At 39.5% G+C, this 144179-nt stretch overlaps 1 protein-coding gene and 1 long non-coding RNA gene across 4 annotated transcripts; both read left to right on the top strand.

Moving 5' to 3' along the window:
* Positions 1-76608: 76608 nt before the first annotated feature.
* LOC133611469 (uncharacterized) lies at positions 76609-135656 on the top strand. 3 transcript variants are annotated; one of them, XR_009815996.2, is made up of 4 exons: positions 76609-76727; positions 89040-89162; positions 130073-130202; positions 133406-135656. It is a non-coding gene; the product is annotated as an uncharacterized lncRNA (long non-coding RNA). The 3 variants fall into 3 exon arrangements; XR_009815997.2 differs by lacking the exons at positions 76609-76727; positions 89040-89162 and adding an exon at positions 98572-98887; XR_009815998.2 differs by lacking the exons at positions 76609-76727; positions 89040-89162 and adding an exon at positions 98971-99092.
* Positions 135657-137908: 2252 nt separating this feature from the next.
* On the top strand, positions 137909-139462 carry dio3a (iodothyronine deiodinase 3a). Its single transcript, XM_072913602.1, has one exon. It carries the CDS (start codon positions 138290-138292, stop codon positions 139064-139066), a length of 777 nt encoding a protein of 258 aa, XP_072769703.1. The 5' UTR covers positions 137909-138289; the 3' UTR covers positions 139067-139462.
* Positions 139463-144179: the final 4717 nt, after the last annotated feature.

The raw sequence follows: 144179 nt of genomic DNA, 5'->3' as shown, positions 1-144179 counted from the left end.
TAGCGTAATTGCTGGAAACCTGGGCAATGTGCTCCAATATTATAAATCACAGTTCAAGTTTCTATGTCAGACATGTCGATGTCTGATGCGTGACTGTGTTTGTTTATACAGTTGAAGGTTGCAAGCAAACATCCCTCTTGTGTGGTGTCATGGTTGATTGAATTCATACATGCATGCATACTTCCCTTAGCATGGAATCGTTGCAGTTACACACTGTAAGTCGCTTGCGGTTTGTATGGTAAAGTTAAATTTAGGTGAGGTTTGCCTGAATTCCTCATAAAAACATTTTTGTCGATGCTTAATGAATGGGATGCTGCAAATACCTGTAACTTGACCATGTTATTTAAATCCTTAGGCTTAATAGGACCTATTTCCTACTTCTTTCGCATACTTGTTGATTATTACAAACCCCAAAACCAGTGAAGTTGGCACGTTGTGTTAATTGTAAATAAAAACAAAATACAATGATTTGCAAATCCTTTTTAACCTATATTCAATTGAATGGACTGCAAAGACAAGATACTTAACGTTCGAATTGGAACATTTTGTTATGTTTTGCAAATATTAGCTCATTTGGAATTTGATGCCTGCAACATGTTTCAAAAATGCTGGCACAAGTGGTCACCACTTTGCGAACAAATGCGTGAGCAAATTGTCGAACAGTTTAAGAACATTTCTCAACAAGCTATTGCAAGGAATCTAGGCATTTCACTATCTACGGTCTGTAATATCATCAAAAGGTTCAGAGAATCTGGAGAAATCACTGCACATAAGTGATGATATTATGGAACTTCGATCCCTCAGGTGGTATTGTATCAAAAAGCGACATCAGTGTGTAAAGGATATCACCCCATGGGCCCAGGAACACTTTAGAAAACCACTGTCAGTAACTACAGTTTGTCGCTACATCTGTAAGTGCAAGTTAAAACTCTACTATGCGAAGCGAAAGCCATTTATCAACAACACCCAGAAACGCTGCCGGCTTCGCTGGGCCAGAGCTCATCTAAGATGGACTGATGCAAAGTGGAAAAGTGTTCTGTGGTCTGACGAGTTCACATTTCAAATTGTGTTTGGAAACTGTGGACGTCATGTTATCCGGACCACAGAGGGAAAGAACCATCCGGATTGTTATAGGCGCAAAGTTCAAAAGCCAGCATCTGTGATGGTATAGGGGTGTATTAGTGCCCAAGACATGAGTAACTTACACATCTGTGAAGGCACCATTAATGCTGAAAGGTTTTGGAGCAACATCCAAGCAACGTTATCATGGACGCCCCTGCTTATTTCAGCAAGACAATGCCAAGCCACGTGTTACATCAACGTGGCTTCATAGTAAAAGAGTGCGGGTACTAGACTGGCCTGCCTGTAGTCCAGACCTGTCTCCCATTGAAAATGTGTGGCGCGTTATGAAGCCTAAAATACCACAAAGGAGACCTCGGACTGTTGAACAACTTAAGCTGTACATCAAGCAAGAATGGGAAATAATTATACCTTAAAAACTTCAAAAATTGGTCTCCTCAGTTCCCAAACGTTTACTGAGTGTTGTTAAAAGGAAAGGCCATGTAACACAGTGGTAAAAATGCCCCTGTGCCAAATTTTTTGCAATGTGTTGCTAAGTTAATGATTATTTGCAAAAAAAAAAGTTTCTCAGTTCGAACATTAAATATTTTGTCTTTGCAGTCTATGCAATTGAATATAGGTTGAAAAGGATTTGAAAATCATTGTATTCTGTTTTTATTTACAAATTACACAGCGTGCCAACTTCACTGGTTTTGGGTTTTGTACATTCATGACCTTGTTTTTATGTTACGCTACATTGTTTGTGGATGGAGTCCGACCCACATAAGAGCATAGCTAGCATTTTTCCCTCAACTTCTTTTTTTCTGTTATGTAGCAATTTTTACTCGGTGTTGTTAAAACTCAGTTAAAAATAGTTTGAACTCAAATTAATTCCTTAATAGAAGACATTAGAAGATGTTGTTCAACATGCACATACACACACACACACACACACACACACACACACACACACACACACACACACACACACACACACACGCTCATACTGCATGTGCACAGAACTAACTAAAAAATATCACATGTACATAAGTATTCACAGCCTTTGCTCAATATTTTGTTGATGCACCTTTGGCAGCAATTACAACCTCAAGTCTTTTTGAATACGATGCCACAAAAACCAGGTCTGTATGGTATAGTGGTCAGACAGAAGCCATTTCTTAGTTAAAGTTTGCCAAAATGCACCTGAAAGACTCTCAGACCACGAGAAACAAAATTCTCTGGTCTGATGAGACAAAGATTGAACTCCTTGGCGTGAATGCCAGGCGTCATGTTTGGAGGAAACCAGGCATCGCTCATCACCAGGCCAATCAGGGCAGCACCATGCTGTGGAGATGTTTTTCAGGCGGTAGAAACTGTGAGACTAGTCATGATAGAGGGAAAGATGAATGCAGCAATGTACAGAGACATCCTGGATGAAGACCAACTCTTCCCATTCAAACTGATGTAGCTTGAGAGGTGCTGCAAAGAGGAATGGTAAAAACTGCCCAATGATAGTTGTGCCAAGCTTGTGGCATCGTATTCCAAACGACTTGAGGCTGTAATTGCTTCCAAAGGTGCATCAGCAAAGTATTGAGCATTGGCTATACATGTATAGGCTGTGTTACATGGCATTTTTAGTTTTCATAAATTTGAAAAAAAAACAACAAAACTTTTCACAGTCATTATGAGGTATTGTCTATAGAAAATTTTAGGCCCAAAATTAATTAATTCCATTTGGGAATAAGACTGTAACATAACAAAATGTAGAAAAATGAAGCGCTGTGAATACTTTCCACATGCAATGTAAATGTTTACATTGGAATGGAAAAAAAAAAATCTTAAGTCCTTGATTAGAAATCTAAATGCAGTTGTCCCTCGCCACATCGGGCTTCGAATATTGTGGCTTCACCACACTGCAGGTTTTATATTAAGCATATTTTACAATTTGATGGTCCTAAAATAAACATGTTCAAGCATAAACATTTCCAAATGACCTACAAATATCAATACTACAGTAATATTGGCCACGAGAGGTGACCAAAATCAATCAGAGTGTGCTGTTTATAGTCTCTTGGCCCATTGTGAATCCCTCTTTTTGTTTGTATACTATTCCTTTGTACTGAAAGTATGTGGATTTTGCTACGAAATTGAGTAACATGTGTATGTCCTCAGGTGTGTGGTTTCTTCTCGCTTTTAGAGTCCTGTCTTTTGTGATGGGTTTATTGACCATGTGCAGGGTGACATCTACAGGGGTTTTGGTGAACAATGAAATGACGTTTCATCTGGTTCCAATTTCATTGTGTTGAGATCCTGTGCGAGTTGTTTAGAATTTTTGCAGTGGTATTCTGTGAGGCCAAGGAGGGTTTTATTATTTCAATGAGCGATTTTGATAAATTATATGTAAAGGAACTTATACTGTCTACTATTGGATGTAGTGGAGTATCTTTTTTGCAAATTTTGGGAGTGCCGTAAATTCTTGGGGTGGTACTATGTAAGCGTCAATATATATCTTGATGTTGCAGAAAAAAGACCATATATTTTTTTAACCGATTTCCGAACTCTAAATGGGTGAATTTTGGCGAATTAAACGCCTTTCTATTATTCGCTCTCGGAGTGATGACGTCACAACGTGACGTCACATCGGGAAGCAATCCGCCATTTTCTCAAACAGATTACAAACACTGAGTCAAATCAGCTGTTATTTTCCGTTTTTTCGACTGTCTTCCGTACCTTGGAGGCATCATGCCTCGTCGGTGTGTTGTCGGAGGGTGTAACAACACGAACAGGGACGGATTCAAGTTGCACCAGTGGCCCAAAGATGCGAAAGTGGCAAGAAATTGGACGTTTGTTCCGCACACTTTACCGACGAAAGCTATGCTACGACAGAGATGGCAAGAATGTGTGGATATCCTGCGACACTCAAAGCAGATGCATTTCCAACTGGACTGGACAGATCAGCTTTCAGGAAAAGAGAGCGGATGAGGGTATGTCTACAGAATATATTAATTGATGAAAACTGGGCTGTCTGCACTCTCAAAGTGCATGTTGTTGCCAAGTGTATTTCATATGCTGTAAACCTAGTTCATGGTTGTTAGTTTCCTTTAATGCCAAACAAACACATACCAATCGTTGGTTAGAAGACGATCGCCAAATTCGTCCTCGCTTTCTCCCGTGTCGCTGGCTGTCGTGTCGTTTTCGTCGTTTTCGCTTGCATACGGTTCAAACCGATATGGCTCAATAGCTTCAGTTTCTTCTTCAATTTCGTTTTCGCGACCTGCCTCCACACTACAACCATCCGTTTCAATACATGCGTAATCCGTTGAATCGCTTTAGCCGCTGAAATCCGAGTCTGAATCCGAGCTAATGTCGCTATAGCTTGCTGTTCTATGCGCCATGTTTGTTTGTGTTGGCATCACTGTGTGACGTCACAGGAAAATGGATGGGTGTATATAACGATGTTTAAAATCAGGCACTTTGAAGCTTTTTTTAGGGATATTGCGTGATGGGTAAAATTTTGAAAAAAACTTCGAAAAATAAAATAAGCCACTGGGAACTGATTTTTAATGGTTTTAACCCTTCTGAAATTGTGATAATGTTCCCCTTTAAAAAAATCATATTTATCTTTTGTTATTTTCTTGCTTTCGACTAATGGTTTGAGGAAAGTCTTGAGCAATGTTTTTCTTTTCTTCTTTGGGATGTTTTCTTATTATCTCATATGTGTTGTTATCTTTTAGCATTGTTTCTATTTGTTTTTCATAAGCATCCTTGTCCATTATTACTGTAGTTCTTCCTTTGTCTGCTGGTATGATGTTAATGGTTTCGTCTTTTTTTGAGTGTAATGATAGCTTGTCTTTCCTTTTCTGTGATGGTGCTTTGTGGGAGTTTTGCTGCTTTTAATATCCCTGCTATATTGGTTATTTTCTGACATGCCAGTACTGTAGCTAAAATGAAATCTTCTGTTGGCACCTTATTTGACGTGATGGCGAAGTTTAGACCGCCTCCAAGTACATGAATAAGAGGACATAATAGTTAAAGTTAGTTAAAGTACCAATGATTGTCACACACACACTAGGTGTGGCGAAATTATTCTCTGCATTTGACCCATCACTCTTGATCACCCCCTGGGAGGTGAAGGGAGCAGTGAGCAGCAGCAGTGGCCGCGCCCGGGAATCATTTTTGGTGATTTAACCCCCAATTCCAACCCTTGATGCTGAGTGCCAAGCAGGGAGGTAATGGGTCCCATCTTTATAGTCTTTGGTATGACTCGGCCGGGGTTTGAACTCACAACCTACCGATCTCAGGGCGGACACTCTAACCACTAAGCCACTGAGTAGGTGAACCTTTTTGAGCAACTTCAAATAAATGAATAAAGAAAAAATTAATAAAAAAAATAAACAAAAAAGCTCTCTGATAAAGTATGATAATGCATTAGAGCCCATTTGTTGACATTCAAATATGCCATTACAAAATAATAGACAACATACATTAGTAGTGTACTGTGCACATATGGGATTTTGCATTAACAATGCTAAGAACTTTGATGATTACAACAACGCAGTCAGTGAGTAAGTTTGTTTTCAAGATAACAAGCCACTGTTGGAGTGCAAAAACTATAACATGTCAACATGTTCTGAGCTCAGACTTGCCCATGACTTTAGTTGCCCAAATAGACGTTTACCTTGTTTCTGCTTACTAGCTCTGTAAATATTAGGGATGTAACAATATAAACATTACATACCATGGCTATTGTGAACAAAATGTACACAATATTGTTGAATATGCCCAAAAAGTACTTATACACACACTAAGTTTATTTTAAAAAACAGCATATATAATATACTTTCCTTGGCAAAAAAAACAAAAAACCAATAAATATTGCTCTTACTTCTTAAGAGTGGTATTATTGTTATTTGAGTGTTAAAATATTTTCATCTTCTTCCGTTTTAATTTGAAAAAATCGTTTTGTAGGGGTGTGCATCTATATCTTAAATGCCGATTCAATATGAATCTCGATATAATTAATGCAATCCATAAACTTAAAGAAGAGAAGGTGTCAACAAAACACTTTTGGAAAAGCCACCAGGTATTTACTGTTGTTTGCTCAGGTAGCACAAATAAATACAGAGAAATAAAGAAAGCAAGCTGTGCATCAATTATAGGTGTTATAACACCACAGTAACACAAGTGAAAGATACAATTAAGTGCCAACGTTTAAAATAAACAGCAGCTTCAGTGTAGAAGCTCAAATATTTTATTTATTTGCTATTTCGAATGCATAAAAAAAACATTCACCCGTCGTCATGTTTTTCATAATGTTTGTGAACGACAGGCAACATTCCAATAAAAGTGCAGTTCTCCTTTAAGTGGCGTTCACTTGACGCTGGATAACTTTTATTAGCGTGCGTGACTTTGAGAGACTTTCGAGGATGAATTATTGTGTTGCAAACTTTTGTGTGGTGTTGCTTCTTATTTGTAGTTATTCCGAGCTGATTTGTTATGTGTATGCAGCATAGGAACGACGATCAGCTGGATAAAAAAAATACCGGTAGCAGAATCTTTATGGTCCAGGTGGACCGACTCAATTTGAAACCGATACCAGTAGTTGATGGGATTACCTCGCAGAATTATGGCTAAATTGGGGCTGGAAGTCTTTCAAATCAGTGTCTTTGTCTTGCCAGTTGGTAGCTCTGCTAGCATTAGCATCCCTAGCTCTCTCATCTCTGGCTTGAGTGTCTCGATGCTATGACAACAGGTGGGTGATCGGATTAGTCATGCTGCCTCTATTTTATTGCTGCTGTATCAATCAATCAATCAATCAATCAATCAATCAACGTTTATTTATATAACCCTTAATCACAAGTGTCTCAAAGGGCTGCAAAAGCCACAACGACATCCTCGGCTCAGATCCCACATCAGGGCAGGAAAAAACTCAACCCAATGGGATACAATGAGAAACCTTGGAGGAGACAGCAGATGTCCAATGGACGTCGAGTGGATCTAGTTAATACTGTGAGAGTCCAGTTCATAGTGGGGCCAGCAGGGGATCATCTTGATTAGAGACAAGTCAGCAGAGCAGAGACGTCCCCAACTGATGGACAGACGAGTGGTCCACCCTGGGTCCCGACATTGAACAGCTAGCGCGTCATCTGTGGTCACCTAATAACCTCTCCACGCAGGAGAGGGTGGCAGAGCAGAAAAGAGATGGCAGATCAACTGGTCTTGAAGGGGGGTCTATTTAAAAGTTAGCGTATGCAAATTAGTTTTAAAATGGGACTTAAATGCTTCTACTGAGGTAGCATCTCTAACTGTTACCGGGAGGGCATTCCATAGTACTGGAGCCCGAATAGAAAACGCTCTATAGCCCGCAGACTTTTTTTGGGCTCTAGGAATCACTAATAAGTCAGAGTTCTTAGAGCACAGATTTCTTGCCGGGACATATGGTACAATACAATCAGCAAGATAGGATGGAGCTAGACCGTTTAGTATTGTATTCATAAGTAATAAAACCTTAATCTTAGGTGCACAGGAAGCCAGTGCAGTACAAACGTTACAAATGGCCATACTTTTTTCCAACTGACCATTCTTTTTTCTTTAAAAATCCAAACGTTAATGACACCTTAGATTTAAAATTCATGGGTGCATTGTTTTATAAACTTTCAGTACTGTCTGACATGTTGCTCTGTCGTCAGTTGCAAACGAGAACGGTACTCTCGTATTACGTCATAACAGAAATCTCGCAAGATTTGAGCAGCCATATTTCGGACATCAACTGATCCATACCATATATACATTGATCCAGAGCCTCGCCAAACGAAGTATTCGTATCTCTAAAGTTAAAATCGGTAATCGATTTGTAAGGAAACATTTTTACACCCCTATTGTATAATGTTTTTTTAATGATATAGGTAAAACAAGGGTAGCACGTCGGGATTTTGTAACGTCACGCGGGCTCACTCCCTGATGTCTCTGTGTATAAATCGACTTTAAACATAACATTTGACTTTAAGGATTAGTTGTTGTCAATTTTTCCATATTATAGCTCGGTTGGTAGAGTGGTTGTGCCAGCAACTTGAGGGTTCCAGGTTCGATCCCTGCTTTCGCCATCCTAGTCACTGCCGTCGTGTCCTTGGGCAAGACACTTTACCCACCTGCTCCCAGTGCCACTCACACTGGTTTGAATGTAACTTAGATATTGGGTTTCACTATGTAAAGCGCTTTGAGTCACTAGAGAAAAGCGTTCTATAAATTTAATTCACTTCACTTCACTTTACATACATGAAAGGCATACCGAATACCGTATTTTCCGCACTATAAGCCGCCCCGGGTTATTAGCCGCACCTTCAATGAATGGCATATTTCAAAACTTTGTTCACCTATAAGCCGCCCCGGGTTATAAGCCGCACCTACGCTGCGCTAAAGGGAATGTCAAAAAAACAGTCAGATAGGTCAGTCAAACTTTAATAATATATTACAAACCAGCGTTTTAACAACTCTGTTCACCCCCAAAATGTTATGTGCAAATGTGCAATCACAAAAATAGTAACACTCAAAATAGTGCAGAGCAATAGCAACAATAACAACTCAACGTTGCTCGAACGTTAATGTCACACAACAACCAAAATAAACATTTAAAGCTCACTTTCTGAAGTTATTCCTGATCCATAAATCCCTCGAATTCTTCTTCGGTGTCTGAATTAAAAAGTTGGGCGAATACGGCATCCAAAATGGCCGGCTCCGTCTCGTCGAAGTCATCAGAGTAAGTGTCGCTGTTGTCCAGCAGTTCCATGTATCCTGCCTTCCGGAAAGCTCGGACCACAGTTGAGACCGATATATCCGCCCAGGCATTTACAATCCACTGGCAGATGTTGGCGTATGTCGTCCGGCGCTGTCTCCCTGTCTTAGTGGCGCAGGTCATCTTGTTGCTTCCTCCACCTACGCACCATTGATTCATTTATGTTCAATTCTCTTGCTGCTGCTCTATTTCCGTGTTCTACTGCGTGACTTATTGCTTTGAGTTTGAATTCTGCGTTGTACGCGTGTCTCTTAATATGAGCCATTTTGTGGTCTTTACTGATGTAAACACACAAATGAAATGAAACGTAATATCCGCGCGCTTCTTCTACGGGGGCGGGTGGTTGCTTACAGTAGAAGAAGAAGCGCTTCCTCTTCTATGGGGGCGGGTGCTTACCTTGGCGGTTGCTTACCGTAGAAGAAGAAGCGCTTCCTCTTCTACGGGGAAAAAAGATGGCGGCTGTTTACCGTAGTTGCGAGACCTAAACTTTATTAAAATGAATATTAATATTAATCCATATATAAGGCGCACCGGGTTATAAGCCGCACTGTCAGCTTTTGAGAAAATTTGTGGTTTTTAGGTGCGGCTTATAGTGCGGAAAATACGGTAATCTAGATACCATTTCTTTCTCACCCTGTACTGGAGCAAATTCCCAAACTCGGGGAGAGAGCGGCCAGACAATCCATCATTCTATCCTAAGAGAACACAGCCTGTATGTTTAGTGTGCATAATTGAACAACTTAGTTGCTGATTAAAACAGAGACACCTTATTCTGCTCACTTAACAGACACAATCCACTTTGTACACATTTAGTAGATCAGCTTTGCGTGTGCTATCAGGTTTGCACGTGTTTTAGTACACACAAAGCATCAGTAGATGAGGCCCTAAGCATCATGCAACATTATTGCTATGTGCTGAACATGAACTACAAACACAAAAAATCAGTCACTTACTGTATAATGTCTGCTCTCACTGGGTTGACAACTAATTTGATGTTTGTATTTTCCCGTTGGGATGAGTAATTAATCATAAACCTCATGCAGGTTTAAAAAAAAAAGTGCCGCAAATGAGCGTCTTTTTGTGTCTTTCTCGCCATCTCGGGATATAAGTTGAAAGTCAAAGTTGACCAACTTCTTGGTTTATGGCAACAACCTACTGTCCAGGTGAGAGGCATGATTTACCATCTAGAATTAACTTTCACCAATTAATAGGTGATGCATCAGCTCACCGGTTCAAAATGTCCATATATCACCATAAGCTAGTTAGCTCTCTGTGATCTTGGCCCTGCTAAAAATAGCTAGTCTGCATTAGCGCTTATAACAATATTACTGTAAATGTGAGTGTGAATGGTTCTGTCTATCTTTGTTGGCCCTGTGATGAGGAGGCGACTTGTCCAGGGTGTACCCTGTCTTCCGCCCGAGTGCAGCTGGGATAGGCTATATATTCAGCAGCTGTTACGCATCCAGCGGAAATCCGGGGTAAGATACCAGCTTCATTTGACAGTACAAACTTTTCACCACGTCGGCTGTCCTTTTTTAGTTTAAAATGATTGCACAAATGTTGACAGCGTCTGTCGTTTTCTTTGGGTCCTTTGCTCTCTTTCCCTCTTATCATTGTTTTTCTTTGAGCCATGTCTCTCCATTGCCACTCGACTGTACCTGCCATACACATACACACACACACGCATGCACGCACACTCGCAAACAAACAAACACACACACACACACACACACACACACACACACACACACACACACACACACACACACACACACACACACACACACACACACACGCACGCACAGGCCACGGCACCCATAGGCAGCACCGCTCTCATGTGCACTCCCTTGCAAGTAGTTGTCCTGAAACAATGTCTGTGTATTTTTAATCATTGAACCGATGAAACAAATCATCCAAGCAAAATGCATCGCTTTTTTTGATTATTTTACCATTTTGGTTTATGATCATAAAAACAAAAACAAAATAAAAACCAAGACATGCTGGAAAAAGAACAAACAATTTGAACCTTTGGATTTTCCAGGATCTTCTGCAGTCTAATAATATAAACAATAGAACAAAAGTTAAGCCTGGATTGTTTATATTGAAGGATTCTAAAATTGCTATGATGAATTAATTAGCATTATGTCATGAAAAATAAATCACGTACAGTATCCATGACAATGATTGATTGAAACTTTCATAAGTAGATTGCACAGTGAAGTACATATTCCGTACAATTGACCACTAAATGGTAACACCCGAATAAGTTTTTCAACTTGTTTAAGTCGGGGTCCACTTAAATTGATTAATGATACAGATATATACTATATATATATATATATATATATATATATATATATATATATATATATATATATATATATATATATATATATATATATATATATATGTATATATATATATATATATATATATATATATATGTATATGTATATATATATATATATATATATATATATAAACACACACTCAAATTCTATCTTGGAAGCTCAGAAGTGATGCCGTTGATTCATCAGCTAACTCCTCTATTGTGTCATTTTGTATTGATTTAACTTCAAAAAGACAATAGACTTGTGAGACATTAATAGCAGGATTCTGATTAGTTTTAATCAGCCAATGACCATCAAGCATCCACATGAGTATACAATCCAAACCCCAGCTGTGTGATGTAATGCTGCTCAACAAAACAAAGCCATCAACATCTCTGCAGTGTGAAAATTATCAGTGTTTAGAATGATGATAATACTGAAGCAAACAGAATATTTTCAAACATTTTGGAAAGGACGTTTTTATTGGCGCTTTTTCTAATTAGACACATTTTCCCTCCTGAAGCTTCCAGGTAGTTTGCATGCTGCAGTGCACCATTTTTGATAAACCTGGAAAGACTTGAACTCCCCCGAATAGATAACTCATCAGCAGAACCTTGCAAAACGCCTAATATGTTATTTTTTCACAGTATGAGTTGGTTCTCTATTGGCAGGGATATCACATCGACATATGATATTTAGTTGTAGTCCAGGTGTGGATAAAAATGCGGGCCAAAGTCTACATTATATGAGACATTTTGTGTGCACTGACAGAAAGATGCATTGTCGTGCTGCAGAATTCAAATTAAGATCACAGCAGAACGTCTCAGTGCAATGGAGCCATCAGCAGAACAGCGGGGGTATCGGACCGACATTCACTCTAATTATAAATCAGCCTCTTGCTGCTCAGCCTGCGCTCTCTCTCTCTCTCTCTCTCTGTCTCTCTCTCTCGCTCTCTCTGTTTCTCTCGGTCTCGCCCACATCTACCCACAGCCAAATACTTCGGTTCATCCAAGGTAAACCTGCACTGGGCAAAAAAATCACCACCGTGGGGGATCTAAGGATTCTGAAAAGTTCCTTGGAATGAGTTGTCTACTGTTTATCGATTGCCACACTGTCTACCATATAATGTGATAAAAATGTGCCCTTTTGCTATGTGGATGTTGTATTTTGGAGATCTTAAGTCTGATGCACTCAATGACCCCAAAGCAAAACTTTCATGTGGCATCATAAAATGTGACACTCGTTTTGAGAGTAGTGCAAGAGGGAAAAATAGGGACATTTTGGGGGGATATAGCCTGTATTAAAATTATTCAACCAGGGTTTGGTTTGTTCTTTCAGGCATGTTCCATTAAAAGGTAAAGTTTAGTTCGATTTGTTTCAGTTTTGTTTACTAAATCCTGGTCAGGATTGCATCTCTGTAGTATCCATCATCCATCCATCCATCCATCCATCCATCCATCCATCCATCTTCTTCCAGCCGGGAGACATAGTCTTCCCAACATGTCCTGGGTCTTCTCCGTGGCCTCCTACCGGTTGGACGTGCCCTAAACACCTCCCTAGGGAGACGTTCGGGTGGCATCCTAACCAGATGCATGAACCACCTCATCTGGCTCCTCTCGATGTGGAGGAGCAGCGGCTTTACTTTGAGCTCCCCCCGGATGGCAGAGCTTCTCACCCTATCTCTAAGGGAGAGACCCGCCACCCGGCGGAGGAAACTCATTTCGGCCGCTTGTACCCGTGATCTTTTCCTTTCGGTCATAACCCAAAGCTCATGACCATAGGTGAGGATGGGAACGTAGATCGACCGGTAAATTGAGAGCTTTGCCTTTCGGCTCAGCTCCTTCTTCACCACAACGGATCGATACAGCGTCCGCATTATTGAAGACGCCGCACCGATCCGCCTGTCGATCTCACAATCCACTCTTCCCCCACTCGTGAACAAGACTCCTAGGTACTTGAACTCCTCCACTTGGGGCAGTGTCTCCTCCCCAACCCAGAGATGGCATTCCACCCTTTTCCGGGCGAGAATCATGGACTCGGACTTGGAGGTGCTGATTCTCATCCCAGTCGCTTCACACTCGGCTGCGAACCGATCCAGTGGAGAAGATCCTGGCCAGATGAAGCCATCAGGACCACATCATCGGCAAAAAGCAGAGACCTCTGTAGTAATCATTTTGAAATTGGGGTTTTATTGGTTTAGTACCCAATCGAAAAGTAAATAAATATAAATGATAAATGGGTTATACTTGTATAGCGCTTTTCTACCTTCAAGGTACTCAAAGCGCTTTGACAGTATTTCCACATTCACCCATTCACACACTGATGGCGGGAGCTGCCATGCAAGGCGCTAACCAGCAGCCATCAGGAGCAAGGGTGAAGTGTCTTGCCCAAGGACACAACGGACGTGACTAGGATGGTAGAAGGTGGGGATTGAACCCCAGTAACCAGCAACCCTCCTATTGCTGGCACGGCCACTCTACCAACTTCGCCACGCCGTCCCTAAAAGCTGTTAGGTTATTATACAAAAACAGTAATGGTCAAATATTTTCTATAGTTTGAGAACTCCGACCTAAGCACCAGCCCTTGTACAAACCAGGCCCTCTCTCATCGGTGAGTTCTGACCTCACAAACAAGACTCCCAGCAAAAATCCTAGAAGAGTACAACACCTGAACACTGGTTATTGTAGTACCCCCTAATAATGCATTCGTCAGTTTCATTTTGCCTGTCCAGGTCGCAGATATGCCTCCGTTCACATTCCAATGCTAGTTATGGAACTCCTGAACTAGAGTGTTCTAGGTCTCGAGATTGAACATGCTCTGGGGAGAGGCATCCTAAATAGATTCTGTAATAGATGTCAGTAAAGTCATTTCCGATGCTGAAACCTGTTGGATTGAAGGTGAAACGTATACATATATGGATAACTAAGAACAAGTCCAGTTTCCTTGCATTCAATTTATGTGGATTACCGTGACTGTAACACTGAGACGGTTTTCAAACACAAATTATTGTCTGTAGGGTTCAGGACAGACGTTATGTACGACCCCGGACTAAGTTGCTGGACTGTATGACTACCGTCCTTCTGTTCGTGCCCTGTTGATCTGTGCACGGATCTATGTATAATTAAGTTTCCACTTTTCTTCCAGTCTGTATCTACGAGTTAGAGATTTACCATTGATTAATTTCCCTGTCTCATCTACGGTTGCAGCGGTATTAGCGGAGCACCATGTCATGTTCTTGGCATGCATTGACCTTTGTGAGTGCTGAAAGCAGATCATAATACCTCAGCAATTTCATGGCAGATGCAGATTTCTGGCCATATCTGTCTAATTGTTTTGAGTAAATCTGTGTGCTTGATTACAACAAATGTCACTGTTGCTTATTTTCAAGTGTTTTTTGGAGATGTGTAGCTTTTCAAAATCAGGCAATGTCCACATGGACACGGATACTTAATAAATGCATACTTATTTCTGCGTTTAGGCCTCTTGTCCACACGCAAACGCATACTGGTGTCCTTAAAAACGCAGACTTTTGCAAACGCTGACGAAGGTGGAGCGTTCCAAAACTCTCAGCTCAGCGTATGTGTGCACACTGCTCAAATGGAGACTGATGACGTCACGGTCGTGTGCTGTCATTTCCAAAGCTCAACAACACCGCCTTGCTGGCTCTTAATACACTATAAGAGCACTTACTGAATGTTTGAATGTAAACATGCTGCTATTTTCACTCTACGTTGATGAGAGGACACATCAAAATGAGCTTTGCTGCAATGACAGTCAGCTCTTTTGGATATGATCGCTGTCGAACCTCCAGCTGATGGACCAACTTTGACAAGCAAGACTTTTTGCTCTGTGTCATAAGAAAGGTGCAACATTTTTGTTTTTAATTTATATTTAACAACAGATCATGAAGTTGACTTAAGTATCTTGGTTCCATTTTTGTAGATCAGAGCTGGGCAAATATTTTGTCTTGGGGGCCACGTTGAGAGAAAAAATGTGTCTGGGGGTATATAATTTATACATGTGTGTATAAATTATATACACACATTTAGCTGTAAAAATCTGCTGTACAGTATGTGTGTTTGGATCCTTTTTTTCAGGAACACTAATACCAAAAGTCACAATGTTCGGTAGAATTCTAAAAACAGACCACCTCAAAAAAACGTAATGGAATTTTACAGTTTTTTACTGAATGGGACACCCAAAATGTACATTAAACTAAAAAAAAAGTGGGATTTACAATATTAACTATGAACAATAAAACACTGAATATTAACAACATATGAACATCAGACCAGCTCCTCGATAGACATATTTGACAATCAAGCAAAACACAACAAAAATGTAACAAACAGCAAAATATGAATTCAAAGGGGAATAAACAACTACAATATGATATATTATCACTTTTATGCAGACATTTGTTGCAAAAATTTGCTTCCATGTCTGATGTTCCTCGTCTGAGCTGCTGTGAGGTAGATTACTGTAATAACCCGGAAAACACTCAAAAGTGCAGATTTCAACCATTGAAATACTGTCTATAGTTCAAAACTTACGGTCATTTAAAAACAGCGCTTCACATCATAATGGCGGCCAACGTTCCCTCTAAGGTGTGCGCCTGTGCAATTGCGCACTGCTCAAGCGTCCTATGCGCACAACAATTTTATGCCAGGCACAAAATCAAATAAAAAAATAAGCGCATACCAATTTTCGACACACGGACACGACAGAGAAAACAGTTTTCGTCATCATTGTTCAAATATTGTAACGTCTGTCGAGACGCTTTGAGGACATGAATTCCATCCATCACATTACTGAGCAAAACTCTTTATTGTCGGTCATAAACACACCACCAAAACATTGGTAAAAAAAAAATGATATCTAGCAAAAGTGGTCATTTTCTGCAGTACAAACCAGACCAAAAGCAACTTTGTTATATCAACAGCAGCCGCTCGCTCTTTCTCACTTGCGCCAACACATGCACATATGGCACTTAGCCAGTGATGCGTTTACAGCCACACAAAAAGTCGGACAACTCCAACACCACACATAAAGTGTAATTCCAGGTCGTTACACTATGATTTACCAATCAAATGTGTGCTCATTCTAGTGTCATTTATTAGGAATCTTAATTTATAAATATTAGTCATGAAATGCTGTTAGTATATTAAATACATACTAATAAAAATATATTTTTTACAAACAGGAAGTTGCAGGAATGTACACATGATCCCCTGCTTACATCTCATTGTGCAACATGTGAATGTTTTAATGGGAACTAAATGCAACGTCTGAAAGGGGTACAAGTTATTTCCAAAGCAGGACCTCCACCCAGACAAACAATACAAGTACACAGTTCATGAAAAACAATATTTTTTGTTATTGTTATTGTAAGTGGGCCTAAACACTTATATTAGAAAATCATCCCATGGAAATGACTGCTGTCATTTGATTATAATAATAAGAGAATGTTGTCTGTCTATCTGTGTTGGCCCTGCAATGATGTGGGGACTTGTCCAGGGTGTACCCCGCCTTCCGCCCGAATGCAGCTGAGATAGGCTCCAGCACCCCCCTAGACCCCGAAAGGGACAAGCGGTAGAAAATGGATGGATGGATGGAGATTGAACTTGTTATTTAGTCAGGTTTGGGACAGGTGTGCTGCTAGTGTAGCCACAGTGTGCACGTCTGATGTTGCTCACATGGGCTCCACTGAATGCTCAGGGAGTTTTTGCGTTTGCTCACACACATGAAAAATTAGAGGGAACATTGATGGTGGCGACAGTTTTGATGTTCAAGGTCTAAAAAAATGATGTAGAATGTCCAAGGGGCCAGTTTGAACATCTTAATGGGCCGCATGTGGCCCGCGGGCTGTATTTTGCCCAGATCTGGTGTAGATGGACGTGGGTGCAATGTTAGTGTGTACTGATGTTAAAGACAATGAATACTTTATTGCACATGTAATATATCACTATATTGATGGCTAAATGCATTATAATTCTACGAGAGTTTTGCAGCGGCACAGGCACATCCTTACGCTTGAGGTACTTGACTATTCAAGAGGTTTCCTTGGCTACTTGTTACTGCGTGCTGATTTTAGAAATAATTTACACTACAATGCACAATTAATATACAAACCCCGTTTCCATATGAGTTGGGAAATTGTGCTAGATGTAAATATAAACGGAATACAATGATTTGCAAATCCTTTTCAACCCATATTCAATTGAATGCACTACAAAGACAAGATATTTGATGTTCAAACTCATAAACTTTATTTATTTTTTTGCAAATAATAATTAACTTAGAATTTCATAGCTGCAACATGTACCAAAGTAGTTGGGAAAGGGCATGTTCACCACTGCGTTACATGGCCTTTCATTTTAACAACACTCAGTAAACGTTTGGGAACTGAGGAGACACATTTTTTAAGCTTCTCAGGTGGAATTATTTCCCATTCTTGCTTGATGTACAGCTTAAGTTGTTCAACAGTCCGGGGGTCTCCGTTGTGGTATTTTAGGCTTCATAATGCGCCACACATTTTCAATGGGGGACAGGTCTGGACTACAGGCAGGCCAGTCTAGTACCCGCACTCTTTTACTATGAAGCCACGTTGATGTAACACGTGGCTTGGTATTGTCTTGCTGAAATAAGCAGGGGCGTCCATGGTAACGTTGCTTGTATGGCAACATATGTTGCTCCAAAACCTGTATGTACCTTTCAGCATTAATGGCGCCTTCACAGATGTGTAAGTTACCCATGTCTTGGGCACTAATACACCCCCTTACCATTACAGATGCTGGCTTTTCAACTTTACGCCTATAACAATCCGGATGGTTCTTTTCCTCTTTGGTCCTGAGGACACGACGTCCACAGTTTCCAAAAACAATTTGAAATGTGGACTCGTCAGACCACAGAACACTTCTCCACTTTGTATCAGTCCATCTCAGATGAGCTCAGGCCCAGCGAAGCCGACGGCGTTTCTGGGTGTTGTTAAACAGTTTTCGCCTTGCATAGGAGAGTTTTAACTTGCACTTACAGATGTAGCGACCAATTGTAGTTACTGACAGTGGGTTTCTGAAGTGTTCCTGAGCCCATGTGGTGATATCCTTTACACACTGATGTCGCTTGGTGATGCAGTACAGCCTGAGGGATCGAAGGTCACGGGCTTAGCTGCTTACGTGCAGTGATTTCTACAGATTCTCTCAACCCTTTGATGATATTACGGACCGTAGATGGTGAAATCCCTAAATTCCTTGCAATAGCTGGTTGAGAAAGGGTTTTCTTAAACTGTTCAACAATTTGCTCACGCATTTGTTGACAAAGTGGTGACCCTCGCCCCATCCTTGTTTGTGAATGACTGAGCATTTCATGGAATCTACTTTTATACCCAATCATGGCACCCACCTGTTCCCAATTTGCCTGTTCACCTGTAGGATGTTCCAAATAAGTGTTTGATGAGCATTCCTCAACTTTATCAGTATTTATTGCCACCTTTCCCAACTTCTTAGTCACTTGATGCTGGCTTTTAATTCTAAAGTTAATGATTATTTGCAACAAAAAAAAAAGTTTATCAATTTGAACATCAAATATGTTGTCTTTGTAGCATATTCAACTGAATATGGGTTGAAAATGATTTGCAAATCATTGTATTCCGTTTATATTTACATCTAACACAATTTCCCAACTCATATGGAAACGGGGTTTGTATCACCATGTTGCTGATTAAACATGTTGAAACTCCAAGAGTGTTCATCATGTTCTCAGAGCTCTTTGTAAATGCAGGCTGGTTTTAAAGATAATGTACATGGAATTGTATATATAGTATATCAAAATAAGCATTATAATAACAGAGGTGTACGCAGGACGCCAAGTCAGCTGTGGCTACTTTTCCAGGCTTCTGGTTGGACGAAACGGGCATGACAGCAAGTGTATAGATGTCGATGTAGATCGTTTTAACACCAGATAAGCGTTTTTGAAACTATCCGTGTTCGTGTTTACGTGGCCTCACTGTTGGGCAAATTAGTTATAGTTACATTACAAGTAACGTGTATTGGACCCTAATATCACCACTGGTACACATAATGTTTCATCTCTACTAAAAGGTCTAGCTTTGCAGTAGCATGTGCCATTGAGAGATATTTCATGAGATTAGTGTGTTATAATGAACTTTGCTCTTGGACATAATGTACACTCCACATCTATGCCTTTTACAGCAGTGACGCTAAAGTAGTACTTGGACTTCCAGTCTAAAAATATGCCACTTTTCACTCGACAGTTCGCTGGGGATTCGGTATTGTTGCAGCTTATTCTCTTGTGTGGCTAAGGTTTGTAACAACTCCCACCAAGGGATGGGTACTGAAACTCAGTTCTATAAGAATACTATAAACGGTGGTACCGAGACTGGGGGGGGAAAAGGTAGCAATCAGTGCCAATTAAATGCAGACTCAGCAAACTACAAGCACTTGAAGGTTCTGTTGAGCAAGTAACTTCTTGTAAGTAATGTCAAGAGAAGAGCGCTATTTTTAAACTTGACTGCCAAACTTTAAAAGGACGTATGATAATGTAATCTACATGTAGAACACTTCTTTGTGGTCTAGATCAGTGATTCTTAGGGATGTCCGATAATGGCTTTTTGCCGATATCCGATATTCCGATATTGACCAAACCCTTAATTACCGATACGATATCAACCGATACCGATATCAACCGATATATACAGTCGTGAAATTAACACATTATTATGCCTAATTTGGACAACCAGGTATGGTGAAGATAAGGTCCTTTTAAAAAATAAATAAATAAATAAATACATTTAAAAAAAATTATTTAATAAAAAAGAAAGTAAAACAATATAAAAACAGTTACATAGAAACTAGTAATTAATGTAAATGAGTAAAATTGACTGTTAAAGGTTAGTACTATTAGTGGACCAGCAGCACGCACACTCATGTGTGCTTACGGACTGTATCCCTTGCAGACTGTATTGATATATATTGATATATAATGTAGGAACCAGAATATTAATAACAGAAAGAAACAACCCTTTTGTGTGAATGAGTTAATGGGGGAGGAAGGTTTTTTTTGGGTTGGTGTATTAATTGTAAGTGTATCTTGTGTTTTTAACGTGGATTTAATACAACAAAAAATAAAAATAAAAATAAATAAATAAATAAAACTGATACCGATATTATCGGACATCTCTAGTGATTCTCAAAAAAAATGTTTTCCACCAAGTACCACCTCAGAAAACATTTGGCATTTTCCCCTCTCGCTGAGAGTTTGACTTAATGTCCAAATAAGTACGTCCACCTTGCAGTGACTTCACAATGTGGCCAGCATCCAAAACTGCCAAGGCCAAAATGCATAAACCTTATGATTTGTTGCGTTGGCATTGTTAAACATGAATATCCAATTTTGTAACAAAATTTATTAGGGCTGTGAATCTTTGGGCACCACATGGTTCCATTCGATTCGATTCATGGGGGTAACGATTCAATTCAGAATCGATTCTCCATTCAAAACAATTTTCGATTCAAAATCAATACTTTTTAATAACATTTGGTGCCAGTTCTATGATTTACTACATTCCTCCATAAAATAGATGAACAGCTGTGATGCATTTCTATATTACTTAAAAGAAAACTGGTTTTGTTTAAAACCATTCTACTCAAACATGTGATAAAATCAAATACAAATAAGGCAACAAGAGAAGTATCCAATAATTCTCTTTTCTAAAGTAAATCTGTACAGCCGGTATGGGAAATATACATATATACGTACAGTATATATATATACATATATATATATATATATATATATATATATATATATATATATATATATATATAATTTTTTTAAGTCGATTTTTGATATTTTTTTAAAAATCGGTTTTTATTTTTATTTTTTACACTACTAACATTTAGAAGTCAGAAAAGACTAAATTCATCCAAATTCATGGTTTTAGCCAAGTTTCGCTGAGACCAATGATGTTCTCTAATGATCTCATTAACTAATAACGTTTTGGGAGACAATGATCTGATGTTTAAAAAGCCCATATAATAGGTAGTGGGCTGTTTTGAGGAATTTTTGTTAATGGTATCCGTAGTACTGATATTAACGTTATTTTGTGTAGTGCGCCTTAAATAATTTTGATCACATCTCGGAATTGTTATGATGGGGATCTTGAGATTATTTGCTTGGTGCTGCGATAGGTTGAACGCGTCATAATTTGCCACTTCAGTAGAATGCATGTTCACCTCTGTCACAGTCCCTACAGAAAAAACATTATGCGAGATATGTATTATTCTACGAGAAATGCTATGTGTGCAGGAATTTTCCAGCCTGGCGCTGGTTCGTTCTAGCTTAAGTGACTCCTCACCCGGGCTAACAGACACTGTAATTACTTGTGTCTGAACTTGCTATAGTTTAGTTAGTCAAGCTTGACTCAAATAGTCGTCTATATCTCTGGAAAGAGTGATGGTGCCTTCCCGGTTAGAGTGAAGGCTGTCCCTCCTCAGCAAGCCCACTTTGCCCCAGAAAGAGGAGCCAATTAACAATAAACGTTAGTAGTCCCTGTTCTCTACAAAAACTAGCCAGCCACTTGTTAAGCGAGACTAATCTGCTATACCTCTCATCATTGCCTCTTGCAGGCAGAGGGCCAAAGATAAGTACTCGATGCCGAGACATCTCTCTAGCGAGATTACAAGTCTGAGCTATGTTCCTCTTTGTAGTCTCTGACTGTCTTATCCTAGTGTCATTGGAGCCAACGTGTACAACTATGTTCGCGTAGCTAGTGTTGCGATTAACCTGTCATACGTGTTAACTAGGCCTGTTGCGAGTCAGCTCCCTAAGACTAACTTCAATGTCAGGTATTTTGGCCCTGGCAATACACTTAGTTATGGTTGGTTTACTAAACTGTATTTTCCGGATGATGGAGTCCCCTATGACTAAGATGTGGTGTCCGGTAAAGCTAAATGGCAAAATCTATTGACAGACTATTAACAGACTATTAACAGAAAATGTTAAAAAATGAAACTCCACTAGGTCGTCGTGCCTTAGTTTGAGTTTGTTGGTGTTTTCCTGTGTGTAGTGCTTTAGTTCTTGTCTTGCGCTGTTATTTTGGTGGCCCTTCCTCTTTTGTTAGTGTTTTCCTGTAGCAGTTTCATGTCTTCCTTTGAACGCTATTCCGCACACCTGGTTTTTGTTAGCAAGCAAGGCTATTTACATTGTTGCTTTCCTTCTTTGTGTGGACATTGTTGATGATCATGTCAAGAACGGATGTACTTTGTGGACGCTGTAAGTTTTTGCTGTCGTCCAGCATTCTGTTTCTGTTTACTTTGTAGCCAGTTCAGATTTACTTTCGTTTTACATAGCCATTGCCTTTCCCTTTCCCTTTTGTTAATTTTTGGTTTAAGCATTACATACCTTTTTACCTGCACACTGTCTCCCGATGTGGTCTGCATATTGGGATCACAACAAACCATCCTCGTCTCACCCGACACATTCCGACTTTTACAAAGCAATTAACTACCTGCTGCCACCTACTGACATGGAGTAGTACGTGGTTACCCTTCGAGTTTTACACAGCACAGACACTAAGCAACGGCACATTATTTGCAGATTATAATTATTGATTTGCAAAAAATATTTTTTGGACCAATTAGGTGAAGTTGCATAATTTCCCACGGCACACCAGACAATATCTCACGGCAGACTAGTGTGCCGCGGCACAGTGGTTGAAAATCACTGATATAGACCATATAGGCCTACTGATCATTTATTTGTTATTGTTACTGTCAATATTTGTTTTGCTCTGCCTACCTTTGTTTACATTCAAGGGCTCTTGCTTGCCGTTAACAATTAGTATATCTTCCTACAGTGTGTAGTCAGCCCCGCCTTGAGGGCATTTTGGGGGCCCCCGCAAACCTCAAACCCCCCTTAAAATACCTAGCTGAGCGAGCCATATCAAATAACAGTGGTTTGACATCAGTGAATAATAATAGGGCTCGAAAGGTCACGTGATTTCGCAATGCATTGTGGAGGATGGGTAGCCAGTTTTTGTGTACATGGATGTACTTAACCAGCGATATTGTGAGAGAGAGCAATAAACTGGATTAAAATGGATCGTACGAAATAATAAAATATCGGCACAAACTGGACCCTGTTCCAAGCGCTCCCCACCTTAAAAAAATAGTAAAATTGGTGAAATTGATCCATACGAGCACATCCAATAGACAAGATTGGAGCAAGCTGCCGAATGTGTCCTGTATTTCGGTCGTCAACGGAGTCACTTTATCTACAGGCCAAACATTTCCTAATGCCAAGTCGGTAAAGGCTCACGGACAAACCAACTTTGGGTGTGTGCAAGACCTCTGAAAGAGACGACTGTTGTCCTTTTAGAGGTCAGTCAACAGGACTTGTCATTGTGTGGTGTCTTCTGGAGAAATTTGTTTTAAACTAAATATAAGACATGCACCTGGGGATAGGTTGATTGGCAACACTAAATTGGCCTTAGTGTGTGAATGTGAGTGTGAATGTTGTCTGTCTATCTGTGTTGGCCCTGCGATGAGGTGGCGACTTGTCCAGGGTGTACCCCGCCTTCCGCCCGATTGTAGCTGAGATAGGCTCCAGCGCCCCCCGCGACCCCGAAGGGAATAAGCGGTAGAAAATGGATGGATGGATGGATATTTCAAGTATGAAATACACTGTGCATTAATGTGGGAATTTTTTTAAGTATTCTCAGTTATTGGTCTATGAATAGGGGTAATGCAACCAGGCTTTGATTTAAACTGCTGTAAACACCACCAAGTGCCATGTGATGGTGTTAAAAGTCATGTTTGATCGTCACACAGTTGTGATCCGGGCTATTCATTGCTTTGCTTCTAGGCTAGGAATGAGACAAACCTCACCAATTCGTTTTATTTTTTCGCCTGAAGCGATTATGACAACCATTGTGGCAGTTAATTATGTCACACATTCGCGACGTGTTTTGAAAAGAACACAACTTTAGAACAGTCATGTATATCAGTGTTTTTCAACCTTTTTTGAGCCAAGGCACATTTTTTGCGTTGAAAAAATCCGGAGGCACACTACCAGCAGAAATCATTAAAAAACAAAATTCAGTTGACAGTAAAAAGTTGTCGCAATTGTTGGATATGACTTTAAACCATAACCTAGCATGCATCACTATAGCTCTTGTCTCAAAGTAGGTATACTGTCACCACCTGTCACATCACGCTGTGACTTATTTGGAGTTTTTTTGCTGTTTTCCTGTGTGTAGTGTTTTAGTTCTTGTCTTGCGCTCCTATTTTGGTGGCTTTTTCTCTTTTTTTTGGTATTTTCCTGTAGCAGTTTCATGTCGTCCTTTGAACGATATTTCCCGCATCTACTTTGTTTTAGCAATCAAGAACATTTCAGTTGTTTTTATCCTTCTTTGTGGGGACATTGTTGATTGTCGTGTCATGTTCGGATGTACATTGTGGACGCCGTCTTTACTCCACAGTAAGTCTTTGCTGTCATCCAGCATTCTGTTTTTGTTTACTTTGTAGCCAGTTCAGTTTTAGTTTCATTCTGCATAGCCTTCCCTAAGCTTCAATGCCTTTTCTTAGGGGCACTCACCTTTTGTTTTATTTTTGGTTTAAGCATTAGATACCTTTTTACCTGCACACTGCCTCCCGCTGTTTCCGACATCTACAAAGCAATTAGCTACTGGTTGCCACCTACTGATATGGAAGAGTATTACACGGTTACTCTGCCGAGGTCTAGACAGCACCGACACTCAACAACGACACATCATTTGCGGATTATAATTACTGGTTTGCAAAAAATATTTTTAACCCAAATAGGTGAAATTAGATAATCTCCCACAGCACACCAGACTGTATTTTACGCCGCGGCACAGTGGTTGAAAAAGACTGATGTACACAACGTTGTAACATTCTGATTAGTAAATAAGTGGAAAAACAGTAACAGCGTTATTATTGCCGTTTTTTTTAAATGCTGTTACTCTCAAGAGCTACTCTATTCAGTTATGTAATTTTCCTGCAACTAAGCATTCTTAGGTGGTTGGGTATATATGTTCTGTAGTGACACATGTTATTATCCATTATTAACATATCATAATCCACTGTCCTGTATTAAAACCTGGTTGTGCTCAAATTTCCTCCAGATAAATTCTAACAAAACGGAAACTCTGATAATTGCTCCCGATAAAAAGATTCCCCTGATCAAGACCTCCCTTGGTGCTCTGGGTGCATCTGTTAAAAGCAACGTCAGAAACCTTGGGGTTGTGTTTGATCAGTCAATGTCTTTGGAGGGCCACTGCCGTCAACTGACCAAAAACTGTTTTCATCATCTCAGAAATATTTCAAAAGTGAGACATTTGTTGTCAAAATTGGATCTCGAAATTATCACTCACACGTTAATTTTGCCTCATACAGTCTATTGCAATTCTCTTTTCACTCTTTTCAACAAGTCAACGCTATAGAGACTTCAGACTGTTCAAAATGCGGCTGCCAGACTTTTGACCGATGCACCCAGAACAGCCCATATTACCCCCATTTTATCCAGTCTTCATTGGCTTCCAGTTAAATTCCGCATTGAGTTTAAGAATTTACACCTGACATTCCGTGTGTTGCATGGTGGGGCCCCTCAGTACATCACTGACTAGCTATGCCCCTACTCTTCAGGGCGCAGCCTCCGGTCTTCAGTCCAGGGTCTTCTAAAGATCCCAAAAACTTGTGGAGACCTGACTATAGCTCCCAGACTCTGGAACAAATTGCACCAGTCCCTCCGTGGTTTTGACTGTGTTGACACTTTTAAGAAACATTTGAAAACTTCTCGTTTTAGTAAAGCTTTTAGTTAATGAACCTTTTAACTCTCAATTTTAATCCACGTTGTATCCTTTTTATGATGATGCCCCTGTTGTTTTAAATTGAATTGTTGTTTTACTTCATCTATGTTTTGTACAGCACTTTGGGATTTTATCTGTGAAAATAAAAATAAAAAGTACTTACTTACTATCTAGTTAGGTTTGCATTTGATGTGCTTTACTTGTTATCAACGTCATCTAATGTCCAAACCCTAATTACAACCTTGGTCTTCAGCCTTCAAATTTTCCAAATAGTCTAATTCACCAAAACAAAATTCTCGAGGAAATTGTGGTTTGCTTTTAATCTGCATTTAGTCTTCTGGGTTATTCAAACCACACCCTGAGGTGAAATGAGTCCAGAGGAGTGTGGAGGCTCCGGCATTGTGGTGGTTACGCTTAGGAAGGATTTAAACACTACTACTTAACAGCTCTTAACCTCACTGACCCTTCTGGAACTAACACAAATCCTGTTGTGCCCGAGAATTACATTAAGCCCTTGATTTGAAACCCGGCCCCAGGAAGCACATGGACCTGAGTGGTTGCGTTTGATTTTTTTTTTTTTTTTTTTTTGCATCTGTCTGCTGCCCAACAAGTTAGCTATAAGCTTAGCGCCCAATGCTGCTGGTTTGGGCTTAATTGATGGAGATGGACTACATTTCAGATGTCATTAGGAAGCTTTTTAGGAGGATAAGAGGGCCCCTAACTAGACATTAAAACTTTATCTTCACAGAAAAGCTCCTCTATAAGAACTTTAGTACCGAGATGCTTCGATAATTGTTTTAAATGACATCACCTGTATGGTAAAAGGAAACGCGGATATTATTTGGCAGACTTTGCGGAAATTATTCCGACCTTTGCTACATAAATCTCCCAAATCTCATTTGAGTCATGCACTTTAAATGGAGAGTGCAGACCACGGTTAACAAATGAAAGAAAATTCCAACAGCTGTATAGTTATCTGGATCTGCACCAACATGTCACAGTCTCCTCTTCCTTGGCTCATGTCCCACTCACCCCGAATAGTTTCAAGGAAAATAATTCAGTCATTTTTCACACAAATAAACAGATGCCTATGTATAATTCAACCCATGTTTATGGAAAAACTGCCTACTCCAACTGTCTTTGTAATGTTGTAATACTTTTAGATAATGTGAAAATAATGATTGCAATTGACTAACTGTGGTGACCCATGACAGGGAAAAACTGCAAGTGTAAGGGAAAAAAAACCCACTATTTAAAAGATTAATTACATTTCCATAATTTTCTATTGGAAAATATGCTTATAAATGCATTGTGTTCAGACTTTGAGCTTCCACTGTATCTAAAAAACTATGTCTCTATATATACATATTTCTATGAATACATTTTAGATGATGTTGTAATATTTTGCAGAAATGAAAGCCCTATAGTATACCTTCAATAGAAATCAAATACTTCTCCATGCATTCACTAAAAGTCCTTTCTGTTTTAGAAATTGCCATATGTGTGTTGCATAATTACAATTACCTTAAAAAAAACAAAAAAAAACTGATATATTGACTAATTTTACTGTCCGTACGTCATACTGAAACATTTTCTTGAATGCACGTAGTTCAAATGCTCAAAATTTGGTAACAATATTGTATGAATTGCACATTTTGAACAATTCTGCATTAACATTCCTAATAAAAAGGAGTTGATGTACGCCAATATGTACGAAACACATCCAAAATGATAACTCAGAGTGCATTTATGTCTGCATTTATTATTGCTTTAACCAATTGCTGAGGCAGTTTCTCCAGGAATTTGCGATGTTGCGATTGCGCCAATTCATGCATAGTCAACTAATACCCGCAAATTATGCGCAGCCTTGCTACTTTGCAAGTTTCCCACACATTTTGGCTATCAGCGTCATTTTTGCCAATCCAATTTGTCTCTGAGCGGTGCTGAAATAACAGCAACATGTAACAATATACCAACTCTTACGTTCTCAAATGACATAATTGTTACCCTCCCCTGTAGCTATGGTGTTGATACTGTATGTATTAATAATTTTCCATCATCTCATTTACCAACAAAAATTACCGCTATAGATTCGTTACTAAATGCTCTGCTTTTCGAAGGGGAAAAGCTGCTGGGATATAAATTAATGTTGAGGATGGACAAACACATTTTTTAAACATTAAACATACGCAAAGAATGTCTTCAACTTGTGAAAAACAGAGCAGACAGCGTAGAATGAGGACACCTTTGGTGGTCTTTATTTCTATAATTATAGTTATTTCTTACTATTTTTGGTTAAAATTAATTAAAACTAGAGATGTCCGATAATGACTTTTTTGCCGATATCCGATATTCCGATATTGTCCTACTCTTAATTACCGATTCCGATATCATCCGGTACCGATATATACAGTCGTGGAATTAACACATTTTTATGCCTAATTTTGTTGTGATGCCCCGCTGGATGCATTAAACAATGTAACAAGGTTTCCCAAAATAAATCAACTCAAGTTATGGAAAAAATGCCAACATGGCGCTGCCATATTTATTATTGAAGTCACAAAGTGCATTCTTTTTTTTAACATGCCTCAAAACAGCAGCTTGGAATTTGGGACATGCTCTCCCTGAGAGAGCATGAGGAGGTTGGGGGGGGGGGGGGGGTATAGGGGTAGCGGGGGGTGTATATTGTAGCGTCCCGACAGAGTTAGTGCTGCAAGGGGTTCTGGGTATTTGTTCTGTTGTGTTTATGTTGTGTTACGGTGCGGATGTTCTCCCGATATGTGTTTCTCATTCTTGTTTGGTGTGGGTTCACAGTGTGGCGCATATTTGTAACAGTGTTAAAGTTGTTTATACGGCCACCCTCAGTGTGACCTGTATGGCTGTTGACCAAGTATGCCTTGCATTCACTTGTGTGTGTGAAAAGCCGTAGATATTATGTGATTGGGCCGGTACGCAAAGGCAGTGCCTTTAAGGTTTATTGGCACTCTGTACTTTTCCCTACGTCCGTGTACCACTCCGTACAGCGGCGTTTTAAAAAGTCATACATTTTACTTTTTGAAACGTATACCGATAATTTACGATATTAAATTTTAAAGCATTTATCGGCCGATAATATCGGACTGCCGATATTATTGGACATCTCTAATTAATGTATTAATTATTAAGTATGTGCAATCGAGTGTCTACTTGTAGGTCCTAGTGGTATAAAACAAATACAACATTAATACTGTATTTGTTTCCCAATTTTTGTGAGCGTGTGCTTTTTGAGTTTAAGGTTACAAGGAACACTTCAAACATTGATAATAAATTCATAAAATCACAAGTTAATTCAATGTTATTCTAATTTGTGAAAAAAAATAAGCCTCAAAATGTCGAAACTTTTGCCACAACTTTTGCCACAACTTTCTGAAAAAGTTGCCTCAAATTCATGTCATTAAGGCTGCAAGAATCACAAAAAGCGACTTGTCCAGGGTGTACCCCGCCTTCCACCTGAATGCAGCTGGGATAGGCTCCAGCGCCCCCTGCGATCCCGAAAGGGACAAGCGGTAGAAAATGGATGTAAATGTTAAAGTACCAATGATTGTCACACACACTAGGTGTGGTGAAAGTTGTCCTCTGCATTTGACCCATCCCCTTGTTCACCCCCTGGCAGGTGAGGGGAGCAGTGAGCAGCAGCGGTCATTTTTGGTGATTTAACCCCCAATTCCAACCCTTGATGCTGCGTGCCAAGCAGGGAGGTAATGGGTCCCATTTTTATATTCTTTGGTATGACTCGACCAGGGTTTGAACTCACAAACTACCGATCTCAGGGCGGACACTCTAACCACATGGCCACTGAGCAGGATGGATGGATGACGAAAAAAGACGAAAGCACGGCTTAAACCAGAGGTGTCCAAACATTTTCCAGGGAGGGCCACATAGAGAAAAATTGAAGGATGTGAGGGCCACTTTTATACATTTTGTATATGAAAAACACTCAAACCAAAACAATGTAGGTAAACTTATGCTAACATTTTGAAAAACACTTCTACATCTTAGCTTTGTGTTATAGATAACAAAGCAATAAAATCATTCATGATTATTTTAATAATGATTTAATTTGTATTTATGTTAACTGTGCTCTAAAGTAAGCTTGTATTCACTAGTATTGCTATTATACCGTCAACTGAAACGCTTTTAGTACACTCAAAAACATATCATGTCTCACAAGAAATGTGTACACTTTTTCATCATGACATGACACACGGAAATCATCAAAGACTTCATGTAGTAAGACACTCAGGTTTTTGGCCATTTTGGTTTTCAGGTCCCATTTTTGGGGGATTTGGTCTTGTTGAATTTTTCATAGCTTTTGTTCTAATTTGATTGATTGAGTTTTTTGTTCTAATTTGGGACTTGTTTAGTTTGTCTATAGAATGTGTCGCAGGCAGAGGTGGGTAGAGTAGCCAGAAATTGTACCCAAGTAAGAGTACTGTTACTTCAGAGATTTATTACTCAAGTAAAAGTAAGGAGTAGTCACCCAAATATTTACTTGAGTAAAAGTGAAAATTATGTTGTGAAAAAACTACTCAAGCACTGATGAGTAACCTGTTCGTTTAATGATGACGGCAACAAATAATGCACAAAAACATAAAAATAGCAATGAGCAAATTCAGAGCCAGAAATATCTCTTAAGCAACTAAAACAATGATATATATTAAATAATAGTACATTAACATAAAAAGAAATTAAAGCAAATTGAGCCACAATAACTTAACAGCACCATAGGCTCAGTAAGCAGAGATTACAAAGGAAAATAACAAGTTAACCTTTACGCAAACCATAAACTGATAGGTGTGGGCTGCACCTGGGAACACACTGTGCACTTCTGATTGGTGTTTGTATGCATGCGTGTGTGTGTGTGCGACTGTGCGTCTGTCTGTCTGTCTGTCTGTCTATGAGGCTGCAGTGTGTTAATAAATGTCCCCACACGATGTACATTTGACAGTGATTCATAGCAGGGAAGCTAACATCAGCCTACGGTGACAGCCAAAATATCTACTAACATTACTTACCGCGATGTGCTTCCTCAAATTTGACGTTGAGTTCATGTAAGCTGAAATGTCCACTTGTTTGGGGAGACGCATAAGACAACGCATTACATAACTGTTTTTTTTGGTTGTCTGAAGCGTGAACATCGATTTTATGTGAGGCCAGGGGTGTTTGCGTTCGTTGTTGTCTCTGCCATTGTTGTTGTTTGCCGCTGAAACTTTATTTGCAGTTAATCACGTGACCGCCTGGCTCTGTTTGATTGGTGAAACGGAGTCACACGTCACCAGTGACTGCATTTGATTGGTGAAACGTGGGCATGCGATAGATCCTACTTTGAAGGTCTGTCTGACAAACCAAAACAAACAAAGCGTGCATTAACAGATCGATAAAAAGCAGTAGCGAGTAGAGAGCTGAATGTAGATAAATGGAGCAGAGTAAAAGTAGCGTTTCTTCTCTATAAATCAGGGTTCTTAACCTGGGTTCGATCGAACCCTAGGGGTTCGGTGAGTCGGCCTCAGTGTCTTGACCTCCGTCGCGGAGGTCAAAACACACCCGACTCATCGTGTAAACAAAAACGTCTCCCTGTTGGCGTATTATGGATACCCCCAAACAATGTTCCCTATAATTTTCCATATGTGTGAGCAAACGCAAAAACTCCTTGAGCATTCGGTGGAGCACATGTGAGCGACGTCAGACGTGCACATGCACTGTGGTCACACCTGCAGCACACCTGTCCCAAACCTGACTCAATAACAAGTTCAATGTTTTATTATTGTAATCAAACGACAGCAGTCATTTCCATGAGATTATTTTCTAATATAAGTGTTTTGACCCACTTACAATGACTATAACATATAGTTTTTCATGAGCTGTGTACTAGTATTATATGTCTGGGTGGGGGGTTCTGCTTTGGAAATAATGTGTACCCCTTTCAGAAATCGCATTTAGTTCCCACTAAAACATTCACATGTTGCACAATGAGATGTAAACATGGGATCATGTGGACATTCCTGTAACTTTCCGTTTGTAAAATATACCTTTATTAGTATTTCTTTAATATAACAACATCATTTTATGATTATGGTTCGGGTTCAGTGAATGCGCATATGAAACTGGTGGGGTTCGGTACCTCCAACAAGGTTAAGAACCACTGCTATAAATATACTCAAGTATAAGTAAAAGTATGTTGCATTAAAACTACTCTTAGAAGTACAATTTATCCCAAAAGTTACTCAAGTAGATGTAACGGAGTAAATGTAGTGCGTTACTACCCATCTCTGGTCGTGAGCCAATAAAAATTGCGCTGTGGGCCGCAAATGGCCCCCGGGCCGCACTTTGGACACCACTGGCTTAAACAAACAAGCTTATTGACAAGAGTGCTGATCTCTTTTTGTACAATATGGATTCTTATCTTCCTCTTTCCTCACAATCTTTATCCAGAAGAGGAAGCTAATGTTGTAATCATCTAATAGAATACAAAAGTCTTCTGTAATTATCTTGATGATTCCGTTTGAGCTGGGAACGACAAAAACTGATATCCCTAATGGCAATCAGACTTGAAGGATACATGCCGAATCAGCTCCCTTTGTTGGCGTACCAGAGCAATTTGGGGGGAATGGTAGTACCGTAATTGCGAAACAAAATAATTTAGCAAACTCGAAGCATAATGAAGAAATCAAAAGCAGCCTTGTGCCCTAAAAAAGATGTCAAATCAGACCCACTTTAGCCAAAGTGAAGTGAGTCATTAAGCAGTCTAGTGTTCTTCCAGTAAAAGTCCTTCGACTACACACTAATTTCTAGGAAATGCTTCTTTTTTTATGAGTTGAGTCGCTGACTGCTGTAGATCACAAAAACAAAGCCCCCCTACTGCTTCCAACTCACTTTTTTTTTCTTTTCTTTTTTTTTACAAAACCTCTCTGTCTCTGGGCAGATTTTCACGCACAGTAAAAGTGATTAGTCATCAATTAACCTCTCATGTTAAATTTACTGTGAGCCATTGACGAAAACAACAACGCTGACACTAACCTTTGGGTGTCAAGAGCTACTCTGGTTGAATTAGCATCTTTAAACTCTCCTGTCAAGTAGGTCAGTCTATTCTTGGCTTACGTCAGCTGTTGCAAATGAATTAAAATACTTCTTTATTTCTTCTTCCCCTCAATTGATGTTTGATTTGGTGCGAGAGGCTACCGTGGCTTCTCGTTGACAAAACAGCTTTTCAGCTGCTCAGATCAAGAGCGGGCACTTGGGCTGATCTTCAAAAGAAAAAGGGAGGGAAAAAAAAGCTGTTTTAGGTTAGCAAACCCCCGATTTCCATCAGGAGGCCGATACAGTAGGTTATAGAAAGTTTATGGAAACCTCAGGGAATAGTTAATTGCAACACACACGGGGGGAACTCAGGGAGGCGACGTTTCGGATTGTCAGCTTGCAACAAACGTCAATGGAACTGACGATGATTTAAATGCATTTTTTTTTCCCGCAATCGCTTGTTTGAAATGACTGCAAAAAAAAAAAAAAGCAAGCTAACAATCTAGCTCACCCTCACCCATGCAGAACACGTAGGGCCTCTACATACGTCCAGTTTCTCATGACATGCCCCCTATTGTGTTCGGGGCCATCTCTTCCTTTTAGCCATTTAGGTGTCAACACAATTACCACGGAGATGCTGCCATGTCTCTGATGAACTCCTTCTCTTAGAACGATTCGTTGCCTCTGATGTGTTACTCCTTATGTGATCTTCCCTGATCCACCACAACCTTTAAAACGTTTATGGTTTCTACTGTAACCACTGTTGTAGTGCTTAAGATGGGTCTCATGACCGCTTTTGGGCGGTCGCAGAATAAAAATGTATTGTATTCTAACTTGGCTTTGACTAAGACATAGCGGATCCATGATTTATTCTCAAGACCACTCAAGTTTCTGTGGGGGACAGCAGTGCGTATTGTATCATTGGTCTTGAGAGCAAGCACTACCCCTTCATGCTTGTTGTGAGCTTGGATTTAGGAAAATACTTTGCTGTAGCAGTTTGGATTTAGATTAGATTAGATTTAGATTTATTGGTCCCAGTGGTGAAATTCATTTTCACTGACCGTACAAACATTACACATCACGGACAAAAAGACATCATACATGACAGTGACAGCACCAACACATTTACAGGCTTGTCAGATAGGTCTGCTGTGTAGGGCGGCTATAGCTGCAGGGATAAGGCTTTTCCCGAGGCGGGCCCTCCGGAATTTGATGGTTCTGTACCTTTGCCCTGATGGTAGTGGGATGATATATTGGTATAGTGGGTGAGTGATATCCTGGAATTGTGTTTGCCAGTCGAATGATGGACCTGTGGTTTAGATCTGAGATGTTGGGTGTGGGTGTATGATTTTAGCTGCTGTGTTTGTAATGCGTGTGAGTTTGGAAAAAAGCAGAAAGCAAAGTGAAGAAACATGTGGAACAGTACAGAAGGATGGGTTGAACATTGCTCTGGTACAGTAATAACAGGAGGTGAGGTTAAAAGTTAAAGTTAAAGTACCAATGATTGTCACACACACACCAGGTGTGGTGAAATTTGTCCTCTGCATTTGACCCATCCCCTTGTTCACCCCCTGGGAGGTGAGGGGAGCAGTGGGCAGCAGCGGTGCCGCACCCGGGAATCATTTTTGGTGATTTAACCCCCAATTCCAACCCTTTGCAACGTATAGTCCTTTAAGTTTACGGATAGCTGACAGTCTTTGTTGACTTCTTTTTTTAATGTCCGTGGTGTGCTGATCAAAGGTGAGTTTTTGTATTTTTTTTTCACTATTATGTTATTCTAGGGGCAGCACGGTGGAACAGGGGTTAGTGCATGTGCCTCACAATACGAAGGTCCTGAGTAGTCCTGAGTTCAATCCCGGGCTCGGGATCTTTCTGTGTGGAGTTTGCATGTTCTCCCCGTGACTGCGTGGGTTCCCTCCGGGTACTCTGGCTTCCTCCCACCTCCAAAGACATGCACCTGGGGATAGGTTGATTGGCAACACTAAATTGGCCCTAGTGTGTGAATGTGAGTGTGAATGTTGTCTGTCTATCTGTGTTGGCCCTGCGATGAGGTGGCGACTAAGCGGTAGAAAATGGATGGATGGATGGATGTTATTCTAGGTCTTGTTCTTCACTTGGTCTCAGATTGTCTTGGGTCTTTTATCATCCCTTACTCTGTCTCAACTGACTTTAGTCTTTGAGTGTGAGTTGGTCTCAATCAAGCTGCCATGTTCTTGTTCTTCACTCATTCTTAACCTTGATCCTGACTCACATTAGCTTGGTCCTGAGCTAGAACTGGTCTTGGTCTTGTTTCAAATTGTTTTGGTCTTGACTTGGTCTAAGAGCTCTTCAAAAGTCCCATTCTAAAACTGTTTTTATTCTGTCTCAATAATATTGTATTAGTCTAAACCTGCCTTGGTCCTGGTATTGACTTAGTCTAATCTATGTCAGTCTTGGTCGTCGCTCTTTTCAAAGTTTTGGTCTTAACTTAATGTAATCTTAACCATAACATTTCACACTGGTTAATTATTTTAAAACGTTATCGTTACTTAAAAATAGCAACATTTATTTCTGGTGAGTGAGTGACGTTGTGCAGTTTTTTATGAGCGAAATTCTCCCTTCTTCTTTCCTGTCTGCTGCCTTCCAAAGCAAGTGAGGCAGATCCTGAGGCAGTGAGTGTGCAAGTGTGTCCTCATCTGAACTTCGGCTAGAGATGAAACGTGAAATATGCAGCTGCCTCCTCTCCTGTATCTTTCTGCTCAGCATTAGCTTGCTCTGCTCCACTGCCCCCTCCCGTCTCCTCTTTGCTTGCTCACAGCATGTCAACAAGTTAGGACCAGTGACATCCATGAGTTGGACTCGAAATGTGTGAGCGGAATTTCATTTGGAATCTACCGCAGAGGCACTCGGGAGTGCAGATACAGCTGCCCCAAAACCATGTTGCACTGAAAGCTGGTCATTTCCTCACTAATGGAAGACGCATTGATGATAGAAATGTAAAAAGAGGGCTTTAGCTCCGTGGCAAACAGTGTGAGTGGAAGGAGCAGGAAACCCAAAAATACCGCATTGCGTCACAGCGATAAATCCCAGTGACTTTGCAAGGACGTGGCTACACCAGATTTTTACACTACTGAATTCAGTCCAAATCGAGGCTGATGGTGATGACACCGACGATGATCCTTTATAAGCCACAAGCAAAATCAAAGTAATTGCTTCAACACAGAATGTTAACGGTCCCGATGATCGTGATTTGTGGCTTTTATTTGCCTTGGGGTTCTTCAAGGAAAACTGCACTTTTTGGGGGAAATTTTTAACCTGACTCTTGCCAGATCCTTGTAGTTCGCTGAGCTCCACACATGGATCTGAGACTTCTCAATAGGAGATGTATTTCAGAAGGCAGGGCCTTGTAAAAAAAAAATCATTGTATGTGATTGGATAAACTACTTGTCCGTTATCTTGAATGACGTGCTACTTCAATCACTCACGTCGGAATCAACCCGTGACGCTGCGAAATCCAAAACAGAACAGCCGACATATTGGATAACAACAGAGCGAAAAGTTCTCTGTTCATCTTTTAAAGAATTAATATTCGATATATTCGACAAAACAGTTGCAATAGCAGCGAGGGCTGCATGCCGCCATTGTTGTTTGAATCAAACAAAAAGTCACTTCGGCGCTACGTCACATCTATGAAATCTCGCCCGGCGATCCTGATTGGTTCATTATTGTTTGCTATCTGGAAGGAGTTTGCATTTCCTTCGAGTCCAGATCCTTAGGTTAGGAAATTTTGCCCATAAGCCACAATTCTAAAAAGAAGACAAGACAAGACCTCACATCTTTCCATTTTCTGTGCATTCTAGATATCCACCTTGCGCTGTAAAGTATTCACTAACAATGCAGGTAAAAGGAATTCACCTATTGAGTAGAGATGTCCGATAATATCGGCCTGCCGATATAAATGCGTTAAAATGTAATATCGGAAATTATTGGTATCGTTTTTTTGTTTTTTTTTAATTAAATCAATATAAAAAACACAAGATACACTTACAATTAGTGCACCAACCCCAAAAAACTCCCTCCCCCATTTACACTCATTCACACAAAAGGGTTGTTTCTTTCTGTTATTAATATTCTGGTTCCTACATTATATATCAATATATATCAATACAGTCTGCAAGGGATACAGTCCGTAAGCACACATGATTGTGTGTGCTGCTGGTCCACTAATAGTACTAACCTTTAACAGTTAATTTTACTCATTTTCATTAATTACTAGTTCCTATGTAACTGTTTTATATTGTTTTACTTTCTTTTTTATTCAAGAAAATGTTTTTAATTTATTTTTCCAATTTTATTAATTTAAAAAAAAAGTATCTTATCTTCACCATACCTGGTTGTCCAACTTAGGCATAATAATGTGTTAATTCCACCACTGCATATATCGGTTGATATCGGTATCGGTTGATATCGGTATCGGTAATTAAAGAGTTGGACAATATCGGAATATCGGATATCGGCAAAAAGCCATTATTGGACATCCTTACTATTGAGCCTATAAAGCCCACTGAAAATATCCCCAAACCTCCAACAACCTTGTATGTACATGCTGTAACCAAGTAGTAACAAGCACAGTCTATGACGAGATGTATTACTTGAAATATTTTGATCATTTTAGGCATTATCGTAACTTTTTACCTGTGTACGCATAACAACTACCGCAGAGCGCGCATTCTGTTTGTTATCATAATTGTGGCAGATTTAGCAAGAGCCTTGGAGCGTTATCATGTAAATGGTAAACGGGTTATACTTGTATAGCGCTTTTCTACCTTCAAGGTACGGTACTCAAAGCGCTTTGACACTATTTCTACATTCACCCATTCACACACACATTCACACACTGATGGCGGGAGCTGCCATGCAAGGCGCCCACCACGACCCATCAGGAGCAAGGGTGAAGTGTCTTGCTCAAGGACAACAACGGGCGTGACTTAGTTGGTAGAAGCTGGGGATCAAACCAGTAACCCTCAGGTTGCTGGCACGGCCACTTTCCCAACCGCGCCACGCCATCCCATGCAATGTTCCTTCTAATTTTTCATGTGTGTGAGCAAACGCAAAAACTCCCTGAGCATTCAGTGGAGCCCATGTGAGCGACATCAGACGTGCACACCGTGGCTACACCAGCAGCACACCTGTCCCAAACCGGACTAAATAACAAGTTAAATCTCCATCCATCCATCCATTTTCTACCGCTTGTCCCTTTCGGGTCGCGGGGGGTACTGGAGCCTATCTCAGCTGCATTCGGGCAGAAGGCAGCGTACACCCTGGACAAGTCCCCACCTCATCGCAGGGCCAACACAGATAGACAGACAACATTCTCTTATTATTATAATCAAATGACAGCTGTCATTTCCATTTCTAATATAAGTGTTTAGGCCCACTTACAATGACAATAACATGAACTTTTTTTTTTGTACTTGTATTGTTTGTCTGGGTGGAGGTCCTGCTTTGGAAATAGTTTGTACCCCTTTCAGACATTGCATTTAGTTCCCATTAAAACATTCACATGTTGCACAATGAGATGTAAGCAGGAGATCATGTGTATATTCCTGCAACTTCCTGTTTGTAAAAAATATATTTTTATTAGTATTTATTTAATATACTAACAGCATTTCATGATTAATATTTATAAATTAAGATTCCTAATAAATGACACTAGAATAAGCACACATTTGATTGGTAAATCATAGTGTAACGACCAGGAATGACACTTTATGTGTGGTGTTGGAGTTGTCCGACTTTTTGTGTGGCTGTAAACGCATCATGGTTAAGTGCCATATGTGCATGTGTTGGCACAAGTGAGAAAGAGAGAGCGGCTGCTGTTGATACAACAACGTTGTTTTTGGTCTGGTTTGTACTACAGAAAATTACTAGTTTTGCTATATATGATTTTATTTACTAATGTTTTGGTGATGTGTTTATGGCCGACAATAAAGAGTTTTAAAGTTAAAAGTTAAAGTACCAATGATTGTCACACACACACTAGGTGTGGCGAAATTATTCTCTGCATTTGACCCATCACCCTTGATCACCCCCTGGGAGGTGAGGGGAGCAGTGGGCAGCAGCGGTGGCTGCGCCCGGGAATCATTTTGGTGATTTAACCCCCAATTCCAACCCTTGATGCTGAGTGCCAAGCAGGGAGGTAATGGGTCCCATTTTTTTTTTTTTTTTTTTTTTTTTATGTCCTGTCCAGCTTCTCAGGCAAATCATATAGTTGATGTAGATGCCCATGTCGGCTGTTCAGATTTACTTTACAAAAGAGAAGTGTAGGATACTTCTCTTGTTGCCTTATTTGTATTTGATGGGTCCCATTTTTATAGTCTTTGGTATGACTCGGCCGGGATTTGAACTCCCAACCTACCGATCTCAGGACGGACACTTTTGCTCAGTAAAGTGATGGATGGAATTCATGTCCTCAAAGCGTCTCGACAGACGTTACAATATTTGAACAATGATGACGAAAACTGTTTTCTCTGTCGTGTCTGTGTGTCGAAAATTGTTATGCTCTTATTTTTTTATTTGATTTTGTGCGTGGCATAGATTTGCCGTGCGCAGAGGACGCTTGAGCAGTGTGCAATTGCACAGGCGCGCACCTTAGAGGGAACATTGGTCCCATGTAGCACTCTTACGTTTCAGTAACAAAATAAAAACATAACAAAATAGTCACTTAATTGTCCACTGTCACTAGGACACTGACTGTTGCAGTGGCTGTTTCTTTCTGCACAAGACTTATGCTCTCTGTTAATCATATTCCTCAGGTGAAAGTGCTAAGAGCAAAACGAGCATTTTGCTCAGTCTTCCTAGCGATGTATCCACTGCTTCAGTCGATGCAGATTTTTAGCGTAAGTTGACTAACTTCTCGGCTTATTGCCACAACTTTCTACATGTCATGTCTGTATTATCATGTTTTGTTTTAAGTCATGTTTTGTTTAGTTTCTGTCTTTTCACTCCCTTGTCTGGTCACCATAGCAACCATTAGTTTTCACCTGTCACGTCACGCACCTGTTTCACGTTTTGACTCACACACACCTGTCACCAATCATGTCACTGTTATTTAAGCATACCTTGTTCATCACTCGTGCTGCCTGCATTGTCATTATGTCACTCTGGTTCAGGTCTCGTTTTGACAAAAGTAAGTTTCCATGTCCATGTCCTAGTTTTTGTTTAGGATTAGCTTCACTTGCGCTTTAGGCACGCTTGCCTCTTTTTTTTTGTTGTTGATTGTTGTTGTATTGTTTATGTTCGCGGTAGTGCATGATTTATGTTAAATAAATCCTAGCCTACCTTCACGCTGTTGTCCGTAGCCGTCTATCTTGCGTTGGAAGAACAACCCCGCAGCAAGCTGCGACCCCCATTTGACAGAATGCAGGCAGCATACGTTCTTCCGCAGACCGGCCACGAGGAGGTGATGGACACGCACTGGCAAAAATGGAAGCCAGCCAGAAAGGCTTTTTCTCGCCAGCATAACGCGTTGTTTCCCCAAAATCTTCATCCGGACAACACGATCCCACAACCAGCCCATTCTTCCTTCCCGCCACAGAAGACCCGTGCTGATGACGTCATCCCGCCCACTAGTGATGACGTCAGAAACCAAGATTTTTTTTTTGAGTCTATTTACACCCTCTGTCAGCCGCCCACTATGGACTTTGTTTCAAAGAAAAATCCTTTTGAGAAAATTGTCTCTAAATTTAGATTTTTTCAGACACAGTCTAAAGTGGGGGTAGGGAATAGACATTTTGGACAATTTAGTGGGGAGGAGTCTACCCCCCTACACCCACCCCTAAAGAAGATGCCAGACCGCAGGGAGCGCGTCTGGTATCCGCTCCTTGAGGGGGGGGCTAGGGCTGGGAACTGCACTGGTGGGGTGACTCAGCTTCACCATGTCAAGCCACAGCCTCCCTCACGGCCGCCACCACCAGTCTTTTACCATGCCAAGCCGCAACCCCCAGCTAGACCACCTCCACCTGCACCAAGGCTAGCACCTGTCGCCGCACCAAGGCCGGTACCAGCTCCACGACGCCAAGCTCCGGTACCAGCTCCACGACGCCAAGCTCCGGTACCAGCTCCACGACGCCAAGTTCCGGTACCAGCTCCACGACGCCAAGTTCCGGTACCAGCTCCACGACGCCAAGCTCCGGTACCAGCTCCACGACGCCAAGCTCCGGTACCAGCTCCACGACGTCAAGCTCCGGTACCAGCTCCACGACGCCAAGCTCCGGTACCAGCTCCACGACGCCAAGCTCCGGTACCAGCTCCACGACGCCAAGCTCCGGTACCAGCTCCACGACGCCAAGTTCCGGTACCAGCTCCACGACGTCAAGCTCCGGTACCAGCTCCACGACGCCAAGCTCCGGTACCAGCTCCACGACGCCAAGCTCCGGTACCAGCTCCACGACGCCAAGCTCCGGTACCAGCTCCACAAGTCCAAGTCCAAGACCCTCCACGCCAAGTCCAAGTCCAAGACCCTCCACGCCAAGTCCAAGACCCTCCACGCCAAGTCCAAGACCAAGACCCTCCACGTCAAGTGCCGCCAGTCGCAGCTCCACGACGCCAAGTGCCGCCAGTCGCAGCTCCACGACGCCAAGTGCCGCCAGTCGCAGCTCCACGACGCCAAGTGCCGCCAGTCGCAGCTCCACGACGCCAAGTGCCGCCAGTCGCAGCTCCACGACGCCAAGTGCCGCCAGTCGCAGCTCCACGACGCCAAGTGCCGCCAGTCGCAGCTCCACGACGCCAAGTGCCGCCAGTCGCAGCTTCACGACGCCAAGTGCCGCCATGCCAAGACCAAGACACGCCATGCCAAGACCAAGACACGCCATGCCAAGACCAAGACCAAGACCCGCCATGCCAAGACCAAGACCCGCCATGCCAAGACCAAAACTCGCCATGCCAAGACCAAGACTCGCCATGCCAAGACCAAGACTCGCCATGCCAAGACCAAGACTCGCCATGCCAAGACCAAGACCCACACCAAGACCAAGACCCGCCATGCCAAGACCCACACCAAGACCAAGACCCACGCCGAGCTTCGCCGCTGGACGCGTCACGCCGAGCTTCGCCGCCTGACTTGCCACGCCGAGCTGCCACGCCTGCCAAGTTGACGACGCGCCTGCCTCCTCGTCGGCTACGGATATGGCCGCTACCTGGTCGCCCGCCACGCCAAGTGCGCCCACCTCCCAGTCGGCCACGAATGTGGCCAATCCCTGGGCGCCCGCCTCGCCTGCTGCAGCGGCGTTCCACTCGCCGCCGCCACTTCACTTTGCCTCGGTGGATTCGGGGCCACTTGGGCTGGCGACCCACCGCCATGTCCCCCTCCCGCCCTCCCATGACTATTGATCTTTGTTTTTGTTTTTCTTGGACATCTGGTATCTGTCCTTAAGGGAGGGGTTCTGTCATGTCTGTATTATCATGTTTTGTTTTAAGTCATGTTTTGTTTAGTTTCTGTCTTTTCACTCCCTTGTCTGGTCACCATAGCAACCATTAGTTTTCACCTGTCACGTCACGCACCTGTTTCACGTTTTGACTCACACACACCTGTCACCAATCATGTCACTGTTATTTAAGCATACCTTGTTCATCACTCGTGCTGCCTGCATTGTCATTATGTCACTCTGGTTCAGGTCTCGTTTTGACAAAAGTAAGTTTCCATGTCCATGTCCTAGTTTTTGTTTAGGATTAGCTTCACTTGCGCTTTAGGCACGCTTGCCTCTTTTTTTTTGTTGTTGATTGTTGTTGTATTGTTTATGTTCGCGGTAGTGCATGATTTATGTTAAATAAATCCTAGCCTACCTTCACGCTGTTGTCCGTAGCCGTCTATCTTGCGTTGGAAGAACAACCCCGCAGCAAGCTGCGACCCCCATTTGACACTACACAAGCATGATTTATAACCTATCATTAACTTTTCTAAATATAGCATCTCCAGTAGCTAGCATACTTCTTGTTATTGGCTTACGGCACTGTGAGTGAGGTGCTGTTTACACTACGCCAAAGTTCCTCTATGTTAGCTCCTAGAATTACTATTACATGATTGCTTGGTTAATATGCAGGTCACGGCAGGTAAATGGTGTTTGGATGTTTTTTAGAAGGATTTATTGGCGGAATAGATTAATCACCTTTTTCGGCATTGTTAGTGAAAACTTGCGATCACGGGGTGGCTACAGAAAAGAGAAAGATGTGTGATTTTTGTCTCACGTAAGGATTGGCTGGAGATGATGGGCAAAAATCCCCCCAAAAGTGCAGTTTTCCTTTAAAAACATGACTAATTGTGGTGCAGATGTTCTTAATGAGTGACGTCTGAGGGCATCGATAACGAGCCTCTACCATCTGCCCAATTTGGCTCCATAAATGCGGTGCCTATTAACAAGTATCAAATGATATACATGGCAAGAAATTACGTCATCGCACGTGGAATCTCCACAAGCCATCCAATCAGAAAGAAGGGATGCTTGTTTTGGCTCGGGCGAATATCAGTTGGGACGGATTTCCCGACATGTGACGACGGGACAGATGCCAAGATGAATATCCCAAAGAGGATGCATTTGTATAGTTCAGGGGTCGGCAACCTTTACCACTCAAAGAGCCATTTTGACTCGTTACACAAAATAACGAAAACAATGGGAGCCACAAAACTCTTTTGAAATTTAAAATGAAATAACACTGCATAGAAAGTTTGTTTTGTTTGTGCTATGTATAAACCAGGGTTCGCATACTTGTTCAACAGCCATACAGGTCACACTGGGGGTGGCCGTATAAACAACTTTAACACTGTTACCAATATGCGCCACACTGTGAACCCACACCAAACAAGAATGACAAACAGATTTCGGGAGAACATCCGCACCGTAACACAACATAAACACAACAGAACAAATACCCAGAATCCTTTGCAGCCCTAACTCTTCTGGGACGCCTCTCCGTGCGTTGGTTGAGGTGGGCGGGGTTGGGGGGGCGGGGTTTGGTGGTAGCGGGGGTGTATAATGTAGCCCGTAAGAGTTAGGGATGCATTGGATTCTGGGTATTTGTTCTGTTGTGTTTATGTTGTGTTACGGTGCGGATGTTCTCCCAAAATGCGTTTGTCATTCTTGTTTGGTGTGGATTCACAGTGTGGCGCATATTAGTAAGAGTGTTAAAGTTGTTTATATCACAACCCTCAGTGTAACCTGTATGACTGTTGACCAAGTATGCCTTGCAGTCACTTACGTGTGTAAGAAGAGGCCGCATACTACATGTGACTGGGTCGGCACGCAGATAGCATGGTGTAAAAGCGGACGCAACGACATGTTGTAGAGGACGTTTAAGTCAGTGCCATCACGGCACGCCCTCAATATTGTTGTCCGGGTGAAAATCGGAGAATGTTTGCCCCGGGAGATTTCCGGGAGAGGCACTGAAATCCGGAAGTATGCAGCTGAGCCCTATCAGAGTGATCAAAGAGCCGCATGCGGCTCCGGAGCCACGGGTTGCCAACCCCTGTTATAGTTGATGATGCACCTTTGTTTTATGTATTTATTTTCTAAACAAATCTCCCTATTAGAACAAAATAACAATTAAACACAGGGAGTAAACAAACTCTTAGTAATTGCTGAGACATGGCGAAGAAGGCATAGAATTATAAAGTGTTGATTTATGCAAGTGTAAACGTGATGTTCCTAAAAGCAGGGGTCCCCAACCTTTTTTGCACTAGGGACCGGTTTAATGTAGACATTATTAATTCACGTGTGGCAGAATAATACAGCAAAAATATATGCATAAAAAAATACAACTCACCGTAACGCTAATTTAGTGGGAGCCCTGGCACTTTTCCCTTTGCAGAAAAAAAAAGAAGCTTGTGGGCTTATTTTTTTTTGCTATCGTACAGTATCTGATGCGTTATACCAGAGATGTCCAAACATTTTCCAGCGAGGGCCACATAGAGAAAAATTAAAGGATGCGACGGCCACTTTTATACATTTTGTATATGAAAAATACTCAAACCAAAACAATGTAGGTAAACATATGCTAACATTTGAAAAACACTTCTACATCTTAGCTTTGTGTTATAGATAACAAAGCAATACAATCATTCTTGATTATTTTTAATAATGATTTGATTTGTATTTATGTAAACTGTGCTCTAAAGTAAGCTTGTATTTAATAATATTGCTATTATACCGCCACCTGAAATGCTTTGGAGGGTTTTAGTACACTCAAAAACATATCATGTCTCACAAGAAATGTGTACACTTTTTCATCATGACATGACACACGGAAATCATCAAAGACCTCATATAGTAAGACGCTCAGGTTTTTGGCCATTTTGGTTTTCAGGTCCCATTTTGGGGGGATTTGGTCTTGTTGAATTTTTCATAGTTTTTGTTCTAATTTGATTGATTGAGTTTTTTGTTCTAATTTGGGACCTGTTTAGTTTGTCTATAGCACAGGTCACCAATGTGGTGGCCGCGGGCACCAGGTAGCCCGTAAGAACCAGATGAGTAGCCCGCTGGCCTGTTCTAAAAATAGCTTAAATAGCAGCACTTACCTCTATTTTTTTAATTGTATTTATTTTCTAGCAAGCTGGTCTCGCTTTGCTCGACATTTTTAATTCTAAGAGAGACAAAACTCAAATAGAATTTGAAAATCCAAGAAAATATTTTAAAGACTTGGTCTTCACTAACTGACAAAGAAACAGATAACAGATTTGGTGTCCAGTTCAAAGTGTGACATGATTTATTTAAAAATTTGAGAGTTGACTTTTGTATTTTACATGAGTTATTATTTGCACAAACATGGTGCAAAGTAATTCATGATTTGTTAAAAAATGTTAGTGGCTAGCTAGTTAAAATGGGATATTGTGATTTCACAAGAGTGTCTTGGAAGTGATCATTTGAAAATGTTCAATTTGAAAAATGTGCACTTAGAGAAAATATAAAAATAAAGTGTTGCATATTGATATTTATCTGTTTCCATATATATTTATTGTGAGAAATCATTAAGATGATCAGTGTTTCCACAAAGATAAATATCATTAATTATTAATAATAACATAGAGTTAAAGGTAAATTGAGCAAATTGGCTATTTCTGGCAATTTATTTAAGTGAGTATCAAACTGGTAGCCCCTGCGATGAGGTGGCGACTTGTCCAGGGTGTACCCCGCCTTCCGCCCGATTGTAGCTGAGATAGGCTCCAGCGCCACCCGCGACCCCAAAGGGAATAAGCGATAGAAAATGGATGGATGGAAACTGGTAGCCCTTCGCATTAATCAGTACCCAAGAAGTAGCTCTTGGTTTCAAAAAGGTTGGTGACCCCTGGTCTATAGAATGTGTCGCGGGCCAATAAAAATCGCGCTGCGGGCCGCAAATGGCCCCCGGGCCGCACTTTGGACACCCCTGCGTTATATGTCATAAGTCATTGTCAAGGACAGGTGCATATTGGTACTTTAACTTTAATTAACTTAATTATAGATCTATAATAAAACTAGATATTCTTGCTATTAGTTCCAATGGATTTCTTTTGCTATGGATTTACTGTATATTTATATTTTAAAAGTTATTTATTCATATCCTGTGCAATTTTTCATGCATAGATACACTTTGAATGCAGTTCTCACATGTAAACACATCTGTTAATGCTAACTACTTGTGCAATATGGCTATGTGCAATAATAACTGCACTTTAACTTACTAGGCCAAGGGAGATGTGTATTTTCTTTTTTCAGCACACTTATTATTGGCAACAATTTAGCACACTTGCAATTTAGGACTAGAGCGCGTCTCCATTTAACTACACTGGTCACTTTATTTTTGATCTGTCCTGAGGTGAGGTCATGCAGCAACCTACTTTTATATGGATCACCATTTTATTTTAGTTTATATCAGAGTCTGTGTATTTTATTGTACCATTTATGTCTGATGTTGGTGCTGTCTGTCTTAACTCTTTATAGAGCTTGTTGTATATACCATCAACCTGCCTGGGACTGCGGATAGAAATTAGCCATTGTCTACAATCTGGCACATTAACTTTTTAGATGTTTATTAATGTGCATTTCCCCCATGTAACAAAGATATAAAAATTCTAACAAATGGCGACTTCTTATCAGGAGTTTTAGTATACATCTATGAACAAGTATATTGGTGTGCCGAGTCAGTGGAACAGGCGAAAGTTTGGTTGGGAAAAATGCATCCGTTTATAAATTATTAAATGTTTCTGTGTGGCTAGGTAGCAAATGCGTTACGGACCACTGCCTTAAAGGCCTACTGAAACCCACTACTACCGACCACGCAGTCTGATAGTTTATATATCAATGATGAAATCTTAACATTGCAACACATGCCAATACGGCCGGGTTAGCTTACTAAAGTGCAATTTTAAATTTTGCGCGAATTATCCTGCTGAAAACGTCTCGGTATGATGACGCCTGCGCGTGACGTCACGGAATGTAGAGGACATTTTGGGACAGCATGGTGGCCAGCTATTAAGTCGTCTGTTTTTATCGCAAAATTCCACAGTATTCTGGACATCTGTGTTGGTGAATCTTTTGCAATTTGTTCAATGAACAGTGGAGACAGCAAAGAAGAAAGCTGTAAGTGGGAAGCGGTGTATTGCGGCAGGTGTTGTGCCGGATAACGCACCCCCGCCGTAGAATGCACCCCCTGACTGTTGTGCCGGATAACACAGCCGGTGTTTCATTGTTTACATTCCCGAAAGATGACAGTCAAGCTTTACCATTGGCCTGTGGAGAACTGGGACAACAGAGACTCTTACCAGGAGGACTTTGAGTTGGATACGCAGACGCGGTACCGTGAGTACGCATGCAGCTGCGGCTTCCAAACATTTCATCGCTTGCCCGTATGTGCGTGCTGCTATGTGCATGTCACGTTAACTTTGGGGACTTTGGGGAAATATATGTGCTGTATGAACTTTGAGGAGGTGAACGGTACTTTGGGCTGTGGGATTGAGTGTGTTGTGCAGGTGTTTGAGTTGTATTGGCGGGTTATATGGACGGGAGGGGGGAGGTGTTTGTTATGCGGGATTAATTTGTGGCATATTAAATGTAAGTCTGGTTGTGTTGTGGCTAATAGAGTCTTGTGTTTATTTACTGTTTTAGTCATTCCCAGCTGAATATCAGGTCCCACCCGCCTCTCACAGCATCTTCCCTATCTGAATCACTCCCACTGCCCTGTAGTCCTTCACTCTCACTTTCCTCATCCACGAATCTTTCATCCTCTCTCAAATTAATGGGGAAATCGTCGCTTTCTCGGTCCGAATCGCTCTCGCTGCTGGTGGCCATGATTGTAAACAATGTGCAGATATGAAGAGCTCCACAACCTGTGACGTCACGCTACTCGTCTGCTACTTCCGGTACAGGCAAGGCTTTTTTATCAGCGACCGAAAGTTGCGAACTTTATCGTCGATGTTCTCTACTAAATCATTTCAGCAAAAATATGGCAATATTGCAAAATGATCAAGTATGACACATAGAATGGACCTGCTATCCCCGTTTAAATAAGAAAATCGGATTTCAGTAGGCCTTTAATGTAACTTGTTCATTGTTCTAGACCAGGCGTGTCCAAACTTTTTGGCTTGGGTGCTGTATTGGGCTAAAAAACGTTGGTCGGGTGCCGAAAGCAGAATATATATATATAGTATAATATATATATATATATATATATATATATATATATATATATATATATATATATATATATATATACATATATATATATATATATATATATATATATATGTATGTATATTTATATATGTATATGTGTGTCTAGTAATGATACAGCAGCAGAACGGAATGAGAAGTGCTGATACAACCATTTTTATGAGTTGGGAAACCTGACATGACCTTCAGTGTTTATATTTTGGCCCAAATATGGCAACATTTTTATGGCTGCTTTAAAAGCAAACAACTTTTTGATGATGTTCCAAATAGGAGAAACAGAGTATTTGGGTTGCATCATGTTACACCAGGTGAGCTCTGGCTCTGATAGATTCCATCCATGCCAGACCACCCAAACCTCCTCAGGATGTTTGGAAGACCTTAATACATTGACACTGAATATTTTATAGATTTATACTGGAATTGTTTTTTCATGCACTCTAAGTATGGGCTTTTAAAAAGCCTAAAAAGCAGGTTCCGTGTCATTGTAGCATACATAACATACAAAAGACACACACAAAAAACAGGAAAAAAAATGCACTGAAATAAAGTCCAATCCTAAAAATAGTCCAAAGAATCGACAACTGCTATGTGCTATTGATTTTGTTGGCCAATTATTACATCAAACATAAATTATGACATACCAATACTACCTCTCATGGCTTTATTACAACACTGGCAGCAAGTTCACGTTAGTACAGGTAATGAGAATGCAGTGTTGCAATGTTCCATCAATACTGAGAAGAAATGGAAATAACCACAAAACTGCCGTTCTACTGTCAACACTTTGACTTGATCACCCCGGGGAAAAAAAAAAGAAAAAAGAAGAGTAATAGTTACAGTTCAAAACTTCTACTTTGCATCTTTCTGTATGGCTGACTACACCCCCCCCCCCCCCACTCCCACCCCGCTTGCAGACGGCTCTGACACATTGGCTGGTACGTAGGTAGGCGCTAACTCCATTAAACAACTCTCACCTCCTCCACATGCACAGAAATATGCAATAGCAAATTGAAAAGAGACTTCTTATGTAACCAGACAGTCAGGATGTGATGATTTGAAAACAAGAAAAAGTTGAGCTGAGGTTGACAACGAAGTAGTGTTTTCCCGATACCAATACTTTGGTACCGGTACTGGTGCCAAAATTATTTCGATACTTTTCGATACTTTTCTAAATAAAGGGGACCACAAAAAATTGCATTATTGGCTTTTTATTTAACAAAAAATCCTACGGTACATTAAACGTATGTTTCTTATTGCAAGTTTGTCCTTAAATAAAATAGTGAACATACAAGACAACTTAATAATAATAATAATAATAATAATACATTGTATTTATAAGCCGTACAAAATCACAACAATAAAATCAAATTGGATAAAAAAAACAACAACAACAAAGAGAAAAGAAAAGATGATTACAATGAATAAGCAGTCAGGAATAGGTGTGTTTTGAGTCTTGATTCGAAGAGGGATATTGAATCTAAGTTGCGAAGGTCTGGTGGTAAAGAGTTCCAAAGATGTGGGGCAGAGCGGCTGAAAGCTCGGGCACCCGTGGTGGACAGTTTAAATAAAGGGACAGTGAGATGGATGGATGAAGAGGATCTTAGGGAACGTGAGGGCGTGGCGACATGGATCAGGTCAGAGAGATATGATGGAGAGAGGCTATGGATGGCTTTGAAAGTGAGGAGAATTATTTTAAAGTGGATGCGATGTTTGATGGGTAGCCAGTGGAGTTGCTGCAGAACAGGGGTGATGTGCTGGATTGAAGGGGTTCTGGTGATTATCCGGGCTGCAGAGTTCTGGAGAAGCTGAAGTTTGTGAAGTGACTTGTGAGGGAGACCAAACAGGAGAGAGTTGCAGTAGTCCAGGCGAGAGGTGACCAGGCTATGGACTAGTATGGCAGCAGTATGAGGGGTAAGGGATGGGCGAAGACGATTAATGTTTCGTGGATGAAAGTAAGCAGACCGGGTAATGTTGTTTATGTGGGCTTTAAAGGAGAGTGTGCTGTCGAGGATGACACCCAGACTCTTGACTTGGGAGGAGGGTGAGACAGAGGAATTGCAGAGAGTAACGGACAAGCTGTTGGTTTTGGCGAGAATGGTTTTTGTACCGACAAGTAAGATTTCGGTTTTATTACAATTGAGTTGAAGGAAATTGGATGAGAACCACTGCTTGAGTTCACTGAGGCAGTCTGTAAGGGAGGAAGGAGGGAGAGAGGCAGTTGGTTTGGTGGAGATGTAGAGCTGGGTGTCATCCGCATAATAGTGAAAATATATTTTAAATTTACGAAAAATTATTGCCCATGGGAAGAATGTAAATGATAAAAAGCAGGGGACCAAGAACAGAGCCCTGGGGGACACCAGAGGAAACGGGAGACGGAGGGGATTTGAATGAAAGGAGTTGAACAAACTGAGTGCGGTCGGAGAGATATGATCTAAACCAGTGAAGGGGTGTGCTTGTCTTTTAGTAGTAAGTAAACAAACAAAGGCTCCTAATTTAGTCTGCTGACATATGCAGTAACATTTTCCATTCTATTATTTTGTCAAAATTATTAAGGACAAGTGGTATAAAATGAATTATTAATCTACTTGTTCATTTACTGTTAATATCTGCTTACTTTCTCTTTTAACATGTTCTATCTACACTTCTGTTAAAATGTAATAATCACTTATTCTTCTGTTGTTTGATACTTTACATTAGTTTTGGATGATACCACAAATTTGGGTATCAATCCGATACCAAGTAGTTACAGGATCATACATTGGTCATATTCAAAGTCCTCATGTGTCCAGGGACATATTTCCTGAGTTTATAAACATAATATTAATTTTTTTAAAAACGAAAGAAGATGTTGTGATGCCACAAAATATTGACGTAATCATAGTAGCATGTGCCTCACAATACGAAGGTCCTGAGTTCAATCCCGGGCTCTGGATCTTTCTGTGTGGAGTTTGCATGTTCTCCCTGTGACTGCGTGGGTTCCCTCCGGGTACTCCGGCTTCCTCCCACCTCCAAAAACATGCACATTATAAGAGCAAAGAGCTGATGCAACCAGCTGCCACTTAATCAGCACCATTGCTACATACAGCTACAAAGTAAAACAATGAATTAACTATAAATTGAGCAATAAATAAAACATATTGCGCGCATACGATTGCGCCATTTATAGACAAACAACAAAAAACACAATTTCAACACTCACATACTGTACACTGCGGTGGTCTCTGCAGTGTTTCACACATTAGCCTGCCGGGATGGGAGGCAGCACTGCCAAAGACCGGAACAGACCCAACAAAGCAAACAAAAGTGCCGATTGCGTCCTAGGTTACCCACTATGCCCTGGCCAATGTTCCGTCTGCGCGGATGAGTGAGAATCCGTCTAGGGAGACCGAAGTGTCCGATACATTCTCATTCAGCTCTGTAAACTCGTCCATCCTGATGCTCAACGATAGCTCCGGAACCCCGTCTCTTCCTCCACATCTCCTTTGCTTTCTCTCTGTGGATTCTGTTGTGGCAGACAGCCAGCAGCTGGTCTCCAATGCAAACATGGCCATGGCCATGGCCAAAAGGCTCCCCCTAGGCCAGGGGTCGGCAACCCGCGGCTCCGGAGCCGCATGCGACTCTTTGATCACTCTGATGCGGCTCAGCTGCATACTTGCACTCGTAAGTGACAGCAAGGCATACTTGCTCAACAGCCACACAGGTTACACTGACGGTGGCCATATAAAACAACTTTAACACTCTTACTAGTAATGCGCCTCACTTTGAACCAAAACCAAACAAGAATGACAAACACATTTCGCGAGAACAACATAAACACAACAGAACAAATACCCAGAATCCAGGATTCTGGGTATTTGTGCTGTTGTGTTTATGTTGTGTTACGGTGCAGATGTTCTCCCGAAATGTGTTTGTCATTCTTGTTTGGTGTGGGTTCACATTATGGCGCATTATTAGTAAGAGTGTTAAAGTTTTTTATACCGCCACCGTCAGTGTAACCTGTGTGGTTGTTGACCAAGTATGCTTTTCTGTCACTGACGTGAGCACGGAGAAGCCCCAAACAACGTGTGGCTGGGCCGGCACGCTGGTTGTAGTGGGCACCAAATGCTGTTCCATCACGGCACGTTCGAGAGAATAGTTGCCCTGATATGCAGTGTTACTTCATTTTAAATTTCAATAGATTTTTGTGGCTCCCATTGTTTTCTTTAATTTGTGAAACTGGTCAAAATGGCTCTTTGACTGGTAAAGGTTGCCGACCCCTGCCCTAGGCAGAGCCCACATTTTCTTTGTTTTATGGCTACGCTACTGAGCGTTGTTAGCTTTCTGTGCTCTCCCAAGCTGCACTAGGTTTTGTTTTATCATCTGTTATTGTGTTTGTTTTGTTTATTATCATATTATCTGAACTCCGTATTAGGTCCCTAACCTGAGTCTCGCCAGATCCTTGTAGTTCGCTGAGCTCCACACACGGATCTGGGCTCGAGGGAAATGCAAACTCCTTCAAGATAGCAAAAAATAATGAACCAATCAGGATCGCCGGGCGGGATTTCATAGATGTGACGTAGCGCCGAAGCGACTGTTTGATTCAATCAATCAATCATCAATCAATGTTTATTTATATAGCCCTAAATCACAAGTGTCTCAAAGGGCTGCACACGCCACAACGACAACCTCGGTTCAGATCCCACATCAGGGCAAGGAAAAACCCAACCCAGTGGGATGACAATGAGAAACCCAGATCGTCTACTGACATTGCTGCGTTGTTTCAGTAAAAGTTCTCTAACTTTTCGCTCTGTTGTTATCCAAAAAGTCGTCTGTTCTGTTTTGGATTTCCCAGCGTCGCTCTCATCAGCGTCACGGGTTGATTTCGATATTAGCACGTCATTCAAGATAACGGACAAGTGGTTTATCCAATCACATACACTGATTTTTTGACAAGGCCCCGCCTTCTGAAATACATCTCCTATTAAGAAGTCCCAGATCCTTGTGTGGAGCTCAGCGAACTACAAGGATCTGGCGAGAGTCAGGTAATTAGGTCCCTGCATCCTGGGGTCAACAACGCCATACCAGACTGCAACAGATACCCATCCCTTGTAAGCAGCATTAAAACAAATTGTGTGACCGGAAGCAGTGACCAAGTTTCTAAAGACTTTGTTGTTGGATATGAATATCTGGAATGCCAAACTCTCAAAACGGTTATGCAAATCCATGACTTCCCAATATCAGACCCAGGTGTCCTGAGCATAGTAACAGAAAAAGCCACTCTGATATGACAAATGCATAAATATCAATGGTACGTTTTCGCCTATGAATTTGATGCTAGCAATTTTTTGGACTTGGACTAAGGCTTTATCTTATTGTTAGAGAGATACCACAATCTGCTGGTCTGAAGAGTTGTTTCCTTAGAACATACACGCTAGTTGACCTTCAGCTGAAGTCTTAGCAGGATGTGTAAGTGCTACTTTTTGCTCTTAACACAGGCAGCGCTCAGCATTGCAACAGACTGCCTGAGAGGGCTCAACGGGTGGTGTGAAGTCGTCCTTGATACTCCAGAACATAGTGTGCATTCAACACTGCTAAACAATATCTTCAGGCAATATTTTTAAGGGCTTTGTCATGTTGTTGGCTCTATCAATTCTTCTTTAACAGTCCTTTGATGTGTTTCTTCTGCGTGCAAGAATCTAAACTTGTTTCCCAGCTACCACTGCTTTTCAAGGCTTTTACTTAACGGTTTTCCTTGTACGACCGTCTGTTTATTGCTCTAAAATCCCTCATCCAAAACAACTTCGCCGTGGTCTTATTAGCAGTCGACTTTCACTCAACTGTTGCCAAGCCTCCAATCATAATGTTCTCATTTGTTTTTCTTTAGATTGGATTCTTGCCTAATGATCATGATGGAAAAGACCTCTCCACCAGTGTTTTTCAACCTTTTTTGAGCCAAGGCGCATTTTTTTTATTGAAAAAATCCGAAGGCACACCATCAGCAGAAATCATTAAAAAATGAAACTCAGTACACAATAAAAAGTCGTCGCAATTGTTGGATATGAATTTAAACCATAAACAACCATGCATCACTATAGCTCTTGTCTCAAAGTAGGTCACGACCTGTCACATCACGCCGTGACTTATGTTTTCCTGTGTGTAGTGTTTTAGTTCTTGTCTTGCGCTTCTATTTTGGTGGCTTTTCCTGTTTTGTTGGTATTTTTTTGTTGCAGTTTCATGTCTTCCTTTGAGCGCTAGTCCCTGCACCTGCCTTGTTTTAGCAATCAAGAATATTTAAAGGGGAACATTATCAAAATTTCAGAAGGGTTAAAACCATTAAAAATCAGTTCCCAGTGGCTTATTTTATTTTTCGAAGTTTTTTTCAAAATGTTACCCATCACGCAATATCCCTAAAAAAAGCTTCAAAGTGCCTGATTTTAACCATCGTTATATACACCCGTCCATTTTCCTGTGACGTCACATAGTGATGCAAATACAAACAAACATGGCGGATAGAACAGCAAGGTAGCGACATTAGCTCGGATTCAGACTCGGATTTCAGCGGCTTAAGCGAAATTGAAGAAGAAACTGAAGCTATTGAGCCATATCGGTTTGAACCGTATGCAAGCGAAAACGACACGACAGCCAGCGACATGGGAGAAAGCGAGGACGAATTCGGCGATCGCCTTCTAACCAATGATTGGTATGTGTTTGTTTTTAAGTGTTGTAATGTTTTTAAGCTAAATTATTGGTAAACACAGTTTATGTATAATAATTTACGTAAAACCGCGAGTAATGAATAAAGTTTTCATCAATTAATATATTATGTAGACATACCCTCATCTGCTCTCTTTTCCTGAAAGCTGATCTGTCCAGTTTTGGAGTTGATGTCAGCAGGCCAGGGAAGCTAGGGTCGATATTCTTCTCTTGATCATCTTCGGTGGTATAAGGGACGGTGTGAGCCGAGACATCCAGGGGATTTAGCTCGCTCGTCTGCGGGAACAAACTGCCGCCATTGCTTGCCGTGCTACCGAGGCCCTTTGTCCCTGAATAGCTCACACACTCCGGCAGATTCAATGGGGGTCTGGCGGCAGATTTCTTTGACTTTATCGTTGGAAATGCATCTGCTTTGAGTGTCGCAGGATATCCACACATTCTTGCCATCTCTGTCGTAGCATAGCTTTCGTTGGTAAAGTGTGCGGAACAAACGACTGACCATTTTCGTCGGCTTTCCCCACACCCTCGTATTTTGAACAAATTTCGTCCAATTTCTTGCCACTTTCGCATCTTTGGGCCACTGGTGCAACTTAAATCCGTCCCTGTTCTTGTTGTTACACCCTCCGACAACACACCGACGAGGCATGATGTCTCCAAGGTACGGAAAACAGTCAAAAAAACGGAAAATAACAGCTGATTTGATTCGGTGTTTGTTATGTGTTTGAGAAAATGGCGGATTGCTTCCCGATGTGACGTCACAACTCCGAGAGCGAATAATAGAAAGGCGTTTAATTCGCCAAAATTCACCTATTTAGAGTTCGGAAATCGGTAAAAAAAATATATGGTCTTTTTTCTGCAACATCAAGGTATATATTGACGCTTACATAGGTCTGGTGATAATGTTCCCCTTTAAGTTGTTGCTATATTTTTTTGTGTGGACATTGTTGATTGTCAAGTCATGTACGGATGTACTTTGTGGACGCCGTCTGCTCACACGCCCCAAGTCTTTGCTGCCGTCCAGCATTCTGTTTTTGTTTACTTTGTAGCCAGTTCAGTTTTAGTTTCGTTCTGCATAGCCATCCCTAAGCTTCAATGCCTTTTCTTAGGGGCACTCACCTTTTGTTTATTTTTGGTTTAAGCATTAGATACATTTTTACCTGCACTTTGCCTCCTGCTGTCCTCTGGATATTGTGATCACGACAAACCGTCATCGTCTCACACGACGTGTTCCCGACATCTACTAAGCAATTACCTACCGGCTGCCACCTACTGATATTGAGGAGAATAACACGATTACTCTGCCGAGCTCTAAACAGCACAGACACTCAACAACAGCACATTCGTTGCAGATTATAATTACTGGTTTGCAAAAAATATTTGTAACCCAAATAGGTGAAAGTACATAATCTCCCACGGCACAAAACACTCGTGTACCGCGAGCACAGTGGTTGAAAAACACTACTCTATACATATGGAGTTTGTTAGGAAATTTTCTTTACTTTCTTATGTGGTTTATGGTGTCAGTCAACAAAAAAAACCACTCTGCACAATTAACTTCCAAAAAGCTTTTTTATAAATGATGAACTTTTAGTAAACTCACATCAGCGAGCAAACCTGATGGGATAATGACTGTGTGCCTTTGAAGTTCAAAGATGTATTTTGTTCAGATCGAGCTCTTTTGACATTTTCTTTAACGTCCAAAAATGGAAATAAGTTTGTCCATTCTAAGTTGAAAGCTATAATTTTGCTGTCCTTGTGGTGTTGTCACTGGCTCATCTGTCCTTTGCCCACTCCTCCACCACACCCGAGGGAGTGCGGGAGTAGCAAGAGGTGACACGTCCCCTTTCTATCTCCCGTGTATCACTTGTTCTTCTCTTTTGTCTGTCTCTGTATTTAATGTTGCCATGTTTAGCTCCTGTGATGTACGGAATTGATTGGCTGAGTGGTATCATGTGGGACGGCTTAACTCTCATACAACTGGTCAGTGAATTTCCTAATCTGATCAACCGGTGCCAAAAGCTATATAAAAGCTGTGCCGGTCAAAACCAAAAGTGCTCTGTCAAAACTTAAAATTCTTAAGAAGAGAAGGGATTCATATGGCCCCATTCCTGGGTGGATCTGGAGGAAGAGAGGGTGTTAAATATTTTGCAATGCAATCTGCAAAAAATGATGGCAACTGACGCTGTGGTCAAAGTTGAGATTGCCATAAAACACATTTTAGGATATTCAACACTCTATTGCCATCTGGCGGATAAAGTGGATAGAGCACCAATTCGTCACGTTTCACGTGTCAGGTTAACTGCGACGAATGGGGCCATATTAATCCCTTTTCTACTGTAGATACAGGTCTGTATAGGGTTTGATTGATTGATTGGAACTTTTATTAGTAGATTGCACAGTGAAGTACATATTCCGTACAATTGACCACTAAATGGTAACACCGGAATAAGTTTTTCAACTTGTTTAAGTCGGGGTCCACTTAAATTGATTCATGATACAGATATATACTATATGCCGTCTGTGTTAGGACTCGCACTGTGGTCTGCCAGTCAGTAATCACTGTCAGGTGATAATGTACGACCTGACGCTGATACAAAATAGGACTATTTAGCCATCGATCTCAACAAGGCATCCCACTTCGGTCATAGTCTACTGCCATCAGATGAACGGCATACGGCAATAAAAACAAAAACTCGCAAACTGAACAGCAGTTGTTTTTTTTACCACTTTGAACACGTTAAATTTCCGTCATCTTCCACACTGCAAAATGTTTCTGTTCCTGCATGTGAAAAATGACTCTGGAAATTACAAATCTATGCAATACTGGAACATGCAATACCTTTGATTGTAAGGGAGTGTGTTCATTTTAGGTATTGTTTTTAGGCATTGGCAATTAATTTTTTATTTTTTTTTCCGAATCTAACAGACCCTCGAAAATTGAAAAGTTTGGCGCTCGAACAATTCATCCTTAAATGGTAATGCAAAATAAGTTCAAAAGCTAAACGAAAATCAAGAACAAAATGTGACTTGACACATTAGCTAGACGTTCGGTAGAAACAAAACTTCTAGTAGTACACTTACTTTTTGCTGGACATGAGCAAAAACTATGCTGGCCCTAAAGCAGGGCTTTTTAACTGCCAGCCCAGGTGCCAAATTCGACCTGGGAATTACACTAGATTTTCCCGTGAGTTGAGTTCCAAAAACTTGGAGCAGCAGCAGATTCCTAAAAATACTAGTGGTGTCATATAGATCAGGAGTTCCTAACCCTTTTCACCTCGGGGCCCAACTTTTCCACTACAGGGGGGCCTGGCACCCACTTAAATATTAACACTGAATTAGTCATTTTACTTTTGCTTTTAGTCTATTCAATAATTATATCTAAACTACTTACAGTATACAACCTTGTCAAATGTCTTGAAACCATGTGTTAATCACAACGATTACTTAACACATAAACCATAGGCTTAGGTCTGAATGATTAGAAAAATAAGTATTCACCAAATATAAATAAATAATATATATATATATATAAATATATATATATATAAATATAAAAGGGAATCATAAATAACTGACAAAAAATACACTTACATACAATTATGTTGTACTAAAATACAAACCCCATTTCCATATGAGTTGGGAAATTGTGTTAGATGTAAATATAAATGGAATACAATGATTTGCAAATCCTTTTGACCTACTCAGTGGCCTAGTGGTTAGAGTGTCCGCCCTGAGATCGGTAGGTTGTGGGTTCCAACCCCGGCCGAGTCATACCAAAGACTATAAAAATGGGACCCATTACCTCCCTGCTTAGCACTCAGTATCAAGGGTTGGAATTGGGGGTTAAATCACCAAAAATGATTCCCGGGCGCGGCCACCGCTGCTGCCCACTGCTCCCCTCACCTCCCAGGGGGTGATCAAGGGTGATGGGTCAAATGCAGAGAATAATTTCGCCACACCTAGTGTGTGCGTGACAATCATTGGTACTTTAACTTTTAACTTTAACTTTAACTTTAACTTTTCAACCCATATTCAATTGAATGCACTACAAAGACAAGATATTTGATGTTCAAACTCATAAACTTTATTTGTTTTTTGCAAATAATAATTAACTTAGAATTTCATGGCTGCAACACGTGCCAAAGTAGTTGGGAAAGGGCATGTTCACCACTGTGTTACATGGCCTTTCCTTTTAACAACACTCAGTAAACGTTTGGGAACTGAGGAGACACAATTTTTAAGCTTCTCAGGTGGAATTCTTTCCCATTCTTGCTTGATGCACAGCTTAAGTTGTTCAACAGTCCGGGGGTCTCCGTTGTGGTATTTTAGGCTTCATAATGCGCCACACATTTTCAATGGGAGACAGGTCTGGACTACAGGCAGGCCAGTCTAGTACCCACACTCTTTTACTATGAAGCCACGTTGATGTAACACGTGGCTTGGCATTGTCTTGCTGAAATAAGCAGGGGCATCCATGGTAACATTGCTTGGATGGCAACATATGTTGCTCCAAAACCTGTATGTACCTTTCAGCATTAATGGCGCCTTCACAGATGTGTAAATTACCCATGTCTTGGGCACTAATACACCCCCATACCATCACAGATGCTGGCTTTTCAACTTTGCGCCTATAACAATCCGGATGGTTCTTTTCCTCTTTGGTCCAGAGGACACGACGTCCACAGTTTCCAAAAACAATTTGACATTTGGACTCGTCAGACCACAGAACACTTTTCCACTTTGTATCAGTCCATCTTAGATGAGCTCAGGCCCAGCGAAGCCGACGGCTTTTCTGGGTGTTGATGATAAACGGTTTTCGCCTTTCATAGGAGAGTTTTAACTTGCACTTACAGATGTAGAGACCAACTGTAGTTACTGACAGTGGGTTTCTGAAGTGTTCCTGAGCCCATGTGGTGATATCCTTTACACACTGATGTCGCTTGTTGATGCAGTACAGCCTGAGGGATCGAAGGTCACGGGCTTAGCTGCTTACCCTTTGATGATATTACGGACCGTAGATGGTGAAATCCCTAAATTCCTTGCAATAGCTGGTTGAGAAAGGTTTTTCTTAAACTGTTCAACAATTTGCTCACGCATTTGTTGACAAAGTGGTGACCCTCGCCCCATCCTTGTTTGTGAATGACTGAGCATTTCATGGAATCTACTTTTATACCCAATCATGGCACCCACATGTTCCCAATTTGCCTGTTCACCTGTGGGATGTTCCAAATAAGTGTTTGATGAGCATTCCTCAACTTTATCAGTATTTATTGCCACCTTTCCCAACTTCTTTGTCACGTGTTACTGGCATCAAATTCTAAATGTAATGATTATTTGCACAAAAAAAAATGTTTATCAGTTTGAACATCAAATATGTTGTCTTTGTAGCATATTCAACTGAATATGTGTTAAAAATGATTTGCAAATCATTGTATTCCGTTTATATTTACATCTAACACAATTTCCCAACTCATATGGAAACGGGGTTTGTAAATAATGACAATGTTTAACTAAACTGGCAATACAATTCAAGTGCAAATGGAAATACATCCTCACCACGTTCATTATTGTTGCTCTTAAAGGGGACCTATTATGTAAAATCATATTTTCTTACCTATTTGTACCCGTTTTGTGTATTTGGGATCAGCATAAGTTATTATAATTATAAATATAATTTTATAAAATAATCTTCCTTCATACTTCCTCCAAACGAGCAGTTTGTAATTTGCCCACTTGGTGATGTTTTTTCCAGCAGATACCTCCATATATGGTAGAAATGCACTCGAAGATCTTTGTGCCAGTCGCCATTGCAGTCTAACGCTGTAGTCAATAAGCTCCTTCTTTTTCTCCATCCTCTTGTGTGGGGCAGACTGGCTCGTACATGCATATGCAGCCTCCATTGTTGCTACTTCTAATACAAAATTAGCTTACAGTTCAAACGTATCTGTCACTAGACCCCCATATGGAAGCGCTAAAAAACTTCAACATGGCTGACGGAGAGAAGACACTGTCGAAGTGGAGGCACGTACAGAAGAAATCCCCAAAAATGGCGCATCCTGAAGAGACGGACGCATAGCGGCTTGAAGGCGGTCTGTAAACCATGAACTACGTAAAATGTATGTAGAACACACTGTGTTTTAAATGTAGTCATAATATAACCCGTTTTGTGACTTTAGCTCCGGACTTTCTCGGTTTGTTTGAGATTGTCATTACTGCCACAAGTGGTGGAAAAGTGTATTACCACCGAGTACAACTGCAGCCCATACGCACCATAGCTGGGAAAATATATATTTTTGTTGACCGTGTCGGACCCTATAAGAACATTGATATAGATTAACTTTGACTAGCTTTTTAGTTGTAGGTCCTCAAAAACGCAGATTCTCAGAAATATAAAAATCAGGAATTATGACGAGAGAAGTCTGGCCTCTTTGTCCTTAGCTCTCTGGAAATGTGGTCCCCAAAACAATTTAGTTCAATAGCCCTACCCTCAAGAGTCAAATACTGGACAGGACTGATAGACTGGGGACAAAATAGCGGCTTGAAGACGGTCTTTAAAACATGAACTACGTAAAATGTGTGTAGAACACACTGTTTTAAATGTAGTCATAATATAACCCGTTTTGTGACTTTAGCTCCGGACTTTCTCGGTTTGTTTGAGATTGTCATTACTGCCACAAGTGGTGGAAAAGTGTATTACAACTAAGTATAACTGCAGCCCATACGCACCATAGCTGGGAAAATATATATTTTTGTTGACCCTGTAGGACCCTGTAAGAAACATTGATGTAGATTATCTTTGACTAGCTTTTTAGTTGTAGGTCCTCAAAAAACACAGACTCTCAGGAATGTAAAAATCAAGAATATTAAAGAGAGAAATCTGGCCTCTTAGTCCTTAGCTCTCTGGAAATGTGGTCCCCAAAACAATTTAGTTCAATAGCCCTACCCTCAAGAGTCAAATACTTAAAGACTGTCTGTAAAACATGAACTACGTAACATTTATGGAGAACCCACTGTTTTAAATGTAGTCATAATATAAGCCTTTTTGTGACTTTAGCTCCAGCTTACTCGGTTTGTTTGAGATTGTCATTACTGCCACAAGTGGTGGAAAAGTGTATTACAACTGGGATTTTCAACGCAGAGATGCACCTGTCTTCAGATCCTACAGTAAGTTTTGTAATCTACACGGTCTTTCCCAGCTAATAACACTACCTACAAGGGTGTGTGATTCCACCCAATCAACCATAGATCTCATTCTCACTTCAGACCGGCCTAAAATAAAAAAAAATCCTGAATTATTCTTAGTTTGTTTTCAATCAAAAAAATATTAAGATATGTTTTTCCACTGAAAAGAAACACACAATTGGTGGTCAATACAATACAAACACGACCCCTATGCCCTCTCTCCTTCGCGCTGTCACTCCGTAAATTGTCTCTCTGTCACCATCTCATCCTGCCTTTCATGCCCGGAATGATCATCGCACGTTCCCACTGGGGGGGCTGGAGCCGATTCCTTGAGTAGCTACTGCCTTTCTTGTGGTAATACGTCCAGTCCATGCAGATGAAGGGCAGAACCAAACTGATGGCACAGACTGGTGCTACATTTTAATTCTTTTGAAATGTGAGTGTGATGCCACGATTCACCGGAGGGGAGATGGTGGTGGGGGGTTTGGGGGGGACTTGGGGGGAGGGATCTTGACACAGTCAGGGCATGAATAAAGACGAGAGAAAAGTTGGTCCCAAGGAGGCGAACTTAAGGAAAGCTGAAGAGGCGAAAACCTGGCACCAGCCTGGTACTGTGCAGTCTCCAATGAACGCATCACTCTTTTAGTTAAGGAACGTCCCAATTATGCCATGAATACCTCACCAGTCCACTTCATAATGATTTTGAGATTCTTTCGTCCTCTTACTGTTCAATGTGTGTGGCCAACGCAAATGTTTTATGATGCCATGTTTTTAGCAAGCATCTCCACCGACCGCCAGAAGCGTTCACCGCAGTGTTCAGAATAACTCTGTTTCTGTTGTCAGTCAGGTGTAATCTTTTTTATTAATATTTCTTATGCCTTTCAGTGAAACGTGGCATGTTACTTTCATGGTCAGACTTTGAGGAAGATGCTCTATAATGCCTTGTTCACACTATCACAATTGGCGTGGTGGTGAGCGCATTACACCGCATCTGATCTTGACATGAAGCGTGGCCGTTGTGTCAATGTAGAAACAGTTTGGACGGTTAAAAAATGTTTTCGTTGTGCTGATGGCCTCTAGTCGCATCAGAACGTGTCAGAGCGCAGACAAGTATGGTAACTAATTGTGTAGTTAGATAACATACACTATATTGCCAAAAGTATTTGGCCACCTGTCTTTACTCACATATGAACTTGAAGTGCCACCCCATGGAATTGTCCAAAATGTTTTGGTATCCTGGAGCATTCAAAGTTCCTTTCACTGGAACTAAGGGGCCAAGCCCAACTCCTGAACAACAACCCCACGCCATAATTCCTCCTCCACCAAATTTCACACTCGGCACAATGCAGTCCGAAATGTAGCGTTCTCCTGGCAACCTCCAAACCCAGTCTCATCCATCAGATTGCCAGATGGAAAAGAGTGATTAATCAGTCCAGAGAAGGCGTCTCCACTGCTCTGGAGTCCAGTGGCGACATGCTTTACACCACTGCATCCCACGCTTTGCATTGGACTTGGTGATGTATGGCTTAGATGCAGCTGCTCGGCCATGGAAACCCATTCCATGAAGCTCTCTGCGTACTGTACGTGGGCTAATTGGAAGGTCACATGACGTTTGGAGCTCTGTAGCAACTGACTGTGCAGAAAGTCTTTGCACTATCCGCTTCAGCATCCGCTGACCCCTCTCTGTCAGTTTACGTGGCCTACCACTTGGTGGCTGACTTGCTGTTGTTCCCAAACTCTTCACCTTTCTTATAATAAAGTTGACTTTGGAATATTTAGGAGCGAGGAAATTTCACGACTGGATTTGTTGCACGGGTGGCATCCTATGACAGTTCCACGCTGGAGAGCGGCCCATTCTTTCACAAATGTTTGTAGAAACAGTCTCCAATCCTAAGTGCTTGATTTTATACACCGGGCCAAGTGATTAGGACACCTGATTCTCATCATTTGGATTGGTGGCCAAATACCTTTGGCAATATAGTGTATTTGACAACCTGACACTATGACATCTCAATTGCATTTGCTTAATGGGGAACTGCACAATTTTTTTATTTTGCCTATCATTCACAATCATTATGAGGTACAAGAGCACACGTCTTTTTTTTTTTAAATTGGATTTTAAAGATGATAAAAAAACCAACTTGGAAGATGGGAGTCACAGTTGTAGCAGAAGGAAGCCGAGAGAGTGAGGTGAAAGCGACTCGAAGCTACAAAATGTGGAATTTGAAGCCATGGTATTTGGACATAAATGGACTGCTTACCCATATAAACCAGAAAAACAGACAACTGTTCGTCGGGTGAGTCACACTATATTGATCATGATAAACGCAGCACGTCGCTGTGTACAAACAAAACATGAAATGTGGGCTAATACTTTACAGATACTGTAATATGATTGTTCATCTTTTTCTGTCAGTACAGATTGGTGTTTTGTCGCATTGTGTTGTGCATTACAAACTCAAACGTGTTGCATGTTAGACTTAGACTTAGACTTCCTTTTATTGTCATTTTAATTAGAACTTTACAGTACAGATAAGAACAAAATGTCGTTACATTAGCTCGTTGTAGTGCAGGTTAAAAGAGCAATGAGGTGCAGATATAAATAAATAGATTACTGTACAGATAAATATATTGCACTTTTGCATATGCATCCATGTTTATGGATGTATGTTATATTGTCCTTATATTCCAGCGAGTTAATCCGTTTTGGGGGGAAATTGAGGGGATTATTATGATGCATTCAAGAGTCTTATGGCCTGAGGGAAGAAGCTGTTACAGAACCTGGAGGTTCTGCTTCGGAAGCTGCGGAACCTCTTTCTAGAGTCCAGCAGTGAAAACAGTCCTTGGTGGGCGTGGGAGGAGTCTCTGTAGATTTTCTGAGCCCTGGTCAGGCAGCGGCTTTTTGCGATTTCTGGATAGGAGGAAGAGGAGTCCTGATGATCTCTTCCGCCGTCCTCACCACTCTCTGCAGAGACTTCCAGTCTGAGCCATTGCAGGCTCCAGTCCAGACAGAGATGCAGTTGGTCAGCAGGCTCTTTATAATGCCTCTGTAGAATGTGGTGAGAATGGGGGGAGGGAGCTGTGCTCTTTTCATCTGACGCAAAAAGTGAATGCGCTTTTACGGCTAATACCGTAGCTTGCCGATGTTTCACTACGCTAGGAAAATAATTCTTCAGTGTTCGCTCTTACAATAACAATGTTGCTACAGTTTGTTTATTATACAGGTTATGGAACGTAAATTAAATATTGGTGACGGTTTTTGAATGCATTTTTAAGTGTAAACTTCTTCTCACTCCTTTTCAAATATGTAAAAAAAAAAATTGCTAATTTTGTTTATTTTTTTTTTCGTTTTTATTCTCCATTGTTTTCATTTTGTTATAATGGCTGTTAAAGTCAAAAAGTTAAAGTACCAATGATTGTCACACACACACTAAGTGTGGCGAAATTATTCTCTGCATTTGACCCATCACCCTTGATCACCCCCTGGGAGGTGAGGGGAGCAGTGGGCAGCAGCGGTGGCCATGCCCGGGAATCATTTTTCGTGATTTAACCCCCAATTCCAACCCTTGATGCTGAGTGCCAAGCAGGGCGGTAATGGGTCCCATTTTTATAGTCTTTGGTATGACTCGGCCGGGGTTTGAACTCACAACCTACCGATCTCAGGGCGGACACTCTAACCACTAGGCCACTTAAGGCCATAGCACTGTATTGGATCAGGCTTGCTCTTGTTTTTTATCAAATCAAATCAAACCAAATCAAAGTGATTTAGAGGTAGAATTGATTGCTCCAATTAGCTGCATGCTAGCTATCTAGAACGAGCCACTTTTTACATATCAGAATGCAAAAAAAACCCAAAACCATCTGTCTTCTTGTCTTTCATGATGATTGTGAACGATAGGCAAAATTCCATAAAAACTGCAGTTCCACTTTAAGGCTGGGATATACTCCTGCATCACGTAACTTGCGTTGATTGGTTTATAATTCTTCTGTTGGGGCAGACTTGTCAATTGAAATTCTCTTCCAAAACACTAAGGGGCAGTGTCTTCAGAAAGAGCAATCACAGCTGTCGTTGACTAGGTATTTACCTTCTTTTGAAGAATGATGACAACCACAACATTGTCATCTTTGTAGACTCAAAGTAATCATTCAGAAGCATTAGTTTACTTTTAATGGAAGTTTTACTCATAAACCAGAGGAAAATGACATTTGTGAAGATTGGCTGTGCAACCTTCTGAACAGGTCACGGCAGAGGACGGCCGACGTTGCAAAACTATTGGGCCGTTCGGGACATGGGAGAAGAGAGCTAGTAATTGTAAATGAACAAACTGTTAAATTACTGATGTAACAACCTGCTGGTGGTATTTTTTATGTTCATGTGTTATTGACGTTCAGAGCTCTCAGGTTCGCGAATATACCCGCCGTGCTGGAAAGATATTGACGGAGAATGGGGAAGTGTTGTGCACTAGAAAGAATGTGTAGGAATCGAACCTGTTGTTAGCATAGGATTGGCAATAAAATTTAAAAAGTGTCGTTTCTGTGACTAGTGTACAATATTTTTCGGACCATAGGGCGCTCTGGATTATCAGGCACACTGCCGATGAACAGGTCTATTCCATACTTGCCAACCCTCCCGATTTTCCCGGAAGACTCCCGAATTTCAGTGCCCCCCCCCCCGAAAATCTCCCGGGGCAACCATAATCCCGAATTTCTCCCGATTTCCACCCGGATAACAATATCGGGGGCACTGTCTTTAGCGTCCCTCTACAACCTGTCGTCACGTCCGCTTTTCCTTCATACAGCCAACGTGCCGGCCCAGTCAAACAAAATATGCGGCTTTAACACACACACACAAATGAATGCAATGCATATGTGATCAACAGCCATACAGGTCACACTGACGGTGGCCGTATGAACAACTTTAACACTGTTACAAATATGCGCCACACTGTGAACCCACATCAAACAAGAATGACAAACACATTTCGGGAGAACATCCGCAACGTAACACAACATAAACACAACAGAACAAATACCCAGAATCCCTTGCAGCACTAACTCTTCCAGGACACTACAGTATACACCCCCCTGCTACCACCAAACCCCGCGCCCCCAACCCCCCCAACCCCGCCCACCTCAACCCTGCCCCCCCATCTCCCGAATTCGGAGGTCTCAAGGTTGGCAAGTATGGTCTATTCAGGTCTTTTTTCATACAAAAGGGGCACCGGATTATAAGGCGCATTAAAGGAGTCATATTATGATTTTTTTTTCTAAAATTAAACCTCGGATTCAGGAGGAACAGTGTGGTTTTCGTCCTGGTCGTGGAACTGTGGACCAGCTCTATACTCTCGGCAGGGTCCTTGAGGATGCATGGGAGTTTGTCCAACCAGTCTACATGTACTTTGTGGACTTGGAGAAGGCGTTCGACCGTGTACCCCGGGAAATCCTGTGGGGAGTGCTCAGAGAGTATGGGGTAACGGACTGTCTTATTGTGGCGGTTCGCTCCCTGTATGATCAGTGTCAGAGCTTGGTCCGCATTGCTGGCAGTAAGTCGGACCCGTTTCCAGTGAGGGTTGGTCTCCGCCAGGGCTGCCCTTTGTCACCGATTCTGTTCATAAACTTTATGGACAAAATTTCTAGGCGCAGTCAGGGTGTTGAGGGTATCTGGTTTGGTGGCTGCAAGATTAGGTCTCTGCTTTTTGCAGATGATGTGGTCCTGATGGCTTCATCTGGCCAGGATCTTCAGTTCTCACTGGATCGGTTTGCAGCCGAGTGTGAAGCGACTGGGATGGGAATCAGCACCTCCAAGTCCGAGTCCATGGTTCTTGCCCGGAAAAGGGTGGAGTGCCATCTCCGGGTTGGGGAGGAGATCTTGACCCAAGTGGAGGAGTTCAAGTACCTCGGAGTCTTGTTCACGAGTGAGGGAAGAGTGGATCATGAGATCGACAGGCGGATCGGTGCGGCGTCTTCAGTAATGCGGACGCTGTATCGATCCGTTGTGGTGAAGAAGGAGCTGAGCCGGAAGGCAAAGCTCTCGATTTACCGGTCGATCTACGTTCCCATCATCACCTATGGTCATGAGCTTTGGGTCATGACCGAAAGGACAAGGGTACAAGCGGCCAAAATGAGTTTCCTCCGCCGGGTGGCGGGGCTCTCCCTTAGAGATAGGGTGAGAAGCTCTGTCATTCGGGGGGAGCTCAAAGTAAAGCCGCTGCTCCTCCACATCGAGAGGAGCCAGATGAGGTGGTTCGGGCATCTGGTCAGAATGCCACCCGAACGCCTCCCTAGGGAGGTGTTTAGGGCACGTCCGACCGGTAGGAGGCTACGGGGAAGACCCAGGACACGTTGGGAAGACTATATATCCCGGCTGGCCTGGGAATGCCTCGGGATCCCCCGGGAGGAGCTGGACGAAGTGGCTGGGGAGAGGGAAGTCTGGGCTCCCCTGCTTAGGCTGCTGCCCCCGCGACCCGACCTCGGATAAGCGGAAGAAGATGGATGGATGGATGGAAAATTAAAACACTATCTTGTGGTCTACATAACATGTAATGTTGCATGGATTATGTTTTATAGATCATTTTCAAGTAGCTTTGTGAGCGTCTCTTCAGGATGCGCCATTTTGTGGGCGGTCTTACCTACGTGGCTCACCTTCGACAGCGTCTTCTCCCCGTCATCTTTGTTGTAGCGGTGTAGCGTGCAAGGAAGGGAGTGGGTGAAGTGTCAAAAGATGGAGCTAACTGTTTAAATGACATTCAGACTTTACTTAAATCAATAACGGAGCATCATCTCCTTATCCTTGACTAAATAATGCAACAAAACCGTCCGACCGGAACCCTCTAATAACTAAAGTTCCGTGGGTGAATTATGTAAACCCACTACAGTTTTTAGCTCTTTGATAGCTAGTCTCCTGACAGATATAAGTAAGAACTTTACGCTACTTTATATTAGAAATGGCAACAGTGGAAGATGAATGCCACATAAGAAGGTAGAGAAAAAGAAGCTTATCGGCACGCACTACAATTGCGGACATGCGCACATTTTCAGGACTTATGCAGATCCCAAATACAGATCAGCAGGTACCAGAAGGTAAGAAAAGTTGGTTTTGCGTTATGTTGCGAAACAAAACGGCAGGTAATATGTCTGCTAATAGGTGCCATTTTGCGGTCCTTATACACACACCATAATAATTAGAGATGTCCGATAATATCGGACTGCCGATATTATCGGCCGATAAATGCTTTAAAATGTAATATCGGAAATTATCGGTATCGATTTCAAAATTATCGGCATCGGTTTCAAAAAGTAAAATGTATGACTTTTTAAAACGCCGCTGTGTACACGGACTTAGGGAGAAGTACAGAGCGCCAATAAACCTTAAAGGCACTGCCTTTGCGTGCCGGCCCAGTCACATAATATCTACGGCTTTTCACACACACAAGTGAATGCAATTCATACTTGGTCAACAGCCATACAGGTCACACTGAGGGTGGCCGTATAAACAACTTTAACACTGTTACAAATATGCGCCACACTGTGAACCCACACCAAACAAGAATGACAAACACATTTCGGGAGAACATCCGCACCGTAACACAACATAAACACAACAGAATGAATACCCAGAACCCCTTGCAGCACTAACTCTTCCGGAACGCTACAATATACACCCTCCCCAACCCAGCCCCCCCAACCCTGCCCACCTCAACCTCCTCATGCTCTCTCTGAGAGAGCATGTCCCAAATTCCAAGCTGCTGTTTTGAGGCATGTTAAAAAAAAAAATGCACTTTGTGACTTCAATAATAAATATGGCAGTGCCATGTTGGCATTTTTTTCCATGACTTGAGTTGATTTATTTTGGAAAACCTTGTTACATTGTTTAATGCATCCAGCGGGGCATCACAACAAAATTAGGCATAATAATGTGTTAATTCCACGACTGCATATATCGGTATCGGTTGATATCGGAATCGGTAATTAAGAGTTGGACAATATCGGTATATCGGCTATCGGCAAAAAAGCCATTATCGGACATCTCTAATAATAATACTCGTATGTTTAATGCGCCGACAATCCATCAAGCGGTGCGGCTTCATAAACTTAGACTTAGACAAACTTTAATGATCCACAAGGGAAATTGTTCAACACAGTAGCTCAGTTACAATGATGGAAAGTGTAAGGATGGAAAGGACAATGCAGGTATAAATAGACTAATAAAGCAATAACAAATCTAGCATATATACGAATATATACATAATATGTGTACAAAATATTATATATACAGATATATTATATTATGTCTATAACATATATACAATATATACCAATGACCATGTACAATATTACAGTATATGTGACAGCAGCAGCATAAAATAGAGAGTAGATCCAGCAGAAAATAGAAAAGAGACGTTAAAAACAAAGAGAAGTAGCTAACATGTCAGGTGTCAGGTAATAGGCAGATATCATCTTTTGCTGTACGGCGAGTGATTGTACAGCTTACCGAAATCGTACAAAAATTTTTTTGACAGGATTTTGAGCGCCGTGTGTCATGTTCTATATTCTGTATGTTGTTTACTGCCATCATGTTGCAGTCCACACGTATCTCTTATGTATGACTGCCATCTACTGGTCACACTTATCATTACACCACGTACCAAATAAAATTGCTTCGAGGTCAGTAAGCACAACCGGAATTATGCCGTACATTAGGCGCACTGTCGATTTTTGAGAAACTGATTTTTAAGTGCGCCTCGTAGTCCGAAAAATATGATAGTTATTTTAACAGCGCACCAAGATATTAAGTACACAATATCAGTTTGCATTCAAATGTTCAATCACTGTTGCTTTATTTCATACAATGTTTTGTGCATTCCAAGCACCACGTCTGTTCTCTTGTGCTCGGGGAGCCTTCTCTTCAAAATCTGACTAATCACTGCTCTGCGGTCCGTGTCCCCGCCGACGCGAAGCTACAATTTGTGGAGGTGCACTCAAGGCTTGCGGGAAGGTACGCAGGGGGAGGGGGCAAGACGGCGTCGCTGACACAAGTTACGTGACGCGAGAGTATAAACCAGGCTTTAGATGCGCTCTCAACTACCTCACCACTGCTCTTCTGGCCCTTCTTTCCAGCCGGTCAAGTAGCTGCTCCTCTTCTTGCTAAACGTGATGTCACTCCTTCCTTGGTTGAATGTCTTCAACAAAATGAGCATCAGCCTTTTTTACATACCAGCTCTCCAATCGGCACCCAAAATACTTTATTAATGGCGAAGGAGCATGTATGAGAATGGTGTATGGTGTATGAGAATCTGCGCTCCAAATCTCATTGCATTGCTATCACCTCCGGATCTTATCAGAACTTATCAGGTCGTCTTCTGAGGTGATATTTGACCACAAATACCACAGCTGGCTACGAGTAGGCAAATGTGGAGATCCCATGACAGTGTGAACGGGGGCCTAAAAGGGCAAACAACAGTCATCACTACAATCGTAGAACGGTGGACGTCGCATTGGAAAAGGCAGGAAGAAATTACTCAACATAGTGATCTAACGCTCAGTTTTATAAAGGGGTAATATTATGGAGTTTGTTTTTAAAATTTCAAACATCCTTGTGGTCTGCATACAGGGTTCGTACGGTGTTGCTTAAAAACCTTGAAAATGCTTGGATTTTAATGTTGTTTTTTCAAGGTTTGAAAAATGCTTGAATTTGGGGTGAAGTGCTTGTAAATGCTTGGAAATGTTCATTATATTTCTCAGCAGTCTCACTCAATAGGCTAATTATAAAATGGAAAAAAAATAAAATAAGTTTCCTTAAAAATGAAAGCGACACGCTTGATCTATTGGCTTTGCACGAGCCCTTACATTAGGTTGTTGTCATGCCAGAACCGTATATATACGGCTCTGTGTCGCCCCCAAGAGGACAGTGGTGCATCGGTCCATCATGCCGGGAGGTTGTCGTTTTAATGAACATGATGTATGCATGAATTATGATACAAACAAACAAGTAAACAATAATAATTAATAGAGATGTCCGATAATATCGGCCTGCCAATATTATCGGCCGATAAATGCGTTAAAATGTAATATCGGAAATTATCGGTATCGTTTTTTTTTTATTATCGGTATCGTTTTTATTTTTTATTTTATTAAATCAACATAAAAAACACACGATACACTTACAATTAGTGCACCAACCCAAAAAACCTCCCTCCCCCATTTACACTCATTCACACTCATTCACACAAAAGGGTTGTTTCTTTCTGTTATTAATATTTTGGTTCCTACATTTTATATCAATATATGATTGATGCATGCTGCTGGTCCACTAATAGTACCGGTACTAACCTTTAACAGTTAATTTTACTCATTTTCATTAATTACTAGTTTCTATGTAACTGTTTTTATATTGTTTTACTTTCTTTTTTATTCAAGAAAATGTTTTTAATTAATTAATTAATCTTATTTTATTTTATTTTTAAAAATACCTTATCTTTACCATACCTGGTTGTCCAAATTAGGCATAATAATGTGTTAATTCCACGACTGTACATATCGGTATCGGTTGATATCGGTATCGGTAATTAAAGAGTTGGACAATATCGGAATATCGGATATCGGCAAAAAGCCATTATCGGACATCCCTAATAATAATTCATGTTATTTCTTGTAAGGAATGATGTGTACATGAATGACGATGATACAAACAAACAAGTTAACAATAATAATTCATGTTATTTCTTGCAAGGAATGATGTGTACATGAATGATGATTTTACAAAGAAACAAGTAAACCACAATAATTAATGTTGTTTCTTGTAAGGAATGATGTGTACATGAATGATGATGATACAAACGAAACAAGTAAACAACGTTTGCAAACACCAACGACATTGAATAGTCTACAGAAACACTGCTTCATTTTCTATGCCAAATTCAGTTAATGATAACTTCTGGTTCAATGTTAGGCTTAGGTTTTAGCAGTTTTTCCGTATTTTTCCTACAGACAGCATTTGGTCACCTCAAACAACAAGGCTATGGATTGATTCACACTGGTTTTCGCCTTTTGAAGGGTACTGGAAAAAACGGAAAATTGATCTTGAAAGTGTCATGTCTGTTGATCATGTTTTTGTTTGGCCATGTGCTGTTTATTTTTTAGACTCTTTTTAGTTCCTGGTTGTGTACTCTTGTTTGTTTTGTCATAATAGCGACCATTAGTTTCACCTGTTTCACGTTTTGCACTCGCGCACCTGTTGTCAATCATGTCTGTATTATTTAAGCCCATAGTTGCCAGGAAGTCAGCCTGGCGACATTAACTCTGTTATCCCTGTTACTCCATTGATTAGATTCCTGCTCTGCCAAGTAAGTTTTTGTTATTAATGCCACAGTTAGTGACTTTAGTTTCATGTTCATAGTTTTTGCCTTTGTGCTAGTTTTTGTTTTCTTAGCCAAGTTTATCTCTGCCTGTGAGCGCGCCTTTTGTTCGTACCCCTTTTTGTAGTTTGTTAGTGTTAAAATAAATATGTATCTACATTCATGCCAGCTTTTCTTGCATCTCGGGAAAACAAACGACCCATAGTCCACGTACTGACAGAAAGTCCTTAAAAAGTGCTTGAATTTGGCCTTGGAAAAGGTGTACAAATCCTGTACATAACATGTAACGGTGGTTCTTTGGTCTACATTTTCAAGCCGCTTTCTGACCGACTCTTCGGGACGCGCCGTTTTGTGGGCGGTCCTATTTACGTGGCTCCACTTCGACAGTGTCTTCTCCCTGTCATCCATAGTGTAGTTTTTATATCATGAACCCGCATGGCTGCGATGGTTGTGACCCCAAGATGCAGGAAACAGGAGGTTGACGAGCAGGAAAGAGTTGTTATTATACTTAAACAAGGAGGAAGCAGTCGTGCATGTAATGGTTCCCAACATAATCAATCCTCGAATTTAGAAAATTGGTGCAGTCTGATTGTGCGTGGATAGGTACTCGGTAGTACCGACGGAATTTGGTCGGTACCTATACAAGTACCGAATTTAGTACCCATCCGAAAGCACCATTGTTCTCAAGCAGCGCAACTTGGTAACTATCACCTTCATGGTCTTCTTCCATAGCAAGGCACTTATTATCTTGGAGATTTGTTTGGGCTTGTTACCCTGTTGGACAACTGCCATGCGACCCTGTTTTTCATGGGAAGTTTCACAGTTTCACAGTACATGTTACAATCCATGTTTCCCTTAATGAATGGCAGCTGCTTACTGCTGCCAGCACTCCTGCATTCTGAGACCATGACATGCTTGACTGTGAGCATGACACGATCACCTTTTGACTCACTTATGTTGCCGATACCGATACACTAATAGCTGTGTGTTGAGTCATGTTCAGTGCATGCTAAATCTAAACTGCTCTACAAGCCGTACACTGACTACTTTTAAGTATATCTAAGCTTTAATGTCTTTAGTATTGTTCGCTGAAATTAGACATAGCATACATTTGATCACGTATGGCTTAAGAAGGATATTTTTTACAGTATGTCTAATTTTTATGAAAGCAGTCGTCAATGGCGCTGAAAATCAAATACAGTAATGTGGCAAATAAGGTTGTCAATTCAAGAACATTACCGGGAAATAACGCGTTTTTTTCAATAGATGTATTACCACACACTCGTTTTAGGGGTGCTTAACCATTTTGACCTCGGGGGCCCAACTTTTCGGGCCCCACTCAAATATTAACACTGAATTAGGAATCATCTTCTTGATTTTAATCGTATTCAACAATTATATCTAACCTACTTACAGTTTGCCACCTTGTCAAATGATATGAAGCCGTGTGTTAATCACACAGATTATTATCAAGGCTTACATCAGGCTGATTACAAATGAATACTAATGCAATATACCGGTACTGCTAAAGAAGGGACTAAATTAGATTTAAAATAAACAATACATACAATTTCACAGTGTTGAATAAATTCCAACTAAATTAATAATAAGTACAAATAATATTTATGTTTCTTTAAAAATGGTCAATAAAATAATGTCATGATCTGTGGTCTGGATCATGTTTTTTGTTATTTTCTGTTAGTTTAAGACTCCATAAGTTCCTGTTTTTGTGCATCCTTGTTTGTTTTAGTTTCCATGGCGACTGATTAGTTTCACCTGCCCATACTTGCCAACCCTCCCGAATTTTCCGGGAGACTCCCGAAGTTCAGCGCCTCTCCCGAAAACCTCCCGGGACAAATATTCTCCCGAAAATCTCCCGATTTTCAGCCGGAGCTGGAGACCACGCCCCCTCCAGCTCCATGCGGACCTGAGTGAGGACAGCCTTTTTTCATGACGGGAGGACAACAGGGTGACAAGAACTAAATCATCCAGACTAGAGACAAATTGTATTATTATGTTTATCTTACCTAAAAATAAATATATTTATTAATTAAAAAAACAAAAAACTAATTACATTTTTACTATATTTTGCTAAAAACATCAAAATTAATTGTATTTTTATTTGTATTTTTTCTGACTCCTTATTACATCCAGCCATAAAATTAAAATAAACATATTTGAAATAATTAATTTTAAATTATCATAATAATTCATTTAAAATGACCATATTTAATTATTAAAACAATTGCTTGTTTATCAACAACTTTAGCATTTTATTCATTACATTTTGAAGCTCTCAGAAGCCAAGTTATGTTATATTCCTTAAGATTTATTTATGCAAGTTTGAAGTATCAATTATCTAAACAGTTTTGTTTGCATATTTTCAGGATGTAGATATATATATATATATATATATATATATATATATATATATATATATATATATATATATATATATATATATATATATATATATGTATGAAATACTTGACTTGGTGAATTCTAGCTGTACTCCCCCCCTCTTAACCACGCCCCCAACCAGGCCCCCCAACCCCGACCACGCCCCCACCCTCCCGAAATCGGAGGTCTCAAGGTTGGCAAGTATGCACCTGCCTCATGTGTTCGGAACACCTGCTCTAATCAGAGACTATTATTTAAGCCTGTCTTTGCCAGTGAGTCATCCTGGCGTCATTGCTTGTGTCATTGCTGTGTCACGTTTGCTTCATGCCTTGCCAAGTAAGTTTGGTTTGTTCATGCCACAGTTAGCAAGTTTTTGCCCTGTCCATAGTTTATGCTAAGTGTTAGCTTTTGTTTCCTGCGCTAAGTTGTGCCTTTGCCTTTTTGTTTGTACCTATTTGAGAGTCAAGATTAAATCATGTTCCTACCTTCAAGTCCTGTCCGGAATAGTCCGTTTGCGTCCTGGGAGAACAAACCTCGCAGTAAACTGCGAAAAACAACAACCCGTTATGACAAATAAAGTGCTAATTAAAATAAATCTTCACCCCTTAAGACATCATTTTTACCCTTAAAGGGGAACTGCACCTTTTTTGGAATTTTGTCTATCATTCACAATAATTATGAAAGACATGACGACGAATGTATTTTTTTTTTTTTATGCATTCTAAATATTAAATAATCGTAAATAAAAGTTTACTTACAGCTGAGCCAATGGGAATTCCGCCCATAAAGTCCAATAAATAAAATAACCATTCCAAAAACCGCCAACAATACTCCATTTACATTTTGTGGTTTGAATATTAACCATGTATTAGTGATATTGTTATTATAAGTGCTAAAGCAGACAAACTATTCATAGCGGCGCCGTGATCACAAGCTTGCGTACAATTTTGACATGATCGCCTGGCGAGGTGTTTCCTCGCTTCTTTGCTCCCTGGAAGTTGCTCGTAGATCATAAATCATGCCTCTCACCTAAAGTTAGTTAAAGTTAAAGTACCAATGATTGTCACGCACACTAAGTGTGGTGAAATTTGTCCTCTGCATTTGACCCATCCCCTTTGATCACCCCCTGGGAGGTGAGGGGAGCAGTGGGCAGCAGCGGTGCCGCGCCCGGGAATCATTTTTGGTGATTTAACCTCCAATTCCAACCCTTGATGCTGAGTGCCAAGCAGGGAGGTAATGGGTCCCATTTTTTATAGTCTTTGGTATGACTCGGCCGGGGTTTGAACTCACAACCTACCGATCTCAGGGCGGTAGAAGAACGAGGAAGTATAGTAGAAGAACGAGGAAGTATTCCGACAAGCCATTTAGGCTGTCCAAATCTTCGTTCCACCCCACTTAGTAAGGATTATGAGTATTTCTTTATCTAAACGGGAATATATGAACATCCTAGCAGTCGGCATACTAATGACAGCAGACCTTATACAGTAAGTGATGTTTTATTATGTTTGTTGTCTCTCATTAAGTCTGCAGTGAGCAAACATTGTGATGCATTTTTGATCACAGTGATCAAAATACGTAAATATTAAATGTTGTTATAATTGTGCCCGTTACTACATAACATATATACTTACATTTTGTATATAAAACCTTTATAGGCAGAATTGAGCGGCTCCCGTGAGCTCCATTGTAAGCGGACTTTTGATCGCATTTATTTAATATTTAGAATGCATTAAAAAAAATTATTATAATTATTGTGAACGGTATGCAAAATGCCTTCCAAAAAAGTGCAGTTCCCCTTTAAGAAACTGCTCTATGACTTTAGTTACAGACTTCTTCTGTTTGTTAGAGATTGTCATTACTGCCACAAGTGGTTAAAAAGTGTATTACAACTAGGGTTGTACGGTATACCGGTACTGGTGTATTATCGTGGTACTAATGAATCAAAAACGGTTCTATACTCTGCTTGAAAAGTACCGGTTCCCGGGCATGACGTCGCGTCGTCACGTCATGACATTGCTGGTTTACGAGCAGACGGGCATGTTCGGCAGCGCACATCACAGAGTACTTACAAACAGACACAGTGTGTAGACAGAAAAGGGAGTACAGACGCATTTTGGCCTACAAACTAACGATAAAGGTGAAGCTATAGCACTGAAACGCCCTCAGGAAGAGGTGCTTTAAGACATGGCTAGCTAGCTAGCGGCGAACGACCATTCGCTGTCGGCAGTGTTTTAGCTACTTCTAAATCACTAATCCTCGCCTCCATGGCGACAAATAAAGTAAGTTTCTTACAGGTATCATCCCTGCAGGACGAGGAATAGCTAAACATGCTTCACTACACACCGTAGCAGGATACGATAGCAAACCGCTAACAGCAAGCTAGCACCCTGCATGTAAACAAATGCCATGGGTGGATCTACACCTGATATCCACTGTAATGATACCAAGTACAATAGCGTATCGAATCGATACTACTATAATAACATCGATATTTTTATTGTCACAAAATCTTTATTCCTTTAAAAAAAAATCATATTATGTTTATAAACTCAGGAAATATGTCCCTGGACACATGAGGACTTTGAATATGACCAATGTATGATCCTGTAACTACTTGGTATCGGATCGATACCTACATTTGGGGTTTCATCCAAAACTAATGTAAAGTATCCAAACAACAGAAGAATAAGTGATTATTTCATTTTAACAGAAGTGTAGATAGAACATGTTAAAAGACAAGGTAACTAGATATTAAAAGTAAATAAACAAGTGCATTTATAGTCAATTTTTACAGCTTGTCCCTCATAATTTTGACAAATTAGAATGAGAAATGACACGATATGTTACTGCGTACGTCAGCATACAAATTAGGAGCCTTTGTTTGCTTACTTAGAATAGAATATAATAGAATAGAAAGTACTTTATTGATCCCTGTGGGCAATTCAGCACCACAGTTCGCTCACAATAGACAATAAATACTATACAGCATTATTCACATGTGAATAATATAAATATATTATACATGTATTCTACATTTAAGTGCATATATACTTACTACTAAAAGACAAGTTGTCTAGTATGTTCACTATTTTATTTAAGGACAAATTTGTGCGGCTTGTGCAGCCCTTTGAGACACTTGTGATTTAGGGCTATATAAATAAACATTGATTGATTGATTGCACCGTAAGATTTTTTGTTAAAATAAAGCCAAATTATGCCATTTTTTGCGGTCCCCCTTATTTAGAAAAGTACCGAAAAGTATCGAAAAGTATCGAAATACATTTTGGTACCGGTACTAAAATATTGGTATCGGGACAACACTAATTACAACTAGGGATGTCCGATAATGGCTTTTTGCCGATATCCGATATTCCGATATTGTCCAACTCTTTAATTACCGATACCGATATCAACCGATATACACAGTCGTGGAATTAACACATTATTATGCCTAATTTGGTCAACCAGGTATGGTGAAGATAAGATCCTTTAAAAAAAAATATTAATAATAAAATAAGATAAATAAATTAAAAACATTTTCTTGAATAAAAAAGAAAGTAAAACAATATAAAAACAGTTACATAGAACAGTTACATGAAAATGAGTAAAATTATCTGCTAAAGGTTAGTACTATTAGTGGACCAGCAGCACGCACAATCATGTGTGCTTACGGACTGTATCCCTTGCAGACTGTATTGATATATATTGATATATAATGTAGGAACCAGAATATTAATAACAGAAGGCTTTTGTGTGAATGAGTGTAAATGGGAGAGGGACTTTTTTTGGGTTGGTGCACTAATTGTAAGTGTAGCTTGTGTTTTTATGTTGATTTAATTTAAAAAAAAACCCCAAAAAAACCCGATTCCGATAATTAAAAAAAACATACCGATAATTTCCGATATTACATTTTAAAGCATTTATCGGCCGATAATATCGGCAGGTCGATATTATCGGACATCTCTAATTACAACTACCGTATTTTTCGTAGTTTAAGTCGCACCGGAGTATAAGTCGCACCTGCCGAAAATGCATAATAAAGAAGGAAAAAAACATATATAAGTCGCACTGGAGCCCGGCCAAACAATGAAAAAAAACTGCGACTTATACTCCGAAAAATACGGTATACGGACCACAGCTGAAAAAAACTATATTACCTAACACTGTGCTACATAGTTTTTAAATGTTTCAAATATGTTCTTCCGAGGCCCTTGGCTTGCATTCTTTAAGCATGAGATAGATTATAAAAGACAAAAAACAGTGTGGCGACTTAATAGATATGTTCTTGCTTTTTAAAACTTATACGTCAAATACATGTCTGTTTTACTTGACTGGTAATCAAGTCATTTGTCTTCATAAACTTCCATTAAGAAGATAAATGAGTTTATTTAAAAATATATATATATCCACACACATTGGGGTTCTATACATTGCGGTAAAGATTGTCTGTAATTGCTGTTTTTGGCATATGGAATCTGCAAACCGTATCAAGTCTGATGATTGACGCTAGCCAGAAGTTCCAGCGTGAGCGGAATTTATCACAGGGATAATTAAGGACGTCAGAACCAGTCAGGAAGCCAGACATGAAGTTCACCAGCCGCCATAAGTATTCACATGCTAGCACACAACAGGCGTGGCCCACCGACTTAAAAAGGACAGACAAGCATTCAATACTGCATGACGCACTAGATGCTGGCATTGGCTAAGAGGCATCTGTCCAAAGTGTGGCCATTTGCAGCCCGCTGCTAGAGTTTTTTTTGGCCTGCAGTATATTGAAATAAAATCAAACAAAAAAAAAAAACTATAAAAATGGAGGAAAAAAGCGCAAAACGACTGAAATGTTGATATAATTACTAGGGATGTCCAGATCCAACATTGGAATCAGTTATCAGTCCGATATCCGCAAAAAACAAATATTAGATTATATCTTTTTGCATCTACAAAACCCAAAACCAGTGAAGTGGCACGTTGTGTAAATTGTAAATAAATTAATAAAAACAGAATACAATGATTTGCAAATCTTTTTCAACCTATATTCAATTGAATGGACTGCAAAGACAAGATACTTAACGTTCGAACCGGAAAACGTTGTTATATTTTGCAAATATTAGCTCATTTGGAATTTGATGCCTGCAACATGTTTCAAAAAGAAGACTGAGAAAGTTGAGGAATGCTCATCAAACACTTATTTGGAACATCCTGCTGGTCTGTATTTGGCCTCTGTAGTCTGTGCCGACAAATATGACGGGGAGAAGACGCTGCCGAGGGTAAGCCACGTAAATAAGACCGCCCACAAAACGGCGCATCCTAAAGCGACTGTCAGAAAGCGTCTTGAAGATGATCTGTAAAACCTAATATATGCAACATTTTGACCAAAGAACCAACATTACATGTTATGTAGACCACAAGGAAGTGTTTTCCATTTAGAAAAAAATAAAAATAATATGACACCTTTAATGCGCCTTTTGTATGAAAATAGACCTGACTAGACCTGCTCATCGGCAGTGCGCCTTGTAATCCGGGGTGCCCTATGGTCCGGAAAATACGGTAAACTAGTATTAAACATTATGAAATACAAAGTCTCCAAAGCAGAAGCGTATTACAAAGTATTCGATAACAAACGTGTCCGCATCATTCATGAGCTTAACTTAGCTTAACTAGGTGTCACTAAAAAAAAACTATTATCCCTCCACTTTAACTTAATAACAGCATAAATCCGTCCCGATCAGATGATAATATGCCTGTTAGTGTTTTTCATACCTACCATTAGTCTCTGTTTGCTAACATTCCACACTGCAAAATATTAAAAGTATGTTTTATTGTACACATACATGTATATATATATATATATATATATATATATATATATATATATATATATATATATATATATATATATATATATATGTGTGTGTATATGTATGTATGTATATGTGTGTAAATATATATACATATATATGTATATATATGTATGTATGTATATATGTGTGTATATATGTATATGTATATATATATGTATATATATATATATATATATGTATCTATATATGTGTGTAGATAGATAGATAGATAGATAGATAGATAGATAGTACTTTATTGATTCCTTCAGGAGAGTTCCCTCAGGAAAATTAAAATTCCAGCAGCAGTGTACAGAGTTGAGATCGAATTTAAAAAGTAAAAAGTAAATAATGGGGGTATAAATGGAAACAAAATAGAAAAATATTACAATAGAATAAAATATGTATATATATATACATATATATGTATATATATATATATATATATATATATATATATATATATATATATATATATATGTATGTGTGGGGGAAAAAATCACAAGACTATTTCATCTCTACAGGCCTGTTTCATGAGGGGGGGTTCCCTCAATCATCAGGAGATTTTAATGGGAGCATTTACATACCATGGATTATATAGGGCACAGAGTGGGTGGGTACAGGCTGGTGTAGGGGCGTGGTGATTGGCTCATGTGTTACCTAGGAGGTGTTTCCGTCTGTGGCGGCATGCTGTTACAATTTCGCTGCGCTTGTTGAGGGATGACAGGTCTGGACGGTAAATAATAAACAGTTTTTCTTTCAAGCATAGGTTGCATCTTTTATTGCCACTATTGTAAGGTGTGCTGGATGCAAGAATTTGCCATGTTATTGAATATTCAACATTATTGTCTTTGAGGTCCCAAATGTGTTTGCTGAGTTCTGTGGTATTCCGCAGGTTTTGGTTCCTGAAAGAAGCCTTGTGATTGTTCCATCTGGTTTTGAACTCTCCCTCAGTTAATCCTATATATGTGTCGGATGTGTTAATGTCCTTGCGTGTTACCTTAGATTGGTAGACAACTGATGTTTGTAAGCACCCCCCGTTGAGAGGGCAATCAGGTTTCTTTCGACAGTTGCAACCTTTGTTGGTTTTGGAGTCGCTCTGTCCGGGGGCCGACGGCTCATTTGCAATTGTTTTGTCGTGGTTTGAGATGATTTGTCGTATATTGTTCATACAGCTGTAGCTCAATTTAATGTTGTTCTTGTTGAATACTTTTCTTAGGGTGTTGTCTTTGGCAAAGTGTTTGTCAATCAGATTGAGGAATTTGTGTCCAATGTTAGTTGAGACGTTTTTGCTGTATGGGGGGTTGTACCAGATGATGTCGTTTCGTTTTCTGTTCTTTTTCGGTTGGTTTCCTGGCGTGGGTTCATAGGTGAGGGTGAAATTGTATCCGCTTTCATCAAGGGCTTTTTGGTACGGGGGGGGTTGCTTGGTCAAATTCAGCTTTGCTAGATGACAGCGTCGATAGCCTTTTATTAATTCCGGTAGGTATTCTTTTCGTGGTGGTGGGTGGGTGGTTGCTGTCATGGTGCACGTATTGGAGTGTTGTGTTGGGTTTCGTGAATGGTTGGTAGCTGTTATTTCTCAGGTTGAAAGTGACGTCAAGGAAGTTGACGGTTTGCTTGTTGGCTTCAATCGTGATCCGTAGGCCGTTCTCTTTGAAAATTTGGCATATGCGCTTCTTGGTATTCTCGCTGCTCCTTGGCGAGGCGCGACACACTGCCAGTCCGTCATCACGGTAACTACCAAGGTTCAGATTGAGGCTGGCGAGCTGGGAGAGGAGGAAACTCCCAACCAGTTCACACGTTTCTGCTCCGTCAAAACTTCCCATAGTGACGTCAAATGTTGCATTGTTCTTTTTTTGCCATGGTGTACTGTTGTGGATGAGAATGGAGTTTTTTGCGTGGATGATGATGTTTCTTTCGTTGCCTGTGATTGAGTCGTAGTCTGAGGCGAAGTCTAGTGCTTGAGTCAGTAGGTCTTGCGTGATGGAAGGGTAAAATTCTTCGATATCAAAGGAGATAAAGTTGTGCTGTTGTTTGTCTTGGATGTTGTTGAACCATTTGATTACTGCTGCTGTATTTATTCAACAAGTATTCAACAAGAACAACATTAAATTGAGCTACAGCTGTATGAACAATATACGACAAATCATCTCAAACCACAACAAAACAATTGCAAATGAGCCGTCGGCCCCCGGACAGAGCGACTCCAAAACCAACAAAAGTTGCAACTGTCGAAAGAAACCTGATTGCCCTCTCAACGGGGGGTGCTTACAAACATCAGTTGTCTACCAATCTAAGGTAACACGCAAGGACATTAACACATCCGACACATATGTAGGATTAACTGAGGGACAGTTCAAAACCAGATGGAACAATCACAAGGCTTCTTTCAGGAACCAAAACCTGCGGAATACCACAGAACTCAGCAAACACATTTGGGACCTCAAAGACAATAATGTTGAATATTCAATAACATGGCAAATTCTTGCATCCAGCACACCTTACAATAGTGGCAATAAAAGATGCAACCTATGCTTGAAAGAAAAACTGTTTATTATTTACCGTCCAGACCTGTCATCCCTCAACAAGCGCAGCGAAATTGTAACAGCATGCCGCCACAGACGGAAACACCTCCTAGGTAACACATGAGCCAATCACCACGCCCCTACACCAGCCTGTACCCACCCACTCTGTGCCCTATATAATCCATGGTATGTGAATGCTCCCATTAAAATCTCCTGATGATTGAGGGAACCCCCCCTCATGAAACAGGCCTGTAGAGATGAAATAGTCTTGTGATTTTTTTTCCCACACATACATATATTGCGCTCTACTACGGTATCGAGCACTATTTTTTGGATAACCTTATTAAGACATATATATATATATATATATATATATATATATATATATATATATACACATATATGTATAAATATATATATATATATATATACATATGCATATGTATGGATATGTGCATGTGTGTGGATATATATATATCTAATATACACACATATATATATATATCTATATATATATATATATATATATATATATATCTATATATATATATATATATATATATATATATATATATATATATATATTAGGGGTGTGGGAAAAAATCAATTCGAATCGCAATTCTCACGTTGTACGATTCAGAATCGATTCTTATTTTGAAAAAAATCGATTTATTTTTTATTTTTAGATTTATTTATTTAAAAAAATACTAATGACAGCAGACCTTATACAGTAAGTGATGTTTTATTATGTTTGTTGTCTCTCATAAAGTCTGCAGTGAGTAATAATCAGTGATGAAGCAAAAACAAAGCAAACATTGTGATGCATTTTTAATCACAGTGCTCAAAATACGTAAATATTAAATGATAAAAATCGATTTTTTTTATTTTTTTATTTATTTATTAAAAAAAATATTTTATTTTTATTTATTTTTTATTAATCAATCCAACAAAACAATACACAGCAATACCATCAGAATCAGAACTGCAATAAACAGAGCAATTGTGAGGAGACACAAACACGACACAGAACAAACCAAAAGGAGTGAAACAAAAATGAATATTATCAACAACAGTATCAATATTAGTTACAATTTCAACATAGCAGTGATTAAAAATCCCTCATTGACATTATCATTAGACATTTATAAAAAAAAGAACAATAGTGTTACAGTGGCTTACACTTGCATCGCATCTCATAAGCTTGACAACACACTGTGTCAAATATTTTCACAAAGATAAAATAAGTCATATTTTTGGTTCATTTAATAGTTAAAACAAATTTACATTATTGCAATCAGTTGATAAAACATTGTCCTTTACAATTATAAAAGCTTTTTACAAAAATCTACTACTCTGCTTGCATGTCAGCAGACTGGGGTAGATCCTGCTGAAATCCTATGTATTGAATGAATAGAGAATCGTTTTGAATCGGGGAAAAGTCGTTTTTGAATCGAGAATTGTGTTGAATTGAAAAGAAATCGATTTTGAATCAAATCGTAACCCCAAGAATCGATATTGAATCGAATCGTGGGACACCCAAAGATTCACAGCCCTAATATCTTCTTTCTTTATCTTTTTTACTATTTATATTACTATATTATTGTTTATGCACCTGAGGAGATTTGCTCCAATTTCGTTGTTCTTTGAACCTGTTCACTGTAATAATGACAATACAACTCTATTCTATTCTATTCTAATTTGCATTGGCTCAATATCAGGATCGGACAATGCTCAAGGATATTGTATATAACTAATAAAGTCACCTGTAACAAAAAGGTGACACACAATTCTTTTTTTATACACGCTCTTCATGTGAAAATTAACCAGACTACATGAGGTAATGGAAGACACCATATTTTCAACCTACGATCAAAATCCAAGCATCTGCGCTATCTCCCTCTCGGCCTTTCTCCTCGCCTGACTGGCTCAGACGTTTGGGTTTTTTGATTTACCCTAACCGTCTCGTCTAGCATCCCGAACACTGCCAGTTGACGTTTGGACCAGTGCTTTAGCAGTACCCCGCAGAGACAACTCAAGGCAGTAAAACACATCCTATTAAACACTGTTGAGTGCACAATGACCTCATGAGGACAGCTCCACTTTGAATCCTCCCTCTTGGGGGATTTGCTTTTTTGGTAAACAAGCAAACCTCGTTTTAATTAAACGTTTGCATTCTTCAAAAGAGCACACAGACCTGCTCTAAACTCCATGCACTCTGGGCACTTGTTTTGAATACTGAGGAATTCGGACAAATGCATCGACTTTACAAGGTTAATAATGTGTTTGTTTCAATTATAATGATATAGCAACAACACAATAATACTAACAGTTTTTTTCAGTATCGTTCTCCTCACCTGCTGATAAAATGAATACAATACCACATGATTTTAGGCAAGGAAACTCTATTTCTGTAGTCCATTTTGTAGTTATTATTGTATTAATATTTCCACCATAAAATATTTGTGACCATTAATGTTTTTTTTAACATTAAAGGTCACCTTGTACACTTTTAAAATATTTGGAAAAACATGACTCTAAACAAAACAAAAAAAAGGCTATATTATGTATTGTAAATACATTTTAATAACATACATGACTGGGCGCAATTAATTATTCAAAACTACTACAACAACAGTTTTTTCCCCTAAAGCCATAACCACGGTGAACTCTCACAGGCACTGATTTTATACTTTAGCACCTCTCTGTGTCCAATTTTTACTTTCCACCCACAGTCCGAATGCTTCTGTATATATGTATACAGTATAATATTTAATATTTAAACAATACATTCAGAACATTCATTCTCAGGACTGGACTGTGCACCTTACCTCCTTTTGCACTATTTCTTCTCTTTCCTTCCTATGTTTTGCATATTTATAGACTGTCACACTGATACTGGAGTTGCTTTTAATCCCATTGTACCTGTGTATAGTGACAATAAAAGGCATTCTATTCTATTCTAAAAACCTGACTTAATATTTTGATGCCACACAATGATGTATTTATAGTGCTTTAAGATGATTTGTTTTTAAAATCAGATGAATCGCATTAGGAATTTCAATTAATCATGATTAACCGCAGGTTAATACTTACTTGCGTAATTTAAACGAACTCAAACTATATTTTGATTATGTAGAGTCAAAATAAATTGCGTGATTATTCTGCTAACATACTTTATTGCAAAACATTACGAAGAGCATAGAAGAAAAGGTCATTTCATCAAACATTAGTATTCAAGGACAACTTCAAAACAAATGTGTATATCAGTGGTGGGGGTTAAACTATGGAATTCTCTTTACAATGAGATGAAAGATTGTACAAATATATTCCAATTGAAAAAAATATATAAACACAGAACAATAAGATCATATGGACAGCCGTAAGTGTTTACATTTTGCTTTATATTTATTATTTTACTTATTTTTTGTCTGGTTTTGTATTTGTTTTGTATTATCCCGTGAGGTGTTTATATATTTTTTTTGTTCGGTTTGTACTTCATGAAGTTTGTTTTCATTATATTTGGATGTATTTGTTTGGTTTGTATGCTTGTGAATCTGGGCTATCCATTAACTACTTATTATCTTGAAGGGGGTAGGAAATATAAGATTTTCTTCATCCTGTTTCTTCTCAAGCATAGGTGTGTAAATATGTGTTTTGTGGCTAAAGTTTAATTGTCTACTGATCAATTTCTTCTGTCAAAATGTCTGATTTTTTTCTAAGAGTCAAAATATTCGGGATTTTTTTGGTCAAAAAGTCGGTATTTTTTCTAGGTGTTAAAAAGTTGGGATTTTTCTGTCAAAAAGTCGGGGGGTTTTCTAAGTGTATTGATCAAAAATGCACATCAATGAAGGAGATAAATAAAAAAAAATTAAAATTAAAAATTAAAATAATTACGTGAGTTGTTATTTTTGACAGCCCTATTCTTTTGGTTCAACACAAAAATATGAATCTATTGCTCGTATTTGTGAGTGCCTAACTAACAAAATAGAATTGTGTGGATACAAATAAGTAATATTCATGATAATTAGTGCATGCAGTACACAGCACATCATACATAAAATGAAATAATAATGAGAATAAAGATGATAAACACAATTTAAGTGAATAAATATGCTTCCATGCTTGCTAAATCTACAAACAGTTAAATGCATAAAAACAAGTGAGATTGTTGATTAAAAAAGGTTTGAATTTGTACAATAGCTAAAATGTGGTGTTGTGTGGGCGTGCGTGTGCGAGCGTGTGTGCGCTCTCACTCACCCTGTTTTGCCACCATCTGTCCCCAGGACTGGCATCAATGAGTGTACAGACGGGCACTTGCTAATAAGCTCAAACAGACCGCAGTGGGGAGAGGCCACATGAGGACACCCTGCGACAGACGCACCATCACCATGACTTGAGGAGTTCAAGTAAGGCCAAAGACTACTTGAGACACATTAACTTGTGCGAGGAGGACTCTGCCTGCCAGTAACCCTGAGAGACAGGAGACAATGGGGCTCAGAAACGGAGGATTTGGGGATGAAAAGAGTGTGAATATGGGATGATAAAATGCTGACAGTAAAGATGTAGTTACGGTGCTGATGTTAGATACCTCAACTATCTCAGGTCAGAAATCCCATCAATACAAGTGCTGCTTTCAGAAAGTAATTACTAAAAATCGGTACAAGAAAATGGGCTAAAGAAAAACTACTAAAGTTAAAGTCTGGATTTTTTCTAAGTGTCAAAAAGTCTGGATTTTTTTCTAAATGAAAAAAAAACCTGGATTTTTTTTCTAGGTGTCAAAAAATCGTGATTTTTTTTCTAGGAGTCAAAAAGTCAGGATTTTTTCTAAGTGTCAAAAAGTCTGGATTTGTTGTAAGTGTCAAAAAGTCAGGATTTTTTCGAAGTGTCAAAATATCTGGATTTTTTTCGAAGTGTCAAAAAATCTGGATTTTTTTCTAAGTGTCAAAAAGTCTGGATTTTTATCAAAGTGTCAAAATGTTGGGATTTTTTCTAAATGTCAAAAAAATCTGGATTTTTTTCTAAGTGTCAAAAAGTCGGGATTCTTTTCAAAGTGTCAACATGTCGGGATTTTTTCTAAATGTCAAAATGTCGGGATTTTTTTGTAAGTGTCAAAAAGTCAGGATTTTTTTGGTAAAAAAAATCAGGATTTTTTTCAAAGTGTCAAAAAGTCTGGATTTTTTTCAAAGTGTCAAAAAGTCTGGATTTTTTCTAAGTGTCAAAAAGTCTGGATTTTTTTCTGAATGTCAAAAAGTCTGGATTTTTTTTGGTCAAAAAGTCAGGTTTTTTTCTACTAAGTGTCAAAAAGTTGGGATTTCTTTTGTCAAAATGTCCGATTTTTTCTAAGAGTCAAAAATTCGGGATTTTTTTCTAGGTGTTAAAAAGTTGGGATTTTTCTGTCAAAAAGTCAGGGGGTTTTCTAAGTGTCAAAAGTCAGGGGGTTTTCTAAGTGTCAAAAAGTTGTTGTTTTTTCTCAGTGCCTAAATGTCGGGATTTTTCTGTCAAAAAGTCGGGATTTTTTTCTAAGTGTCAAAAAGACGTTTTTTTTTTCTAAGTGTCAAAAAGTCGGTCGGGATTTTTCTGTCAAAAAGTCTGGATTTTTTATGTCAAAAAGTCTGGATTTTTTATGTCAAAAAGTCTGGATTTTTATGTCAAAAAGTCGGAATTTCTTTTGTCAAAAAGTCAGGATTTCTTTGGTCAAAAAGTCTGGATTTTTTTCTAAGTGTCAAAAAGTCGGAATTTCTTTTGTCAAACAGTCAGGATTTTTTCTAAGTGTCAAAAAGTCTGGATTTTTTTCAAAGTGTCAAAAAGTCTGGATTTTTTTCTAAATGTCAAAAAGTCTGGATTTTTTTTGTCAAAAAGTCAGGTTTTTTTCTACTAAGTGTCAAAAAGTTGGGATTTCTTTTGTCAAAATGTCGGATTTTTTTGGTCAAAAAATCGGGATTTTTTTCTAGGTGTTAAAAAGTAGGGATTTTTTCTAGGATTTAAAAAGTTGGGATTTTCTGTCAAAAAGTCGGGGGGTTTTCTAAGTGTCAAAAAGTTGGGATTTTTTCTAGGTGTTAAAAAATTGGGATTTTTTCTAGGATTTAAAAAGTTGGGATTTTCTGTCAAAAAGTCGGGGGGTTTTCTAAGTGTCAAAAAGTTGGGATTTTTTCTAGGTGTTAAAAAGTTGGGATTTCCTGTCAAAAAGTCGGGGGGTTTTCTAAGTGTCAAAAAGTTGGGATTTTTTCTGTCAAAAAGTCAGGATTTTTTCTAAGTGTCAAAAAGACGTTTTTTTTTTCTAATTGTCAAAAAGACGGGTTTTTTTCTAAGTGTCAAAAAGTCTGTTTTTTTTTCTAAGTGTCAAAAAGTCGGGATTTTTTATGTCAAAAAGTCGGAATTTCTTTTGTCCAAAAGTCAGGATTTCTTTTGTCAAAAGGTCTGGATTTTTTCTCTAAGTGTCAAAAAGTCTGGATTTTTTCTAAGTGTCAAAAAGTCTGGGTTTTTTCTAAGTGTCAAAAAGTCGGGATTTTTTTATGTCAAAAAGTCGGAATTTCTTTTGTCAAAAAGTCAGGATTTTTTCTAAGTGTCAAAAAGTCAGGATTTTTTCTAAGTGTCAAAAAGTCAGGATTTTTTCTAAGTGTCAAAAAGTCTGGATTTTTTCTAAGTGTCAAAAAATCGAGATTTTTTTTCAGTCAAAAACAATATGATTTGCCTGAGTAGCTGGACAGGACAAAAAATAAAAATAAAAAGTTTGTCTGCGTTAGCCCTTATAATAACAATATCACTATTACTCGGTTAATATTCATGTCACAAAATGTAAATGGAGTATTGTTGGTGCTCATTGGGTGGTTGTTTATTGGTTTTTATGGGCGGAATAGGACCTCCTATTGACTCTATTGTAAGTGGACTTTTATTTACAAGTTAGAATGCATTTAAAAAAAAGTCTTCTTGTCTCCCATAATGATTGTGAATGATTGGCAAAATTCCCCCCAAAAAGTGCAGTTCCCCTTTAAGTTGCGTTAAAAAATGTGACTTACAAGCATACCCACCGCTAGTTGGTGTAGCGAATACCACAGCGAACCCCTTAAGATCTACCCAAAACATCTGGTCTTAATCGCTAGCATTAGCTTATAGCTACAGATGGACATAATTTTACTTTTTTTGACCATTGAAACAAAGAAGCGTGAAAAGACGGAGCAAATTGTATTCATTAAATCAAAAAAAGAAATCATTACACATACGATTGAGCAGCAGTTGGAACCTGGTCTGCACCATACTGATGCAGAAAGAGAAAATAACACTAACAATTTTTTTTGCAAGTATCTAAATTGGCCCACATTTATCAATAAAATTTGGAAAAGCTGCTGATGGTGTGTTTGACTGAGAAGCAGCTAAAAGGAGATACCTTAAAAGTCCACTTTCCAAGGTAAATACTGGACATTATTATGACATTACTTCATAAAACTACTGTATTTGTTAGTAGTACAATCTATCGTATTGTTTTTTATACATTATTTATTATCTAAACGCTATTTTTTTTTTAAAGGCATGTTACTTGTTAAAAGTATGGTGTTTTGAGGGGCAAGCAATGATTAAGGTTTTTTTTTTGTTTGTTTTTTTTTGTCCTGTCCAGCTTCTCAGGCAAATCATATTGTTGATGTAGATGCCCATATTTGCTGTACGGATTTACTCTACAAAAGAGAAGTGTGGGATACATTTGACTTTATTAAACGGATTTACATTATTATTTGGTGCAGCCGGGCCGGAGCAGGAGGGGATAGAAAGAGAAATAAAGGCAGATACAGGGGGAAATTGCAGGGACAAGACGGGGATAAGACAAAGAGACAACAACAACAACAAACACAACAATAACAACAACAACAGAACAACATCAGCAAATAAGATATGTACAAATATGATGGTAAAAGTGATAGCAAAGAAGCAGTTAGTGAAATAAATATTGATAACACAGAAATGACAATGAACATTATTAATCTACAAATAGAAATAGCACTATTGATAATGAATAATAACAATAATTACCTCTCTTATCAACAATACAATTGTTTCAAATGCAACAGTACATATATGTAATGATAACTTGAAAAACAAAAGAAAGCAGATACATAGAGGGGAGGGAAGAGAAGTGAAATGTATTAACCTTGTAGATTGTTATAGTAACACGTTGATTACGTTGATTTCAACTCATTTCAATGGGCAACGTTGATTTGAGATACGAGTGTTTTGAGTTGCAAACTCTGTAATGGAAACAAATTAAACTCCTAAATTGAGTTATTAGGTTTGAAGTTATTATATTATTATATATAGACACCACACTTATGATAAACATGTTATTGATATAATGGTATACTTGTTTAGAAACAAAACAATTCAAGGTTTGTAAAGTTATATCAGAACATTCATGCACTGCAAAAACTGAAATCTAAGTAAGATTAAATATCTCAAATAAGGATGATACTTGCTTATTTTCTGTCTGATAAGATAATTATTCTCACTAAGCAGATTTTATGTCAGAGTGTTTTACTTGTTTTAAGGGTTTTGGTCCTAAATGATCTCAGTAAGATATTACAGCTTGTTGCTGAGATTTGATGACATATATTGAGTAAAACATGCTTGAAACTAGAATATCAACTGTTGCAAAGCTGTGTCATCAACATTCACAAGTATAAAACTACTTTTTTAAAGTAATCATTTCTTATTTCAAGCATGAAAAAAAAAATCATGACTTTCACACAATTGTGTCTCATAATTAAAACAGATGACAGCCAAATGGACTTTGCTGTTTTATTTTCAATGAAACAATAGAAAATACGTACTCATATAGAAGTACAGTTTGCACAGTACAGTAAACTGATATTAATATTTAAACATTTAAGATGTGACATTTTAAACAATTTTGAACAGAAATAGTTCATGCACATTCAGATAAATTCTTCAAAATTACAATAAAAAAAAAAAAATTGGCCGGGGGCCTGGACTGTATATATGCACACTAATTGACTGAAAGAGCACACACTTGGCGCGATGATGTCATGTTATCGATGGAAAAATGCATTTTTAGACAATATGATTTGCCTGAGCGGCGAGGAGACCCCGAGAGTAACAAGCGGTTGCCTTGTTGCCTTTCCATTAAGAACAATAAATTAGTTTTTAGAATAAGTTTGCTGGTTTCAAGAAATGTAATGCAGAGCGCATATCATTATGTCAAGATAATGGCACAAGCATTTACTTTATTTAAGAATATTTTTCAACATATTGAGCAAAAAGGTCTAATTTTTTTTTCTATCAAGAAAATTGCACTTGTTATTAGTGAGAATATACTTATTTTAAAGTATTTTTGAGTTCATTGAAGTGAGCTAATTTTACTTGTTTTGGAAAGTCTTGACAAGCCAAATTTTCTTGTTCTATTGGCAGATAATTTTGCTTAGTTCAAATAAAATACCCCTCATTTTTGTATTTTTTTTTCTTGTTTTTGAACATTGACTTTTTGCAGTGTGATAGTCTTCAGTGCAGTTGTATGGGGGGGGGGGGGGGGGGGGGGGTGATGACTATTCTAAGGGCCCACACAGGCCCCAGTAGCCTCTACTACAAAATGATTATGCATACACTGAACTAATATATATTCATACGAATGAATCCGAACTAAAACAAAGCCACAAGTCATACAATATTTTCATTTAAAATAATTTAAATAACCCCCTTTGCCCCTACTTAACAAATGGTTTGGTCCACGTACACCACTGTTTCCTCCAAGGTGCGCGCCTGCGCAATTACGCACTGCTCTTGTGTGCTGCGCATACAGACAATCTAAGCAGCGCACAACAATTCAAACCCAACCTAAATTCTAAAAAAAAAAAAAAAAAAAAAAAAAAATACATTACAATTAATTCTGTACCATTTTCCACAAGTGGTCACATCAGATAAAACAATGACGTAGTCAGCCGTTTTTTCAGAAGGCGATCAAAGAGGTGGTCTGCATCAACAATCATTTTATTGAGCAAAACGGATTACTGTCGGCCGTGACCACATCAAAACAACGTCAGCAACAAAACTACAATGTAGCAAACATGGACACTTTCTGCCGTGATCACACCAAAACAAACACACCAGCCTATCTCTTTCATTTGCGCTAAAAAGACACACACACTCTGCTCAGCCAGTGATGCGTTCAAAGCCACAAACACAGTCGGACAACTCCAACACCTCACGTTAACTCTCACTGTCAGGTCGTTACAATGTCATACGGTTCACATGCAGCCGATCGCTGTCATTGACAGCGTGTTATGTGTACGTGTTGCTGTGCTTCAGGTTAGCTTATAGCGGAAAAATCTGTTAAAAGAGTTAAATGCTGCATGCTAACTCTTATTTTGACAAAATGAACAAGCACTGTATTGTACACCCAAACTCCACACACACTTTTGTGCTTATTCTAGTGTCATGTATTAAAACATTACATTTTTGACATGCTGTTCCTAGATTAAATACATGCTGATTAAAAAAAACTCTGCAATGATATATTTTACTGACAAAAAGTTGTACAATTTAGCCCATGTTTTTATTTTCATTGTCAGTGGGCCAAATCATTTATATTATAAAATAATATAATTACCGGTATATTTGATTATTATAATCATATTCAAGTGAATGAGAAGTTGTATTATCTTTTAACTGTATATTATGGCCACTTTATATTGAATTTGTTGTGACTATTGTGTAAAAAAAAAAGAAAAAAAGAAATATAATTCTCAAAACAAAACCCAATTATTGATGGTGTTTTTCTAGATATGTTAATCTCATCTTTAGAAAGTCAAAACCCGAATTAAGTTGTTTACATGTGTTAAAAATAAAGCTGCTTTCAACCAAATCCATGCAATAATTAGTTTTAGTGTATGTAAACGTACCAAGTGTGAGTGTGTTGCGGTGTTAATGCCACACAATTATGTAATGTTATTGTTTGTGCTGTCAAATGGTACATTTTCAAAATCAGATTAGTCACACTTTAGAATTTGGATTAATCGTGATTAATCCCAGGCTATTACGCACTTGCTTTTAAATAATAAAAAACAATTAAAAAATAATATATATATATATATATATATATATATATATATATATATATATATATATATATATATATATATATATATATATATATATTAGCATGTACAGTATAGTCAAAATAAATTGTGTGAATTGTGTGAATAATTAAATACATGATTGATGCAATCTTTTTTTTTTTTAGATTAATCATGAATTAACTTGTTTTTATAACATTTTATTTTTCATTGTCATTCTATTTTGATTAACTTAGTTGTATGATCTTTTAAATCTATATTATGGCCACTTTATATTAAATTTGTTGTGATTATTGTGTAAAAAACAAAAACAAAACAAAAAACGTGTTTTTTCTCAAAACAAAAACAAATTATTGATGGTGTTTTTCTATAATGTTAATCCCATTTTAAGAAAGTCAAAACCCTAATCAAGTTTTTTACATGTGTTAAAAATAAAGCTGCTTTCAACCAAATCCATGCAATAATTAGTTTTAGTCCGCGTAAACCTACCAAGTGTGAGTGTGTTGGGGTGTTAATGCCACACAATTATGTCATGTTATTGTTTGTGCTGTCAAATGGTACATTTTCTAAATCAGATTAGTTACACTTTTGAATTTGGATTAATCGTGATTAATCACAGGTTATTACTCACTTGCTTAAAAAACAACAACAAAAAAACAACCACATATATATTTATTTATTTATATATATATATATATATATATACATATATATATATATATATATATATATATATATATATATATATATATATATATATATATATATATATATATATATATATATATACCAGCATGTACAGTATAGTCATAATAAATGGTGTGAATTGTGTGAATAATTAAATACATGATTGATGCTATTTTTTTTTTTTTTTTTTAGATTAATCATGAATTAACTTGTTTTTATAAAATGATATGTTTCAATATCATTTTATTTTGATTAACAAAGTAGAATTGTGTGGATGAAAATAAATGCTATTCATAATAATAGTCTGAGTGTATGCTGTGTACATCACATCATATCATTGGGATAAACATAGCAAGTTTGTGTGTGTGTGGGGGCAGCAGCAGTGTTGGGTTTAGGATGGGATGGGGGGCCCTTTAGGAGTCTTGTGTATGGAGGTCTAGAATTTGGTGCTACTCCCCTGGTGATTAACAAGACTGATGGAGGTCTAGTTTTAATAGAAATGGTAATACTGACTGAACTAAAGCCTCGCCCGGCCACTAGCTGACCATGGTGGCTGGTCGTCCTGCTATGGCGTTACTTGGCAATAGGGTTGTATGGTATACCGATATTAGTATAGTACCGCGTTACTAATGAATCATATTCGGTACTATACCACCCCTGAAAAGTACCGGCATAATAACATCTTCTTTCGTTTTTATAAAATGTATATTATCAGGAAATATGTCCCTGGACACATGAGGACTTTGACTATGACCAATGTATGATCCTGTAGCGACTTTGCATCGGATTGATACCCAAATTTGTGGTATCATCCAAAACTAATGTAAAGTATCAAACAAGAGAAGAATAAGTGATTATTCCATTTGAACAGAAGTGTAGATAGAAAATGTTAAAAGAGAAAGTAAGCAGATATTAACAGTAAATGAACAAGTAGATTAATAATTCATTTTCTACCACTTGTCCTTAATTATTTTGACAAAATAATAGAATGGAAAATGACACAATATGTTACCGCATATGTCAGCAGCTAAATTAGGAGCCTTTGTTTGCTTACTTACTAATAAAAGACAAGTTGTCTTATACTGTATGTTCACTATTTTATTTAAGGACAAACTTGCAATAATAAACATATGTTTAATGTACCCTAATAGTTTTTTGTTAAAATAAAGCCAATAATGGCATTTTTTGTGGTCCCTTTTATGTAGAAAAGTACCAAAAAGCATCAAAATAATTTTGGTACCGGTACATGACATCCACTGTAATGATACCAAACACAGTAGCGTATCGAGTCGATACTACCATGATTACGTGAATATTTTTTGGCATCATTACATCTTCTTTAATTTAAAAAACAAATTATATTATGTTTATAAACTCAGGAATTGTGTCCCTGGACACATGAGGACTTTGAATACGACCAATGTATGATCCTGTAACTACTTGGTATCGGATTGATACCCAAATTCGTGGTATCATCCAAAACTAATGTAAAGTATCAAACAACAGAAGAATAAATGATTATTACATTTTAACAGAAGTGTAGATAGAACATGTTAAAAGAGAAAGTAAGCAGATATTAACAGTAAATGAACAAGTAGATGAATAATTCATTTTCTACCACTTGTCCTTAATGATGTTGACAAAATAATAGAATGGAAAATGACACAATATGTTACTGCATACGTCAGCAGACTAAATTAGGAGTCTTTGTTTGTTTACTTACTACTAAAAGACAAGTTGTCTAGTATGTTCACTATTTTATTTAAGGACAAACTTGCATAATAAACATGTGTTTTATGTACCCTAAGATTTTTTGACAAAATAAAGCCAATAATGCCATTTTTTGTACCGAAAAGTATTGAAATAATGTTGGTACCGGTACCAAAATATTGGTATCAGGACAACACTACTTGGTGAGCATCAAACTTAAAGATTAACATTTATTGATATGATAAAACCAGTTTTTTCACCGTATTTCTGGCTGTTTATGTGAGTCGTTGAGTCGTTTTTTTGTCAGTCAAAAAAAAACATTACAAGACGCCTTTCTGAATCATGGTAGGAACAAGGCGATCCGCAAGATGTAACAGATTATTATAGCATGCTTGCCCGTTGCCGATTGGCTGGCAACGGCAGTTCATACAAGTTGAGCGCTGTTTGATTTAGATCAGGTCGTGGAAGGTGAAGCCGAGGATTGGCAAGAGGCAGATTTTTTTTTTTTTTTTTATCCCCTATTCTTTTTCCTTCAAGGTGGGAGACTTGAAAGGGACGGGAGGCAGTCAGCTTTAAAACTTGTTATACATCTGTTTTGCCGGCTAGTCGTCGAAGATATTTCATCAGTTGTGGTTTCTGGAACCCTGCCACGTCAAAAAGTAAGCAGCCGAAAAGGAGGGATGGGGGAGCGGGATGGGGGGGGGGGGCTGTTTTCCCAGATCCGCATTGTCCTCGCATGAACCCGGAGTCGCTGCCAAGAACTCCAGCAAAGTTGAAAGGAGGTAAAAGTAGGAATACGTCTCCGGGTGTTCACAGTCGTGGCAACAAAAGAGTAATTCCTCACAGCAGATTTGGTAACAGCAGGTGGGAATGTTTTTTTGTTGTGGTTTTTTCTTCTTCTTCATATTTCGGTTTTCTTCTGAGAACGCCAAAAAAAAAAAAAAAAAGTACAGATGATACAGAGGCATTGATGCAGGACTGGATAGGTGGAGGGTGGGCGGCGGGGATGGATTCAAAGTGAAAGAACGTAAATGTCTGTCTGATAATGAAACGGGCAAATAAGTATGAGGAGGAACATTCCGGTTAGCTGCCAAGGTCATTACAGTTCAATTACAGGTCAATATTTTGCAATTCTTTTACATTGCATTTCATTGATACTTGATTTAAACTAAAAGTTATTTGGGTTTCCTATTCAGGGGCGCCGAAAAGGGGGGGTAAAGGAGACGGATTCTAGGGGCCCATGATGGAGGGGGGCCCAGAGAGGCCCCTAATGATGATGAAATTATAATACAGAAAAAATAATGACACTGTGTTGGGGGCCCTGTAAAGATTCTTTTCATGGGGCCCAAAATCCCTAGTGGCGCCCCTGTTCCTATTACAGTGCACTACAGTGCATCTGTAAAGTATTTATAGCATTTAACATTTGTCCTTATTTTGTTATGTTACAGCCTTATTGCAAAATGGGAATTAATTAATTTGTGTCTTTAAAATTCTACAGACAATATCCCCATAATGAAAATGTGAAAACGTTTTTTTTTTTAATTGTAATATTAGAAATAAAAAAGTAAGACATCACATGTACAAACCCCAAAACCAGTGAAGTTGGCACATTGTGTATGTGGAGGGGGGCGTGGCCTTCGGGCCTGCCGCGGAACGGGGTGTGCAAGAACCGGCCTCGAAGACAGCGACAGGTGAGTAGATGGCCCAGGTGGGCCTTGTTATCTAATCACCTGTCGCCTTTATTAGCAGCAGCCGGGACGAGACACGGGGGTGGGAGTTGAGGCGCGAGAAAGACACACGGACTGAGACACGCTGGACTGAAAAGTCTGAAAATATATTGCTAGAAAGCAACGCATGAATGAAAATAAAAGACTGTTACCTCAGAGTGCCTGGCTCACAAGAATAATCTTTGTGTCAGGAGAACCCACAGGAGGGCAACCTCCACAGTGTAATTCATAAATAAAAACAGAATACAATAATTTGCAAATCCTTTTCAACTTATATTCAATTGAATAGACTGCAAAGACAAGATATTTAATGTTCGAACTGAGAAACGTAATATTTTTTTGCAAATATTAATTAACTGAGAATTTAGTGGCAGCAACACACTGCAAAAAAGTTGGCAAAGGGGCATTTTTACCACTGTGTTACATGGCCTTTCCTTTTAACAATACTCAGTAAATGTTTGGGAACTGAGGAGACCAATTTTTTAAGCTTTTTAGGTGGAATTCCTTCCCATTCTTGCTTGATGTACAGCTTAAGTTGTCTCAGTTTCTTCGTATTTCATACATGTTCAATGGGAGACAGGTCTGGACTACAGGCAGGTCAGTCTAGTACCCGCACTCTTTTACTATGAAGCCACGCTGTTGTAACACGTGGCTTGGCATTGTCTGGCTGAAATAAGCAGGGGCGTCCATGATAACGTTGTTTGGATGGCAACATATGTTGCTCCAAAACCTGTATGTACCTTTCAGCATTAATGGTGCCTTCACAGATGTGTAAGTTATCCATGTCTTGGGCACTAATACACCCCCAAACCATCACATATGCTGGCTTTTGAACTTTGCGCCTAGAACAAACCAGATGGTCCCTTGACTCTTTGGTCCGGAGGACACGACGTCCACAATTTCCAAAAACTATTTGAAATGTGGACTTATAAGACCACAGAACACTTCTACACTTTGCATCAGTCCATCTTAGATAAGCTCAGGCCCAGCGAAGCCGGCGGCATTTGTGGGTGTTGTTAATAAATGGCTTTCGCTTTGCATAGTACAGTTTTAACTTGCACTTACAGATGTAGCGACAGACTGTAGTTACTGACAGTGGTTTTCTGAAGTGTTCCTGAGTCCATGTGGTGATATCCTTTTGATGCCAGCAACACGTGACAAAGAAGTTGGGAAAGGTGGCAATAAATACTGATAAAGTTGAGGAATGCTCATCAAACACTTATTTGGAACATCCCACAGGTGAACAGGCAAATTGAGAACAGGTGGGTGCTATGATTGGGTATAAAAGTAGATTCAATGAAATGCTCAGTCATTCACAAACAAAGATGGGGCGAGGGTCACCACTTTGTCAACAAATGCGTGAGCAAATTGTTGAACAGTTTAAGAAAAACCTTTCTCAATCAGCTATTGCAAGGAATTTAGGGATTTCACCATCTACGGTCCGTAATGTCATCAAAGGGTTCAGAGAATCTGGAGAAATCACTGCACGTAAGCAGCTAAGCCCGTGACCTTCGATCCCTCAGGCTGTACTGCATCAACAAGCGACATCAGTGTGTAAAGGGTATCACCGCATGGGCTCAGGAACACTTCAGAAACCCACTGTCAGTAACTACATCTGTAAGTGCAAGTTAAAACTCTCCTATGCAAGGCAAAACCCAGAAACGCCGTCGGCTTCGCTGGGCCTGAGCTCATCTAAGATGGACTGATACAAAGTAGAAAAGTGTTCAGTGGTCTGACGTGTCCACATTTGAAATTGTTTTTGGAAACTGTGGACGTCGTGTCCTCCGGACCAAAGAGGAAAAGAACCATCCGGATTGTTACAGGCGCAAAGTTGAAAAGCCAGCATCTGTGATGGTATGGGGGTGTATTAGTGCCCAAGACATGGATAACTTACACATCTGTGAAGGCGCCATTAATGCTGAAAGGTACATACAGGTTTTGGAGCAACATATGTTGCCATCCAAGCAACGGTACCATGGACGCCCCTGCTTATTTCAGCAAGACAATGCCAAGCCACGTGTTACATCAACGTGGCTTCATAGTAAAAGAGTGCGGGTACTAGACTGGCCTGCGTGTAGTCCAGCTCTGTCTCCCATTGAAAATGTGTGGCGCATTATGAAGCCTAAAATAGCACAACGGAGACCCCCGGACTGTTGAACAACTTGAGCTGTACTTTAAGCAAGAATGGGAAAGAATTCCACCTGAGAAGCTTAAAAAATGTGTCTCCTCAGTTCCCAAACGCATACTGAGTGTTGTTAAAAGGAAAGGCCATGTAACACAGTGGTGAACATGCCCTTTCCCAACTACTTTGGCACGTGTTGCAGCCATGAAATTCTAAGTTAATTATTATTTGCAAAGTGAGTTGAGTTTGAACATCAAATATCTTGTCTTTGTAGTGCATTCAATTGAATATGGATTTGGTTAAACACGCCAGTGCTGATATTACATCTAAAAAACACATTTTTGGCTAACATTTCTTATTAGTGCCGTTTACACATAATAAAGGTGGGAAAATGCTCTCCTGAAAAAGACTCCAGGAACAAATAGATTCATATTCTGGCACATTTTTAATAGGTTCCTAGAATGAGACAACATTTGACAAATATATCAACTGGCTGTTGGACTCCCATCGTCTGCTGTCTGAGTTATGGAGCTAAGGAGTTTCATCTCCCCTGCATGTGTGTCTCACTCCCCACAGTCAAGTATGACATGGATTTACTGTAACCAGAGATTACGACTTAACCAATCTACCATGTGCTGCCTCTACCAGGAATTCTTTTATTTTCTTTATTTTTTTCCTTTTTTTCCCCAGTGATTGGCCTTTATCCTGTTACTAAAAGAAGCCACTCTTGTAGAAATTGTGTGTGAATGCTCCAATGCTGAAGTCGAACTGAAATGATGATAGAATATAGAATGAAGGTAAAAAAAAAATAGTTTGAAATGGTTTAAATGTAGGATGGAATGTAGGATGAATGTATAAATGGTTTGCAGGTTGAAATAGTTTGAATGTGGAAATGGTTTGAAGGTTGGAATAGTAAAAGGTGTACTGAAATGTTGCATGGATCTTGAAATGCTAAACGATGGTAGAGTTGGAAAAATGTACATACAAAAAGGTCCCAAGTGGTGTTGTCGCGATACCAATATTTTGGTCCTGGTACCGGTACCAAAATTATTTCCTTACTTTTCGGTACTTTTCTAAATAAAGGGGACCACAAAAAATTGCATTATTGGCTTTATTTTAACAAAAAATCTTAGGGTATATTAAACATATGTTTATTATTGCAAGTTTGCCCTTGAATAAAATAGTGAACATACAAGACAACTTGTTTTTTATTAGTAAGTAAAAAAACAAAGGTTCCTAATTTAGCTGCTGACATATGCAGTAACATATTGTGTCATTTATCATTCTATTATTTTGTCAACATTATTAAGGACAAGTGGTAGAAAATGAATTATTCATCTACTTGTTCATTTACTGTTAATATCGGCTTACTTTCTCTTTCAACATGTTCTATCTACACTTCTGTTAAAATGTAATAATCACTTATTCTTCTGTTGTTTGATACTTTACATTAGTTTTGGATGATACCACAAATTTGGGTATGAATCCGATACCAAGTAGTTACAGGATCATACATTGGTCATAGTCAAAGTCCTCATGTGTCCAGGGACATAATTCCTGAGTTTATAAACATAATATAAATTTTTTTTTAAATGAAAGAAGATGTAGTGATGCCAAAAAATATTGACGTAATCATGGTAGTATCGACTCGATACGCTACTGTGTTTGGTATCATTACAGTGGATGTCATGTACCGGTACCAAAATTATTTTGATATTTTTCGGTACTTTTCTACATAAAAGGGACCACAAAAAATTGGTATTATTGGCTTTATTTTAACAAAAAATCTTAGGGTACATTAAACATATGTTTATTATTGCAAGTTTGTCCTTAAATAAAATAGTGAACTTACAACACAACTTGTCTTTTATTAGTAAGTAAAAAAACAAAGGCTCCTAATTTAGTCTGCTGACATATGCAGTAACATATTGTGTCATTTATCATTCTATTATTTTGTCAACATTATTAAGGACAAGTGGTAGAAAATGAATTAATAATCTACTTGTTCATTTACTGTTAATATCTGCTTACTTTCTCTTTTAACATGTTTTATCTACACTTCTGTTGAAATGTAATAATCACTTATTCTTCTGTTGTTTGATACTTTACATTAGTTTTGGATGATACCACAAATTTGGGTATCAATCTGATACCAAGTCGTTACAGGAACATACATTGGTCATAGTCAAAGTCCTCATGTGTCCAGGGACATAATTCCTGAGTTTATAAACATAATATACTTTTTTTTTTAAATGAAAGAAGATGTAGTGATGCCAAAAAATATTGACGTAATCATGGTAGTATCGACTCGATACGCTACTGTGTTTGGTATCATTACAGTGGATGTCATGTACCGGCACCAAAATTATTTTGATATTTTTCGGTACTTTTCTACATAAAAGGGACCACAAAAAATTGGTATTATTGGCTTTATTTTAACAAAAAATCTTAGGGTACATTAAACATATGTTTATTATTGCAAGTTTGCCCTTAAATAAAATAGTGAACATACAACACAACTTGTCTTTTATTAGTAAGTAAACAAACAAAGGCTCCTAATTTAGTCTGCTGACATATGCAGTAACATATTGTGTCATTTATCATTCTATTATTTTGTCAACATTATTAAGGACAAGTGGTAGAAAATGAATTAATAATCTACTTGTTCATTTACTGTTAATATCTGCTTACTTTCTCTTTTAACATGTTCTATCTACACTTCTGTTGAAATGTAATAATCACTTATTCTTCTGTTGTTTGATACTTTACATTAGTTTTGGATGATACCACAAATTTGGGTATCAATCTGATACCAAGTGGTTACAGGATCAGACATTGGTCGTATTCAAAGTCCTCATGTGTCCAGGGACATATTTCCTGAGTTTATAAACGGACCTGTACTTTTCAGAGGCAGTATAGTACCGAATCTAACATACTTCCTTTTTTTTTTTTTTTTTGTCCTGTCCAGCTGGTGGTAAATAAATGGGTTAAACTTATTTATCGCTTTTTCTACCTTCAAGGTACTCAAAGCCTGTGATGAGGTGGCGACTTGTCCTGGGTGTACCCCGCCTTCCGCCCGAATGCAGCTGAGATAGGACCCGCGATCCCAACAAAGGGACAAGCGGTAGAAAATGGATGGATGGATGGTACTCAAAGCGCTTTGACACTATTTAAAAATTAAAGTACCAATGATTGTCACACACACACTAGGTGTGGTGAAATTATTCTCTGCATTTGACCCATCACCCTTGATCACTCCCTGGGAGGTGAGGGGAGCAGTGAGCAGCAGCGGTGGCCGCACCCGGGAATAATTTTTGGTGATTTAACCCCCAAGTCCAACCCTTGATGCTGAGTGCCAAGCAGGGAGGTAATGGGTCCCATTTTTATAGTCTTTGGTATGACTCGGCCGGGGTTTGAACTCACAACCTACCGATCTCAGGGCGGACACTCCCACATTCACCCACTCACACACACATTCACACACTGATGGCGGGAGCTGCCATGGAAGGCCCTAACCATGACCGGTCAGGAGCAAGGGTGAAGTGTCTTGCTCAAGGACACAACGGACATGACAGGGATGGCAGCAGCTGGGGATCGAACCAGGAACCCCTAAGTTGCTGGCACGGCCACTCTACCAACCGAGCCACGACGTTTAAAAAAAAAAAAAAATGCTAAATTGCTTTTTAATTGAGAATATGTGGTAAAGAATTCCTGGAATCCCAGAAAAACCTGATTTTTTGGGGGAACCTTGGGAAAGTGTCAGGGATGAATGGAATGTGTTGATTGTAGAACGGTTTGAATTGGTTGAGAAATGTGGGAAGTCTGGAAATTGGAAAGGTTCTACATTCATTTGAATGGGAATTTCCTGGAAATTTGGGATTTTTGGAAAAACCTGGAATTTCTCTTTCTTTAGTTTATTTCGAACATGAACACACTTACATCATAATACATCACACAATTTCATATCATTTCCTTTTACATCATGCCCGAAAAGGAGTAGGAAGAAGCAAAGCTTATTTAATCCTACCCCTTTCCCACTTCAAAGCAATTACAAATATATAGAATCATTTACTGACCTTTTTATATAATAAAATAACATCTATGAATTAGTATACAACAGTTTTGTAATATGTAATTAATTAATTAATTCAGTCATTATTAACATACTGAGATGAAGAATATCTTATTTTCAATAAGGTTGGAAGTATTTCTCATAATTCTTCTTCTTTGTACTCTGTAAGCACTATTATTTTGAACAACCTCTTAAACTGGATCATATCAGTACAATTTTTAACTTCTTTACTTAATCCATTCCATAATTTAATTCTACATACTGATATGCTAAAAGTTCTAAGTGTTGTACGTGCATATAAATGTTTTAAATTATTTTTTCCTCTAAGGTTATATTTCTCCTCTTTAGTTGAGAAGAATTGTTGTACATTCTTTGGTAGCAGGTTATAGTTTGCTTTGTACATCATTTTAGCTGTTTGCAATTTTACCAAATCACCGAACTTTAATATTTTTGACTTAATAAATAAAGGGTTTGTATGTTCTCTATATCCAACATTATGTATTATTCTAACTGATCTTTTTTATCTATTTAAAAAATATATAGATATCACAATTGCCTTGAAGAGATGAATGGGTTGGTGTTGGAATTTTTTGAATCGGTAGAGAAATGTTGAAGTGGTAAGGCTTTTTAATTGAGAATATGTGTTACAGAATTACTGGAATCCCAGGAAAACCTCATTTTTTGGGGACCTCGGGAAAGTGTCAAGGTTAAGTGTAATGTGTTGGTTGTAGAATGGTTTGAATTGGTTTGGAAAAGGTTCTCCATTTATTTGAAAGGGAATTTCCTGGAAATGGTAAGGCTTTTTAATTGAGAATATGTGTTACAGAATTCCTGGAATCCCGGGAAAACCTGATTTATTTGGGGAACCTTGGGAGAGTGTCAGGGATGAGTGGAATGGTTTGAATTGGTTGAGAAATGTGGGAATTATGGAAATTGGAAAGGTTCTCCATTCACTTGAATGGTGATTTCCTGGAAATTTGGGATTTTCGGAAAAACCTGGAATTTAAAAAAATATAAGAAAATACTATTGCCCTTAAAGAGAGAAATGGTTTGGTGTTGGAATTTTTTGAATCGGTCGAGAAATGTTGATGCGGTATAACTACGCAGTTGAAATTGGTATTTTTGGAATTCCTAGAAATTCGTGGGAAAACAAAATTTTGGGAAAAACTAAATAAGTAACTTTTATGTGTATGTGGGTTGATGGTGGAATGGTAAGGCTTTTTAATTGAGAATATGTGTTACAGAATTCCTGGAATCCCAGGAAAACCTGATTTTTTGGGGAACCTTGGGAGAGTGTCAGGGATGAGTGGAATGGTTTGAATCGGTTGAGAAATGTGGGAATTTTGGAAATTGGAAAGGTTCTCCATTCACTTGAATGGTAATTTCCTGGAAATTTGGGATTTTTGGAAAAACCTGGAATTTAAAAAAAATATAAGAAATCACTCTTGCCCTTAAAGAGAGAAATGGTTTGGTGTTGGAATTTTTTGAATCGGTCGAGAAATGTTGATGCGGTATAACTACGCAGTTGAAAATTGGTATTTTTGGAATTCCTAGAAATTCGTGGGAAAACAAAATTTTGGGAAAAACTAAATAAGTAACTTTTATGTGTATGTGGGTTGATGGTGGAATGGTAAGGCTTTTTAATTGAGAATATGTGTTACAGAATTCCTGGAATCCCAGGAAAACCTGATTTTTTGGGGAACCTTGGGAGAGTGTCAGGGATGAGTGGAATGGTTTGAATCGGTTGAGAAATGTGGGAATTTTGGAAATTGGAAAGGTTCTCCATTCACTTGAATGGTAATTTCCTGGAAATTTGGGATTTTCGGAAAAACCTGGAATTTAAAAAAATATAAGAAATTACTATTGCCCTTAAAGAGAGAAATGGTTTGGTGTTGGAATTTTTTGAATCGGTCGAGAAATGTTGATGCGGTATAACTACGCAGTTGAAAATTGGTATTTTTGGAATTCCTAGAAATTCGTGGGAAAACAACATTTTGGGAAAAACTAAATAAGTAACTTTTATGTGTATGTGGGTTGATGGTGGAATGGTAAGGCTTTTTAATTGAGAATATGTGTTACAGAATTCCTGGAATCCCAGGAAAACCTGATTTTTTTGGGGAACCTTGGGAGAGTGTCAGGGATGAGTGGAATGGTTTGAATCGGTTGAGAAATGTGGGAATTTTGGAAATTGGAAAGGTTCTCCATTCACTTGAATGGTAATTTCCTGGAAATTTGGGATTTTTGGAAAAACCTGGAATTTTAAAAAAATATAAGAAATCACTCTTGCCCTTAAAGAGAGAAATGGTTTGGTGTTGGAATTTTTTGAATCGGTCGAGAAATGTTGACGCAGTATAACTACGCAGTCGAAAATTGGTATTTTTGGAATTCCTAGAAATTCGTGGGAAAACACATTTTTGGGAAAAACTAAATAAGAGACTTTTATGTGTATGTGGATTGATGGTGGAATGGTAAGGCTTTTTGATTGAGAATATGTGTTACAGAATTCCTGGAATCCCAGGAAAACCTGATTTTTTTGGTAAACCTTGGGAGAGTGTCAGGGATGAGTGGAATGTTTGAATTGGTTGAGAAATGTGGGAATTGTGGAAATTGGAAAGGTTCTCCATTCACTTGAATGGTAATTTCCTGGAAATTTGAGATTTGCGGAAAAACCTGGAATTTAAAAAAATATAAGAAATTACTACTGCCCTTAAAGAGAGAAATAGTTTGGTGTTGGAATTTTTTGAATCGGTCGAGAAATGTTGATGCGGTATAACTACGCAGTTGAAAATTGGTATTTTTGGAATTCCTAGAAATTCGTGGGAAAACAAAATTTTGGGAAAAACTAAATAAGTAACTTTTATGTGTATGTGGGTTGATGGTGGAATGGTAAGGCTTTTTAATTGAGAATATGTGTTACAGAATTCCTGGAATCCCAGGAAAACCTGATTTTTTGGGGAACCTTGGGAGAGTGTCAGGGATGAGTGGAATGGTTTGAATCGGTTGAGAAATGTGGGAATTGTGGAAATTGGAAAGGTTCTCCATTCACTTGAATGGTAATTTCCTGGAAATTTGGGATTTGCGGAAAAACCTGGAATTTAAAAAAATATAAGAAATCACTATTGCCCTTGAAGAGAGAAATGGTTTGGTGTTGGAATTTTTTTAATCGGTCGAGAAATGTTGACACGGTATAACTACGCAGTTGAAAATTGGTATTTTTGGAATTCCTAGAATTTCGGGGGGAAACAAAATTTTGGGAAAAACTAAATAAGTAACTTTTATGTGTATGTGGGTTGATGGTGGATTGGTAAGGCTTTTTAATTGAGAATATGTGTTACAGAATTACTGGAATCCCAGGAAAACCTCATTTTTTGGGGACCTCGGGAAAGTGTCAAGGTTAAGTGTAATGTGTTGGTTGTAGAATGGTTTGAATTGGTTTGGAAAAGGTTCTCCATTTATTTGAAAGGGAATTTCCTGGAAATGTGGGATTTTCAGAAAAACCTGGAATTTAAAAAAACACAGAAATCACAATTGCCCTTGAAAAGATAAATGGTTTGGTGTTGGAATTTTTTGAATCGGTTGAGAAATGTTGACGCAGTATAACTACGCAGTTGAAAATTGGTATTTTTGGAATTCCTAGAAATTCGTGGGAAAACAAAATTTTGGGAAAAACTAAATAAGTAACTTTTATGTGTATGTGGGTTGATGGTGGAATGGTAAGGCTTTTTAATTGAGAATATGTGTTACAGAATTCCTGGAATCCCAGGAAAACCTGATTTTTTGGGGAACCTTGGGAGAGTGTCAGGGATGAGTGGAATGGTTTGAATCGGTTGAGAAATGTGGGAATTTTGGAAATTGGAAAGGTTCTCCATTCACTTGAATGGTAATTTCCTGGAAATTTGGGATTTTTGGAAAAACCTGGAATTTAAAAAAAATATAAGAAATCACTCTTGCCCTTAAAGAGAGAAATGGTTTGGTGTTGGAATTTTTTTAATCGGTCGAGAAATGTTGACGCAGTATAACTACGCAGTCGAAAATTGGTATTTTTGGAATTCCTAGAAATTCGTGGGAAAACACATTTTTGGGAAAAACTAAATAAGAGACTTTTATGTGTATGTGGATTGATGGTGGAATGGTAAGGCTTTTTAATTGAGAATATGTATTACAGAATTCCTGGAATCCCAGGAAAACCTGATTTTTTTGGTAAACCTTGGGAGAGTGTCAGGGATGAGTGGAATGTTTGAATTGGTTGAGAAATGTGGGAATTGTGGAAATTGGAAAGGTTCTCCATTCACTTGAATGGTAATTTCCTGGAAATTTGGGATTTGCGGAAAAACCTGGAATTTAAAAAAATAGAAGAAATCACTTTTGCCCTTGAAGAGAGAAATGGTTTGGTGTTGGAATTTTTTTAATCGGTCGAGAAATGTTGTCACGGTATAACTACGCAGTTGAAAATTGGTATTTTTGGAATTCCTAGAATTTCGGGGGGAAACAAAATTTTGGGAAAAACTAAATAAGTAACTTTTATGTGTATGTGGGTTGATGGTGGAATTGTAAGGCTTTTTAATTGAGAATATGTGTTACAGAATTCCTGGAATCCCAGGAAAACCTGATTTTTTGGGGAACCTTGGGAGAGTGTCAGGGATGAGTGGAATGGTTTGAATCGGTTGAGAAATGTGGGAATTTTGGAAATTGGAAAGGTTCTCCATTCACTTGAATGGTAATTTCCTGGAAATTTGGGATTTTCGGAAAAACCTGGAATTAAAAAAAAAAAAAAAGAAATCACTCTTGCCCTTAAAGAGAGAAATGGTTTGGTGTTGGAATTTTTTTAATCGGTCGAGGAATGTTGACACAGTATAACTACGCAGTTGAAAATTGGTATTTTTGGAATTCCTAGAATTTCGGGGGGAAACAAAATTTTGGGAAAAACTAAATAAGTAACTTTTATGTGTATTTGGATTGATGGTGGAATGGTTTAAGTTGGTTGAAAATTGTGGATGGTTATACCGAAAGAACAAAGTGCGAAAATAGGGCTTTGAAAACCGGGAAATGTGGGAATTTCTGTGAATTTAATTTCCAGGATGGTGAAATGTGTTGAAGGTAGAATGGTTTGCATCAGTTGAAAAATGTTGAAATGGTGGAAGTTTGAAAAAAATGTACTAAAAAATAAAATCCTGGAAAATTGGTAATTATGGGAAATCTGGGAAATTTTCTAAAATTGTTGTTGGCGAGCACATCTGTCCTAAATGAGCCAAATATTTCGAAGTTGAAACTGTGTGAATGGGATGAACAGGGGTGAAGTTCTGACAGGCTGAAAAGTGGGGGAATAAAAACAATAACAAAGAAAAAGAGTTGATGACAAATGTTGTATATGTGTGAATGCTTGGAGCGTTCACACAATGACTAATGTACGCGTCCAGATGTGAACATGCAGACACTGAGCAGACTATCTCTGCTTGACCTAAATGGAGAAGGTCACCTTCCAGTATACAGCATGTTCTCACTGTGTCAACACCATCACTAAAGCATGTTTCGAGAAAGTCTGTTTTTCTGTCCGACCCAAAACATTCTAACAGAGCTGAACATTATTTATGATGTTCGGCTCAGGCAGGAAAAAAGATTGGGTTCCTGGAAAAGATTGTGGTCTGGGTACAAAGTTGGTTAAAGGGCTTTTAAAAAATACCTTTCCCCTGTTGCAGTTGATAATAGAAAACAAAGTTGAAATCAGTTAAGGTCGATGGTCCTTGAACTGCCTGAATTACGTCGAAAGCAGACATGGCTTGCACAATAACATGTGGCTTTAGTCAGAGAATACGGAGAATTAGTGATAAAGGATCTTTGAACCGACGGCAGTTTGTTGACATTTTTTTCCTCCGTTTGTTTTTATTTTTATTTTCATTCATGTCATATTCTTATATAACAGATCCGATGCAGCAATCTGACAATGACAAAAAAGCATATGTGCACATCTTTCTTTAACAATTTAAAAAAATATATTAAATGGGCGCATTTAGTTATTTACTATGGTAAAATCCAGGTTATTACTGCCATGCTTTTATTTTGAAAGTAACTCTGCAATAGACAGGAAGTCACTGTGCATGTTTATGTTATGCTGCTGTTGTCATTTCACACTGCTTTTAATGTTAGTCTATATATATATACATATATATGTATATATATATGTATGTATATGGATATATATATATATATATATGGATGTATATATGTATATGGATATATATATATATATATACATATATATATATATATATATATATATATATATATATATATGGATGTATATATGTATATGGATATATATATATATATATATATATATATATACTGTATGTATGTATGTATTTACAGTATATGTATGAATATATGTATATATGTATATATTATATGTATGAATATATGTATATAAGTGTATGTATGTATATATGTGTATATGTATGTATAATAATGTATGTATATGTATATGTGTATACATATCCATCCATCCATCCATTTTCTACCGCTTATTCCCTTTGGGGTCGCGGGGGGCGCTGGAGCCTATCTCAGCTACAATCGGGCGGAAGGCGGGGTACACCCTGGACAAGTCGCCACCTCATCACAGGGCCAACACAGATAGACAGACAACATTCACACTCACATCCACACACTAGGGCCAATTTAGTGTTGCCAATCAACCTATTCCCAGGTGCATGTTTTTGGCGGTGGGAGGAAGCCGGAGTACCCGGAGGGAACCCACGCAGTCACGGGGAGAACATGCAAACTCCACACAGAAAGATCCCGAGCCCGGGATTGAACTCACGACTACTCAGGACCTTCGTATTGTGAGGCAGATGCACTAACCCCTCTTCCACCGTGCTGCCCATGTGTATACATATACACATATAATATATATACACATATATAAATATACACACACACACATATATATATATATACACACACACACACACATATATATATATATATATATATATATATATATATATATATATATATATATATATATATATATATATATATATATATATATACACAGACATGTGTGTTTATATATACACACACATATGTAAATATACACACACACATATATATATACACACACACATGTGTGTTTATATATACACACACATATATATGTATATAGATATACATACACACACAAACGTGTATATATATATATATACACATATATATGTATATAAATATACACACACAAAAATGTGTATATATATATATATATATATACACACACATATATATGTATGTGTAGTGTAGAGCACTAAACATATAATTTATTTTATTTATTTATTTTTTATTATTATTTGACAAGAACAAGAGTCAACAAAAAAACAACCTATTTGTCCAAACCGCATAATCTCTTAGATATTGTGGCGGCGACCCCCCTGCTGCCTGTGTTCCCTCTTGCGCAGCTGACCCAGGCGGCTCTTCGTGGCGTGGGGGACTCTGTACACTCTCATTATTGTGTGGTGCAGGTAATACCCTCTGGTCCACCACTGCAGGGTCCTGGAGTCTTGCCAGCCGGTCTCGTACCGGTAGCTTTACCCTCCTACTAGTTTCAGAAGTAGGCAAGGTCCTGCCTAAGGGCTGTCCAGGTTGGGGCACTGCCCCTTCTTACACCTGCTCCACTGGCTGACAGTGTCTCCCTCGACCTTACACATCCTAGTTCCGTTTCTATCTCAGACCTACTCTCAGCTGCTGCTGACGGGCAAACTTGTGTGATGTCTCAAGACGGTGCTGGAGTTTCCTGGCATACTCCGAAGCCGAGACAGGATCCGCATCCTCAGGAGGTTGGCCAAAGTACGGCTCCGCTGGCGTGCGCAACTCCTTTCCTAACGGCGTGTGGGACGGCGTGGCGCAGTTGGGAGAGTGGCCGTGCCGCAACCTGAGGGTCCCTGGTTCAATCCCCACCTTCTACCAATCCCGTCTTGTCCGTTGTGTCCTTGAGCAAGACACTTCATCCTTGCTCCTGATGGGTCGTGGTTAGGGCCTTGCAAGGCAGCTCCCGCCATCAGTGTGTGAATGTGTGTGTGAATGGGTGAATGTGGAAACATTGTCAAAGCGCTTTGAGTACCTTGAAGGTAGAAAAGCGCTATACAAGTATAACACATTTACCATTTACATGAGCAAGGCTGTGGCGCAGGCCGTGGACTTCTGAACGGATGAATGGCTTGAGCACTGGGCGCAGGTGATCATTGTGGATCAACGTGGACCGCGACTTACCATGAATTGATTAACGTGGACCCCGACTTAAACAATTTGAAAAACTTATTCGGGTGCTACCATTTAGTGGTCAATTGTACGGAATATGTACTGTACTGTGCAATCTACTAATACATGTTTCAATCAATCAATCAATCCCAGTCTCTCTGGTGTTGCGGTGACAAGATGGCCAGCTGCTTGCCCAATGTGCGATTAAATCTTTCCACCAAGCCATCACTCTGAGGCCGTAGTGGGGTGGTGCACATCTTTCATCGCACATTTGAGCAAACAAACTCAAAATGTATTCCCTAGTCACTGTGCAGCGTCTCTGGAACTCGAAAATGGCTGAAAATGCCATCTATGAGAGCTGTGAGAACTGTGTCTGCTTCCTGATCAAGAGCCACCGCATAAAATAGTCAACGACGGAGTGAACGTAACCATTCCCTCAATTGGAGCGTGGCAAGGGCCCCACAATCTCCACAGCAACTCTTTCCGTGGGAGCCTCCACCAGGGCCCAAGTACCCCTGGCTGCCACCCATGGATTGGGGCATGCCTCAATGTTGACCCACGCCCACATTGAGCCACGTCCATTTTTAAGTGTTAACTGAACGGTAACGCAGCACCGATTGGCTAATTATTTTTTCAAAAAACAATTGAAAAAAAATATATATACAGATGTAAAGCTGGAATATGTTCAAGTTTTACATTTAGTGCATACATTTAATGTAGTTTCTTATTTGAGGCAGCACTGTGGTACATGTTTGTGTGCCTCACAATACGAAGGTCCGGGGTTCGATCTCCGGGCTCAGGGTATTTCTGTATGGAGTATGCATGTTCTCCGCGTGACTGCGTAGGTTCTCTCCGGGTATTCCGGCTTCCTCCCACTTCCAAAGACATGCACCTGGGGATAGGTTGATTGGCAACACTAAATTGGCCTTAGTGTGTGAATGTGAGTGTGAATGTTGTCTGTCTATCTGTATTGGCCCTGCGATGATGGCGACTTGTCCAGGGTGTACCCCGCCTTCCACCCGAATGCAGCCGGAATAGGCTCCAGCACCTCCGTGACCCCGAGAGGGACAAGCGGTAGAAAATGAATGGATGGAGTTTCTTATTTGGTAGCCAGTATTCGTAAGTCATAATTATCAGCTGTGTTGGTTCAGCGAGTTTTGTGGTAGTTGTGATTGTCATGGTGATGAGGGCCCGACAAGTAAATACGAGAGTAAACCATAGACTGTATGTAAAAGGGAGTAAACACAAAAGACCGTATCCGTTTCTCCTACGATCCGCGGTAGCTAGAAAAACAGGAAAATAGAATCTCCTTAAACCAAAAATAAAAAGGAATCACCTATGTTCTGTACACCATGGTCCATGTTACATTATATTGTCATCTTCCTCTTACAAAGTTTGGACACACCTTTTTTTCAATGCTTTTTCTTTATTTTCATGACTATTTACATTGTAGATTATCACTGAAGGCATCAAAACTAGTTAGGAGTTATGTACTTAACAAAGAAAGGTGAAATAAATGAAAACATGTCTTATATTCTAGTTTCTTCAAAATAGCCACCCTTTGCTCTGATTACTGCTTAGCACACTCTTGGCATTCTCTCGATGAGCTTCAAGAGGTAGTCACCTGAATTGGTTTTCCACTTTACAGGTGTCATAGTTTTGATGCCTTCATTGACAATCTACGATGTAAATAGTCATGAAAATAAAGAAATCGCCTTGAATTGACATGGTGTGTCCAAACTTATATATATATATATATGTATATATATGAACATATTTTATAATACTTTATGAATTTAACTAGCAAAAACATTTTGTCAAACATTTATTGTGGTTCATTGTCATTTTCAATTCAATGCATCACACTTCATGTGATTAAGATACAGCTATTTGTTATTGTACATTTGGCCAGCAGGTGGAGTCTTGTTGCGAAGCAGGCACCATCATTAATACAGAGCATAACCTATTTAAAAAATAAAATAATGTTACTTCTTTCCTTGTCTGTCACAAATATTGCAAAATAGCACGTTTGTGTTTTTAGAACCCGTTTAGGTCAGATTTTTTGCTTTCGTGATTTTCTTCTGCCATCCCCCAGACTGCCTTGATGAGCTCAAGCAAATTGCAGATTGCAACGGAAAACGATTTGAAGAGGTCTTCAAAATAGTAATGGACCAAAGTAGTCAACATTTGAAGGTAGAAGGAGCAAATGATGAGGATGGCGATGAAGACGAAGCAGAGGGAACTACATGGGACATACATACACTGCACAAGCAGGGCCGTATTCGCAGGTGTCGCTTCCTGCACCTCAAAGTGTTGCACCTTCTTCCAGTAAATCTTCCATTGACCAGCAGGAACCCCGATCTCTGCTCAGTCATTCAACAGGACTAAATCCAAGAGTGTCCCTCTCAAAAACCGACATGAATCCTTCTAAAGTACAGAGGGTTGTTGTTGAACACGTTGTCTGAAATGTAGATTTAAGTGTTCCACCCTCGCTTTGGCTTCGTGTATTATCAGGCAGGATTCCTAAGTCGAAGGACGAGGCCGATTGTGTTATTCTCAAACGTCTCAAATTGAGTTATTGCTTTCTGAGCCCAGTTTGTCGGCAATGCAAGTCACTAGACGTATTCTCGAGAGCTTGCTGTCACCTGCTGCTGACTTGGTCAAAGGTCTGAGAGCAAATACATTGCCTTCAGTCCTTCTCCAAATTCTTGATTCAGCTTTTGCCACAGTACAAGATGGTAAGGTATGCCCAGTACCTAACCATTTTTCAGAACCCTGGAGAGCCACCTTCTTCTTACCTCCAACTATTACACCACACACTCATCACAGTGATTAAGCGAGGTGGAATTCCAGCAACTAAAAAGGACAGACATCTGCTAAAGCAATTTTGCAGAGGATGCTGGGACAACACCGTGACAAATAAATTACGACTGAAACAGCAGAAATCCCATCCACAATCATCTTCTGATCTTTTACCGCTGCTTCGGACAGAAGAGGACCAACAAGAGGCCAAGGATTTACAGATTGAAAAAGCACATTGGCTTTTCCAAACGCAGTCAACATTCAATCTCAGAGCACCTGTTCCTGTGGTCTCACAACCCCAGCAGAGATGACAAAATAAAAGAGCCAAGAAAGCAAGTCCAGCATCTACAGCGCCAATCGTCTGCCCTTCTATCCCTAAAAAAATCCAGCAGATTCCAAGCCAAGGCCACAACAGAACAGGTTTTTTTAGTGCAAGTGAACATAGAAAGTATAAGGGGCGGCGATGTTGGGTTTAGGGTGGGATGGGCGGCCCTCTAGGACTCTTGTGTATGGGGACCCATGTGCCCCTGGTGGCGTGCTGGTTAATACAAGCAATAATAGAGCATTTTAGCAAGAGTTTCACAGTGGACATTTTTTTGTTGAGACTAAAAACGTACTACAAATAATAAAAATGTCAGACTCGCACAAGCGTCAGACAGAAATCATTTACAATGTTTGGTGGTATCCGCTGACAAAACAAGATGGTATATGTATAAAGTAGGGCTGTCAAAGTTAACGCCACAATAATGCGTTAACTATAAATTTCAATAACGGCACAAATTGTTAACAGGTTTATTCAAACCTTTGATGAGTGTGGGGAGGTGTATGCTACTCTAAGTGTGTGGTGCCAGACGATGTGTAGAATTAATAATGTAAAAGTCACCAGGGGTTGTTGTAAGTGCGTGTTGGATGAATCCTTCGTCAGTCCAGAGGGGCGAGGCAAAGAGGTAGTCCGTGGGCAGGCAAGTGATCTGTATCCAAGCAGGGGTCGAGGATCGAGGGAGGCAGTCCAGAATTCAGAGGGAAGTCGAGATACACAACTCGATCACGGGGAACAGGAAGGACACTGTGGAGAACACAAAGGACGTGAGACACGGGACAAAGAGGTAACAGGGAGAGAGCAAGTATGCGGGAGGGGAAGCCAGAGACGGGATGCTTACTGCCAAGAGAAACTACGTTCCGGCGTAGGCTCCATGGGTCCGCTGGTCTTTATCCTGCTTGTCTTGATTAGTCCCAGGTCCACTGATAGCTGATTGCCTGCAGCTTCGCTGTTGTGTGGGCGTGAAGCGCCCAGCGCGAGCAGGGGCGTGTCCTGGCGTGCTGGCAGCACAAGCTGCCGATGAAAGGCGGGTTCCAGCCCACACTGTGACAGATTTTTTTAATGCACACGCATCTTTTTTGACCCTCGGGTCGTGCCGTAGCGGAGGGAACTTGATTGCAGTTCACTTGCTTCTGATGAGCCGCAGAAATGGGCAAAGGAAAAGCTACCTAATGGAAAATCAAGTTCAAAGCCATGGCAAGTTGTTCTCCCAACCAGAAAGGACTCTTTTTCCCTGTGAGAAGAGGCGAAATCCCTGCAGCAAACACCTGCTGCGCGCGTCGTTCAGAGACGGTCGTCAAAAAGAAGACTTTTTGTTATTGCAACACCAAAACATGTCGAGACACTTTTTCAAACCAATCACACACTTTAATAAAAGCGCTACGTTATGCATCCGGTTGAACTACATTTACAAAATAAACATGTCTTCCATCACTTTTTTGGCACCGACTGAAACCAGCCGGTACCGATTCACGTACGATGTTTGTTTAAAATTATTTAAAAACATTTTTTAACATGGGACATCCCATTGGCCAGATTGTTGACTGTAGTTTTTTGTGGACCTCTGACTTAGAGTATCAATCAATCAATCAATCAATGTTTACTTATATAGCCCTAAATCACGAGTGTCTCAATGGGCTGCACAAGTCACAACATCCTCGGCTCAGATCCCACATCAGGGCAAGGAAAAACTCAACCCAATGTGATGACAATGAGAAACTTTGGAGGGGACCGCAGATGTGGGGACCCCCTCTGGGCGACCGGTGCAATGGACGTCGAGTGGATCTCGCATAATATTGTGAGAGTCCAGTCCATAGTGGATGTAACATAATAGTATGAGAGTCCAGTCCATAGTGGATCTAACATAATAGTATGAGAGTCCAGTCCATAGTGGATCTAACATAATAGTATGAGAATCCAGTCCATAGTGGATCAAACATAATAGTATGAGAGTCCAGTCCATAGTGGATCTAACATAAAAGTATGAGAGTCCAGTCCATAGTGGATCTAACATAATAGTATGAGAGTCCAGTCCATAGTAGATCTAACATAATAGTATGAGAGTCCAGTCCATAGTGGATCTAGCATAATAGTATGAGAGTCCAGTCCATAGTGGATCTAACATAATAGTATGACAGTCCAGTACATAGTAGATCTAACATAATAGTATGAGAGTCCAGTCCATAGTGGATCTAACATAATAGTATGAGAGTCCAGTCCATAGTGAATCTAACATAATAGTATGAGAGTCCAATCCATAGTGCATCTTACATAATAGTATGAGAGTCCAGTCCATAGTGGATCTAACATAATAGTATGACAGTCCAGTCCATAGTGGATCTAACATAATAGTATGAGAGTCCAGTCCATAGTGGATCTAACATAATAGTATGACAGTCCAGTCCATAGTGGATCTAACATAATAGTATGAGAGTCCAGTCCATAGTAGATCTCACATAATAGTATAAGAGTCCAGTCCATAGTGGATCTAACATAATAGTATGAGAGTCCAGTCCATAGTGGATCTAACATAATAGTATGAGAGTCCAGTCCATAGTGGATCTAACATAATAGTATGACAGTCCAGTCCATAGTGGATCTAACATAATAGTATGAGAGTCCAGTCCATAGTAGATCTCACATAATAGTATGAGAGTCCAGTCCATAGTGGATCTAACATAATAGTATGAGAGTCCAGTCCATAGTAGATCTCACATAATAGTATAAGAGTCCAGTCCATAGTGGATCTAACATAATAGTATGAGAGTCCAATCCATAGTGCATCTTACATAATAGTATGAGAGTCCAGTCCATAGTGCATCTAACATACTAGTATGAGAGTCCAGTCCATAGTATATCTAACATAATAGTATGAGAGTCCAGTCCATAGTGGATCTAACATAATAGTATGAGAGTCCAGTCCATAGTGGATCTAACATAATAGTATGAGAGTCCAGTCCATAGTGGATCTAACATAATAGTATGAGAGTCCAGTCCATAGTAGATCTCACATAATAGTATGAGAGTCCAGTCCATAGTGGATCTAACATAATAGTATGAGAGTCCAATCCATAGTGCATCTTACATAATGGTATGAGAGTCCAGTCCATAGTGCATCTAACATACTAGTATGAGAGTCCAGTCCATAGTGGATCTAACATAATAGTATGAGAGTCCAATCCATAGTGCATCTTACATAATGGTATGAGAGTCCAGTCCATAGTGCATCTAACATACTAGTATGAGAGTCCAGTCCATAGTATATCTAACATAATAGTATGAGAGTCCAGTCCATAGTGGATCTAACATAATAGTATGAGAGTCCAGTCCATAGTGGATCTAACATAATAGTATGAGAGTGCAGTCCATAGTAGATCTAACATAATAGTGTGAGAGTCCGGTCCATAGTGGATCTCACATAATAGTATGAGAGTCCAGTCCATAGTGGATCCAGCATAATAGTATGAGAGTCCAGTCCATTGTGGATCTAACATAATAGTATGAGAGTCCAGTCCATAGTGGATCTAACATAATAGTATGAGAGTCCAGTCCATAGTGGATCTAACATAATAGTATGAGAGTCCAGTCCATAGTGGATCTAACATAATAGTATGAGAGTCCAGTCCATAGTGGATCTAACATAATAGTATGAGAGTCCAGTCCATAGTAGATCTCACATAATAGTATGAGAGTCCAGTCCATAGTGGATCTAACATAATAGTATGAGAGTCCAGTCCATAGTAGATCTAACATAATAGTATGAGAGTCCAGTCCATAGTGGATCTAGCATAATAGTATGAGAGTCCAGTCCATAGTGGATCTAACATAATAGTATGACAGTCCAGTACATAGTAGATCTAACATAATAGTATGAGAGTCCAGTCCATAGTGGATCTAACATAATAGTATGAGAGTCCAGTCCATAGTGGATCTAACATAATAGTATGAGAGTCCAGTCCATAGTGGATCTAACATAATAGTATGACAGTCCAGTCCATAATGGATCTAACATAATAGTATGAGAGTCCAGTCCATAGTAGATCTCACATAATAGTATAAGAGTCCAGTCCATAGTGGATCTAACATAATAGTATGAGAGTCCAATCCATAGTGCATCTTACATAATAGTATGAGAGTCCAGTCCATAGTGCATCTAACATACTAGTATGAGAGTCCAGTCCATAGTATATCTAACATAATAGTATGAGAGTCCAGTCCATAGTGGATCTAACATAATAGTATGAGAGTCCAGTCCATAGTGGATCTAACATAATAGTATGAGAGTCCAGTCCATAGTGGATCTAACATAATAGTATGACAGTCCAGTCCATAGTGGATCTAACATAATAGTATGAGAGTCCAGTCCATAGTAGATCTCACATAATAGTATAAGAGTCCAGTCCATAGTGGATCTAACATAATAGTATGAGAGTCCAATCCATAGTGCATCTTACATAATAGTATGAGAGTCCAGTCCATAGTGCATCTAACATACTAGTATGAGAGTCCAGTCCATAGTATATCTAACATAATAGTATGAGAGTCCAGTCCATAGTGGATCTAACATAATAGTATGAGAGTCCAGTCCATAGTGGATCTAACATAATAGTATGAGAGTCCAGTCCATAGTGGATCTAACATAATAGTATGAGAGTCCAGTCCATAGTAGATCTCACATAATAGTATGAGAGTCCAGTCCATAGTGGATCTAACATAATAGTATGAGAGTCCAATCCATAGTGCATCTTACATAATGGTATGAGAGTCCAGTCCATAGTGCATCTAACATAATAGTATGAGAGTCCAGTCCATAGTGGATCTAACATAATAGTATGAGAGTGCAGTCCATAGTAGATCTAACATAATAGTGTGAGAGTCCGGTCCATAGTGGATCTCACATAATAGTATGAGAGTCCAGTCCATAGTGGATCCAGCATAATAGTATGAGAGTCCAGTCCATTGTGGATCTAACATAATAGTATGAGAGTCCAGTCCATAGTGGATCTAACATAATAGTATGGGAGTCCTGTCCATAGTGGATCTAACATAATAGTATGAGAGTCCAGTCCATAGTAGATCTAACATAATAGTATGAGAGTCCAGTCCATAGTAGATCTAACATAATAGTATGAGAGTCCAGTCCATAGTGGATCTAACATAATAGTATGGGAGTCCTGTCCATAGTGGATCTAACATAATAGTATGAGAGTCCAGTCCATAGTAGATCTAACATAATAGTATGAGAGTCCAGTCCATAGTAGATCTAACATAATAGTATGAGAGTCCAGTCCATAGTGGATCTAGCAAAATAGTATGAGAGTCCAGTCCATAGTGGATCTAACATAATAGTGTGAGAGTCCAGTCCATAGTGGATCGAACATAATAGTATGAGAGTCCAGTCCATAGTAGATCTAACATAATAGTATGAGAGTCCAGTCCATAGTAGATCTAACATAATAGTATGAGAGTCCAGTCCATAGTGGATCTAGCAAAATAGTATGAGAGTCCAGTCCATAGTGGATCTAACATAATAGTGTGAGAGTCCAGTCCATAGTGGATCGAACATAATAGTATGAGAGTCCAGTCCATAGTAGATCTAACATAATAGTATGAGAGTCCAGTCCATAGTAGATCTAACATAATAGTATGATAGTCCAGTCCATAGTGGATCGAACATAATAGTATGAGAGTCCAGTCCATAGTAGATCTAACATAATAGTATGAGAGTCCAGTCCATAGTGGATCTAACATAATAATATGAGAGTCCAGTCCATAGTAGATCTAACATAATAGTATGAGAGTCCAGTCCATAGTGGATCTAACATAATAGTATGAGAGTCCAGTCCATAGTGGATCTAACATAATAGTATGAGAGTCCAGTCCATAGTGGATCTAACATAATAATATGAGAGTCCAGTCCATAGTGGGACCAGCAGGAGATCATCTTGAGCGGAGACATATCATTGGTATCAAAAGTGGGCCTTTTATGGCTGCTTATGGGTTATTATTTGCCGATTTTTGCTTTTTGTGGAGTCTCGTCCGAAGATGGCAAAAATGTGTCCTTGCTGGTTTACAAAACACTCAGAATACATTTGTAAATAAATATGCTTCTTTTTTGTAAGGGACCGCTTTGAACTACACCAGCAGCTTCATGTGATAATGTGTTTGTCAAGTGTGTTATTGTTTTGTTCATGACACAGTGTATATTGTCACTGCCTGATATCTTCAGGTCATACTTTAACATGACAGCCTCTGTTCTTTTGCGGAGCTTTATTATTATTTAAACATGTGTGGGCTTTTGTATAGCTCAAGATGTTTGATTGCCAAGTACTCTCAATGACTAGACAAAAAAGTACTTGGTAACACTTGGGAGGAAAACAGGCGATTTCGAAGCAGACATGCTCTTAGTGTTCTTGCAACCCATCAATGTTTCATGACAAAAACCCAACCCTGCCAAATACAAAACGCTCTGAAGCATGGCTCGTCTTTTCCAAATGCGATGCCGATGCAGGTTACGCTCGCTGCTGTATTTGTGACGTAAACATGAAGGGAAGTGGCGGGAATACTTCCAATCTGAGAAAGCACCTGGTTAAACACAACATTCAGCCAAGGTTTAAAGCCTACTAGATAAGTTGTATTTTGACTTGCATAATCAGCTCGGTTCCTCGTAACGTTAATGTCAAGTTTTTGCTTCACTTCACTTTCAATAGTTTAATACTTTTGAAAAAAAACAATTTGTCTTTATTTTTACTCCATCCTCTTTTGCTCATTTGTTTTTAACTTCATTGCCTACATGGACCCCCATCACATATTTTCCACCGCACCCCCGCGACCCCGAAGGGAATAAGGAGTAGAAAATGGATATATATATATATATATATATATATATATATATATATATATATATATATATATATATATATATATATATATATATATATATATATATATATTCAGCCCCGGCCCCCGGCCAAATTGTTTTAACCCAATGCGGCCCCCAAGTCCAAAAGTTTGGGGACCCCTGGTATAAGGAGTCACAATTGGCTAAGGGTGGTGGAACAAAATGGACTGGCCAATCAGAGGCAAGATAAGGCGGGTCATCGAAACTAGTAAGCAAAATCATAACAGTCATGGACTCATGTCACATGACAACGAGTCGGAGACAGAGGGACGCTTCAAGATGACGACTCAAAAAAAAAAAATGGCTGAGGAATTCTCTCCAGCATTTTTACTTTAGTAATGAAGACCACGTCCAGGAAACCCACAATAATGCGTGTCCTTGGCTATATCTAGACAAAGGTATGTGTTTAGAGAAAATAATGCCCCAAACCATAGTTTTTAGTTGTTTACTGTGTAAACCAAAATCATAACTGCGCTCTTCATCTAAGACGTGGAACACGAGTTCATTAATTCTTTTACTGTACATAACCATTACTAACTGTTCCAAACAACACACAAGTCCTTGTTTTTTTTTTGTGTGTCAAGATATAGATAGATGCTGTTTTTATTTTACCACAGGCAGAGAAAATGAATCATGTTACAAGGGTGTGCCAAAGAAAAGGCAAACTAAAATAAATACATACAGTGGGGCGATATGGACAAAAAAGTAAATCGCGATATATTTCTATTCAAACTCGATTCTCGATATATTTTCCGGTGAAAGTATACGTATAAAGATATTCATTTTTTTGCCAGATTCAGTGAAATTGAAGTGAATGACAACTGTACTGTTAACAGTCAGTGGTAATTTTATCAACGCAGTTAGTCAAGATGGGTATTAACAGCACAGAAAATAAACTATTTAAGTAGCACACAATTACATAACATAAATAAAATAGAAAAATATAATTTCTACGTAAGAATAAATAACATAGCTGTGCAAATAATACAAAATGTATCAAACTCAGATAAAAAAATTCATTTGCAGGCAGGCACTTTTTAATTCCCAGTCGACAATGTAATGGACTGATTTCCCTTCCTGGTTCGATGACCCGCCCTAATGTTTTGCTGTAATCTTAACCAATCGTGACTCATCATAGTAAACAACCAACCAATCATGGATGTTCTTATACGTGCAAGCACGTCTTGGAAGGAGCAAGGGGAGGGGTTTAGTAGCCCATGGAGCGTCATTTTAACGTGAAATAAATTATATCGATATTACGATATTTTCTTAATTCATATCTTGTTTAAAAATATATCGATATATCTTACAAACTCGATATATCGCCCAGCCCTACAGTGGGGTGCGGGGGCCCCTAGACCTAGTTGTAGGGTGTCCCCAGCTAAATGACAGATAGTTAATAGCAATGGACCCTAATTGGGGCCATCTCTATGCTCTTAGTTACATTAACATTGATATTATACCCGTGAGCCCATGAATATAAATGCCGTTAAATGTAGCTTTAATGTAGCAAGCTACTTTTGCCGTGTAGCTTGTCGTGGAGCTTGCTACAATTCTCCGGGGACGACTTCTCCTGTAGCTTAGCTACTTTTAATGGATAGTACCTTGGAGCTTAAAGGCTTACTGAAACCCACTACTACCGACCACGCAGTCTGATAGTTTATATATCAATGATGAAATCTTAACATTGCAACACATGCCAATACGGTCGGGTTAGTTTACTAAAGTGTAATTTTAAATTTTGCGCGAAATATCCTGCTGAAAACGTCTCGGTATGATGACGCCGGCACGTGACGTCACGGATTGTAGAGGACATTTTGGGACAGCATGGTGGCCAGCTATTAAGTCGTCTGTTTTCATCGCAAAATTCCACAGTATTCTGGACATCTGTGTTGGTGAATCTTTTGCAATTTGTTCAATGAACAATGGAGACAGCAAACAAGAAAGCTGTAGTTGGGAAGCGGTGTATTGCGGGCGGCTGCAGCAACACAAACACAGCCGGTGTTTCATTGTTTACAATCCCGGAAGATGACAGTCAAGCTTTACCATTGGCCTGTGGATAACTGGGACAACAGAGACTCTTACCAGGAGGACTTTGAGTTGGATGCGCAGACGCGGTACCGTGAGTACGCATGCAGTTGCGGCTTCCAAACATTTGATCGCTTGCCCGTACGTGCGTGCCGCCATGTGCATGTCACGTACGTAACTTTGGGGACTTTGGGGAAATATATGTGCTGTATGAACTTTGGGGAGGTGAACGGTACTTTGGGCTGTGGGATTGAGTGTGTTGTGCAGGTGTTTGAGTTGTATTGGCGGGTTATATGGACGGGAGGGGGGAGGTGTTTGTTATGCGGGATTAATTTGTGGCATATTAAATATAAGCCTGGTTGTGTTGTGGCTAATAGAGTATATATATGTCTTGTGTTTATTTACTGTTTTAGTCATTCCCAACTGAATATCAGGTCCCACCCGCCTCTCACAGCATCTTCCCTATCTGAATCGCTCCCACTGCCCTCTAGTCCTTCACTCTCACTTTCCTCATCCACAAATCTTTCATCCTCGCTCAAATTAATGGGGAAATCGTCAATTTCTCGGTCCGAATCGCTCTCGTTGCTGGTGGCCATGATTGTAAACAATGTGCAGATGTGAGGAGCTCAACAACCTGTGACGTCAGGCGCATATCGTCTGCTACTTCCGGTACAGGCAAGGCTTTTTTATCAGCGACCAAAAGTTGCGAACTTTATCGTCGATGTTCTCTACTAAATCCTTTCAGCAAAAATATGGCAATATCGCGAAATGATCAAGTATGACACATAGAATGGACCTGCTATCCCCGTTTAAATAAGAAAATCGCATTTCAGTAGGCCTTTAACTTACTATATTTTCCAAGTAGCTTGCCCATCACTGAATTTATGACAATTGAATGCTACTGTAAGGCTTTTGTTGCGACTCCCTGAGGCACTGCTTTGGACGTCAGGCGCATTTACAGTGTGTGTGTGTGTGTGTGTGTGTGTGTGTGTGTGTGTGTGTGTGTGTGCGTGCGTGTGTGCGTGTACTCTCTTTATTGAGTAATCTTGATGTTGGCAAAGTAAACAAACATTACCACTGGAATATGGATCGTCTTTATTGCTTTCATTTTCATGAGGGTTGTCGGATCTTTGCCGCTGAGTTTTTATGAAATACATCTGGCTGCAGATGTTTTGCAACTCAGACAGTTTTGCTACTTAAAACTCAACTGTGTGTAGTTAACGTGAGTTTTACATGACAGCTTCCTGTTATGGGATCTATTCTATTATCCATTTTACAGGCTGCAATGTTTTAGTTGAAACAATTTGTGGTGAAACAGTTAACCGCCACATATTTGGACCTGATCCAGCAGATGGTGCTGTTTTTCTTTCTTTCAGATATACATTTTACATTAAATACAGATAGGGAAAGACTGTCAATTAGTGAATTAATGTGTATTGATAACCTTACCACATAACAGAGTTTTGAAATAATTTCCTTGGTGTGTCTGTCTGACCGCCTGTTCCCGTTCACTCTGTTCCTATACTTCAGCCCTATCAAAACTAATTAAAAATGTTTACTTTTTTAATGATATTGTTGGTTTTGGAGATATTTCTACTGTGTGATTCATCTGAATTCATGTAACACACTGTTCCAGTTTTTGAGTAGCTTTTAATAAATGAATATACATAGTCCGAGTCAGTTATTTGTCTTTCTGCTGGCGCTCTGTTCCTGTTTCTGGGTAGTGACCTAATTGGGAAGCTAATGTCAATACATCAACTCTTATTTTGTTGTTTAATAATAGTGATATGTTGTTAAATTTGTCCGAGTGTGAGTCTCAGAATCTGAATTTCCCTTCCTGCTAACTCTGTTTCTGTTCGTGAGCGGTCTATAAACTTAAGTCTTTGTATAAACTTGGCATTGGCTTATAATAGTGTTGATTATGGAGATATGTTCTACAGTTTCTCAATTGTTTTCATTGATTAAATTTGCACGAACATTTTAATAAAAATTAAATGTACAGTATGTAGTACGAGTCTGTTTTTTTCCCCGTGTTCCTGGGTAGTTACTTAATTGGGAAGCTATGTCTGTATATAAACTCTCATTTCTTGTCTGATAATAGTGTTGTCTTGTTGTGGTTTTCCAAGTGTGAGTCTCAGAATCGGAATTACTCTTCCTGCTCACCATCTGTTCCAGTTTCTGAATAGCTTTTAATTAATAGAAATAACAGCAACAAAAACTATTATTGTACTAGTAGGTATGTACTTTTTTTTCGTGTTCCGGCTAGCGCTGTGTTCCTGTTCCTTGATAGTGACTTAATTGGGAAGCTAATGTCTATCCAGGTATATCTATTCTCATTATAGTCTGATAATGTTGTTGTCATTTTCTGTCTGAGAATCACAATTCCAGTTCCTGCTCACGTTGTTCCTGTTCCTGAGCAGTATCTAAACCAGTGGTTCTTAACCTTGTTGGAGGTACCGAACCCCACCAGTTTCATATGCACATTCACCGAACCCTTCTTTAGTGAAAAATAAAATGTTTTGTTTTTTCAAATTCAAGACACAGTTATATGCTTTTGGTAACACTTTAGTATGGGGAACATATTCTAAGTAACAAAGACTTAAGTTAGAGTTATTTGGTTAGGGTTAGGGTTAGGATTAGAGGGTTAGGGTTATAATAAGGCCATGCCGAATAAGGCATTAATAAGTACTTAATAATGACTAGTTAAGAGCCAATATTTTACTAATTTGCATGTTAATAAGCAACTAATTAATGGTGAAAATGTTCCCCATACTAAAGTGTTACCATGTTTTTTTTACTGGTGCACAAAATGAACCGTGCATGAACATCACCTTGTTCAAACAAAAAAACCAACAAACTCACAACAAATTACACACCTGCAAATCAGTCTGACTTCTGCTGTTGCCGTATCCGTAATACGCCGATAGGGAGAAGTTTTTATTCACACGATGAGTCGAGTGTGTCTTGACCTCCACCGAACCCCTGAGCCCGACTCACCGAACCCCTAGGGTTCGATCGAACCCAGAGTAAGAACCACTGATCTAAACTAAAGTAATTATACACTTACCATTGTCTGATAATAGTGTTGTTTTTAGGGATATGTTTTACTGTGAGTTTCAGTATCAAAATTCCTGTTCTTGCTGACTATCCGTTGAAAAAGTAAATCTACACATTATGAGTCGGTTATTTATTTGTGTTACTGTTGGCGTGGCGCTCTGTTCTTGTTCCTGGGTAGTGACTTAATTGTCTATATATCAACTCTCATGTTATTGTCTTATAATAGTTTTATGTTGTTGTAATTGTCATAGTGTGAGTCTAAGAATCAGAATTTATGTTATGCTATGCGTTGTGTATCAATCTTCCCTTGCTTCCTTTGCTCCGAGCGGGGCGCAAACGCAAGTCACAAGGTTGAGAGGTAAGTGTGCTAGCATAAATGGAAAGGTGTGTTATTGTGACGCCACGTCCGGAAAAGTCTGCTGCCACTTGCTGTTGCAAAAAAGCTAAGTACTATCTTTCTATCTGCGTGCTTCAAATTGTTTGGCAGCTTTCTTTATTCCTTCTCAAACATATTTAGTAGTTTTATCAAACTTACAAGTCACCCACTCTCTGTCTCACCACCTCTCTCTCAGATAGCTAGCTGCTAAGCTAACGAAGCTAAGCTAGTCGCGGTCCAAAGCAACTACGCTCCGAAGGCTGCTCCCTCACACTGCTGCTCCTGCTCCGAAGACAGCAAGAACTCGACTCAGTGAAAGAAACAACGTGAGTATGGTTCCCTGCTCTTCGTGCCCCGTTCTCATGGATAGGTTGGCCCTACTAGAGGACAGTGTCCGCCAGTTAGAGCAGAGTAATTTCGTAACTTTAGACGCTGCAAACACGTTTGCTAGCATTAGCTGTAGCGAGCTGACGAGCCCAGCTTGTAGCAGCCCTAAGCAGCCTACAAACTACTGTGAACCAGTTGAGACGCATAATAGATTTATCCCTTTAGCTAGTCCTACACCCCAGTATACCGGACACCACACCTTAGTCGTAGGAGACTCCATCCCCCGGAACATACAGCTTAGTAAACCAGCCATAATTAAGTGTATTCCCGAGGCCAAAGCACCTGACATTGAAGCTAGTCGTAGGGTGCTGACTCGCAACAGGCCTGGTAAACACGTACAACAGGCTAATCGCACCACTAGTTACGCGAACATAGTTGTACATTTTTGTGATTGACTATACACGAGAAGTATTATAGCTTAATCTTGATAATAACTTAACACTTAATTCTCAGTTTAGCCCGGGAGCTCTTTTATTTATTTTACCTCTTGGTCGGACACCGGCATCTCCCTCCCTTCCGGTTAGTGAAGTGCAATACATCCTGTTACAGCAGTAAGGAACAGACTTTCACAATAAAGGTTTCAGCCGTAAACATTACATCTCCCTTCAACAAAATAAGATGTGTATATGGAGATAGTCAATGTCATGCAGAAAAACTGAGGCATTTAAACACAATTCTGAGCCACAATATTTGAGTCATAGTATACTGTAAATCTTTAGCAGTGCAAATAACATCGGTACACCATATAACATCAGTATACTCAAAAGTGCTGCAGTATTTAAGTGTGTTACTTCTGGAACAAAATTAACAGCAGTGAACATCCCACTTCTGACACCAAGTTGTGATTAACTATACACGAGAAGTATTATAGCCTAATCTTGATAATAACTTAACACTTAATTCTCAGTTTAGCCCGGGAGCTCTTTTATTTATTTTACCTCTTGGTCGAACACCGGCATCTCCCTCCCTTCCGGTTAGTGAAGTGCAATACATCCTGTTACAGCAGTAAGGAACAGACTTTCACAATAAAGGTTTCAGCCGTAAACATTACATACATGTTGGCTCCAATGACACTAGGATGAGACAGTCAGAGATTATAAAGAGGAACAAAGCTCGCATTTGTAATCTTGCTAGAAAGATGTCTCGGCATTGAGTACTTGTCTCTGGCCACCTGCTTGCGAGAGGCAATGATGAGAGGTATAGCAGATTAGTCTCGCTTAACAAATGGCATGCGACGAAACTTGAGGTTTTCTATCAAGCTTGGAGTGTTAGTTTAATAACTTATAAACACGCGCTTGCCTTAGCTAAAATTAATTACTACTCCAATCTCATCCGCCTCAATAAAAACGATCCTAAATATTTATTCACTAATAGTAGCATCGCGAACCCAGCAAGGAACTCTCCCCAGTAGCTCCACCCACTCGGCTGATGACTTTATGAAATTATTTAGTAAGAAAATGTATCTTATTAGAAAGGAGATTAAAGATAACACGTCCCAGCCCCAACTGGGTTCTATTAACGCAGATACGAATGCGTGTACGACGGATATTGCCCTCCAAAATAATCTCTCTCTTTTTGAAGAAATAACATTAGAGGAACTCCTGCGACTTGTAAATGGGACAAAACAAACAACATGTTTACTTGACCCACTTCCTGGGAAACGTATCAAGGAGCTGTTTGCAATATCAGGACCATCAGTGCTAAATATTATTAACTTATCACTTTCCTCTGTCACTGTTCCCTTAGCATTAAAAAAAAAGTGGTGATTCATCCTCTGCTCAAAAGACCTAACCTCGATCCTGACCTCATATTAAACTATCGGCCAGTGTCCCACCTTCCCTTTATCTCGGAAAAATTGTTGCACAGCAGCTAAATGAACACTTAGCGTCTAACAATCTCTGTGAACCCTTTCAGTCTAGTTTCAGGGCAAAATCACTCAACAGAGACAGCCCTCGCAAAAAGAACTAATGATCTACAATATTGTTAACTATGAATGCTGATGCGTCATCCATGTTGCTGCTTCTTGATCTTAGCGCTGCTTTTGACACCGTCGATCATAACATTCTATTAGAACGTATCAAAACACGTATTGGTATGTCAGAATTAGCCTTTTCTTCGTTTAACTCCTATCTTACTGACAGGATGCAGTGCCACTCCCATAATAATGTGACCTCGGAGTATGTTAAGGTAACGTGCGGAGTTCCACAGGGTTTTGTTCTTAGCCCTGCACTCTTTAGTAATTACATGCTGCCGCTAGGCGACATCATACGCTAATGCTGCGATAGCTTTCACTGTTATGCTGATGACACCCAACTTTACATGCCCCTATAACTAAGTCACCTAGAGGCGTGTCCAAATAAAATTAAACAATAGATGTCCAGCAACTTTTTGCATCTTAACGCTAAGAAAATGGAAATGCTGATTATAGACACCGACACCTATTTAATAATACCACCTTAACATTTCATAACCAAACAATTACGCAAAGCGACTCGGTAAAAAATCTCGGTATTATCTTCGACCCAACTCTCTCATTTGAGTCACACATTAAGAGTGTTACTAAAACAGCCTTCTTTCATCTCCGTAATATCGCTAAAATTTGTCACATTTTGTCCACCACCGACACTGAGATCATTATTCATGCGTTCGTTCGTCTCGTCTCGATTACTGTAACGTATTATTTTTGGGTCTCCCTATGTCTAGCATTAAAAAATTACAGTTGGTACAAAATGCGGCTGCTAGCCTTTTGACAAGAACAAGAAAGTTTGATCATATTACGCCTATACTGACTCATCTGCACTGTCTTCCTGTGCACTTAAGATGCGACTTTAAGGTTTTACTACTTACGTATAAAATACTACACGGTCTAGCTCCATCTTATCTTGCTGATTGTATTGTACCATATGTCCCGGCAAGAAATCTGTGTTCAAAGAACTCCGGCTTATTAGTGATTCCCAGGGCCCAAAACAAGTATGCGGGCTTTAGAGCGTTTTCTATTTGGGCTTTAGTAATCTGGAATGCCCTAACGAGAACAGTTAGAGATGCTACCTCAGTAGAAGCATTTAAGTCCCATCTTAAAACTCATTTGTATATTCTAACCTTTTCTGCTTTTCCCCCCTCTCCTGCGTGGAGAGGTTATCAGGTGACCACGGATCATCCGGCACTAGCTATTCCAAGTCGGGACCCGGGATGGACCACTCTTCTTTGCATTTGGTGACGTCTCTTCGCTGCTGACTTGTGTCCACTCAATATGATCCCCTGCTGGCCTCCCAATGGACTGGACTTTCACATGAAGTCCGGACCCGGGGTGGACCACTCCTTATGCATCAGTCGGTGACGTCTCTGTGCCCTGACGTGTTTACATGCAAGAGGATTCCCTGCTGGCCCCACTATGGACTGGACTCTCACATTATTAACCGTATCGACTCGGCATCCATTGCACTGATCACTTGGGTGGATGAGGAGTCCCCACACCTGCGGTCCCTCCCAAGGTTCTCATTGTTCCCATTGGGTTGAGTTTTTTCTGGGTGGTAGCTGAGCCGAGGATGTCTTTGTGACTGCCCTTTGAGACATCTGTGATTAAGGGCTATATAAGTAAACTTTGATTGATTGCTTGATAATCAGGAGGCTAAAAGCCAGTGCTACTAACCCAGTGGCTAGCCCACTCTTTGAAGTTGTCAAGGAGTGAGGTTTACCAATGTATACATGGCCCGGCCACTATGGCTTGCCTCCGTTACACACACCCGGTCCCTTTTCCTGAGCAGTATCTAAACTAAAGTATTGGTATACATTTGTCATTTCCTGATTAAAATAGTGTTGGTTAAGGAGATATGTTCTTCTGTGAGTTTCAGAATCTGAATTTTTGTTTCTGCTGGCCATCTGTTCCAGTTTCTCAATAGCTTTCAATTGATTTAAAGAGTAAACAAAATAATGTATGTATTACGAGTCAGTTATTTATTCACGCTCCTGGGTGCTGACTTAATTGGGAAGCTAATGTATATGTTGTATTTAAACTCATTATTTTCTGATCATAGTGTTGTTGCAATTTTTCTAGTGTGAGTCTCAGAATTATTGTTACGGGGCACCGGATCATGATCTGTTTAGTTTTGGACTCCCTCAGTTCCTGTCTTGAGCACCCCTGACTTTGTGTTTTGGTTGCAATGGGTGCAGACTGGTTTCACCTGCCTCTGATTAGTGTTCGGCAAGCTCACCTGCTGCCGGGCACTAATCAGAGAGCTACTTATTCCCACTGTTCGCCACACTCGGTCTGGCTTCTTTGTTTGCTGTATGCAACAGGGGGGTTTATTTCTTGTTTCCTGGCTCATGATTCCTGTGCTAAATTTTTGTCTTAGCTCCCCGTGCGATCGACACGCATCTCTTTTGTTTGTTTCCTGTATTTTCGTATTTTGTATGATTTATGAGAAATAAATCATATTCTTACCTTCTTGTCCTTGCCGGATACCAGCAGGGCCGAGTCATCCGCAAACAAGAACAATTCACAGTCGCATGCTGATGACATGTCGTTTATGTATATTAGGAACAGTGAAGGCCCTGATATACTGCCTTGGGGGACTCCATAGCTTACTGAGAGGGGGGGGACACGGTGCCGTTCACCTCTACCAACTGTTCCCTCCCCTCCAAGTAAGATTGCATCCAGCTCGATGAGGTTTTATCAAATCCGATTGCTCTGAGCTTATCCAACAGTATAGCGTGGTTAGCGGTAACACTCATCAGTTAATCTCTACTCATAGTCGTACACCACACATATTTTGGATTAGCTAAACACTTCATTTTCCCTTGTTTATTAATAAATATAGAGCTAAAACGACATCATTGCTGTCCGTGCCGTCTTCTTCCCTTGTAAGCGTAACACCCTATGTAAGACAAATGTAAGACAAGACAAATCTTTCTCTTTTTTATGCTTTCGAACTTGTAATATTTGGTTTGTATTACACGGCCAACTATTCCGCCCATAAAGCCCTCCAAAAAACATCCAAAAACCGCCAACAATACTCCATTTACATGCCGTGACCTGCATATTAACCAATTATTGGCGATAATAATAATAATTTTTCGGAGTATAAGTCGCACCGGAGTATAAGTCGCACCTGCCGAAAATGCATAATAAAGAAGGAAAAAAACATATATAAGTCGCACTGGAGCCCGGCCAAACTATGAAAAAAACTGCGACTTATAGTCCGAAAAATCCGGTACATGTTATGAATGTGCCTGTTATTACATTACATATATACTTACAGCATGTATATAAAACTTTAATGGAGGTTACGAATGTTTTTAGAGCGCTTTATAGGTGGAAAAAATCTAAACCCCAATACCTGCATTACTGCATTGTTTGCTGACTCTTGCTAGCCTTTATTTGTGATTCAGAATGCAAAAAATTGTGACTGATTGGCAAAAGAGCAGTTCCCCTTGAAGTTGAGCTATGTGACAGTCTGGTCAGGTATATTTGTTGTATACTATTAATGTGCTTCAAATATGTCATAAATATCATGATCTCTCATAACAAATATTAAATTCTTGTGTTTTGTCTACTTCCTGTTCAACTCTCGTATTTCTTTTTCCATTTCCTGTTTGCCTCTTTTTTGCCATTTCTTCTCCGGTCTGAGCGCTGGCTCCCCTACCTGTCTCTGCTTTTTAGGATGCTTTTTTGTGGCGGGGCTGGATCATTGTGCTTTGTGCCTCCACACAGCATAGCGTTCCCTATATGCTTCCTGTGCACTTCCCTGCTGCACAGTTTTTGTTTTGTCATTACATATATTACACATATATATATATATATATATATATATATATATATATATATATATATATATATATATATATATATATATATATATATATATATACACACAGTATATATATATATATATATATATATACATATATATTACATATACACACATTGGCAGCACGGTGGAACAGGGTTTAGTGCATGTTCCTCACAATACGAAAGTCCGGGGTTCGATCCCGCAGTTTGCATGTTCTCCCGTGACTGCGTGGGTTTCCTCCGGGTACTCCGGCTTCCTCCCACCTCCAAAGACATGCACCTGGGGATAGGTTGATTGGCAACACTAAATTGTCCCTAGTGTGTGAATGTGAGTGTGAATGTTGTCTGTCTAACTGTGTTGGCTCTGTGATGAGCTGGCGACTTGTCCAGGGTGTACCCCGCCTACCGCCCGAATGCAGCTGAGATAGGCTCCAGCATCCCCCCGTGACCCCGAAAGGGACAAGCGGCAGAAAATGGATGGATGGATGGCTGGATGGATTACATATATTTTCACCTGCACTTCACCTGCCGTCTCTGTATCCTGAGGTCACAACCAGGCAACACCCACACCAAACTTAAAAATAATAAATGAAAAAACAAACAATCATTATATTTGTATTATATACAAAGAAAACAGTAACAAAAAACATTTATAAAAGAAAATACGTTGAAAATATTCTGCTGTGATTTTTATCGTAATAATGTTATTAGTCATTTTTGCGATGGGTGCTCTTTTTTTTCTGGCTTGAGCACCCGCCCCCCAAAATGTCTGTGCACGCACCTTCTTGTTGGCCAGTTTGACTCAATATTGATGCGGTATTGATGACAGAACAACAAGTTGAAGTTACTTGTTTTGTCATTACATATATTTTCAGCTGCACTTCGCCTGCCGTCTCTGTATCCTGGGGTCACGACCAGTCAACAACACCCACACCAAACTTAAATAATAAACTTAAATAATAAAATAAAACATTTGCAATAATTATATTTACATTATATATAAAGAAAAGAGTAAAAAAAAAAAAAAAGTGTTTACTGTATACACATTTATAAAAGAATATGTTGAAAATATTCTGCTGTGATTTTTATAGTGATAATGTTATTAGTCATTTTTGCGATGGGTGCTCTTTTTTTCCGGCTTGAACACCCGCCCCCCTAAATGTCTGTGCACGCGCCTGCTTGTTGGCCAGTTTGACTCAATATTGATGCGGTATTGATGACAGAACAACAAGTGTAAGTTACTTGTACATATATTTTCACCTGCACTTCGCCTGCCACCTCTGTATCCTGGGGTCACGGCCAGTCAACAACACCCACACCAAACTTAAAAATAATAAGATAAAAAATGAGCAATAATTATATTAACATTATATATAAAGAAAACAGTAAAAAAAAAAGTGCTTACTGTATACGCATTTATAAAAGAATATGTTGAAAATATTCTGCTGTGACTTTTATTGTCCATCCATCCATTTTTTACCGCTTGTCCCTTTTGGGGGTCGTGGGTAATAATGTTATTAGAATTTTTTAAAGTTAAAGTACCAATGATTGTCACACACACACCCCAGGTGTGGTGAAATTAACCTCTGCATTTGACCCATCCCCTTTTTCACCCCCTGGGAGGTGAGGGGAGCAGTGAGCAGCAGCGGTGGCCACGCCCGGGATTTTTTTTTTGGGGGGGGGGGGGGGGGGGTGATTTAACCCCCAATTCCAACCCTTGATGCTGAGCGCCAAGCAGGGAGTTAACAGGTCCCATTTTTTATCGTCTTTGGTATGACTCGGCCGGGGTTTGAACTCAGGGCGGACACTCTAACCACAAGGCCACTGCGAGGGGTGCTTTTTTTTTCCTGACTTGAGCAGCCTGCTTGTTGGCCAGTTTTACTCAATATCGATGCGGTATTGATGACAGAAGTTGAAGTGACTTATTTTTTACATTTCATTTGCAAATCAGTGTAAAGCGGATCGACAATAACGATGCCGATGGAATCGTGGCTCCCGGCTCGATGTCACCCGTTTAGACAATCGCAGATCGTCCCAACAAGCTCCAAGTTTAATGGTGCAGTAGTTTGACTTCTTTTTGGCGGAGGCTCAAAGTTGGAGTTGACAGAAGGTAATCCCTGCCATGTGAGGCCTCGGCCCCACTTTGGAGGCGGGGTGTGATTCATTCAGACCTGTGGCTGGCTGCTATAAAAAGAGGGTGAAGTTGCAAGTCACCCAACTTCCAGGCAGCGGCACGTGATGAAGGCCATCAAGAACGCGCTGGTGTGTCTGGTGCTGCTGCCCCGCTTCCTGCTGGCGGCGGTCATGTTCTGGCTCCTCGACTTCCTCTGCATCAGGAAGAGGTTCTTCCTCCGGATGAAGGCGCGGGAGGAGGAGAGCGACGCGGCGGATCCTCCTCTGTGCGTATCGGACTCCAACCGCTTCTTCACCCTGGAGTCCCTCAAGGCGGTGTGGCACGGCCACAAGCTGGACCTCCTCAAGGCGGCGCGCCTGGGCCGCGGCGCGCCCAACACGGAGGTGGTCCGAGTGGAGGACGAGCGGCGCGGGCGCATCCTGGACTACGCCCGGGAGAGGCGACCGCTCATCCTCAACTTCGGCAGCTGCACTTGACCGCCCTTCATGGCGCGCCTTAAGGCGTTCCAGGGGCTGGTGCGGGAGAACGCGGACATCGCCGACTCGGTGCTGGTCTACATCGAAGAGGCGCACCCGTCCGACGGATGGGTGAGCACGGACGCGCCGTACCAGATCCCCAAGCACCGCTGCCTGGAGGACCGGCTCGGCGCGGCGCAGCTCATGCGCCTGGAGGCGCCCGGGTGTCTGGTGGTGGTCGACGGCATGGAGAACCCCTGCAACGCCGCCTACGGGGCTTACTTCGACAGACTTTACATCCTGCAGGAGGGCGAGGTAGTTTACCAGGGCGGCAGGGGACCCGAGGGGTACCGGATCTCGGAGCTCAGAGACTGGCTGGACCGGTACCGAGAGAGACAAGCCGGTAGTCTAGTTATTCACGTGTAGGGCTGCTATTATAGAAGACAAATACACAAAATGCTGCATATTTTTCTTATAACTCCACTTTAGATCCTTCTTGTATTTTCATATGATGTCCAATCATCTTTTTTTTTTCTTTTGGATTATACCTTGCAAAGAAAAAGAAAAAAGGTTAGTTTGTGTTTATTGTTTTTATCATGTCGGGATGTTGGACAAGTGGACATCACGTGTCGCTCCTCGGTATTGTTGTGAAGTTCGGTTCTGAAACGGTCCACGTCCGGAGAACCGGTACTGATGTGATGAGATGCCGAGGAGCACCGAGTGCTGCTCGCTTGTTCTTATCACTGCACTCCACTCTTTGTGTACATATAATGTGTAAATGTTTTTTTTCATACAATAAAATGTCATCATCTACCTCTACAACATGGCTTGTTTATTTATTTATTTTTTATTTTTTTTAATTTTTTTTCACTTTTTATTTCGATTTTTTTGGGGGGGGCCATTTTGCACGCAGTCCTGTGGAATTATCCTATTTTTGTGGTTCAGTCTTCAACAAAAGTTTGGACCACAAAATGTCTTTTTGTTGTATTGAATGTGATTATCATTTTTTCCTCACTTGTGTTCCCCTAAATCAATTAAATATGTCCAGCATGTATCCTCAAAAAGCAACACAATAATACTAAAAAAAGATTAATTTTCATATAAAATTAAATTAAAAATAATTCTAAAATTGTCATTCATTATCATTAAATATGTAAAGAAAAATGAACATATTTGATGATTAATGACAGTTTTAACCCAAATACAATAATACTAAAACATATACATGTTCATATAAAATTAAATTAAAAATAATTCTACAATTGTCATTCATTATCATTAAATATGTAAAAAAACCATATGATTAATGACAGTTTTAACCCAAATACAATAATACTAAAAAATATAATTTTTAATATAAAATTAAATAAAAAATAATTAAAAAAATGTAATTCATTATCATTAAATATGTAATAAAACTTTTTTTTTTTTATGATTAATGACAGTTTTAACCCAAATATATTACTACCTAAGAAATACACTTCTAATATATTTTTTTAATATGTACAAATTAAAGTATAATTGTGTTGCTGTTGCTTTTTTAGGATTCTCCCATATGCTTGGCAATAATAATAATAATAATAATAATAATAATAATAATAATAATAATAATATAATAAAAAAATCCTCCATCCATTTTATATACTGCTTATCCATTTAGAATTCCAATTATTGACACTTATCATTTTAAGATAGGTTTTAAAACATTTCTGTAAGTGTCTCATTTTATAATACAGCAATAAAGTAAATGAAATGTGTGTGTGTATATATATATATATATATATATATATATATATATATATATATATATATATATATATATATATATATATATATATATATATATATTCTAATCGGAATATATTAGAACCTAAATCAATTTGCAATAAATACATTTTGAGATTTTAGTGTCATTTTTTGTTATTGTTAAATACCTTTAAAATGCACGTTTTATTTTTTAAATTAAAAGAAATTGAATTGTTTTTAAAAATATATATATATTTCTGTGATATTTAATACAGTGTCAATTTGCTCTGCTTCATAGTAAGAGGTGTTCCTAATATTTAGTCCCTCTGCTGGAGTTAAATGAGGTAACCGTCAGCGCTTCCTCTGATGCAGTACTCTTCCACACCGCAGCAAAGCACAGCCGTGCATTTATTGTGACACGCACACAATCAAAACGGAGCGTGATTCATGCATCTCATTACGCTGTGCAGATGTACCTAATGAAGTGTCCTGAGAGGGTGTTAATTTGTAGCAAAGAAGCTGAAGTCGGCCACCCCCTCCTATAAGCCCGCGTAGCGCTTACAACTATTATGAGGATAATCACACATGATCCTATTATTGTGAGTGATATATCGACACAAATGTTTTCTCGGCTTAGTGCAAGCGATCCTCCAGCAGCGCCGGTAACGTCTTCATTGCTGCCCCTCAAATGCAAGCTAAAAACCCACCACGTCAATCAGCATGCGGCGTCTTTTACGAGTTTGGCACATGTTTTCAGCGCCTGAAGTTAGGTGTGCTTTGACACAGTGTGGTACACATGAAGCCGTCTATCAACGCTGTGCCTCCCCTTCCCTCGGGGCCCCTTGGGTTGTTTTTATTGCTGTTACATCCACTTTGGAGTTGTAGCTTTTCTCTTGTTGACATATAAAAGTGATTGGTTGTCTTGTTTTTAAACACAGCTAAAGTCTTGCTTGTTACCAACTAGGCACCTGACTTCATAGTTAAAAGAACAAGCTGCCAAGCAATGAGCAAACAGGCATCTCAACTGCTGTTTAAGATACAAGTTAGCTTTCATGGATTTTTGTGCACTCCTGCCAACCATCCACATGTAACTAGATAACTACGGAGCTAACTAACGAGCAACAAAGTGCTAAACATCTACAAAACCCAAAACCAGTGACGTTGGCACGTTGTGTAAATCGTAAATAAAATAAGAATACAATGATTTGCAAGTCCTTTTCAACCTATATTCAATTGAATAGACTGCAAAGACAAGATACTTAACGTTCCAACTGGTAAACGTTGTTATATTTTGCAAATATTAGCTCATTTGGAATTTGATGCCTGCAACATGTTTGAAAAAAGGTGTCAAAAAAGAACAAAAAAATGTTGAGGAATGCTCATCGAAGACTTATTTGGAACGTCCCACAGGTGAACAGGCTCATTGAGAACAGGTGGGTGCCATGATTGTGCATAAAAGCAGCTTCTATGAAATGCTCAGTCATTCACGAACGAGGATGAACAAATGCGCGAGCAAATTGTCGAACAGTTTAAGAACAACATTTCTCAACGAGCTATTGCAAGGAATTTAGGGATTTCACCATCTACGGTTTGTAATATCATCAAAAGGTTCAGAGAATCTGGAGAAATCACTGCACGTAAGCGATCCCTCAGGCGGTACTGCATCAAATAGCGACATCAGTGTGTAAAGGATATCACCACATGGGCTCGGGAACACTTCAGAAAACCACTGTCAGCAACTACAGTTGGTCGCTACATCTCTAAGTGCAAGTTAAAACTCTACTATGCAAAGCGAAAGCCATTTATCAACAACACCCAGAAACGCCGCCGACTTCGCTGGGCCTCGAGCTCATCTAAGATGAACTGATGCAAAGTTGAAAAGTGTTCTGTGGTCTGACGAGTCACCACATTTCAAATTGTTTTTGGAAATTGTGGACGTCGTGTCCTTCGGACCAAAGAGGAAAATAACCATCTGGATTGTTGAACGTTGAAAAGCCAGCATCTGTGATGGTATGGGGGTGTATTAGTCCCCAAGACATGGGTAACTTACACATCTGTGAAGGCACCATTAATGCTGAAAGGTACATACAGGTTTTGGAGCAACATATGTTGCCATCCAAGCAACGTTATCATGGACGCCCCTGCTTATTTCAGCAAGACAATGCCAAGCCACGTGTTACAACAGCGTGGCTTCATAGTGAAAGAGTGCGGGTACTAGACGGGCCTGCCTGTAGTCCAGACTTGTCTCCCATTGAAAATGTGTGGCGCAATATGAAGCCTAAAATGCCACAACGGAGACCTTGGACTGTTGAACAAGTTAAACTGTACATCAAGCAAGAATGGGAAAGAATTCCACCTGAAAAGCTTCAAAAATTGTTCTCCTCAGTTCCCAAACGTTTACTGAGTGTTGTTAAAAGGAAAGGCCATGTAACACAGCGGTAAAAATGCCCCTGTGACAATTTTTTTTTGCAATGTGTTGCTGCCATTAAATTCCAAGGTAATGATTATTTGCACAAATAAATTAAGTTTCTCAGTTCGAACATTAAATATCTTGTCTTTGCAGTCTATTCAATAGAATATAAATTGAAAGGGATTTTCAAATCATTGTATTCTGTTTTTATTTACGAATTACACACCGTGCCAACTTCACTGGTTTTGTGTTTTGTACATGCAGCCGAACTTTCATGGAAAAACAATGTAATTTTTTGTCTAATCTGGCCACTAATCCTTTTCTTCTAATCCTCTTAACCAACTTGATCATTAGAGAGCTAACCACGGTAATAAACAACAAATCAATGAACAGGCATTCTAACTAACAAACTAATTAAACTTTTTTGGTCACCCATCTACAGTCTTTAACGGAAAACAATGTAATATGTATAAAAAAAACAGTTAACTAGCTTACTAACTAGAGCCGTAATCATTCCTAAACAATCATACATCCTAATTAAGTTTTATCGAACCACCTAGCCAGTTAACAATTGAAAAGTGTTGCTTTGTGTAAACTTGTTAATTAACATTAACTAACTAGATAATGTCAATGAAAAACATTATCATTTTTGTATAATCTTGCCAACTCTAAATGTATTCTAATCCAGCCTTCTAACTCGATAACTACATAACTAACTATTTAACAACAAACCAACACACTGTATTTCTAACTAACTAACCAACCAATCTTTTTGTAAAATGTGACAATACTATCTTTAAAGAAAATAATGTCATATCTGTGTAAACCTGGTAACTACCGTATTTTACGGACCATAGGGCGCACCGGTTTGTAAGGCGCACTGCCGATGAATGGTCTATTTTTGATCTGTTTCATATACAGGTAAAAGCCAGTAAATTAGAATATTTTGAAAAACTTGATTTATTTCAGTAATTGCATTCAAAAGGTGTAACTTGTACATTATATTTATTCATTGCACACAGACTGATGCATTCAAATGTTTATTTCATTTAATTTTGATGATTTGAAGTGGCAACAAATGAAAATCCAAAATTCCGTGTGTCACAAAATTAGAATATTGTGTAAGGGTTAAATTTTGAAGACACCTGGTGCCACAAACTAATCAGCTGATTAACTCAAAACACCTGCAAAGGGCTTTAAATGGTCTCTCAGTCCAGTTCTGATGCCTACACAAACATGGGGAAGACTTCAGATTTGACAGCTGTCCAAAAGGCAACCATCGACACATTGCACAAGGAGGGAAAGACACAAAAGGTTATTGCTGAAGAGGCTGGCTGTTCTCAGAGCTCTGTGTCCAAACACATTAATGGAGAGGCAAAGGGA

The sequence above is a fragment of the Nerophis lumbriciformis genome, linkage group LG08, assembly GCF_033978685.3.
Source record: "Nerophis lumbriciformis linkage group LG08, RoL_Nlum_v2.1, whole genome shotgun sequence".
NCBI classification, from domain to species: Eukaryota; Metazoa; Chordata; class Actinopteri; order Syngnathiformes; family Syngnathidae; genus Nerophis; species Nerophis lumbriciformis.
Note: the sequence above shows the minus strand (reverse complement) of the source record. Positions and strands in the feature narration are given on the sequence as shown.